At 36.9% G+C, this 144,179-nt stretch overlaps 6 protein-coding genes, 1 long non-coding RNA gene and 1 other non-coding gene across 25 annotated transcripts; 4 read left to right on the top strand and 4 right to left on the bottom strand.

Moving 5' to 3' along the window:
• Positions 1-62,643: 62,643 nt before the first annotated feature.
• Positions 62,644-62,717, top strand: TRNAR-UCG (transfer RNA arginine (anticodon UCG)). The gene has a single exon. It is a non-coding gene; the product is annotated as a tRNA-Arg (tRNA).
• An 11,345-nt stretch (positions 62,718-74,062) lies between these two features.
• LOC111921727 (uncharacterized) lies at positions 74,063-75,544 on the top strand. Its single transcript, XM_023917305.1, has one exon. It carries the CDS (start codon positions 74,063-74,065, stop codon positions 75,542-75,544), a length of 1,482 nt encoding a protein of 493 aa, XP_023773073.1.
• Positions 75,545-77,482: 1,938 nt separating this feature from the next.
• On the top strand, positions 77,483-78,937 carry LOC111921728 (uncharacterized). Its single transcript, XM_023917306.1, has one exon. The coding sequence runs from the start codon at positions 77,483-77,485 to the stop codon at positions 78,935-78,937; it is 1,455 nt and encodes a 484-aa protein (XP_023773074.1).
• A 2,566-nt stretch (positions 78,938-81,503) lies between these two features.
• Positions 81,504-82,919, bottom strand: LOC111921729 (uncharacterized). The gene has a single exon (XM_023917307.1). It carries the CDS (start codon positions 82,917-82,919, stop codon positions 81,504-81,506), a length of 1,416 nt encoding a protein of 471 aa, XP_023773075.1.
• Positions 82,920-87,675: 4,756 nt separating this feature from the next.
• Positions 87,676-88,599, bottom strand: LOC111921730 (uncharacterized). The gene is made up of 2 exons (XM_023917308.1): positions 88,320-88,599; positions 87,676-88,244 (listed from the first exon to the last, which is right to left on the bottom strand). The coding sequence occupies exons 1-2, from the start codon at positions 88,597-88,599 to the stop codon at positions 87,676-87,678; spliced, it is 849 nt and encodes a 282-aa protein (XP_023773076.1).
• Positions 88,600-93,505: 4,906 nt separating this feature from the next.
• On the bottom strand, positions 93,506-94,942 carry LOC111921731 (uncharacterized). The gene has a single exon (XM_023917309.1). It carries the CDS (start codon positions 94,940-94,942, stop codon positions 93,506-93,508), a length of 1,437 nt encoding a protein of 478 aa, XP_023773077.1.
• A 17,961-nt stretch (positions 94,943-112,903) lies between these two features.
• On the bottom strand, positions 112,904-114,830 carry LOC111921737 (uncharacterized). Its single transcript, XM_023917313.3, has one exon. It carries the CDS (start codon positions 114,656-114,658, stop codon positions 113,264-113,266), a length of 1,395 nt encoding a protein of 464 aa, XP_023773081.1. The 5' UTR covers positions 114,659-114,830; the 3' UTR covers positions 112,904-113,263.
• Positions 114,831-121,288: 6,458 nt separating this feature from the next.
• On the top strand, positions 121,289-126,687 carry LOC111921738 (uncharacterized). Of its 18 annotated transcripts, none has more exons than XR_006188438.2 (17): positions 121,289-121,563; positions 121,664-121,753; positions 121,827-121,880; positions 122,011-122,057; positions 122,203-122,500; positions 122,602-122,824; positions 122,921-122,981; positions 123,115-123,282; positions 123,379-123,544; positions 124,087-124,132; positions 124,244-124,294; positions 125,414-125,576; positions 125,654-125,889; positions 126,023-126,081; positions 126,273-126,358; positions 126,464-126,518; positions 126,644-126,687. It is a non-coding gene; the product is annotated as an uncharacterized LOC111921738 (long non-coding RNA). The 18 variants fall into 18 exon arrangements; XR_008230363.1 differs by having other exon boundaries at positions 126,668-126,685; XR_006188441.2 differs by lacking the exon at positions 126,464-126,518.
• The last annotated feature ends 17,492 nt before the right edge of the window (positions 126,688-144,179 follow it).

Genomic DNA, 144,179 nt, shown 5'->3' with positions numbered 1-144,179 from the left:
TTGCGTTCCGTTATTTTGATATATTTTTCCACACCAGTTATGGAGTTGTAAGTGAATCTGGACCAATGAATGCCTTCCAAGTTGTGAAAGCTACTTATAACTTTTTCCCAAAGGGCGCTTCCATCAGATTTTAAACGCCACAACCATTTCGCTAGGAGGGAGATATTAAGAGCTTTTTTCAAGCCTAATCCAACACCTCTTGTTGTTTTTGGAGCAATCAGCTTGTCCTACCCCACCCAACATATGCTTCTTTTTTTGTACTCCTTACTCCATATAAAGTTCCTTCTTATTTTTTTCGAGGGTATCTATTACACCTTTCGGGACCACAAACATAGACATAAAGTACATAGGAAGGTTCCCTAGAACCGATTTTACAAGGGTAACTCTCCCGCCAAAGCTGAGCGATTTTGCTTTCCAAGAAGATAGCTTGGAATGGAACTTTTCAATTATCGGTATCCAAGCTTTTTTCAAGTTCATATTTTCTCCCACCGGAATGCCAAGGTAACTAAACGGGAGGGATGATGGTTCACACCCACGGGGTGCTGAAAAATTTGATACCTCCGAGGATGAAGAACCAACTCCGAATACCTTAGATTTATGAAAATTCACCTTTAACCCCGACGAGATATGAAAACATCTAAAGATTTAAGCTAGATTGGCAATGTTGCGCCTACACCTTTCACCAATGAATAATGCGTCATTTACATAAAATAAATGAGAAAGACAAATATTAGCGTTAGTGAATTTAATCCCTTCAAAAGCCCCTTTTTCAACAACCATTTTCATTGCCAAGTTTAAACCCTCCATCACGATAATAAAAAGGAAAGGGGAAAGTGGGTCACCTTGTCTAACTCCTATCAACATGGGGAACTCATTTGTTGGGTTCCCATTAATTATCATTGAAGCTCTCTCGGATTCCAAACATCCCCGAATCCAATGCCTCCATTTAACCCCAAATTGCATATGTTCCATTATTGAGTCGAGGAAAGCCCAGTTCACGAAGTCAAAGTCTTTATTAAAATATGCCTTAAATAGAAACATCTTTCTACTTCTCGCCTTTTCCCATGAGCAAAGTTCATTAACAATCATTGGGCCTTCTAAAATGTTCCTGCCCACGACATAAACAGATTGGACCTCCCTTACTATATTCCCAATGACCTGTTTAAGCCTGAGTGCAAGAAGTTTGGCGATGATTTTGTATAAAGCTCCAATTAGACTTATCGGTCTGAAGTATCCAAAGTGAATTGGATCTTTAGATTTCGCTGCAAGTGAAGTAAATGAAGAGTTGCAGCCCTTGGAAAATTTACCCCCCCCCCCACTTCAAAGTGTTTCACAAACTCCAAGATGTAGTCTTTTAACAATTCCCAATATTTTTTTGAAAAAATTAAATGTAAAATCGTCAGGCCTAGGCGACTTGTCCCCACCATACGACCATATTGCATTCTTTATTTATGTGATTGTGATCTCCGCTTCAAGGAATCTAGCATCGCCTTCTGATAGTTTTCTGAATCCAGAATTACGGAACTGGGGCCGATTAGGCCAAGCTTCATAAAAATTATTCTCAAAGAACTTGATTGCATCTTGCTTTATTTTAGTTCGTTCCATTTGTCGGATTAGTGTCTAAGCCTGTGACTATATTTGGTAAGTACTTAACAGGGTGATTGATGGAGAGAGAGAGAGAGAGAGAGAGAGGATATTATGGTTTATTAATATATTATAAGAATAATATATTAAAAGAGAAATCACATTATTTAATTAATATCAGTCATAAATTAATTAGGAATTAGTTTGGTGACTAAAAGAGATTAATTGAATAAATGGGACTTAAACTGTCAAATGTGTGATACTTGAATTTTGGGCTGGGAAACCCAATGGATCAAAGGGGTGAACGAAATTATGAAGGGAGCCCATGATATTTTCGTCCATGGCCTTTATTCCAGAAGGTTTCATGGGCTGCTTAGGGTTTAAGTTGTCCATTAGGGCTTTGACTGAAACCCTAGCTGCCCACAGTATAAATAGGACCCTATGCATGCAATTTTCGGGCACTATTTTTCTAAGAACCCTAGAGTCGATTTTGTGTGCCTCCTCCCTCTCTCAAATACTACCCTCTTGCTTGTTGGTGTTTGTAAGCCATTAGAGGAGTTACACTTGTGACTCTAAGCTCGAGGAAGAAGAAAGTTCAAGAGTTCTTGAAGAGGTAATCATATAGATCTCATTAGTTACATTAGTTTTGTAATATGTATGCTAGATCTAGGGTTATAAATCTTGTATGAATTGCATGTACAATAGAGAAACCTAGATCCAAGTATTGAGGTTTGCATGTGCACATACGAACGTTCTTTTGTGTAAAACCCATCAGTAGTATTAGAGCCTTGATTGGTTTCAGTTGTATGAGATGCAATGCTTGTTTATCTGCTGAAAATCGAGTTTCTGGCCTCTGAACGACCCGACTCGGCGAGTCAGCCCAACTCGGTGAATCCGGGAGTCAGACAGAGGATATTTCGGGATTTATTGTTGTTTTGCTGAAGGATAATTGCTAAACTCGTTTTCTTATGATAAAATCCAAATTTTATTGTTTCTATGTGATTATCCTTACCAAAACAATAGATAATTTCAAATTGTTTAAATAATAATGTAACACCCAAAATCTGGAAGGCCAAGAAAGGAAAGAAAACCCTAATTTTTAGGGGCGACTCGGCGAGTCCAAGGAGGAACTCGGTGAGTCCGAGCGGGATCCGGGTCGAGGAGTAAGTGACCAACTCGGTGAGTCGGCCAAGTGGACTCGACGAGTTTGGTCTGTGCGAGGAAAACCCTAAATTCGGGACTTGGAGCCTATTTAAACGTCTCATTCTCTCCCCTAGGGTTCCTTTACTGCCTATTTCACCCATAACATTAAACCCTAGCCGCCATATCCTCTATTTGAGCCATTTGTTGCCTTGGAAGGTGCATTAAAGCTCGGAGAAGGAAGAAGGAACTTGGAGGAGCAAGAAGGGACTATAGATCTGGGATTGTGAGTTCATTCTGAGCATTTGGAGGTAATAAACTAGTTCCTGGACCCTTTTTGCACCTAGATCTATGTGTGGTTGTTAGGGCTTTTTAGCCATAATGTTATTATTTTGAGTTAGAAGCCAGATCTGAAGTTGCTACTTCAGATCTAAGCATATTATGGTCTTGAGAAGCATAAAGTAGCAGCCCTTGAGTTGATTATGGAGCCTCCTTGCCTTAAACCCTAGTTGGTGGTGTATTTTTCCTAGATCTCCTTCTTTATACGTAAAGTTTGCAACTTTACGTGAGGAATAGGCTTGGGAAGGGTAGATCTACAGTTTGGAGTCCATGCATGACTCAAAAGTCCTCTGCATGTATAGAGATTTGAATGGACTCAGCGAGTCCTTTGAGTGGACTTGGCGAGCAGCATGAAGACGAGGAGGAACTCGACGAGTGGGATGAACAGCTCGTCGAGTCAGATGAAGTTGGGCAGGAACTCGGTGAGTTGGATGAACAACTCAGCGAGTCTATTGAAGGTTGTATTGGACTCGGCGAGTCTGTTCTTGGACTCGGCGAGTCAGGTCGCGAAACCCCAAACCCTTCGAGTTTAGACTCGAATCAGTGAGTCGATTGGAGACTCGGTGAGTTGGACAGGTCAGGACTCGGAAATCGATAGGCTCGGCGAGTCATGGACTGACTCAGTGAGTCGAGTCGCAAAGTGAAGGACTCTGAACATATGAACTCGGCGAGTCCCTAGGGTGACTCGGCGAGTAGGGTTGACCTGGAAGGTTGAATTTGACCTGGACTTTGACTTTGACCAGAGTTGACTTGGTTGTCTTTCGGGGGTCAGTTAGACTCAGTGTTGTATTGACATTGGTAGTTCGGGGAGCGAGTGGAGCTGAAGTTCAGAGAGTTGCCGTGCAGCAGCTAGTGGGTTCATCAGCAAGTTCAGCCAGTGCAGGTGAGTTTCCCTTTGTGTGAATGGGTCTAAGGCCACAATGTCGGCCCATGTAGTTATGAGTAGAAGACCCGGGGGTTAGCCCTAGGCACAGTATGCTAGTATGATATTCAGGACGAGGTCCAATGATAGCGGGCGGGTGCCCAAGGATTGGTTTCTATGATAGTTTATACTTGATGTCTGTGTGATACATGTATGTGCTTGGTAGAGAGGTGAGGGTGGGCGAGGTCCCGTATCTCACCGATGGCAGAGTATGGATGGTGTTTCACATCTCATTAGCAGCAGAGCAGGGGGGAGGCCCAAGTTAGGGAAGGAGTGAGTGTGGGTTGGGCCCGTATCTCACTATCAGTAGGAGCATGGACGGGGTTCCATGTCTCATCAGTAGCAGGACAAGGGCGAGGCCCAGGATAGGCGAGGCCTTAGGACACGATCCATTGTATATGTTTAGCTTATGTTTTGCAATATGATTATGTGCTATTATATGTTAGCGGGCGAGGCCCTGTGACAGGCGAGGCCTAAGTGAAACAGATCTGTATCCGAGCGGGGCTCGAAGCCAGGTGGGGCCTGGAGCGGCGGGGCCGTTGTAGCGGGTGAGGCCCGAGGTAGGGGCGAGGCCCAGAATAGCGGGCGTGACCCAGTATGTGCAGTATGTGGTTATGTATGGTATGTGGTAGGGTGGGGAACTCACTAAGCTTCGTGCTTACGGTTTTCAGTTTTGGTTTCAGGTACTTCCGGTAGCGGAGGGAAGAGCTCGGGGTGATCGCATGGCACACACCATAGATTAGACAGCCTGGGAATGTTTTACTCTGATAACGAACCTGTGTTTTGGAAATTAATACTCTGATTATGTTTGGATTGATGGTTTTGCTTAAGTAATGTTTTATTAAAAGAAAATTTTTAGTCTTGAATTTTAGGACGTTACAAGTTGGTATCAGAGCCTTGATTTGAGGGATTCGGGCATACTCTCGGGTGTGCCTGAACTCAAACTGAGGGGTTGGATAAAAAGTTTTCAAAAATGAAAATACAGTTTTGTAAAAAAGAATTTTGAGAACGAAAAACAGTTTTAGAAAAGCAAAAAAGAATTCAGAAAGAAAAGAACTTTGAAAAGAGAAAAGGGGTGTGGTGCATGCAATCGACCGAGCTCAAGTAAGTACCCCAAAATACCCATACAGGTTTATGTTATGATTATCAGTTGATAGAACAGCATGCTAGATTAGGACTAAGGATCGAGGGATGATGCCTTATGTGTCTATTATATGTGTTTTGAGCTGCATGATAGTGCTGATTAGACAGTAGTAGGATAGCCTATTTAGGTTATGCCTGAGTTTATGAGTTTGTGTGGGTCTATGAGTTGTGTTGCATGCTAGTTCAGTTTCTTGCTATGGGGATATGATTGCTTGAGTATGTTATGGTTAGATTTTCCCTTGTCTGAATGTTGCTTGCTTTGTGCATTGTGGGATTCAGAGTGATGGGAGTTAGCCATTAGGTGGATACGACACGTCACATGTGATCAGGGTTGAATAATCTCAGAGTACTGGATTTGGTCCTATTACGCAGCTCTTGTGTAACATACACGTTTTGAAATCGTGTTTTAAGTAAATAATATTATGAAATATTATGTGAATTTGAATGTTAAGTTCTAACAGATAGTTTTTACTAGAATTGAAGTAAAACTATGCTTAGAATCATTCAGAAAGTATTGGAAGTCTTATGAGATTCCAATTAAAAGCCAAATAGTGAAATATAGCAAAAATATAAAATTTGGAATAAGTAAAATTTTATTATTGAAAGTTGTAGATAATCTCGTTAGAAACATTTAGGCGAAAACTTCATCGAAATCCAAGTTATAACGAAGAAGTTATGACCAAACGAAGATCCGTGATAAATCCGGAAAATACCTTGTCGCGTAAAAATTTAGTTTTTGATAAACTAATTTTTAGCCTTATTAATGTAAATGAAAGTTGTAGAACTCGTGAAAATAATCAACTTTCATATAAAAACCGTTTGAATCTGACTTCGTATGAGGAAGTTATGATTTTTTGAAGTTTTAGCTTAGCAGTAGACAGCTAAAAACTCGAATTTTAGATCGAGTGATTTTAGCCGACACAACCTAAATGAGAATTGAAGGTCTCGTCATTAGTAGTGCAACGGTAAAAAGTCTGACGAAAACGGACGTCGGATGAAGAAGTTATGAATTTTTAACGGATTTTCCTGTCTCGGTCTGTTAAAAATAATAATATTAAAATTAAAGTCAAAATTAGCCGACGAAGTCTCAACGAAAGTTGTAGAGCATAATTCTAGCTTCACGTGCATATAAAGAACGTCAAAAACGGAGCTCGTATGCGAAAGTTATGGATTTTAGAAGTTTTTGCACATTTTTCGAGAAAATTCGTATGAATAGTGAAATGCCACGTCACCCTCGCTCGGAGTTGGCCACGTGTCCGAAGCTGCTGCGTGGCAATGCCCGAGAAGCGACGTGTGTCGCACAGGAGTCCGAAGTCGTCACGTGGTTCTCGCATGCCTGCCTCGTGCCCTACTCGCGTGTCGCATGCTGATTCGACCGAGGGTGCGGTCCAATGGCTATCCGACGCGCCTCGCATCGGCCTCCCTCGCATGCGCAACCCACATGCGAGCCACCTGCGCACCGTCAGCATCCAAGCCGAAGACCCAGCCGATGACGCACAGGAAGCTGATGACTCCTCGCATCCGAGCCTCGCCGAATCTGCCATCTGGTCCGAGCCTCGCAGCCACCTGTCTCCTTCCCTTCGCTTCGGATCCGAAGCTCGACCCTATATAAGGGGTGCGAGCCCTCTCGGCTAGTTTTAGAAAATTTCCATTTTCACCCCCTCTTTCAATATTTTTACTATCCCAACATCCCCCGAAGCCCCGGTACTGATTCTAAAGCCCGAAACACGCCCCAAGACTCTCGAGAAGCCCGAAAAATTTATCTTTTCGGTTTCGAAGCTCTACCTTCGCAGAGCCTGGTTTTCAAGAAAACCCTTGGTTTTCAACGACGAAAGTCATATTTAGAGCCGAAGTATTGCCCAAATTAATATTTTAGCCCCTGGTTATTTCACGGTGAGTTTAATATATAGAAATAATTGTATGTTATGTGTTATATGTGCTACGTGCTTTTCAGTGTTATTATTCCAGGTTATTTTCCCGGGTTATTTTTAATTGCTATTTTTAATTGCAAAGAAATATGTTTGACCATGTGATCAGTGAAAGGACTTAGATTCACGTTGGTACTGGTATGTTGCCTCTGGCCATGTGGAACATGTCTCCGTAAGAGAATGAATTCTATTCTATGGTAGTGGCAGAAGGTTAGATAGGGCTATAAGCCTGAAATCTACCGAAATGTTAATCCGAAGTTGTATATCTTTTGTGTCGTTTGGGCCAAAGCTTTATTGATGTATATCAAGCACGGAAATTGTTATGTCTCATTGATTGTATATCTTTAAATCAAATCAATGATCGATATGGAATGTTTGTCACATGATTCACATATGCCCTTGTTGTTCCTTGTTCCTCTTTGCTTCTGCCCTATTAAAGTATATATACGGCATAACATTATATTGTATCTATTATTGAACTCACTAAGCGTGTCCGCTTACCCTCTCGATGTTTAACAAATTGCAGGAGATAAACATCCAGTATAGTTATATACTGGTAGAAGATTTTTGAATAATTTGAAACTATTGTATCGATGGAAGCTTATGAATAGTTTGAAACTATTGTATTTTGCACTCCCATATGTATAAAACTATAGAATCCTGGGAAGTTATGTAATATATAACACTTTAAAATAGTCGGTTTGTATCCAGTAGTTTGTAATCTCTTTATCAATGTAAAATATTGTTTTATGAATATGCAAGTAGCATGTTTTGGAGCAACTATATTGTCGAGTATGAAAGTTTGGGTCTTTCATAAATACGAAAGTTAGGGTCTTTCATCTTGTTTGAGTCCAACCATTATAGGGACGAGTCTTTTACTTGAAGGATTATCTGAGCCTCGTCACATGTGATGGTGTCCAGGTGATGACTAATTGGCATCACAAGTAGACCTTCAGCAGCTGAGGACCGGTTTGAGTTGGTTCAGAGGTTTCCCTAGGGCAAGCCCAAGATGAGATAGTGCTGAGAACACTAGTAGTGGAAAAGGGACCTGGTGGAGTCAAAGCAGTTCTTGAGGAAAGTACGGATAGATGTGGAAGGTAGTATGGGCCCGTACTACTGAAAGCAGAGGATCCGTACTCGATTCGGGAAAGGCCGAGACAAGACCAGGAACCTGGTAGTGCGTGTGTTTGGTCTCGTAGCAGTGATGGGTATTCTAATAGTGGTTGTGTTATGTGTTTCAGCATGGTGACGTTGCGAGAGAGACCAGTGGGCAGATCAGGTGCCGGAGAGGGATCAGGCTCGGGCTCAGGAGCCGAGCAGCTCGAGGAGCGAATGAGGGAGTTGATATCCGCCGAGGTTGCGCGCAGTATGCTAGATCAGACTCCTGTGATCTTTGGCACGATCAAGGAGGGTATATTGGAGATTTTGGATGAGAGGCTGGGAGCCTTCCGTACTGAGATGATGGCCTTGATGGGAGCGCGTACCTTGACATTTCGGGAGTTCAGGGCTTGCGGGGCACCAGATTATCATGGGGCTAGGGACCCCATTGCTAGCAGCAGATGGTTGGCTGATGTTGCCAACGCATTCCGTACGAGCCGGTGTCCTGAGGGGGACAAGGTCAGACTCGCTTCCTGTCTTCTGAAGGACAGAGCGAGAGATTAGTGGGAGGAGATTGGTCATGCTTTGGGGGATGATGCCGCGTTGGACGCGATGACTTGGAGCGATTTCTCGGCCAGGTTCAGGGCAGAGTTTTCGCCGATTATTGAGGTGCAGCAGTTGGCACGGGAGTTTCAGGATTTGACGCAGACCATTGAGACTGTGGCGGAGATCACCGCCAAGTTTAAGGAGATGGCTCTTCTGGTACCGCAGTATGTCGCGGATGAGGAGATGAAGAAGGCCCGATATCACGAGATGTTGAGGGCTGACATCAGGGAGTTCGTGAGCAGGTCCGGCTGTAAGACGCTGGAAGATATGATTTCTCGGGCCAGGGAGGGGGAAATTGATTTGGAGTAGATCCGGAAGAGAAAGTCGGATGGGGTTCAGGTATCCGCGAGTTCGGGCAAAAGGCCCAAGGGATCGGATTCGAGATCGAGGGATTATCAGGACCGCAGCCGATGCGGGAAGTGTGGCAGGGCGCACGGGGGCGCGTGCAGGAGTGGTAGCGGCAGTGAGTCTGGCTGCTTCAAGTGCGGTCGGACTGGTCATTTTAGCAGGGATTGTACTGCTAGCACGACACAAGGATCAGACTTGATATGTTTTCACTACAATCAGCGGGGCCACAAGAAGGCCCAGCGCCCCAGTTTGTTTTCAGCAGGACGGGTGATGGCACCTGCCCCTGCGACTTTGAGGATCACATATGACCGTCAGGGCCAGGCAGAGGCGCCTGCAGTAGGAGGCAGAGCTTTTCAGATGACTACCTTAGAGACGCGATCAGCACCGGACGTTGCAGATATGCGATTTCTGTTTTCAGTTCTTTTATTTGTGCATGATTATATTGTTATGGCTCTGCATCATTATCGGTATGAGTATTTTATTTCTGAGCAATTGATTGTGATCAAGTTATATGCCATCTGCATACCTTGGTTATTCGAATGGTAGTGAGGGGATGTGCCATATTGGAGAAGGCTACATAGGATGCAGTAACTGTAGCATGTCTGGGAAGGACTTGGTATGTCTCGCTAGATCGGAGTTGTATAGTGTTAGAGATGGATTGGTTAGATCCCTAGCTATGGTGAGCTTGGGTTCCTCAGTAGATTGATTATGGAATGGTAGCAAGGATTGAGATTTCTTTTTGAGTATTGAGCAACAAGGAGTAAGCAGGATCGAAGTGGGGGAGAATCCTCCGAGTGTGCAAAGGTAGGAGCACGCAGACCCAGAATGAGTGCGCGACCTCCGAGAAGGAAAAGAAGTGGTTCAGCGTTTGATGGGTTGAGGATTTCAGGGTTGGGAGTTTGAGAAACTCCTCATCAGCTAGTGCGTGTGATGGCAATGGTTAGTACATGGTTGGGGATTCAGGTTGTGAATCGCCCGTAGGACTCGAGGGAGTCGAAATGAGGATCTTGAGAGCTAATGGCATATGGGTGCCTTCGTATTAGCAGTTAGTGGTGGAAGTGTTGTAAGACTACGGGGCAGCCGTAGCATTCACTAGCAGTCAGCAATGGATGGTGATGAAGGACTACGGGTAAGCCGTAGCATTCCTTAGTAGCTTCGTTAGCGGAGTTGGGGCGAGGCCCTTACCTCCTAGTGATCAGATAGGGATCAGGAATGGGTAGTGAACGAGGATGATAGGGAGTCTGCCTGTATAGCCCTAGCGAGGTGAGACCTTGGGAGAGGCCGCTCCAGGATATAGTTGGGTGAGACCCGTGGGCGAGGCCCGTATGAGGTTAGCAGTGTAGACGAGACCTGAGAGCAGGGTTGCTCAGTAGTATGGTTGGGTGAGACCCGTGGGCGAGGCCCGAGCGAGAGTGACTAGACTAGTGGGACTAGATGGATAGAGGCGGGTGGGACCCGTGGGCAAGGCTTGTGAGTTTTAGCAGCGCAGGTGGGACCTGGTAGGGACCTTAGTGTCAAGTTAGGGGATCGGGGATCCCAGGTTTGTAGTGCCTGAATGGCAGAATAGATTGAGCAGTTATAGGTGGTCGAAGTTTCTTCGGGAGTCGCTGGGAGCGACTAGTGGTGGTGTTGGGGCTAGCTATCGGTGGGAGCCAGTAATCCATGCATTGATAGGATTGGTAGGCATTGAATCGTCATTCACTTAACTTCAAATTATTTGCATGTTGGATTACGACATCCCTCTTCTAATATGTAAATAATGTTGTTGGATCCTAGCCCTAATTTCTTATTTGGGTGTTTAATTGAGGATTCATTTCTAATCAAACTTTGTTCTTTTTCCTTTTCATATGTCGAACATGAACAACAACAACGCTTCTGGCTCGAGCTCCTCCGGCTCATTCTCACTCATGAACTTGTGTGGGAGGGTGATATTCGATGGACACAATTTCAACAATTGGATCTGTAACATAAGAATGGTCACCCGTTACGAGGACAAAGAGTATATCCTTGATAAAGAGCTGAAGGAGATCGACATGACCACTGCCACTCCCGAAGAGATCGCTGCCTTTGAGGCCCACGAGCATGATGCCACGAAAGTCCATTACATCATGCTAGCGACAATGACTTTCGAACTCCGAAAGTCTTATGAGCACATGTATCCCTATGAGATGCATCATGACTTGCTGGACCGGTACCACCAAAGTGAGAGGCAGGAGAGGTATGAGATCATTACTTCGATGATCACTAGCCAAATGGGTAGTGGAGAGTCCCTTACCGCTCATATGCAAAAGATGGAAAGATATGTTGATCGTTTGCTAAAGTTGAATGTTAACTTTGATAAAGAGCTGGCGATTGACATCATCCTTCACTCCTTGCCTCCCTGCTACAACCAGTTCCGCATGACCTACCATATAAATAAGGAAGAGGTCACGTTGAGCAAGCTTCAAGGCTTGCTTAGGACTGCTGAGAGAAATCTCAAGGATAAGTTTGTTGCATCAACTCCCGCTCCAACCGCTACCCATGTTTTGGCTATTGGGCAAAGGAAGGGTAAGAAGAGGAAGGCTCCCTCAAAGAGCCACCACAAGGGTAAATCCCAAGATGGTACCTCTTCTAGTGGAACCAAAGTTGGTTCTGCTAAACCCAACTCTAACCCAAAGGAGGCAGAGTGCCACTACTGCCACAAAATAGGGATTGGAAGAGAAGCTGCCCAAAATATCTACAGGCCATCAATGATGGAAAGATCAAGCCATCCTATGCAGGTATTTACACTATTAAATCTAATGATTCATCACATTCCATTTCTTGGGTACTTAATACAGGATATGGTTTTCACATTTGTTCTGATTTGCAGGGCCTAAGAAGAGATAGGGGTGTGGAGCATGGGAAGATAAATTTGATCACGGGGAACAGAAGATCGTCGCATGTTACCAAGATCGGAGTTTACTCTTTAATGCTCAGTAGTGGATTAGGATTAGATTTAAACAATTGTTGCTATTCGCCAGATATGGCAAGAAACATCATTTCATTTCATGGTTTATATAGACAAGGTTTTAGATATTCATTTGATAATGAAAAAGGTTCTATTAATGCTTATCTTAATGGTGTCTTTTATTTTGAAGCATTGCCTTGTAATGGAATATATGAAACTGTGATGGTTATAGATAACTTAGGAAATGATGTGTTGTGTATTGATTCATCGAATGATTTGGATAAAGCATGTTTGTGGCATTGTCGTCTTAGACATGTCAACAAGAAATGCATAGCCCAACTCCAAAAGTATGGAGTGTTGGAGTCATTCGACCTTAGGGACGATGACGTGTGCGAGTCTTGTATACTTGGAAAGATGACCAAGTCACCCTTCACTATTACTTGTGAGAGGGGTGAGGGTCTATTGGATCTCATACACACCGATGTGTGTGGGCGCTTTAGATCAACCACAAGGGATGCGAGCCGCTTCTACGTGAGTTTTAACGATGATTATAGCAGATATAGGTATATATACTTAATCAAGCACAAGTCAGAAACCTTTGAAAAGCTCAAAGAGTTTAAACAAGAAGTGAAGAATCAGTTAGGAAGGAAAATTAATATGCTTTGATCTGATCAAGGAGGAGAGTACCTAAGTCTTGAATTCCACGACTATCTTAAGGAATGCGAAATCGTTTCGCAATTGACGCCACCTAGGATACCACAGTTGAACGGTGTGGCTGAGAGGCATAATCGAACCTTGTTAGACATGGTTCAGTCCATGATGAGTCGTGCTTCACGACTTATCTCATTCTGGGGGTATGCCTTAGAGACTGCCGCCCATATCCTTAACTTAGTCCCTACGAAGAAGGTTGCCAAAACACCTCACGAGATGTGGACAGGGAAGGCTCCCTCATTGGCACATATCAAGGTTTGGGGTTGCGAGGCTTTCGTAAGATGAGAGAGTCACGACAAGCTCGAACCTCGTAGTGAGCGGTGTATTTTCATCAGCTACCCGCAAAAGTCCTTTGGATATCTCTTCTATAGACCGAGTGACAATGTTATCTTCATTGCGAGGATAGGGGTTTTCCGAGAGCGAGAACTCATAATCCAAGGGGACAGTGGGAGGCAAATCCATCTTGAAGAGATTCAAGAGTCGAGTGATGAAGGAACCTCTAACGCTGGCACTCAACCCGAGGAGGAAACTCCGGTTAAACCGATTGATGAGTCCTTACCTCTTAGACGTTCTGATAGAGTTTGGGTTCAACCCTAGTTTTATGGTTTTCATATTACTACCGAAGGGGATACGTTCATTAGTGATAGTACACTAGTGAATCTAGACGAACCTAACAGCTATAAGGAAGCCATGGCAGGTCTGGAGTCTGCGAAGTGGAAAGAGGCGATGGACAGCGAGATTCAGTCCATGTATGACAACCAAGTTTGGAATTTGGTGGACCATGTGCCCGAACATAAGACGGTCAGGTGCAAGTGGATCTTTAAGAAGAAGACCGAAATGGATGAGAATGTGCACACATATACGGTGTGATTGGTCGCGAAGGGTTTTACTCAAACTCCGGAGTTGACTATGATGAAACCTTCTCACCGGTTGCCAAGATAAAGTCTATTAGGGTGATGTTGGCCATTGTTGCATTTCATGACTATGAAATATGGCAGATGGATGTCAAAACCGCTTTCCTTAATGGGAAACTGGTTGAGGATGTTTACATGGCTCAGCCAGAGGGTTTTTGTCAATGTGAAGCATCCCAATAGAGTGTACAAGCTTGAGAAGTCCATTTATGGACTTAAGAAAGCGTCTCGTAGATGGAATCTTTGTTTCGACGAAAAAGTCAAAGAGTTTGGTTTCTTACGAAGCGAGGATGAATCATGTGTATATGTCAAAGCCAGTGGGAGTATAGTTAGCTTCCTCGTATTGTATGTCGATGACATACTACTCATAGGAAACGACATCCCAACACCGCAGGAGGTATTGTCCTGGCTCAGGAAGTGATTCGCTATGAAGGACCTCAGAGAGGCTTCCTATATTTTGGGAATAAGGATAGTGAGAGACAGAAGTAAGAGACTAATAGGACTTAGTCAGAATACTTACTTGGACAAGGTACTAAAACGTTTTCGTATGGAGAATTCAAAGAAGGGGAGTTACCGATCCAAAGTAATGCCAAGTTGAGTAAGACTCAGAGTCTGAGTACCGAAGTCGAGATAGCAGAAATGAGTCGAGTACCATACACTTCTGCAGTGGGCTCGATTATGTATGCTACAACTTGTACTCGCCCTGATGTGGCCTTCGCTTAGAGCATGGTCAGCAGATATCAAGGGAACCATGGCAAAGCGCATTGGACCGCAGTCAAGAACATTCTTAAGTACCTTCGGAGGACCAAGGAATGGTTTCTAGTCCTCGATAGGAGTGATGACTTAAAGGTGAGAGGGTATAGTGATGCCAGTTTTCAGACCGACAGGGATAACTACCGTTCGCAGTCGGGCTGGGTCTTTACCCTTAATGGAGGAGCAGTAACTTGGAAGAGTTCCAAGCAAGAGACCGTAGCTGATTCAACATGCGAATCAGAGTACAGTGCAGCAAGCGGAGCGTCATAGGAGGCAATATGGTTGAAGAACTTCATTGGAGACCTTGGAGTTGTGCCAGCCATAAAGGAACCCATGGAAAATTTTTGTGATAATGAAGGAGCGGTTGCCTTGACCAAGGAACCGAGGGACCACGACAGATCTCGACATATCAACATAAAATATCACTTTATTCGACATCGGGTGGAAGAAGGACTCCTCATAGTAAAGAGGGTATTGTCAGAGGATAATCCACCATATCCGCTTACAAAGGGATTGAGCAGGGTTAAGCACTTGCAGCATGCTAGGAGCATCGGGCTGAAGGACGATATTAGTTTAGATTAGATGGTTTAGAAACGTGTCATAGATAAACTGTAATTAACATTTGATGATTAAATAAAAGAGTATTATTTATTAATAATGTTACTGTCTTATGTTAATTGTTTACATATTGTTTCATTTTGCATGTTTTGGCTTCTTGAATAATAAGAATTATTTGAACCGTCCACAGTCGTTCATATGTTGGAAGTAGGTATGAATGAAGACTGTCATGAATTGGTGTGTAGATTGTCTAAAATGTATTAGACATAGCAAAAGTTTGCTACAATGTTCATGAGTGCTTATGAGTTTGATTTGAGCATTGGAATAAACCTACGCTTGTTGGAATCACCTCATGGAATTTATCTCGAGTGATCGCGAAACGATAATATCATATGGTCTTAAAACCTAGATATATGGTTTATTGTTTGCTAATTGGTTGTGCATTGATAATGCGTAAACACATCAGTAACTTGATGTTATAAAATGCATTGTTGTGTATGATTTGATTAGTGGATAGTAAATGCATATAAGTCGATGTTTATATGTTCCTTTTATCCTAAGAGGGCAAAAGTGATATTAGGGCCCCTCGATGATTTGGTTTGACTTATATGTTGGGCCCGGTTGGGACTGAATTGATGTGTTCAATTAAGATCTATGTCAAACGAATCAGAGATCAAGAAACATACTACTGGACAATAAGTATGACTATGTTCCATGTAATTGTCCGCATGATATCTAGAATGGAGGACTATACGATCCCTTATCTAAAGGACATGTTACTGATAAGATTAGAGTTTAACAGCGTCTTTGAGAGCTACGATTGCTAATCGAATTGTCCTGACATTTGTAGTTACTAGAATTATCCAAGTGGGAGACTGTTGGATTAGTGTCTAAACCCGTAACTATATTTGGTAAGTACTTGACCCGGTTGTGCATGGTCCTTTTGGGTTGCCTTCACCATAGCAACTCGGCAGGGTGCTTTATGGAGAAAGAGAGAGAGAGAGAGAGAGAGAGAGAGAGAGAGAGAGAGAGAGAGAGAATATATTATGGTTTGTTAATATATTATAATAATAATATATTAAAAGATAAATCATATTATTTAACTAATATTAGTCATAAATTAATTAGGAATTAATTTGGTGACTAAAAGAGATTAATTGAATAAAGGGGACTTAAACTGTCAAATGTGTGATAGTTGAATTTTGGGGTGGGAAACCTAATGGATCAAAGGGGTAAACGAAATTATGATGGGATCCCATCATATTTTCATCCATGGCCTTTATTCCAAAAGGTTCCATGGGCTACTTAGGGTTTAAGCTGTCCATTAGGGTTTTGACTGAAACCCTAGCTGCCCACAGTATAAATAGGACCCTATGCATGCAATTTTTGGCCACTGTTTTTCTAAGTACCCTAGAGCCGATTTTGTGTGCCTCACCCCTCTCTCAAATAGTTTTGTAATATGTATGCTAGATCTAGGGTTATAAATCTTGGATGAATTGCATGCACAATAGAGAAACCTAGTTCCAAGTATTGAGGTTTGCATGTGCACATAGGAAAGTTCTTTTATGTAAAACCGATCACCGTTGTCCACGTACCGTTAGCCATAATTCCATGAATATGATTTTTCCGGTTCCTATTTTTCACATATCCATGAAAGAATCATGAATTCTCATCACCTTCCACCTCCCATTTTAGTCTAGCTCTTTGCTTTAACTTTAATGTTGTGGTTCTAGCAAGTTCAGCTACCTTAACACCACCGAATGGACTTTCTTCCAACACCGCTGTTGTTAAGCATCTCGATTTTGCCACCAATTCAAGTTCAACCATTCTCCTTTTTAGTTCTTCTGTTTCTTTGTTTTCCTCCTTCATTGCATTAGATTTCCAACATCTTATGGCTTTTTTTTACTGCTTGAGTTTGTTAAGGAACATCATATCGGGGTTTCCATAACCCACAAATTCAACACAAGCTTTCCTGACAGTCTTGTCAAATCCTTCTTTCAGAAGCCATGAATTAAATAATTTGAAAGAAGGTGGGCCAAAATCATCACAACAAGCTCTTAAAATGATCAGGGAATGGTCATATAAGTCTCTCTCCATCGCAAAACAAGAAGCAAGTGGAAAAGCCGATAAAAATTTGTTGCAGACTAGGAATCGATCTAGCTTACTTAGTTTGGCCCCCTGGGTCTTGAAATACGTGAATTTTTGACCACCCATTCTCAGATCAGTGAACTCGCCATTACGAATGAATTCGTTGAAGTCATTCGCATTTTGGGGGTAAAATATCGAGTTGATTCTTTCATCAGGTCTGCGAACCACGTTAAAATATCCCATTATGATCCAAGTTGCAGATTTGGATTGTTTTAGTGCTAATAAATCTCCCCATACTTTAGCTTTTTCGGTCTCCAATTTAGGTCCATATACGTTGATAATACCGGTTAGACCATTAATACCAACGAAATTCCCCAATGTCACGATGAAATATCTAGACTTGATAGATTCTGTCACCGAATACATTTTACTAACCCATATAGAAACGATACCACCAGATCTTCCAGTTGTAAACACTTGCTCGAAGCCAAAGTCTGAATCTCCCCCAAAGTTCTCGACATTGAGAGGTAGTGAGGATTCTTCCCATTTTGATTCTTGAATACCCACCATGCGTAATCTGTTCTCATAACGTAATCTCAGGACCCAATTGATTTTATGCTTCTCTCCCATGCCTCTAATATTAAGAGACATTATGTTCATGTTGGATCGTGGTTCTCACCTTCATCTCCAAGTACCTCTTTGAGCACCAGATTTTCCTCATCCACATCAAAGCCCAACATCTTTCCAATTACAACTGTGTTTCTGACCTCCATCGAAGGGGATGGCGAATCAGTATCAGAATCTGGTAGAGGAACTTGAGAAGGAATTGGTTATTGGTTACGGTCAAATTTTGATTGGGAGGAGGATGAAATAGGGACGTCAATTGGGTATCTTGCAAGCCTTCTCCGTTTGTCATGGGCTCCATCAAACAAGGCATCCATCTGATTTTCATTAAGGACCATATGATTTGGAAATGGCCCAAAGCAACCAGATACTGCTAGATTATGTAAGAGTCCATTAGTTACTCGTGGTGGACCCACATTGTTTTTTCTCCACGTTGAAATTCGAGGGATTATTCAATGTTTCATCATTCTCCTCATTATTGTTGTTGTCATTATTATTTTATCCTTCAGTTTCCACCCATGCATTCTTATTCATGAATACACCCATGCCCGCCTCTTAGGCTTCCTTAAACATTTCTTTTCTTTCTTCCAAGTCATATTCATGAATTTCCACATTCGTCGGTGATGACATCACCTCCGGTGATCGAATCTTATCATATGAGTTTGCATTATTCACGACAGAACCATTAAGTGCATCAACGCCTGCAATTATGAATTCCCCATCCTCCAACTCTCCATCATTATTGTTATCCATTGGGACCGTATCAGTTGTATAATCCTCACTATCATCTTCCTCTTCGTTATCATCCTCCTCGTCGGAAGTGGAGCCCTTAGCTGAATATTTTATTGGAACCCAGTCTGTATCAACTTCATCAATTCTGAATCTAGTGATTTTCCCATTAACTTCAACGTGAAGGTCTTTGGATACAGTTGATAAGGATTCAGTTAAGATGCTCACTTTACCGAAGGATAAATTTACCATTGATTGGTCCACCTCACACGGAGTAATTACTTTACCAACAGATTCAACAATCGTCATGAAATTCTCCTCGGACCACAGTTCCGAAGGGAGGCCCAAACTTTTATCCATGCTATTCTATCAACACTGATTGTCGCTATGTCACCACTATAAACTCTGCTAACCCATTTCATCCATCCTTTCAAAAAGGCATCAATGCTTTTGTCATTCATGAGATTGACCCCAATTTTCAATCCTCCAAGGTATTTTATGTCACAGTCGAAGCCATCACAATTTTTAAAAGAGTATGGGGCCTTCTCTAAGTGATCAAAACTATGTAGTTCACCAAGCAGGGTATGTTTACATTTGACCCAACCACAAAGTGGGGAGGCATCAGAGAGTTTAATAGGGATAGATTTCAGCTTAGGAGGAAGTGGTGGAATACCAAAAGGCTTACTACTACCAGCCGCAACTTCAACAAATGATCTGTTTTCTCTGGTCATGAAAGTTTTCACCTTAGCGAATTGATTATGGTTCCTACTTGAGTTGCTTCGGATTCTTGAAAAACCTCTATTATCGAGTTTCCTTTCGAACCTTGCAATGCTTACATCTAACATTCTGGTGCCAATCTTTATTCCTTGTAGGCTCTCTCCAATTCAGTTTCGTCATCCACTCTTTTGAATCTTACAAAAGCGAAAGTTTTTCAGTTCACATCTATCTTTAATGCCATGTATACGTACACCACTTCACCATGTTTAGAAAACACTTTTTCAGGGTTTCCATCTTTACTTCCGGTGGAAGATTTGATACGAACATCGACGTGACACTGACATGATTCCATCTTGGGCGATCTCCACCCATCGATAGTTGCTTCCATTTCCTTCTTCTTGCGTCCGTCCATTCGCCTTAACATGTTTAATGGGAAAGACATATTTGGTGATGAAGTGAGTGAGTATTTGGTGATGAAGTGAGTGATTAAGTGAAACAAAAAGGGGAAAGACCGCCTAATCTAGGCTTTATAGCATGGTAACAAGCTTTCTTGGCACACCTTGATGGCATATTTTCTATTTATAGTTGCACAAACATTCAACTCCAAATTTATTACATACCAATTTGATCATATAATTCTTAATTAATATTAATACTAGAATATAAAGATAATTAGGGTTCATGATAATTTTTTTCATAAGATTTGACAACTATATTATATCGTTTGTCCACTTCTAATTAAATCATTAAGCATTGATTTTGATTCTTGAGTTCTATTTTTATTTACTATTTATTGAAGTCAAGGTTGTAAAAATCGTTCGACGTTAGCTAGTCGGTGAACTGGGGTCAAGGGATTAATCGGCTAGGCAGAGATTAATCGAGGGATTAATCGGGGAACATTAATTGCTAATTTGTTAGATTTTAGAAATTAAATATGACTAATATCATATAAAAGTTCATAAATACCACTAATATCATAACAAAATAAGTTAATATGATAAATACTATACTAATCATACCTCAAATATTTTCTATTGAGATATAAATTCTTCAAAGTGTTAAAATTTCATCGGGTTCTACTGTTTCAGTCATTTTGTATGCATGGATTAATCGCTAGGCGTTCGTTAATCGGTCAAGTAGAGCCTAGGGATTAATCAGAGATTAATCGGGACCTAATCAGGATTTTTACAACACTGATTGAAGTACATTTTGAATATATTAGTGTAAAACGAAAATCATTTTCTATAAAATATAGAAAAAGGAACAAAATAAAAGTTAGTTTTTTGTTTTTGAACGCTAGCTTATTTAAGATTGAAGTCTATGAAATTTAAACATAAATTAACTTTATTTTTAAATACTTTAAACCAAGGTTCTAAATAACGTAAGGCATGACTTGGCGGCAATGTCAAGCCTCAAGCTTTTCCGAGCCTTGGCGAGTCATGGCGTTTGTAAGGCGTGACTTAAGGCGGCAATTTTGTATAAAATTAATATTTTTATACGTATTTTCAACTATTATTCATTTTTATACACATATATGAGTTAAGGCGGCGTTTTGGCAAAGCTTGGCGGCAAGTGCAAGCCTTGGAGTCGTGGCGTGCCATGGCGGAGCCATGACGAGCTTTTTAGAACCGTGCTTTAAACAAAACTATGTTATAACCCGTGGAAACAATGGTCGGTATATTTAATATTTCTATATAAATAAAAAATATTAAATGTAAAAAAAAAAAAAAAACCAAGATCTTGTCGATTGTAAGTAATTATGAATTAATTTGTTAAGCAAAATAAACATAATAAAAATCATATAAAAATTTTATATTTCCAAAATTTGAATTGAATTTGATTTGTTACCAAAAAAAGGAAATAATAAAAATCATATAAAAATATCACGTGTCAAAGAGATATTCTAAAAAAATGACACGTGTTATTTTTAGGTTTAATTTATTAGAAGATATAGATATAGATATTATATCGATTGTCCACTTCTAATTAAAAGCATTGATTTTGATTCCTGAATTCTATTTTTATTTATTATTTATTGAAGTACATTTTGAAGATATTAGTGTAAAACGAAAATTATTTTCTATAAAATATAGAAAAAGGAAAAAAATAAAAGTTAGTTTTTTGTTTTTAAACGCTAGCTTATTTAAGATTGAAGTCTATGAAATTTAAGCATAAATTAAATTTATTTTTAAATACTTTTTATAAAACTAGGCTATAAACCGTTGAAACCACAGTCGGTATATTTAAAATTTATGTATAAATAAAAAATAATAAATATAAACAAAAACCAAGATATTATCGATTGTAAGTAATTATGAATTAATTTGTTAAACAAAATAAACATAATAATGTTATTAAGATAAGATTTTGTATTTTCAAAATTTGGATTGAATTTGACTTGTTACAAAAAAAATGAAATAATAAAAATCATAGAAAAAATGACACGTGTCAAAGAGACATTCTATAAAACTGACACGTGTTACTTTTTAAGTTTCATTTATTAGAAGAGCTGAAGAGGTAAATAATTATCATCTCTGGTCATATTGAAGGTGATTGTTAAAATTGGTTAAATCTTTATGATGGTGTGAATGAGAAAATAACAAAAACTATGTGGCGACGCTCTAGGTTTTTTTTTTCTTTTTCTATTCTAAATGTCAAATTCATAAAGGGTTAATGTCATAAAAACCCTCAAGTTTTCAGGATTTTGTCGGTTTTGCCAAAAGTTGAAATTTATGTCCGTTTTTACCCAAACATTTTCGAACAAATGTTCGGTTTTACCCTTTTACCGGTGATATCAGGTTTTCCAGGTTACTATTATATTAAATTCGCAAAAAACCCTTAAGTTTACCATTTTTTTTGCGTTTTTACCCTTAAATTATAATTTTTTTTTACACTTTTACCCTAAGTATATTTTTTTTCATAATATACATATTCATGCAAAAAAATCGTATTTATATACGAAAAAATATTTAATTAAATATTGTATTTATATTTTTTTTAATGTTATATATATATATATATATATATATATATATTTGTTTGTTTAATTGTGTGTATTTGTGTTTTTGCATGGTTATACCATTTAAAAAAATAAATAATATTTTTAGAATTATGAATATATGTTTTATTTATATAGTTTTTAGAAGTATAAATACATATTTTTACATTTTTATATATTAATATGTATCTATACTTCTAAAAATATATTTATACTTTTAAAAAAAATATATATATCAAAATACATATTTACACTTCTAAAAATATATGTATATACTTATATAAACATGTTTATGAATGAACAAATTTTTTTTTATTGATATGTATATTTTTAAGTATATAAAAATACGTATTTGTAGTACTAAAAACATATTAATTTGTTTTTTAACATCTTAAATGGTTTATCCAATTAAAAAAACCCATACACACATACACACACACACACACACACATATATATATATATATATATATATATATATATATATGTGTGTGTGTGTGTGTGTGGGGGGGGGGGGGGTGTGGGTGGGTGTGTGTGTGTGTGTGAAAGAGAGAGAAAGTGTGTGTGTGTGTGTGTGTATATATATATATATATATATATATATATATATATATATATATATAAGCTCGTTTAAGCTCGTTTAGGCTCGCGAGCTCACTAAATTGTTCACGAACCGAACTCGAGCTTCTTCAAAATTAAACGAGCCGAGCTCGAGCTTGGTTTGGCTCGAGCTCGGCTCGGCTCGTTTACACCCCTAGGTAAAAGGGTAAAACCAAACATTTTTTGGAAAATGTTAGGGTAAAAACGAATATAAAATTCAACTTTGGGCAAAATCTACAAAACCCTGAAAACTTAAGGATTTTTATTGCATTAGTCCATTCGTAAAAATCATAAACTTGGAAGTTTTTTTGTTTACACCGATTTTTATTATTATTTTAATGAAGATTTTTTTTTTCAAACAAACACACTACAAAAAACTTTATATTTTGAAAAAAAAACTTAGTTTGGAATTTATTATGTTTATACACTTTAAACAAATACAATTATGATTTAACCATTAAAATTTTATGTTTTTATAAAAAAAAATCAAATTTTATCATTAAAATATTATTGCAAATGTTTTTACAATTTATTAACGTTAATCTGAATGGTTAAACATAAAAGGAAAAAAAAAACCTTTTAGCGATCAATTTAAAAACAAAACCAAAGTACAATTTTTTTATGAATTTTAGTATTCTTTTATATAGAGATTCGATTAAATGTATTTTTTTGAACCTGAATTAGTTATAAGTTGATTAATTTGTATTAACCAACCATCTAACTAACTAAAAAAAAGTAAAAACATTTATATACATACATATGGTCAATGCAATTAATGCTGTCACGTTGGAGAAGGATGGAATATTTTCTTTTGTTCTTCTGTTAGGGCATCTCCAAGCAATGTTTTAATTTTTATATTAATTTGATGTAAAGTTAATTTAGTACGGTACTAATGGCATGTCAGATCACAAATGGTGCATATATAGCTACGAGTTAAAAAAACTCCGATAGACTCATCGGAGTGGTTCGATGTATAAGTCGCCATCTATTCGACATACTCAGCCCACATTGTCGTCATGCCGAGCTTGGAAGATTTTCTGTTTGTTTTTTTGAAACAAAAATTCATGAAATCTGCGGACCACTTCTGTAATCCTCTGCAGTAGAAAAGATAGACCAAACAGCTGCAAACTGTAATAAAAATGTGTTTTTTTTTAACATTGTATGTTGCTGCATATATTAAAAAATTAAAATAACTGATGTTATAAACCGAAATAGTTTTTTAATACCGAAAAATTAATAATGTACGACGTTTCAGCAAAAAATTATGATATTTCAGCAAATAATAATGATATTTTAACAAAAATAAAGGTATTTTAGCAAAAAGTAATGATATTTCATCAACAAAATATCATTATTCAGTATAAAAAATCGAAAAAAAGGAATTCAATAACAATAAACAAAAAAAAAACCAATAAAAAAAATATAAAATAAGATTTCAGCAACATATAATCAAGATTTCAACAAGAAAAAAAAAGAAGAAAAATAGACTGGAAAAGACAATACAAATGCTTCGCCAAATAGAACACGCACAAATATCTTTTACTCTAAAAAACAAACAATTGGGAGAGTAAAAGAATAAAAATATTGTATGTATGTTGTGTCGCATATGAATAAAATGTCTGAAGATGTATTTTACAATAAACAAATAGCACGTAAGACATTCAATTGTCGATCAAAGAGAGTGATGCTTAAGGCTCCAATGGTTAGTAATTTCTATTTTTGTGATTTTGTTATATTTTATATCATTATAAATACAACCTAAATTTATACTAAATTTATAATACATGCAAATAGGCATCCTGTTTGAATCTTTGTGTTTTTAACTTTTAATTGGGGTGTTATGTATTTTTTTTTTCAGTATTGTAATTTTTTATTTTATTTTAATGAAACGTTTGTTTTTTATAAAAAATAGCTAAAATTAAAAAAAAAAATTTGATTAGGAACGGCTCAACCAATTTGGGGGCTCTAAGAAAACAGTTTCAAACTTGAGACTTTTAATTTTATAAACCAATGCTTTTACCATGAGGTCAAACTTCAACTTGTCTTTGTAACCCAAAAATACATGTGTATATATATATATATATATATATATATATATATATATATATATATATATATATATATATATATATATATATATATATATATATCATTGTTGCAGAAATCAGCCTAATCGGTGATTAATCGCTAATCGGACCTCCACCGATGAGATTTATTGCTAATCGGTCATTATAATCGGGTTTGGTCAATATAGGTCAAAGTCGGAATTAATCGGACCTAATCGGGCCTAATCCGACCTAATCAAACTTAATCAGACCTAATCGGGTTTAGTCAATGCAGGTCAAAGTCGGACCTAATCGGCCCTAGTCGGGCCTAATCGGACCTAATCGCCGATTAATCAATTTTTTGTAGGATTAAAATTATATTTATAAATTTTTTAATCATTTTCTTAATAATTAATGGTCTCCGAATAATCTTCCGATTAATCCCCGCCTAGCCGATTAATCCCTAGTCGTTAGTCCACCGATTAGCGGCCGATTAGCAATTTTTGCAACCATGATATATATATATATATATATATATATATATATATATATATATATATATATATATATATATATATATATATATATATCCCTATACTAATAAAAAAGTAGTTTTTTTGCCATGTGTCATCATATTAGACCTCTTAATTAATATGTTTCCACTTGTCAATATATTAGTTCTCCATTTTAAATTTTTTAGACATCCTCATTAATGTGATGCTATTTGTCAATGTATTTATTATCTATTTTAAAATTTAAATTTTATATTAATGTTTTCATTAATTCACAAATAAAAAAATGTATAATATATATTAAAAATTAATTTTACATATTTATTTGAATCAACTATTATAATTTCACATAACTAAAAAAACATCTTTTAAATTAATAATTTTGAATTTTTACTATAAAAGTTTAATTAATTTTATAACCGTGGTTCCCACGGGTTATAAACTAATATATATATATATATATATATATATATATATATATATATATATATATATATATATATATATATATATATATATAACAAAATAAGCTTTAAAATTGGGGGTCCTTTAGAATTGGAAACCCTAAGCCTTTACTTAGTTTTGTAAAGGGTAAAGTCGACCTTATTTTTGACCCCTTTGATGTGAGTTCAAAATTGTTTCTCAAGTATATAGTACCTATTTAAGCGAGTAATATACATTTTTACGAATATAAAATAAAATGGGTAGCATGTTTCTCAAGTGCATGTATAAATTCCAAGATATAAGTGTTATAACTTAGACACACACACATATATGTTGGAAAATTAATTTTATTAATTTCCAAAAATGGATTTTCTCCATTTTTTAGCACAAATTTTGGACTATGAATATAATCAAAACGAGTTATTGATTACATTCGTGTTCTCCTCCGTGATATCTTCATTTTGATATATGCTCACGTCCAAAACGGATTAAAAATGAATGAGAAATTACTTGTCAAAGTAAGGCAATTGGAAGGGAAAATAAAGGAGTTGAGTGAGTTTTAAAACTCATCTCACATTGGTGGGAGAATTAAATGGAAATAGGTTTATAACTATAAAGACCAACTATTTTTGTAAGACTTATTAAAACCAAGACTCTTTCTTGCCCGCACACGCAGGGGGTGCAAATGCAAGCCAAATTGGCTTCGGGCCACTGAACTTGTGTACGGGCACGAATGCACCACCTGTCGACCAGAAAAGTTCAAGGACCTTTTTTGCATTTTTTTTCCTTTTGGTTAATAGTTACAAAAATTAACAGCAATTAACCATAGATTTCGGTTTTGATTTCTTGATTAATTTTTTTATTTAATTGTGACAGTTACGATTTCGTTTTAATTACATTAGGTAGTATATATACAACGCCTATGTGACTGATTCAATACACCGGATGAAATGAAATCACTCTCTTCCTCTCTTATGCTTCCGCTTTATCTTTTCTCTCTTGCTGCAACCAATGTATAATCTGGGCCAAGCGAGGGTTCGGGCAATCTAGAAGAATTGCTTTCCACTGTTGAATCTTGGGAAACAAACACACATATAGGGCGAATTTGTTTTAAGGAAACTGTGTTAAACACATGCCTCAGTCAAGAATTTTAGGGTTTTATTCTTTCGTACAGGTTTTGGGTTATATTTTCCTAACAATATATATATATATATATATATATATATATATATATATATATATATATATATATATATATAATATGTATTTGTATATGCATGATACAGGTTTGAAATATTACAAGTTGATAACATTTTTCATGACAGGAGTTTTATGACACGCGCTAGTTTCCCATGAAATCATAATACTTTGTAGCAAACTAATAAGTTATATTTTCTAGTTGTATCATGTTTAAGCCACTACAACATATGCATTTCATGTTAAAACTAGTTTATGATATATCATTTTGATAAAATATCAACTATAACTAGATATAAGTTTAGCATGTATCTTTAATACTTGATATACGTTTTTCATATGCATTCTCCCCAAAAATAATAAAAACATTAAAAAGGAGACGTAAGCACTCACCTTAAATGTGTGGTTTCGAGCTAACTAAGAATAGGATTTGAACCGGGAAGCACCACGAGAACACGAACTAGCAACAATCCAAAACCGAGACTGTATTGTAAAAATATATCAAATGAGGGACTAATCTTGATTAAAATGCATCAAGTATGAGGATTAGGACCTATTTTTTTTTATCCTTTCTAAGGGAGGGATTTTTTTAAGTTTATTTGAAATGAAAGTTTGAAATTGGGTTTCTTTCCCTTCTATTTACAAACGAGAAAAGAGACAAGACACGACCCGCCAAAAATAAAACGGAATAGAAAGGGACTGGTTTTGAAACATTAGTCAAGAGAAGGGCAACTTTTAAATAAATTTAATTAAAGTTTGTTGTCTTCCTCCTGTTTATTTGCATGTCGTATGAAACGAAAACCAAACCCACAAAATCACATGAGGTCTCTCGATTTCAGTTGAATCACGGATGAAAGGAATTAAAACAATTACAAAAGTGGTGATGGTTATTACATACTGTAGTAGAAGGGTGGCTGGTCGAAAAATAACGGTGGCATCAACCAAGGTGGCAGCGGGTGGTGATGGCGTGCAATGTTAGCTTCACTGCCTTGCTCGTTTTTTCAGGAATGATGAGCTAGAGAGGGACGAAAGTGGTGTTCGAATGTTACTATCTCTCTTCTTCCTTTCATCTTTTTGCATGGTCTTCTTGGTCAAGGTAGAAAATAGTCTTTGGCAATTCCTTATAATTCAATAGCTTGGGGTTTGTGTGAGGGTAAAGGAGTTGACTTCCAACTTCATGACAAACTCTAGGGTAGCATGTGTGTGTGTGTGTTTGAGAGAGAGAGAAAGAGAGAGAGAGAGATGTGTATGTGAGATGTAGAAGAAAATAGTGTATGGTACGTAATCTAGGGTCCCATAAAATTACTTTAAAGTAATAAAATGGGTGGTCACACTTGTGACATTAAGAATGTTATAAAATGACTTTCTCGATCCACGTGTCAATTCCTGACATCTAATAATTTTTCCTAATGCGACGAATGACAAATTTAAGTTCAATGATTTCAAAAACCCGAATGTTTTAATTTTTCCTAATGCGACAAATGACACTTCTTGAGGTTACATACGTGGAAGGTATCGTGAATTTTGTTGAGTTCTTGTGGCATCTTGAGTTTTAAGCCATCAGACCAACCCTTTCCTGAATTTCAAAAGGTCTGATGTATCGTAGATTTAGCTTAACTCGCTTCCCAAATCTAATGACACCCTTCCATGGTGCGACATTTAGTAGGAAACGGTCCCATACTTCGAATTCTAAGGGTTTACATCTCACGTCAGCATAACTTTTCTGATGACTAAGTGTGGCCTTTAATCGATCCTTGATCTGAATAATATTTTCCTTGGTTTCCTAAATGATTTTAGGGCCAATACGTAAAGTATCCCCAACATGCTTTCAAGCCAGTTGAGTATCTCCAACTTCTGCCCAACATAGCGGTGAACGGCATTTGCGTTTGTACAAGGCCTTAAATGGAGGAGTCTATATGCTAGTGTGATAACTATTGCTATATGAAAACTCGACTAACGGTAAGTGGATATCCCATGCGTTACCTAAATCTAGAACACAAGCACGGAACATGTCTCCTAGAGTCTATATCGTCATTTCATTCTGCCCATCCTTTTAAGGATGATATGCGGTACTCTTGTCTAGTTTGGTTCCTAGAGATCTCTGCAACATTTTCCAAAATACAGAAGTAAATATGCTACCTCGGTCTGAGATAATAGATATCGGCACTCTGTGCAGTCTGACTATTTCCTTGATATAGGTACTGGTGAGTTTCTCCATCTTGTCGGTTTCTTTGATGGCTAGAAAATGACCAGACTTGGTTAAATGGTCAACCACTACCCAAATGGTGTCATAATCACTCGAAGTTTTCAGCAGCTTCGTTATGAAGTCCATGGCTATCTATTCCTATTTCTATTCCGGAATCGATGGTTGTTGCAGTAGTCCTGATGGCTTCTGATACTCTGCTATGACTTTTGCGTAAGTCAAACATTTGCCGACATAAGTGGCAATCTCTGCCTTCATGTTGGGCCACCAATACAGCTTATTAAGATCGAGATACATCTTGTCTGATCTAGGATGTTTTGAATATCTCAACTTATGAGCTTCGTCTAAAACTAGATTCTTGACTTCACCAAACTTTGGGGTCCAAATTCGGTTCATGAAATATCATGTTTCATCTTCCATGACGCCGAACTACTTGTCCATCCCTCACAGGTTTTATTCCATGATGTTTTCAGGTTTGAGGGATTCCAACTGAGCGTCTTGAATTTGGGTGGTGAGATTGGAGTGGATTGTTAGGGTTAGAGATTTTACTCTAAGTGGTTTTGCTCATTCCTTCCTTCTTAAAGTGTTTGCTACGAAATTTGATTTACCAAGATGATAACGAATTTCACATTCGTAACTATTTAGCAATTCTACCCACCTTCATTGTTTTGTGTTGAGCTCTTTCTGATCGAAGATGGGTTAAAGGCTTTTATGGCCGGTAAACATGACGCACTTCGTTTCGTATAGGTAGTGCCTCCAAATCTTTAAGGCAAATGCTACAACTCTCAATTCCAAGTCATGAGTAGTGTAGTTTATCTCGTTTGGCTTAAGTTGTCTGGATGTGTATGCAATGAATTTGTCCCTTTGCATCAGTACACATCCTAATCCTTGGTGAGGGGAATTGTAGAATACTACAAAGTCTTATGTTCCCTCTGAGAAAGACAAAATCGGTGCACTTCACAATGATTGTTTCAATTTATGGAAGGCAGAATCTTGATTGTCTCGCCAATCAAATTTCTTATCGTTCTAGGTTAGAGTGGTGAGAAGCTTGGCTATCTTAGAGAAGTTTTGGATGAATCTCCGGTAATAGTCTGCAACCCTAGGAATTGGCGTACTCCGGTTGGCGTTGTTGGTGCTTTCCGATCCCTAATTGCTTCAATCTTTGAGGGATCAACATGAATCCCTTTACTACTGACCACATGATCGAGGAAATTGTTGATCCAAACTCGCATTTTGAGAACTTTGAATAAAATTTCTCCTTCCTTAGTAGTTTTAGAATCAATCACAAGTGTTTTCCATGTGCTTCCTTGGTTCATGAATATATTAAAATTTCGTCGATAAAGACGATCACGAATTTATCCGAATAGGGTTTGCACACCAAATTCATAAGGTCTATGAATATTGCTGGTGCGTTGGTCAGTCCAAAGGGCATGACCAGGAACTCGTAGTGACTCCTGAATGTCGTCTTTGGAATGTCTTCTTCTTGTACTCTGAGTTAATGATAATGGGTTCTCATATCGATTTTCGAGTAGTAGCAGGATCCTTGTGAGTTTGTTCAACTCTTAATAGTCGGTTCATGATCCATCCTTCTTCTTGACAAATAATACCAGAGCTCCCCGGGGTGAAAAGTTTGGCCAGATAAAGCCTTTGTCAATCAGTTCTTGGAGTTGACTGGATAGTTCTTGCATTTCTCATGGTGTCAGGCAATAAGGAGATCCTGCCACTGGTGCTGCACCTAGGATTAGGTCAATTCGGAATTCGACCTGTCTGACTGGAGGAATGTTGGGTTTTGAGTATTACATCATTCCTATGGTGCACATGCAACACTAATTGATTTGGAACTAGGTTTTTCTAATTTGAACATACAACTATGAACACCAAAGCAATAACCCTATGAACTAGCATACACAATTCGAAAATCACATATGATTAGGGTTAGGAACTTTACCTTACATGTTATGTAGCAATGAAACGAACAATCCTTCTTGATCTTGACTTCTGAAAGCCTAGTGCCCCAAGTGTTGCACCTCTAATGGAGTCACAAACACCCAATGCAAGGAGAATGACTTAGGAGAGAAGGATTTCGACTAGGGTTTCTTTCTTGAATGCTTAGCCCCCAAATCCCCTTGTATAGGGTCCTATATATGGGTGTGACTGCTAGGGTTTTCAGGTGGAAACCCTAATACCTAACTTAGGCAACAAGCAGCCCATGAACTCCTTCCTTAGAGCCCATGGACGAAATCTATAGGGTTTCCCTATAGGATTTCCCCCAATTATTTTATCAGTCTCTTTTGATCACCAAATTAATTCCAAATAAATTTCTGATCAATACTAATTGAATAATATGATTTCCAAATAATATATTAATCTTGTAATATATTAACAAAACCATTTTCGAGTACCAATTTATTATTCATATAATAAATTCTACTCTCTCTCCTCTTGTCAACCTATCAAGTTGCATGAGTGAAGGCAACCCAAAAGGACCATGCTCATAATCAAATCAAGCACATACCAAAAATATTTATGGGCTTAGACACATAATACAACAGTCTCCCACTCGAATAAGTCTAATAACTATTAGTGCAAGTACGACTTCAGAATCTGATTAGCAATCGTAGCTTTCAAAAGCCTTTGTCGAACTCTGATCTTATCAGCAGTTGGTCCTTTAGATAAGGGATCATATATTCCTCCATTCGAGATATCGTATAGACTGAGACATGGATTATAACCATTCTCTCTGTTTATGTGTTGTTTACCGATTTCCGATTTAAGACGATTGCCAATAGACTTCAGTTGAACACATCAACTTAGTCCAGGCTTGGCCAAGCGCTTAGGTGTCATCACTAAATCATCAAGGGGCCCACAAATATCGCTTTTATCCCACTTTGGGTAAAAGGAACGGATAAACATAAACTCATATGATTGCACTATTTACTCATCAAATCACACACTGCAATACGTTTTATAACATCAAGTTACTGATGCTTTTACGTATTATGAATGTGCTACCGACTCTTAAACAACAACTCATATCTCTCCGTTTCAAGAATATAAGACATTATCGTCTGAAAATCACTCGTGATAAAATCCATGAAGTGATTCACGTGAGAGGTTTAATCCAATACTCAAATCTTATTTCATGAGCACTCATGAACACTGTAGCAAACGTTTGCTATGTCTAAACGGTTTAGACAATCTACAGTCGGATTCATGACGGTCTTACCTCATTACCTACTTCCAAAGTATGATTGAATATGGATGTTTGAATAACCTAGTTATTCGGGAAGTCAAAACATGGAAAGTGAAACACAAGAATAGTTGAATCCAATATGGCCTCAAACTTTTGAGTATAAATAAAACACTTATTATTTAATCACCATATCGATTACACATTATTCATTGTATAATGTTTTAGATAATCAACTTTATACTTGAATTATAACATTAATCATCCCATGCTCCAAGCATGTATAATACGTTTACCTATGGTCCTTAATTTGTGAAATAGATCAATTGAACACATTTTCGATGATGCTCATTTCACAATTCCTAATCTTTATCGCAAGTGTAAGAATACCAAATTCTTGTCACTATTAGAATATGTTAGATTGTAACATTTTATGCAATGATCCTTTTGTAATGTCATAGCACCAAAGTCACAAATACTTTGCCAATGATATAAAAAAGTGCTATATTGGATATTGTTACAAGACAACTCTATAGATATGAAGTCTCACATTCAAAGTACATTCCTTTGAACATCCTTCTTGCATAAAAGTTTCTAACCTACACATAGATTCTTAATATCCAACTCCCATTATGGAAACATTTCCATATTTTCCATATGACAACTCATTCTTAATAGAATCTTATATATTCATAATAATGTCAATATGGTCCATCCATTACTAAACTTCCAACTGGCCACAAGTGACCAATCTTTAGCAAACCTTAAATTGTTGTAGCACCTGGTTCCTGGTATGTAAATCTTATTGAGTATTTTTCCTTCTTTTAGCCTTGGACTCGGCGAGTCATAGGTCTGACTCGCCGAGTAAGGACGGGACCCGAGACATGTTTAAGTTGGCGACTCGGCGAGTCCATATTCCAGACTCGGCGAGTCACCGCTATTGGATGAAACCCTAAGTTTCAGGGGTTGCACCCTATTTAAACGACGTTTTGTGCCTCATATCCGCCCCCATTGTGTCCAAAACACTCCCTCTCGAAGCTCTAACTCCTCTTTTGGTAATTTGGGTGATTTTGGTGCATTTATTTGAAGTTTTGGAGAGAAGAAGAAGGTAGATCAAGAGGAGAGGAAGAAGATCCAGAATCTTTGTGCCATTTCAGAACCTCTAGAGGTATTGGACTCGAAACCCTCTCTGCCCCTTCATTATTATCTTGTTGAGAGCTTGTGATATCCATTTCAAGGCTTCTTCTAGTCTTGACCTTTGTGTAATGAGCTTATAGTGTTGAGGGACTTCGGATCTAAGCATGTTTGGGCTCTAAGGGCTCGGATCTGTAGCCTTTATGGACCCTCATTGCTTGAAGACCTTGGATCTACCATTTTAAGTACATTTTGAACCCTAAAATCCATATTGGTGAATATCTACACGTAAAGTTGGAAACTTTACGTGTGATTCGTATTCTAGGAGTCCAGATCTGTGAATGGAATGGACTGGAATCGAGCAAATCTGTGTATTTAGTGGGTGCATGGCAACGAATCGGCGAGTCGTTCATGTGACTCGGCGAGTCTATTCGTGAGTCTCCGAGTTTGTCCCCTTTTCGTAGTGTCGAGTGAGCAGTGAGTCACGGGGTGTGACTCAGTGAGTCGGAAGCTGAACTCATCTATGGAGGAACTCGGCGAGTCAATGCCCTGACTCTGCTAGTTCAAGGCAATCTCCTTAGATCAAGAACAGACTCGGCGAGTTGTTCATACAACTCGGCGAGTCTTAGCATAAGTGTTCATCGGATGAAGATGAACTCGACGAGTTGTTCATACAACTCGGCGAGTAGGATTAAGGGCTTGAATATCAGTTTAGAAGAACTCGTCGAGTCGTCGCCCAACTCGACGAGTAGAAACGGGATTCAGGACAACCGTTTGGGTAGGGACTCGGCGAGTAGGAAAGCCAACTCGGCGAGTCGGGTCAACTGAAAGTTGACTCTGACTTTGACTTAGGGCATGATTAGGGGTAAAATGGTCATTTTACCCAAAGGACAGTTAGCAGTGTTTGATTGAGTATGTTGTGGGAATTGCAGCCGGAGGATTTCCGGAGCAGCAGTAGACAGTCAGTTCCCGATCAGATCAACAGCTACTTCGAGGTGAGTTACCTTCCAGTAGCGATGGGTCTACGGCCACAATGTCGGCCCACAAGTAGGAGTCGTATGTTAGATGATTGTCTTTGTGATATCATCTAGGTTGCTACTACCTGATATGTTATATGCTAGCATGATATGTTATATGAGATAGAAGTAGAGATCGGTTGATAGGACCGAAGGGTAGTTCAGACACCCCAGAAATGTTTGACAGTACGTGATGATATGTTTGCTTGCTGGCTTGTTATGTTATGTGCGATAGAGGTAGTAGGAGGGGACTAGTCCCCGAGGATCGGTTGTTAGGACCGATGGGTAGTCAGCACCCCAGAATGGCTTGACACGGGTAGTCAGCACCCCAGAATGGCGTGACACGGGTAGAACGGCACCACATAATGGCCGTACGGGTAGTCGGCACCCCAGAATGGCCGTACAGGGTAGTCAGGCACCCCAGAATAGCTTGACAGTATGTATGTTATGTGTTTGTATGGTATGTGGTACGATGGGGGAACTCACTAAGCTTTGTGCTTACAGTTTACAGTTTTGGTTTCAGGTACCTCTTCATCAAAGGGGAAGGAGCCGGCGCGGTAGCGGCACATCATGCACACACACTGGTTTCTGCATTTACAAGATTTCTATGGGATTTATACTCTGATATTTTGATTGGTTGTATGATTTGGCTTTTGGACATGGTTTACGTTGTGTTCTGGTTTGATCAAACAATGTTTTTAATTATTAACGTTTTCTAAGTAATGTTTTTTAAAACGAAATTTTTGGATGTGAAAATTGGGTCGTTACAATTGTCCTTGACAGTTGTTTAACTACTTTAGTCATATCCGGTTCTGGTCCTTTTCCCTCTTAATGCCCCAGGCATTTGGAAAAGACAGAACGGTCGAATATTACAGCATATGTAATCGATCCTATACGCGAAGCGTATGGGATATGATACATAAAGACATGATACTTTACCAGTCTCCTGCTATAATATTGCCATATATAGAATTTCCTTATATGAAACCTTTTTAACATAACATCCATATATGTCCTTTGACTAAATTTGATTAAAATTTCTCGATATAAGCTTTTAGATTTGAAATGAAGTATAAATTCCTCTTCTTTAATTATAGCAAAACAACTTTTCAACCTCTGCAACTTTGCGAATTGAAACTTTTGTTTTTTATTATTAATATTGCTAACATGCAACATAATAATCATGCTCCCACTAACATGATGATTATATCTTTACCAACATAACATTTATGCTCCCACTAGGTTTGACATGTATTCAGAAAACAGCTGGACTTTCTATAATTCAATACTTATTGACTTCTTTACCAAAATTTAGATTTCTAATACGAGATGCTTCGATAAGCTTTATCTAAGGTCATACACCTATCATTTGAAAGCTCATATGTTTTTCTAAACTATTTTAGAACTTATATCAATAAGTCCCAAATGTTCAAACTAATTGCTAAATCTCACAATTCAAACTATGAAAAGGGATGCCGTAATCAAAATCGAATTTGAGAATGCAAATATCAAAATTGCTATCTCCTTAAAATCTTCCTAGCGAAAGCGTTTCCTCACAATCATTTTCATGAAATGGAAAGAAACCTTGTCACTTAGATTTTATGGTGTATGTGTTCCTATCCATGTGAATTTGTCATAACCATAATCACAAAACAATGTTTGTGAAAAATCCAAACTCTTATGGATTGAACTTGTTCAATCTTAATTTTTTGCCACCTAGCAGCACAATGGCCTACCATGTCTTCCAAGTTGTTTAGCAGCTCACCTATACTGACCAATATACTTTCATTGATTAAGGTGCTTTGCCTTTATGCAGTCAAATGAGAACTCATAGGACTCACATGCATAGTCAACTTTAAATGGAATGACACAGAAACAAGAATATGTCAACACGATTCTCTTGTTAAGAAACATTTCTTGACAAACAAACATTCAAGAGATAGTGCGGGTTCCTATCAAGACAAACACTTTACACAATTGGTCTTAGTTGGTCTTTGTCTTATCCAAGACATCACAACTTACCAATTTCAAATGTACAAGAGTAAGAAACTTTTCTTCTCCACATTTGATGAGTGTTATAAACCTTCTTAAGATGATGTCATTCAAGTCACAATCTTTGAGCACGACTCTAAGACTTGATTTTGGAACGAAATATGATTCACCTTTTGATTTAACCATTTCAACAATTTTCGATTCTTCTTATTAGCCATACTAATGCACTAATGTGTCCTTAGAGGATCAATTGTGATATGGTTTCATAATCACTAAGATGATCATAAAACATGATACTCAAGTACTCTCCCTTCTTTTCAGATTGGAGAAACTTTTATCTTTCTGCCTAATTGATTCTTCTTGTTCGTTCTGCTTTACATTGAAACTTTTCAATGATTCAGAATTATACTTAATCTTGTAAGCATAACCATATTTACTAAATTTTTTAGCAAATCATTGCGAATATTCTTATCGTTCTTTGTGGTGGACTTGACCTAGTGCCCAACAATGCGTACTAGATCATTTAGTCCTTCACTTGACTCACATACTTATGTGAACAAAGAATTAGTCTTAATTTCCCACATACGAAGGTTCTCATTCATCATAGAATACCAGTTGCATGATTCCAAGTTTCTGTCCAATTGAAATTTGGATGATGAGAATCATTCCTTATTTGGTAAATGAAACAGGGTAGATTAGTGATGAATTAAAGTCAGATTGTGAAGTAAAAGGTGTTAGATAGTTATGGGACCAATCTATATATATATATATATATATATATATATATATATATATATATATATATATATATATATATTATGCTAACAGTATAATATTGATGATTGACCAATATTCACTTACCATTTGTGGCTTGAGTTCCCGGTTTAACTCAATATCCTTAAGATCTTTTTGATCTCACACATTAGGGTCTATCTCCATTTGTATATACATGTGATGAGGAGCATATCAATAGACATGAAATTACACAAATAAATTTGTTTTAGGGTTTGCTAAAGGGTTTTAGAGGTAGTCTTGAGATCAACTGGAAAACTAAGTCTCTTCGTCAGATCTAAATGCTTCAATGGAAGCAGATACACATTCTACTTCTTCTGTTTAATTTCTTTTATATAGATTCGAGTATGACGTTTGACTTCTAAGCTTCCGCATATAAAGATTAAGTTATCAAAATAATCAACAATTGATATCAGAGTCTACTCGAATTTGTTACTAAAAAATATTGATCAGTATCTTGTTTATACGTACATGTTTTCTCCTCATTGCCACAAAATTGTTTTATGTGTTTTTTTCTTCTTCAGACGGCACAATGAGAAAAGAAGAGCATATATATGTTTCTTGTTTTTGTAATATTTTAAGAACATGTTGTGTTCAAAGATTCAATATGGTTTAATCTTGACAATAACCGGTACACACACTTTTCACTCAAGGAGTTTTTATTTGAATTGTGCAACATAAGTCATCTATGCTTTGTTTAGTATTTATTTGTATTTGAAGTTGCCAAATTGATACAATCGTGAAAGACTATAATGATATGTTTATTATTATTATTATTATTATTATTATTATTATTATTATTATTATTATTATTATACCGTTGTGTGTATAAAAATGTATACATAAATTACTCTAATATGGATAATGATTTATGACTACACACTTTACTATTCTCCTTTGAATGTAAGCAACACCAACAAACAACCCGTCATAACTTGGTCGATTGATGCTACGAGAGTCAAGAAGATCCTACCCAACCAAAACAATAAGAAGTAGAGGGTAACTGAAATAAAGTAGAACAGTGATAAATTAAAGTCAATTTGTGAAGTAAAAGGTGATTGATGATGGATGTAACTTTCAACATTTGCAAAGATTGAACATGATCATATGATGGTGATTGTGGTAATGAATGTAGCACCCAACATTTAGATAGAACATGATAATAGTGATGAATTACAATAAATAAAGTAAAAAATATATTTCAAATAATGGCATGCACTTTCGTCATAATTTAGAGGCATTTTGTCATTCATATCGATATACTCTTGATTTAAATTGTTTTTTTTTTTTTGAGGTATCGATTCATAAATATAGTTTTCACGACTTTTTACGTTTTTTTTTTTTAAACCACGATAATAAATAAATAATTAAATGTTTAGTAAGTCAAGCAAGTCAATATTTATGTCATTACAGCTTTTTGATTGGGTGTACCTTGACTTCAACACCATATCGGTGGAATAATGCAACTTTTGCAGAAACATAATTTATGGTTTCTTTAAATTCACACATGTTATGATATTGACAAGATGGTCCCTAGAAAATGCACCGTTAAAATCGACAACGTACATTTATTATAATTATAGTTTATGGATATTATGATTTATGATACGTTATTCTAATAATGATTTTTTAACAAAAATCACTTAAAATATATGTATTAAAAATACTCGTTTTAGCATGTGATATGATTTTTTTAGAACGAAATCATTTATATTTGTTTGAAAATTTATGTTACGGTTATGGTTGTCACGAAGGCAAAGTAAAATGCTTTCAACAAATAAATGTTTTTGTCCCTGAAAATAACTTGTTTTAAAAAGCGATTGTGTAATCTGATGAATAACATGCAGTCTAATAAATTCATCCCAACAAGAAAAACGGTGACAGGTATGGCCGCCCAGCCTTTACTTTTAATGCACACGTCATCCACTGTAATTCTTTACTTGTTAAGTTATTTATGGCGACAAATCTTTTAAGACAATAAGAAATTGTAGCATCCTACATGGGATAGAAAGAGTCATAACATCTATGTTGTAAAAGGTAGGAGTTGTAGCATCTAAAAATGTTATGTTAATTTTATTTTAAAGAAAAAAAACAGCCAATGATAACCTTTTTTCTTCTCTTTGTCATTCTTTTTCTTCTCGCTGGCCTAGCTAGCAATCCTCCCTTAGCGAGGCTACTAGCGACTTTGATGGGAGTGAGAGAAGCGTGTTTGGTGACCTAGAGACGAGCCCCTAGCGAGGGTCACTCCCTCCATAAGTATGACACAACTTTATGATTACTTATACATCAATATTATTATTAAAAAATACTATTATTTAAATAGGAAAAAATATTGGGTATGTAAGGTAAGAGGAGGGGATGCGGTTGAGGGTGTGTTTGTTTGAATAAATTAAAAAATCAAGGGCAACATAGTTTTTTTTAGGTAAGACAGGGACCAAACACGTAACAAAAATAAACATTAAGGACTTACCGAGTTAAAAAAAATAAATTAGGGACTAAACATGCAAATTACCCTAAACCATAGGGACCATTCGTGTAATTTATATATATATATATATATATATATATATATATATATATATATATATATATATATATATATATATATATATATATATATATATATAGACACTCACACACACACACACACCTTATAAAACATCTTTGGTCAAATGTTGAATTTTAAGTCATCCAAACAATTATGCAGCATGTACAAACCTTTTATGCATCAAAATCTTAGCAAGGAAGTAATCTGGTCAGACTTATAGTTTTACTAATTTGAATCGGTCAAAATTCACAAGTCTTAAATCTTATCCTAATCAACAAATCCCATTTTATCGTCTTTTTCAAGGTAACCAAATTGAATATTTCAAAGTTTGAACTAATATTCTCTCAATTTATATAACATATCCTATGGCTCCCAGTTTGCTTCTCATCTTCCTCATCCTTTCATCTCAATAAAACCGATCCTTCTTCCACTATTACAAAGATATTTCTATCTGTTTCGTTACCGATGACCGCCAGGAAGAGATTGAAGGTGCGCTGTAACATATACGTTTTGAAATCGTGTGTTGTAAATTATAAAAGTGAATAATATTATGAAATATTATGTAAAATTGAGTGTTGAGTTCTAACGGATAGTTTTTACTAGAAATGAAGTAAAACTATGTTTAGAATCACTCAGAAAATATTGGAAGTCTTATGAGATTCCAATTAAAATGCCAAATAGTAAAATTTAGCGAAAATATAAAATTTGAAATAAGTAAAATTTTATTATTGAAAGTTGTAGATAATCTCGTTAGAAACATGTAGGCAAAAACCTCATCGAAATCCGAGTTATAACGAAAAAGTTATGACCAATTGAAGATCCGCGACAAAACCGGCACGGTGCCAAATGACGTAAAAAGTGTGTTTTTGATAAACTATTTTTTAGCCTTAGTGATCTAAATAAAAGTCGTAGTATTCGTTAAACCGAGAATTTTGATAAAAAGAACGCCATATGAACATTCCTATGTGCACATGCAAACCCTAATGCTTGGATCTAGGTTTCTCTAATTAAACATGCAACGAATCCAAGACTTCTAATGGCTAATTGAGTATAATAACAATAAGAAATCAGAATTAGAAGTTTACCTTGAATCACTTGCTTGATCTTCTTGTCCTTGGAGCTTTAGAGTCACAATTGTCACTCCTCTAATGGCTTACAAACACCAACTAGCAGGAGGATGATTTAAGAGAGAGGAGAGGGAAGAGAAAATCGGCCAGGGTTTCTTTTCTATCAAGTGTGCCGATTTCCCTTGACCTTTAGGGTCTATATATACTAGTGAGGCTCCTAGGGTTTCACCCTTAAACCCTAATTGGATAACTTAGGCCCTAAGCAATCCAATACCCTAATTGATAAGCCTTGGACGAAATCTAAGCTTATCCTAAGCCCTAGAAATCGTCCCCCCTTATCCTTAAGGGATTTATAGCCCAAAGTACAACTATCAATCAATTGACAGTTTATGTCCCTTTATTCAATTAATCTCTTTAAGCCACCAAATTAATTCCTAATTAATTTATGACTTATATTAATCAAATAATAATAATATTATTCCTTATATTATTCTCATAATATATTAATAATATTTATTCTCTCATAATAAATCATCCTGTCAAGTTGCTATGGTGAAGGCAACCCAAAAGGACCATGCACAACCGAGTCAAATACTTGCCTAATATAGTTGCAGCCTTAGACACTATTCCAACAATAGTGTCGTAACCAGTAGTAGTCTTGGGCGGTTTAGTCACAAAGTCCACTGTGACCTGCTCCTACTTTCACCGAAAGGGCCCTATTTTGCCCAGAGTATGCCTCGTCGGAGTAGGTATAGATGTCTTGATACTTAAGTATGCTTAAGACTGATATCATGGAGTTCATATCGAACAATCAATAAAAGACCTTAGCAGAGATGCAAGAGCATGCCAGGAAAAGGTAAATTGAGTTGGAAACTCAACAAAAGGAATTGAGGTAGACTCCAGCTCCATCTCAATCATCAACCAAGAAATTCAAGCTTGACGAAACAAGGCCTGGAGGGAAGAGAGGTCCATGTTCTAACACATGTGGGAAGTGTTGACACATGAAAGTGACCCACGACATCTATAAAGTGTGTTGAGGTACCGAAGACATGTTTTGATTGTTGCGGTAGAACTTTGGTTGAGTATCAGATGCGAGACTTTGAAGATCAACACTAAAGACTTGGAATACCAGAATGAAGGATGTTGACCCGAAGAAAGCATGTTTTGTCTTTTGTATGTCGAACTGTTAGAAAAATAATGTTCACATTTTCTGAAGTTGTGTGTTAGATGAGTTATGTCAATCCAGGCGTGGCAAACATGGCCACCTGACTTAGATATATTTTATTGTTTATCATGTGCTCAGTTTTGCTATAAATAGATGATCATGCTGATCAATCTATAAGTACCATTTCGCAAACTTCCATTGTATTGCTCTTTATTGAATACAAGTCTTCATTTTCTTCATTGTCTCTTGCTTATGTTGTTCATCATTTACTAACTTTTGGTTGAATGCATACCTTGTTAGAATTCAACTATGTATTATTATTTTCTTATGTTTACTGATTAATCTTGTTGATATATATATATATATATATATATATATATATTCATTGTTGAGTTTATCAAAATATCCATTGAGATTAACTTACATTTCCAGAAATTAATCTTAACTTTTCTCTCAACAATTGGTATCAGAGCCATAGTGGTTGCTTTTTAATCTTCTTAAAAAGCATAACTTGTTTCAAAAGAAAAACTCTAATTAAAAAGACTTTCTATACCACTTAGCTCATCTTTTTCAAAATCTAAGGAAATATGCACAAGCTTAATCTCTAAATACATTTAACAGTGTTGGAGGTTCGAATTGAGCTTCAACACTTGTTGCAAGTGAATATCATCACTAGTCTCAACAAATGGAAAGATATTTAAGAAGACTTGGTAAGGAAGTTTGGAGATCTATGGAAAAACGACCACATATACATATCCTTACTCCCATTGTCACCGATGAAACTCAAAGCAGACTTGGAGGTGGTCAAGTTGCCATGAGCAGACCTACCAACGATTACATTAAGAAGATGGAGAAAGATGAAATTGCTTTCTATGAAATCTCTTATGGAGTTCCTCTTGACAGTTTTTATCTTATTATTAACTATAAATTAGCAAAAAAAATTTTGGGATGTTCTTCAAAATCTTTATGAAGGAATAAAGCAAGCTCAAGACAAGAAGCTAACCACTGCCATGAACGAGTTCAACAACTTCAAAGCTCTTCCTAGTGAAAATCTTGATGATTCCTTCAAAAGATTCAACCTCATTGTCACAAAACTCTCAAATGCAGGCATCACTCGAAGTGATCATGAAACAAATCTATAATTCCTAAATGGCTTAAGAAAGCAGTAGACCATGGAAAAGATGATAGTTCAAGGTGACAACAAGATAAAAACTATGTGGTTGTATAAGCTCAAGAGTCTACGGTGATGAAAGATTGCATGGATCTAGGTGGACTGCTCGCCTTGGTTGCCCACTCACAACAGTCGGCCAACCGTTCACCTCAGTATCATCATACCGGAGAGTCACCATACGAAACCCCATATAATTACACACTACATTCATATGAACTAGAGATGCAACCTGATGACGAAGAAGCCTTTCAACACACATTAGCCCTTGTTAGCTAATAGTTCAACAGACTTCCTCCACTCAACTACCATAAAAAAGCAGTAGTTCACCAGACCTCCTTTTAACCGTAACTACAATCCTCAAAACAACTCACATCAACACTATCCTCAGCCCTCTAAATGTCCCAAAAATCCACCATATCAACTCAGTCTCAAAACACACCTTTGATGCTCACAAACTCCATTGAAGCATCAAAAGAAGACAAATTGTTAGATACTGCAGATGGAACTAAAGAGAAGAAAGAAGGAACTCTCATACGCCATAAGTGTCACAAGGATAATCACTTCGCAAGAGATTACAAAGCCAACGTTGCCAAAGACAAAGAATTCTATCTTAGAATGGCTTAAGAAGCTGAAGACAATGAAAGGGTTGAAAAAGCATTTCTAACACAAGTAAGGAGAGACCATCAAGTATGTTCTTCAGGAGATGAAGATGAAGACAATGACATCAAGTGGAAATGAGGAAAGCTGTATCTGGTTCCAAATAAAAAGGAGAACATCAAAAACCCAAAGAAAAATTATTGCTTCATGGAAAAGGAAGGTAACATCAGCATCATTGAACTGGTAAAATTTATGATTCAATCAAACAATTATAACATGCACGATTGTGAACAATATCTAGAACAACCTACTCAAACATGTGTTGATGTCCTTTCAAATTATAACAAAGCCTTAGATGAAAAGAACATTGCAACCCAAGAGCTGTATCACTTGAGAGGAAGACTAGAAGACAAGAAACTTAAGGTAACTATGTTAGAAGCAAAATTTGAAATAGAAAAATATGCTAGGTTGCTTAGTGAAATGCAGTTAAATGTTGCTTTCAGTCAACAGGATTTAGCCCGAGCTGAAATTGTTCGCATAAACACATTAATAGAAAAACTCTTTAATGAAACTGAAGCAATTGAAAATATGGTCAATAATGGGTCTGTAGACAATACTTACAATTGGGGATGGTCAAATCTATTGGATTAATGTCTAATTCTGTAACTATATTTGATCTGTACTTGACCCGGTTGTGCATGGTCCTTTTGGGTTGCCTTCACCAAAGCAAATTGACAAGGTAATTTGAGGAGAGAGAGAGAGAGAGAGAGAGAGAGAGGATATTATGGTTTATTAATATATTATAAGAATAATATATTAAAGGAGAAATCATATTTATTTAATTAGTATTGGTCATAAATTAATTAGGAATTAATTTATTGACTAAAAGAGAACAATTAAATAAAGGGGCATAAACTGTCAATTGTGTGATAGTTGAGTTTTGGGCTAGGAAACCTAATGGAATAAAGGGGAACGAAATTATGATGAAAGATCATCATATTTTCGTCCAAGGGCCTTATTCCAGAAGGTCCCTTGGGCTGCTTGGTGGCTAAGTTGTCCATTAGGGTTTAGACTGAAACCATAGCAGCCTTCACTATAAATTAGACCCCAAGGCTTCAATTTCCGGCCACTTGCTTCCAAGAGAAACCCTAGGGCCGAAAATTAGCATCCTTCCTCATCTCCAAAAGTTGCCTTCTTGCTTGTGGTGTTTGTGACTCATTAGAAGAGTTACAATTGTGACTCTAAGCTCAAGAGAAGAAGATTCAAGCCACATTTTGAAGAGGTAAACATCTAGATCTGATGTAATTATCTAATTTTGAAATTATGTATGCTAGGTTAGGATTTGCAAGTCTTGGATTCATTGCATGTACAATAGAGAAACCTAGATCCAAGCATTAGGGTTTGTATGAGCACATAGGATTGTTCTGATGCATAAAACCCATCAGTGGTATCAAAGCCTTGATTGGTTTCTATTTCATGTGATGCTATGATTGATTATTTGCTGAAAAACGTTTTCAGGCCCTCTGTTCGAACTGACTCGGCGACTCACCTCATGGACTCGGCAAGTTGTGACAACCCGAAATTTCTATTCTGTACAAACATATCAAGTCAAAAGAATTCAGAACAGTTGCTGTTAATTTTCAGACTTTTTAGAATAAGTTTGAGTATTTCAGGATTTACACTTTAAGAGATATCAGGAGAGAGGGTGCACTAGGGTTTATTGTGCAACACTGTTATTCCAAAACTCCAAGAAATTAGAGTTTACTGCCTGAATAAAATATTTACAGCCAAAAAACCTAAATTTGGGAGTATATATATGACAATTTGGGAGTATATACATGACAATTTGTCATTATTTACACTTTTTCCAAAATCTCAAGATCCAAACCCATTTCTCTCTCAAGTATCATCCAAAAGTTTTTCAAGATCTTCAATCTAGTAAGTGTTTCTAGCCTTGTTAAGTGATTATATGACTTAATCTAGTGTTTTAACACACTTATAACCGTGAAATCATTCCAAAAGGTTGATTCTTCAACTTACACCAAGAACACACACTAGTGTTCTTGGACTTTTAGCTCATTTCAAGCTTCTATATTGTAAGTGCTTCTATCCTAGGGTATCATGGAGCTTGTTATACTTCTTAACATCAAGAAATCGTCCCAAGAACACCAAGATCAAGGTGTTTACGGTCCAAAAATGTTCTTGGACTGTAAACCCCAAAAAAATGTGCCAAAGAGTGCTCTAGCACTTCACAAGCCTTAGAAAAATGTCTAAATCCTTTCCTTGTTGAGCAAAGGACTAGAAAACCCCAAAATACCATAAATCATATGAGTTTACGGTAGTAAACTCAAAGGAAAATGGTTTAGGAACCGTAAACTCCATTTAGGAGTGAAATGGTGTCCTAATTCCTTCCATAGACACATACTTCAAGTAGAAAAGCTTCTAGGGACTTTTAAGGCTTGAAATCATCAAATGGTCAAAAGAGGAGGAGCTTAAGGTCATAAACTCAAGGGTTTATGACCGTAAACTCTTTTGTTAGTGACCATAAACCGTAAACTCCATAATCGAGTTTTCCTTGAACCCCAAGCACACTAGCCATGTCCTACAACACTTAGATGTAATCCTTGGGACTTATAACACTTATATAAGGTGTTTATCATGTCCTAGGGTGTATTAACTTTGTTTATTAGTTGTTTAGAGACTAATTGGATACATATATGTGATATTATATGACAACTAGGATCCTTGTGTGTGTTCAAGACTTCACTTGACACCTAGCAATCATGTTTCATCAGTTCATCCATACCACTCACTACGGGTGCGTTCATACCCCTTAATCAATGGTTTAAATTTTTTTAAATGCTTTTAGGGGGGAAACAAGTTGAATACTTGTAGTTATTATATCAATAACATGTGATTAATAACTACCAAACCAGTTGTTTGCTTACTGTTCAAACTGTTTACCAAACTGTTTTTACAAAATCTTATACTTGTCAAATACTTTTACTTAAACTCTTTTATGCTTATTGTCAAATGCATGCCTATGTATGTATAGTTATATAAGTAATGTTTAAAGGGATTAGGAAGGCTAGCTCACTTTATCTCCTTTTCCTCGTTGGGATGTAGCTGTAGGGCATCGGTTATCCGTCCGAAGGTCGTCTATCTATTAGTTATATATTATGTATACATATATAGACATAAAAGTTCTTTCAACCAGTTCCATACCTTTGGGTAGCAAGTGTTTACAAACATGATCATACATTACTAGTAAGCTACCATAGGGGTAGTGTAGGAAGATACTAATACTATTGTTAGAACAATGAAACATACAATGAGTCAGTTCATTCATGAGTCAATACGGGTAGTACACACAGTACACTACTATACATGCTAGACAAAGAAAGAACATACATTACAGCTAGCACACGTAGAACGTTAGAGTACATTACTATACATGCTAGATAAAGAGAGAACACACATTGCAGCTAGCACACGCAGAACATTACAGTACATACAGGCTAGACAGAGAAAGAACACACAATACAACTAGCACATTCATTACATACACATTCATGCAGTTATGTGAACCGTTAAACGGGGCATGACACTACCTGCCATGACTGTTTTTGTATCCAGAATCTCCTTAATTGGGGAGCGTATGAGTTTGCGTATAGATCTATACTGGATTGACTATGCTACACCTTGTTGCTCGCTATAGTGGGACTTGCAAGTCTACGGGTGCCAAATGTCATTTCTTATGGCGTCTTACATCGTCGTTTTACTAGAGTCGGTAGCAGGATACAGGTCGATCACATGTTACTTTAAATACCATTTGGTTTAAGGTAGTTAGTACAGCAGTAGTCACTTATTACAAATACTACAGTACTATGATATTTTCCCATTACGTTCACTTCGTGAATATTCACACGATGCACGGTAATGTAAAAACTATATTTTTGGTTAATGATAGTCAGAATTGGGAAAACACACACTCTTACAAGGGACACATGCACAGACACTAGATACCTTGGTAGAAGGCTACAATTAGTAGGAAACATAGGGTTTCTAGGAGAGTACAAAACATCTTACCAATACATCTTACAAACATTTTACAAATGCTTTCATACAAACACAAACACTAATATACTTATGATCTCACCAGCTTTAAGCTGATACTCGCTTTCAAAATACTTGTATTCTCAGGTCACTAGTAGACAGGTACAGGTGCCAGGCTTTTGAGAAGATGGAGTTCGTTCAAGACTCGTCTTTTATTTTGATATGTATTTTTGGTGTCTATAAAACTTGACAGAACACAATTGTATGAAATTATATTATTAATGCAATGGATGATGTTGTTGCTTGTTTACTACTATTCATTGTTATGATACTGTACATGACATCCTCCGCCCCAGAACGTTTCCGCCGTTCATGGTTTTAGGGTGTGAGATTGGTATCAGAGCATTGTTTGTAGTGAATTGAGTATATCAACCCATAAACGATATACTAACTATAAATACAATGGGATTAAAATACTCTGACCAAGAGTTTATACTTTAAATATTAAAATATTTAATTAAGTATACGTGCCTGCATTCATACTAAAATCAGTGTCACTAAGACAGTACAAAAGTATTACGATTGTTGAGCAACACAATTAGACTTAGAGACATATTGTCAAAACTGGGAAGATATAGCCTGATCAACTATATTATCCGAGGGTTGACTAGCATGTGCCTAAGTGTGGTTGTGAGGTTGCAACAAGTCTAAAAACTTAACCACAATACCACAATGAGAACAATAGAACCTAAAATTAAAATACTATAGGAGTATTTTTCATTACTATAAGTTACTTATGTGCTAGATTCTTATACCTCTCTTCTCGCGTAGATTTAATGGCTGGATTCCACTTTCCCAGAGATCCGTACTATCCCAACCACGGCAATGCAGGATGGCTGGAAGAAGAATTAGAAGATGATCACCCAATTCCTTTGGATGATCATGAAGCTGAAGGCTTTTCTGATGGTTTTGACTCAGAGCCAGAAGTCAACAACCTACCTCCAACTGATCAAAATCCAAACCCTCATCTAGCATTTCAAGGACCCACACCTCTGTGGGCCACAAACTTGAATAGATGGAGCCAGGAACAAGGTCAACCCATTCCCTACAATGGAGACAGAAGTTTCTACAACCTCACTAAGGGAGGTTCTGCTGACAGATTCCTACCAATCATAGTTCGTAGGATTGCTCGGAACACCGAGTAGGGTCGAGAAGCTATCAACCGAGTCATGGAGATTGACGCCAATTCTGGCGTTAACACTGTCCACATTCGCCAGCTAGAGTCTGCTCACGAAAAGGCTCTGGTTCACAATGTAGCTCTTCGGAGGGAACTCGCTGAAACCCGAGCTGAAGTCAGAGAACTTCGAGCTCAGCAAGCAAGAGCTTATAGGTGCATGAGGGACATAGAATGTCTCCTGTCGGGATCAAGAACTCACTCTGGTAGTTCTCGTCGCTGATAGATTCTCATCAACTTCTCTCTTTTGGATATAACCTAGTTATGTAAAACTCTGGTCTAATTCCCTATCTTTGTAAATCATAGGCCTGTTAGGTCTTGGTTAGGTTGTAATTCTGTCAAAATTTTCCCATTTTGGTTGATGTAAGGCCTCCTTCTGTTGGTCGTCTTTCCTGAACTTGTTGCATCTATAATTCCAGTAATATTGACAGGCACCTGATCTTATGGGAATCATTATCCAAATGTGATCATCTATTAGTTCTAGATCTGCATTCAATCGTATTGTTGGGCTATGAAGAGTTAGTCCATGAGTCATTCTCATCAATTCTTCCATTAAATTCTTATCAATGTTTTCATCTTCATAAACTTATAGATCAAAGATGCCGCCTAGCAGAAATCCAAGGAGAAACCTTAATAACGAAACACCACCACCTCACCCACCTACTCCTCAGTTCGACACGACAGCCCTAAATGCTGCTATAGCTGCAGCTGTGGCTACAACCATGGCTCAATATCCTTCATCTGGTTCCACTGGAGGAGGAACCCCTGTCCTGTCTACTCATGGTGAAATCCCTGTGTGCTTGAAAGATTGCTCCTACAAGGACTTCACCAACTGCAAGCCATTGTCCTTCAAAGGGATTGGCGGAGTCATTGCCCTCTCGTAATGGTTCGAGAAAACCGAATCGGTTTTTGAAATCTGCTCTTGTCCCGAGGAGATCAAGGTGAAGTTCGCTGCTTGCACCTTTAAAACAAAAGCCCTAACATGGTGGAATAGCCATGTTAAGTCACTATCTCTCATAGTGGCAAATTCTATGGGCTAGGAAACTTTGAAGGACCTCGTGATTGAGGAGTACTGCCCGAGGGGCGAGATCCAGAAGCTAGAGGAAGAACTGTGGAGCCTAACCATGAAGGGCTCCAACGTAGTCACCTACACCGCCAGGTTCTGTAAACTGGTGGCCCTCTGTCCCAACATGGTTAATACATAGGGAAAGAAAATCGAGAGGTACATATGGGGGCTGGTGCCACCATACCAAGGAAATGTATTGGCATCACACCTCATTACATTTGATAGTGCCAAACGATTGGCACAGTGGCTCATAGACCATGGGGTTCGTACCCCGGCCGCAACAACTACCCTGGCCATCTCATAGCCCACAAGAACCATCTCATAGCCCACAAGAACCGCTGATTCCAAGCGGAAGTTTTGGGATGACAAGAAGAAGGCTAAGGTTGCCAAAAAGCAGCAGGTCATGGCAGTACATGTTGCGATAGCACCTGCCGCTGATGCTCCGTTAAACCAGTACACTGGAAGTTTGCACAAGTGCAACAAATGCAACTTCCATCACGTCGGTGCCTGCCGGGAGATGCAGTGCCTGAACTGCAATAGGAAGGGGCACACTGCCCGTTTCTATAAAGCTCTGGCGAAGCCAATCAACCAATCCCCCGGTGCTAAAGTGGGCCAAACTTGCTACAGATGTGGCGAGGTAGGCCACTTCAACAGAAACTGCCCGAAGGCAGGTTTTGTCGGTGGAGCAGCAAGAGTTTTGGCCATAGGCCATGAGGAAGCGGTTGCCACCCCACAGTGGTCACTGGTACGTTCCTCCTCGATAACTCTTATGTGTGCATTCTATTTGATAGTGGAGAGGAGAGGAGTTTCGTGAACCAAAAATTTGCTCATTTACTTAAGCAAAAATCACGAGCACTTAATGAACCGTTCACTGTAGAAATGGCTAATGGAAAGACAAAGAGCACTAGCAGTATATTCATAGGGTGTACCCTAACTTTAGATATTCATTCATTTTCGATCGATCTCATGCCGGTCTCCATTAAAAGTTTCGACGTCATTATCGGCATGGATTGGTTGAGTCTTCATCGTGCCAATATCATGTGTTACGAAAAGGTTGTTCGCTTTAATCTGCTGTCTGGCGAAACCCTAGTAGTTTATGGCGACAAACCCGACACGAACCTTCGTATCATCTCGAGCATTCAAGCTCAAAAATTCTTGCGAAAGGAATGTCGTGCATTCCTTGCTCATGTGGTCGATGTGAGCCAAGAAACGAAGGACGTTCAAAACATTCCAGTAGTACGCGAATTTCCCGAAATCTTTCCAGAAGAACTCCCAGGATTACCTCCGCAACGTCAAGTCGAGTTCCGAATCGACTTAGTTCCAGGGGCTACCCCCGTAGCCAAATCGCCCTATCGTCTAACACCTGCAGAGATACAAGAACTGTCCGATCAACTTAACGAACTGCTCAGCAAGGGCTTCATAAGACCAAGCTTCTCACCCTGGGGAGCTCTAGTCTTGTTCGTCAAGAAGAAAGACGGATTGTTTCGTATGTGCATCGACTACAGGGAGCTCAACAAACTGACTGTCAAAAATCGTTATTCGTTGCCTCGTATCGACGATTTATTTGACCAACTGCAAGGGGCGAATTTCTTTTCAAAAATCGACTTGAGATCCGGATACCACCAAGTACGAGTGCTAGGGGAGGATGTTCCAAAGACAGCCTTCCGAAGTCGTTATGGGCACTACGAATTCGTAGTGATGCCGTTCAGATTGACAAACGCGCCCGCTGTATTCATGGACTTAAAGAATAGGGTGTGTCATCCTTACTTGGATCAGCTCGTCATCGTCTTCATCTATGGCATACTTATCTACTCTCGTAGTAAGGAGGAGCATAGTCAACATCTGCGACAAGTCCTCGAAACATTACGTTCGGAGAAGCTCTACGCGAAGTTCTCGAAATGCGAATTTTGGATTCGACGAGTCGAATTCTTAGGGCACGTGGTTAGCGAAGAGGGAATACATGTGAACCCTTCCAAAATCAAAGCCATTGAGAACTGGTCAGCACCGAGGATGCCTACAGAAATTCGTCAATTTCTAGGCCTCGCTGGCTACTATCGCAGGTTCATTCAGAACTTCTCCCGCATTGCAAAACCTCTTACAACACTGACCCAGAAGGGCGTGGCCTTTGACTGTGAAGAGAGGCAGGAAAGAGCATTTCAAACGCTCAAACGAGCCTTGTGCACCACACCAATACTATCCCTCCCCGAAGGAATAGAAGACTTTATTGTCTATTGCGATGCGTCGAATCAAGGGCTCGGATGTGTTCTGATGCAGTGAGGTAAGGTCATCGCCTATGCCTCTAGACAGCTGAAGACACATGAGGTCAACTATACGACCCACGATATTGAACTGAGAGCAGTTGTGTTTGCTCTGAAGATCTGGAGACATTACTTGTACGGTACGAAAAGCACTATCTTTACAGACCACAAAAGCTTACAACACATATTCGACCAGAAGGAGATCAACATGAGGCAACGACGGTGGGTCGAGCTACTCAGTGATTACGAATGCGAAATTCGTTATCATCCGGGTAAAGCCAACATAGTAGCTGACACCCTAAGTCGGAAGGAATATTCTGGTCGTAGAGTCAAATTATTGACTATGACAATCCATTCACACTTGTCCACACAAATTAAGGAGGCTCAGCTCGACGCTTTGAAGCCTGAAAACGTGGCGGGTGAATCCTTGAGAGGGATGGATAAGAACTTGGAGGTTAAGGGTGGTGGAGCTTATTATTTCATGGACCGGATCTGGACCTCGAAACTCGGTGGTTTTAGAGACTTGGTCATGAACGAGGCGCACAACACTCATTATTTCGTGCACCCGGGATCATATAAGATGTATCTGGATCTTAAAAAGTTATACTGGTGGCTTAACATGAAAGCAGAGATTGCTACCTTCGTGAGTAAATGCCTTACTTTCGCAAAGGTCAAGGTCAAATACCAGAAACCCTCCGGTCTACTACAACAGCCCGAGATACCGGAATGGAAGTGGGAGCGGATAACTATGGATTTCATAACCAAGTTACCCAAGACAACGGGTAAACTTGATACCATATGGGTCATCGTCGATAGACTGACCAAGTCTGCACACTTCCTGCCGATCAAAGAAACAGACAAGATGGAGAAATTTACAAGAACTTACATTAGGGATATTGTACGACTGCACAGTGTTCCCTTATCCATTATCTCGGACAGAGATAGTAGATTCACTTCGAGATTCTGGCAGTCGTTACAAAGTTCCTTAGGAACTAGGCTGGACATGAGTACAGCCTACCATCCACAAACCGACGGGCAAACTGAGAGAACTATCCAAACCTTGTAGGATATGTTGCGAGCCTGTGTGATCGACTTTGGGAAACATGGGATACTCATTTACACCTTGTCGAATTTTCCTACAACAACAATTATCACACGAGCATAAAATCTGCTCCATTCGAGGCCCACTATGGCCAAAAGTGCAGATCCCCTCTGTGTTGGGCTGAGGTGGGTGATACCCAGTTAGCTAAAGGACGAGTTCTTGACAGCACTCTCATAGGTCCGGAGATCATACGGGAAACGACGGAGAAGATTGTTCAGATCCGTGAACGATTGAAAGCCTCCAGAGACCGACAGAAAAGCTACACTGATAAACGTAGGAAACCGTTGGAATTCACTGTGGGTAACCGTGTTCTATTGAAGGTCTCACCCTGGAGGGGCTTGATACGCTTCAGAAAGCGTGGAAAGCTAAATCCAAGGTACATTGGGCCTTTCGAGATTCTCGCAAGAATCGGCCCTGTAGCTTACAAACTTAACTTACCGCACGAACTCAGTAACGTACATTCTACCTTCCACGTATCGAACATGAAAAAGTGTCTGTCCGACGAGACTCTTGTAATCCCACTCGACGAGATCGAGATCAACGACAGCCTCAACTTCGTGGAAGAACCAGTAGAGATCATGGACCGAGAGGTCAAGCAAACGAAACAAATCCATATCCCGATAGTGAAGGTTCGCTGGAACGCCAAACGAGGACAGGAATTCACTTGGGAGCGTGAGGATCAGATGAAACTGAAATATCCTCGTCTTTTGTACTTAGTTAATTGTAACTACTTATTTGCTTAAATTATAATTTCGGGACGAAATTCCTTTTAAGGAGGGGATGATGTGACAACCCGAAATTTCTATTATGTACAAACATATCAAGTCAATAGAAGTCAGAACAGTTGTTGTTAATTTTCAGACTTTTTAAAATAAGTTTGAGTATTTCAGGATTTACACTTTAAGAGATATCAGGAGAGAGGATGCACTAGGGTTTATTGTGCAACACTGTTATTCCAAAACTCCAAGAACTTAGAGTTTACTGCCTGAATAAAATATTTACAGCCAAAAACCCTAAATTTGGGACTATATATATGACAATTTGTCATTATTTACACTTTTTCCAAAATCTCAAGATCCAAACCCATTTCTCTCTCAAGTATCATCCAAAAGTTTTTCAAGATCTTCAATCTAGTAAGTGTTTCTAGCCTTCTTAAGTGATTATATGACTTAATCTAGTGTTTTAACACACTTCTAACCGTGAAATCATTCCAAAAGGTTGATTCTTCAATTTACACCAAGAACACACACTAGTGTTCTTGGACTTTTAGCTCATTTCAAGCTTCTATATTGTAAGTAATTCTATCCTAGGGTATCATAGAGCTTGTTATACTTCTTAACATCAAGAAATCGTCCCAGGAACACATAGATCAAGGTGTTTACGGTCCAAGAATGCTCTTGGACGTGTAAACCCCAAATAAATGTGTCAAAGTGTGCTCTAGTCCTTCACAAGCCTTAGAAAAATGTCTAAATCCTTTCCTTGTTGAGCAAAGGACTTGAAAATCCCAAAATACCATAAATCATATGAGTTTACGGTAGTAAACTCAAAGGAAAATGGTTTAGGAACCGTAAACTCCATTTAGGAGTGAAATGGTGTCCTAATTCCTTCCATAGACACATACTTCAAGTAGAAAAGCTTATAGGGACTTTTAAGGCTTCAAATCATCAAATGGTCAAAAAAGGAGGAGCTTACGGCCATAAACTCAAGGTTTTACGACCATAAACTCTTTTGTTAGTGACTATAAAACCGTAAACTCCATAATGGTGTTTTCCTTGAACCCCAAGCACACTAGCCATGTCCTACAACACTTATATGCAATCCTCGGGACTTATAACACTTATATAAGGTGTTTAGCATGTCCTAGGGTGTCTTAACTTTGTTTATTAGTTGTTTAGAGACTAATTGGATACATATATGTGATATTATATGACAACTAGGATCATTGTGTATGTTCAAGACTTCACTTGACACCTAGCAATCCTGTTTCATCAGTTCATCCATACCACTCACTACAGGTGAGTTCATACCCCTTAATCAATGCTTTAAATGTTTTTAAATGCTTTTATGGGGGGGGGGGGGGGGGAATACAAGTTGAATACTTATAGTTATTATATCAATCACATGTGATTAATAACTACTAAACCAGTAGTTTGCTTACTGTTCAAATTGTTTTACTTCAAACTGTTTTTACAAAATCTTATACTTGTCAAATACTTTTACTTAAACTCTTTTATGCTTATTGTCAAATGCATGCCTATGTATGTATAGTTATATAAGTAATGTTTTAAGGGCTTAGGAAGGCTAGCTCGCTTTATCTCCTTTTCCTCGTTAGGATGTAGTTGTAGGGCATCGGTTATCCGTCCGAAGGTCGTCTATCTATTAGTTATATATTATGTATACATATATAGACATAAAAGTTCTTTCAACCAGTTCCATACCTTTGGGTAGCAAGTGTTTACAAACATGATCATACATTACTAGTAAGCTACCATAGGGGTAGTGTAGGAAGATACTAATACTATTGTTAGAACAATGAAACATACAATGAGTCAGTTCATTCATGAGTCAATACGGGTAGTACACACAGTACACTACTATACATGCTAGACAAAGAAAGAACATACATTACAGCTAGCACACGTAGAACGTTAGAGTACATTACTATACATGCTAGATAAAGAGAGAACACACATTGCAGCTAGCACACGCAGAACATTACAGTACATACAGGCTAGACAGAGAAAGAACACACAATACGGCTAGCACATTCATTACATACACATTCATGCAGTTATGTGAACCGTTAAACGGGGCATGACACTACCTGCCATGACCGTTTTTGTATCCAGAATCTCCTTAATTGGGGAGCGTATGAGTTTGCGTATAGATCTATACTGGATTGACTATGCTACACCTTGCTGCTCGCTACAGTGGGACTTGCAAGTCTACGGGTGCCAAATGTCATTTCTTATGGCGTCTTACATCGTCGTTTTACTAGAGTCGGTAGCAGGATACAGGTCGATCACATGTTACTTTAAATACCATTTGGTTTAAGGTAGTTAGTACAGCAGTAGTCACTTATTACAAATACTACAGTACTATGATATTTTCCCATTACATTCACTTCGTGAATATTCACACGATGCACGGTAATATAAAAACTATATTTTTCGTTAATGATAGTCAGAATTGGGAAAACACACACTCTTACAAGAGACACACGCATAGACACTAGATGCCTTGGTAGAAGGTTACAATTAGTAGGAAACATAGGGTTTCTAGGGGAGTACAAAACATCTTACCAATACATCTTACTAACAATTTACAAATGCTTTCATACAAACACAGACACTAATATACTTATGATCTCACTAGCTTTAAGCTGATACTCGCTTTCAAAATACTTGTATTCTCAGGTCACTAGTAGACAGGTACAGGTGCCAGGCCTTTGAGAAGATGAAGTTTGTTCAAGACTCGTCTTTTATTTTGATATGTATTTTTGGTGTCTATAAAACTTGACAGAACACAATTGTATGAAATTATATTATTAATGCGATGGATGATGTTGTTGCTTTTTTACTACTATTCGTTGTTGTGATACTGTACATGACGTCCTCCGCCCTAGAACGTTTCCGCCGTTCATGGTTTTGGGGTGTGACACGAGTCAACCCAACTCGGCGAGTCCAATGAGTGTTTCGGCGAGTCGGAGCGTCAGACCGAGGGATTTTCGGATTTTCTTGTTGTTTTCCTGAAGGATAATTGCCTTATATGTTTTTAAGTGATAAGATTCGATTTTTATTGTTATTGAAAGATTATCCTTGCCAAAACACAAGATAATTACCAATTGGTTAGATAATAAATTCCTTATATGATTAAAATTGATTATTTAAATTAATTGGGTAACTTATCTTGCAATAAATTGAATTAGGTCAAATATAGATAATCACTAAATTAATTGTTTGATTTATATTATTTGTTATTTGATCCCTTGTGTTTTGAAAAGTTCAAAAACTTGCCCTCAAGTTTTGAAATTTAAATTCCGTGATTAAAAGTTTAATTATTGAAAAGGTTTTAAATTTCAACCCTTAGATTTTTACAAGTTTAAAAAACAATCTTATACTTTATTTATTGTAAGATTTTTATATATATATATATATATATTATATATATATATATATATATATATATATATATATATATATATATATATATATATGTATGTATGTATAAGAATAAACTAGTCTTATCGTTAGTAGGCCTCATTCACGAAGTCAGTCTATAAGGTGGGTATCACACAGACCAGGCAATCATGGTAATAATTAAGTACGGATAACTTTGGTAAACACTTACTTGAGCTCGGCCGATCGCATGCATTGCACTCTCCCTTGTTACTTAAGAAAACATTTTTCAGAAAATTAAATTCCTTTTCTTTTAAAAGATTATCATTCCTCGGTTTGATTTCTGACACACCCGAGAGTGTGCCCGAATCTCTCAACCCAAGGTTTTGATACCAACTTGTAACACCCCCAAAACTAGGAGAAAATTTTTTGGTTTTAATTAAGATTTACAATCATAATTTTTATTCCAAAATCCAATACATAATCATTATCAAATAAAATCATCACAGTGACAATAACGGTGAATGCAGAAAATAGTGTAGAGTGAATGTTGCACCATCAAGCTGGGCCTTTCCCCTTAGAACTGGAAGTACCTAAAATCACAATACAAACTGTAAGGTAAAGCTTAGTGATTTTTCCCAAAATACCACATACCAATCATACAAATGAGCCCCAGGGTTCATTCCAACCCAAAAAGAAAGTATGGGCCCCACCCTCGGGGTATATTTCAACCCGAACATATCACAGTAGGCCCCTCCCTAGGGTATATTTCAACCCGTCATGCCATATTGGGCCCCACCCTGGGGTATGTTTAAACCTTATCACAACATGTATCACACAACAGCTAGCATACTACATAACCATATAATGGGTTGGCCTTGGTGCCTTTGACCCATAATACTAGGAAGAAACTCACTTCGGTCTACTGATAAGTATTAACTGCTTGGCTATTGATCTGGGAAATCTCGCATTGAATATAGACAAAATACCCTAATTAGAATAAGGTATGACTATGGGCCTAAATTCTAATCCAACTCCTAAGGTCAAGGTTCCCCTATTCACCCTACCCATAATGGGCTTAGTCAATCTTGACCCAAACACCGTAATGGGCCCTAATGCCCAAAGGCTCTACTCCGAACACTAAAGGCCCACAAAACAAGTCCAAAACATCCTCAACCCAAAACGATATTCTGGTATCCTAAAATATAGCCTTCACCTACTAGAGTCCAAAATAGAGTCGAATACAGAAGAGCCCAATAATCGCAGCCCACTGCTGAGTATGCGGGGTCTACTCAGCTTGTACGCTAAGCGTACACGTATACGGGCTTGTACACGGCGCGTACAAGCTTGTATGCCCAACGTACTTGCCCTGCCTAGCCAACTTCATTCTTTTGCTCTTAGTCAGTTAAGACATTAGCCCAAAACTCAGATCTGACTTGTTTGGGGTGGTTAATCACATAAAGTTGCCAACTTTACATGCATGCATGGCTTAATGAGGACCTATAGCTCAAAAGAGCTTAATAAATGACTTAATAATTGCATGGAGGTCACAAAGACCATAAAGTTGAACCTTTAAGCTTAAGGAGTCCACTAAACATCTAGATGTACAATGTTTGGCATCTCAAGTGGTCTTAACTCTTCAAGACCAACCAAATGGACCAAAAAGGATCAAAACAAGCTTAAGAAGATATCTAAGCAATAGATAAGCAAGGTATGGACTTTATACCTCCAAAAGCTCCTTAAGATAAAGTAGATGCTGGATCTAGAAGCTCAACCACGTCCAAGGCTTGCACCACAAGTTCTTCTTCCCGCAGACACACCAAAAATGTCTCTTTTTTGTCACTTCAAGTTCAAAATCACCTCTAGTGACAACTTAGGGGTTTAGGGACGTTTAAAGGTGAGGAGACTAATAAAGGTGAGGGTCTACAGGCCATAAATGAGCTTAAATAGGGGACAATTCCGAAGATTAGGGTTTTAGTCTCAGGCCACATACGCCCCGCGTACAATTGTCATTATCGTCACCACCACAATCGCCATTGTCGTCACCGCTATATGCCACATGTCACCACTTCCATTACCACCTACCACCACCACATCTATTGTCACCTACTACCACCGCCACCTGCCACCACCGCCAGAACCACCACCTATTACCCCCTTTGCCACTGCCACTAGCCACCATCACCACAACCGCTACGACCACCACCCATTACCACCACCACCACTACTGCTATGATCACCATCCTCTGCCACCACCACCGCCACCATAATGAAACCACTATCATCCATCACCACCACTACCCCTAGTACCACAACCACCGTCACCATCATAACCACCACCGCCTCTGCCGCCACTATTTCCACTTGCTACCACCACCACTACCATCGCCACCAATATATGTGAACCCAAGATGCAAATTATGATTGTGGAAGTTCTTCTTGGGTGAAGTCTAAGGTGTTTTAATAGGAATTTAACACCATGGTTGAAAAATCAATATATCATCACATTTGATCTCTTTTAAATGATGAAACTATGATAATTTGGGTTTGTATATGAGACCTACTCTTGAAATTTAGTTTGCATGTATGGTTTAAGTATGGATTATGATGAAGGAATATGTACATGTTCTCTTGTAATTCTAACTTGATTGAACATAGATTGTGAAATATTGTGGCATTTTTAGTCTAAAAATCACAAATATTGAAATAAGCATGTTATGGTTGATGTAAATGGTGCAAGAACAATGGTAGTCTTATTATTATTATTATTATTATTATTATTATTATTATTATTATTATTATTATTATTATTTGTATTGAATGGTATTTTTACGCTTGGAATTATTTGGCCAAAGGAATTCTAAGTTATATTTAGAGTAAACTACACAAATGGTCTCTATGGTTTGGGGTAATCTACGTGTTTGTCCCTAAGAAGAATTTTTAACTCGGACCATCCATTTTATATGTATTTGTTACGCGTTGAGTCCCTACCATCCTTAAAAAGACTCGGTTGCCCTTACATGATTATTTTTTATAATTAAGATCATATTTTAATAATAATTTCTTATTGTTATTACTTGTAATATTATTATTATTAAAAATTGATAAACAATATGTTGTCTTCCTTCACCTCATCCAACCCACCCCTACTGTTCGCCTTCTTCGTCAGGTTCTCCACCACCCAACTACCACCAGCCCCTTTGTCTTCTTCAATAAGACTACTTACAAACCATCACAAACCCTTTTGTCCGAAGCAAATCGCCGAAAAATCAAGGCAAGAACCAAGTCATAAGCAAATTACCCCTAAATCTAAATCAAATCAGAAAAGCAAATTGGAAAATCAGAAAATTAACCACCATATCTGAACCAAACCTTAAGAAAACCAAACCAAAAACCACATTTGAAGAAGACACTAGAGTAACTAGGAACAAATTTGAAGCATATCCAGAAATCAAACCTGAAGGAATTCACCGGAGAAATCAGATCGGGAAAAGCTAAACCTGACGACTCTCACCCTATTTCATCGTATCACCCACTTACTCCCCCTCCCCTCACCCTTCGTCTCCCTTTCAACACCAGGATGTAGAAACGAAAACATCCAAAAATAAAAAAATCTGGCAATTGGTTCTTGTTCTCGTTCTCCAGGTGCAAGGACGACCACTGGGGTTTAATTTTGCAGGGAGAGGGGAGGACATAGGGATGATGGTCGACGGTGATGGATTATCTCTTACACACCATATCCTTCTGAGTTGTAAATCTGTTACACACCAGTAGCAAAGAGGAACGAATGGGCGGAAGAGGTGATTTCCGGCAGCGAAGGTGGTCGACGGCGGGGTATAAGACGATGTCATGTGGATTCGGCGAACTTATATGGATAGAGGAATGGGGATTAAGGGATCATGATGGCCAGTACACATTTTCTTATTTTATTTTAGTTTTTTAATTGGTTTTTATTTATTATTTATCATAATGGATAAATAAGGCAAAATATATATAATAAGGGTAATTCGGTCATTTTATGTCTATCAGGGACAAAACGCGTAACAAAAACAAACTATAGGGATGGTCTGAGTTAAAAATTCTTCTTAGGGACCAAACGTATAGATTACCCCAAACCACAAGGACCATTCGTGTAATTTACCCTTATATTTATGCTTGTATTTCATTGACAACACAAATATAACAAATTGGCATATTTAAAAGGATATAACACGTGATTTTCAGTGTTATGAGATTAGGATATTCTAAAAGTGTCTTATGATAATATAAGAACTAGAATTAGATAACAAATAGTAGGAATACAATTATGAGTGAATGTTAAATTAGTTGAATGGGTTCATTATACATATAATGAAGTGAACTTTACTCAAAACGAAGGACAATGTAGAAATTACCACTAGACTAACTTTCCAAGGTGAATACTTGGTAATACATTTATCCAATATGGGACAAAAATATTTTATGAGCTATTACTTATATTTTAGAATAAATGCAATATGTTTTGTTATTAATGATAAAAACTATGAAAAAAAATATGATTTTGTTTTATTGCTTACATATATTACATTTGATATCTGTGTGTGGATTAATCTTATGATTTTATCCTAATGCTTATACGGTTATACTATAGTAAGTTGTCACATTTAACCTTAGACATAAGTTCAAGAGTTTAAACCATTTTTTTACCAACAACCTCCAAGTAATGTTTCTTGAAAATTTTATTCTGCTATGTTTGTTGTTGCGGGAACGTTCTTAAAAAAATTAGGCTATTCAAAGTAATAATGAATTACAAAGTCGAGAAACGAGAGGAGTTCAATGTTCGGGATGAAATAGAGAAGGGGGGCAAACCGGCAAAGGGGCAGAAAATCAGAACACCGCCGCTAGCAACTGAAACCAGGATCAACGGCGGACAGAAACGAGCAGGAGCTGAGGAGTACAAAAGCGGCAGCGGAAAAAAAATGATGAGAGAAGATATATATAAATTAATAGCTATGGACAAATAAACACAAAGGACCGCATAGCGCAGTGGATTAGCGCGTTTGACTTCGGATCAAAAGGTCGTGGGTTCGACTCCCACTGTGGTCGCTATTTTGTGCTTTGATTCTTTTTTACACTTTGACTTTTTTTTCGACTATTAATCTATTTCATGTATCTTAGCTGTCACAACCTGTTTCATCAAATGCCTCAAAGGATCTTACTGGGTAATTATCAAAAGAGAGTAAATTCCACCATTGGTTCATATGGTTTGTGGTAGCTTGCGTTTGGTCTTTATTTATTTATTTATTTTCACTAGGGAGATCCTTATTGTTTAAATCTGTTTCGATTTTGGTGTCTAATATACATAAAATGAGTGTATGGTTTGGGGTAGCTTTGAGGCATTTGATGAAACAAACAATCGTCGTCCTTCCCCACCTCATCCGTCTTCTATGACAAACTAAAAGAAACCAAACAATAATTTTTCAAAAATAAATCCTTATGCAACCTATCTAGTGACCCCAGTGAAAAATCGATAAGCTAAATCAGAACCACTGTCGTTGGTTTTCAGAACAGTAAAACCCACACACACAAACACACCGGAGACAATCATGTTCCATCTAAAAAAAAAGACGGATCTCCTTCCCTTTTCCACCGATAAACCACTAGAACCTATATATACCCTATCATTGGAACCATCTACAAAGGTTGTAGATGGCGGAGGAAGGTGTGCATTGATGGCAAATTTGTTCAATCCATCATCGAAGATCGAGAAACACTTCATAGCCTAATAAACACACAATAGTTAAATAATAGTAAAGCTAGCAATGAGCTTACGTTGAAAACAGTTGTTAGCAATTTAAAAAAATCAAAATTAAAAAAACTGAAAAACTACAATCGAGTAGTAACCATGCCAACTAAATTATAGTGGCAATCAATATGTATTTCACAATGATTCGGGTCTTTCTTGCTGAATAGAGTTTGGCATTTTTTTATGAATTCAATTACAATATAGGTGGCTTTTAATTAAAAGTATTCGTAGACACATGAATCTTTTCGAGACAATTTTCTAAACCTAATTTTATGTCCTCTTGGTTTCATATACTTAAAATATATTGTTTTAAACCACATGTAACATCCCAAAAAATACTAAATAAATTTTTTTATTTTTAATCAACCAAAATCATCAATCATTCGTTCCAAAACCAACAAGGTGGGATAATGTATAAAATATTTATCAGAGTACAAATCATATCTTAAGTGCAGAACATCCGTGGATGCGATTCAAATCACGTCGAGCTCTTCCCCTTAAAAATAAACAGTACCTGAAAACATTTTAAACATAAACAGTAAGCACAAAGCTTAGTTAGTTTCCCCAAAATACTACATACCATACATGCTCATCAAGCTATTTGACTCCAGAACCTTAGCCCGAACCCTCACTGGCACCAGAACTGCCAACAGGTCTGCCTCACAATGCCACCATACTAAAAATAGACTAGACAAACCATCAGAATGCGCATCAAATATATATATATATATATATATATATACACATCGGGGAATTACAACTCAACAAGCTCCCTGGATTCATCGTAGCCCTCTTTGAGTCGAGTATGGATCCTCTGCTTCCAATAATACAGAGTACAGACCCATACTACCTTCCACATTTATCCGTACTTTCCTCAATGATTACATTGACTCTACCAAGTCACTTTATAACCATACAATTCCCCTCACAGATAAGGCTCCTAACACTAAATATCATCCTAGGTTTTCCTAGGGAAAACTTCACACCACTCTCCGCCATCAACTGTAGAAGGAACTCCCGCTAACTTCCTCTAACTAGCTCACGAATACAATTACATATTACAAAAAGACCAGATAATTCTTGGAATAAGAGGTCTCACACTATAACGGTTGGAATCAAACAAGGGTTGCACAATAGAGTTAAAACCTAACCTTCTATATTTTCTAGTTTTTATAATACGTGACTTAGCATATTCGCTTACTAGTTAGCTAAAGTTAGTTAGAACTCCTAAAAGCACAAAGCAGGCAACATTCGGGCATCAAGTAATCAGAACCAAGCATCACCTAATCAGGTCATCCTATCACCGACTGATCAGCACTAGCATGCAATTCTACAAGCTCACACAATAGACATACAAAGGCATCTCTCCTAGCATTCTATCATGCAAAACTGAGCAAATCCTTAGCCTTAAATAGCATGTGATTCACATATTCACATATCAAAGCATATCTAATAACATGTATGAGTATTTTGGGAAACTTACTTGAGCTCAGCTGATTGCATGCACAACACCCTCTCTTATTTTAGAAAAACCTTTTCTTAAAATATATCTCTTTTTGGAAAAAATAACTTTACCAAATCCTTAGTTTGAGTTCAGACACACCCGAGAGTGTGCCCAAATCCCTCAAACCAAGGCTCTGATACCAACTTGTAACATCCAAAAAATATGACCCAAAAATTTCATTTTTAATTTAAGTAAAAACAGTATTCCAAAACATTGTTCATACAACCCAGAAAAATAAGTATATCAAAAATCATAAAATTAGAGTGTGTCCATAAACAGAATCCATATGGTGTGTGCAATGCAGTCAACTCGAGCTCTTCCCCTTAGAACCGGAAGTACATGAAACATAAACTAAAAACCGTAAGCACTAAGCTTAATGAGTTCCCCAAAATACCGCATACCATACATACATATCATATAACGGGCCCAGCCCAATGAGTATAACGGGCCCCTCTCAAACTCGAATAATGGGCCCCGCCCACATACAAATCATATAGCAAGTAATAACATACAGGATAATCATCGGGCCCCGCCCAGAAAACATACAAGCACATATACATACTTTTGTCACACAGACAGTAAGTATTTAAACTGATCATATCATGGGTCGGCATTGGTGCCTTCGACATGTATACATGGTGAGGAAACTCACCTCGAATGCTGAATCTCACTGAAGATCCCTAGTTGTTGTCCTGACGACTCCCCGAGCTATCAGTACAAAATAACACCCAATTAACACTTGGGTTCTAAAGTATATCGAATAATCCATATTTGGGGTAAAATTACCATTTTACCTTTGATCTAGTTAACCCAGAACTAAGGCCCAAATCCAAAATCTAAAAGGCCCAAAACCAAATAATCCTTCATGGCCCAATTTTCCTAGTTGGGACCAACCCTTTCATGAGCCTTCCCTAAGCCCAATAATCTTTTCCAAGTCCAAGACACTTGCTCTTAGAAGGCCCAACAAGAGCTCATAAACCCAAGCCCAACAGGAAACCCAAACCCTCGGCCCAACTTGCAAAATCCCTTTGACTGAGTACGCGGAGCGTACTAAGATGTACGCTAAGCGTACTCACTGCTTGGCTTGTACACTGCGTGTATAGGCTTGTACGCCCAACGTACTCATCCATATAGCCAACTTTTTCATTAAGCTCTTATTGCTTAAGTCCAAGGGTCCAAACCATATATCTGAGTCATAATCAACGTCTAGAACCATAAAGTCACTGACTTGGTGACTTTACATGCCCCAAATGAACTGAAACTCGAAATATAACATTTCTACTTCCATAAAATGAACTCAACTCATGCATGGGTGAGTTTCAACCCAAAAGATGTTGACTTTAAGACTTAGAAACCTCATAAACGTCAAGAGCAGCAACTCATAACTAGATGTTGACTTATGGTATTGCATCAAGCCACCAAAACTCACTCATAGGACCAAAAGTTAACCAAAATCAAGCTAAAACTAGATCTAAGCTATGACACATCAAGTTCAGAACTTTATACCTCCAATGAGTGCCAAATGATGATGACGCTCCGGATCCACAAGCTCTCACTCTTCCAATGAAGCTTCAAGATGATCACCTTCCTTCAAAAGCACCAAAATACACCCAAAATGACCCTCTAAGCTCAAGAACACTCAAAAATGGAGTTAGGGTTTCATGGAGGTTGATTAGGGACAAGAGGGAGGCTGATAGAAAAGATCCTTGGGACATAATGTTCTTTAAATAGTGCTTAAACCCTAAATATTAGGTCTTTGGGTATGGACACACACGTCGTGCGTACCAGCTTGTACGTTTTGTGTATGTGCATGGCATCCGTGACTCACTTACTCGTGTTCGCCCTGCGTACATGGGGTGGTACACCTAGTGTACGACACCCCCACCAAGCCCAAAAGGTTAAGTCCAAGATCTTCAAAGCCCAAAACAAAATTAAATGAGGAAGCAAATTAAATAAATAAATAGGTACTCATCCAAAATATATTCCTTCTTTTCGTATCTAAGGGTCATACTTAGAGAACAAATCCATTCAAGATAGTTTGGACCAACAAGTTTGTTTCGTGAGAGAAGTAGAAGCAATGAGAAGTTTGATGATAAGGTATATGCGGGTGAATAGGTGCACTATCACCTGCAGTCATTTATAAGAATAAACAAAGCTTAAGATTAGTTTATTTAATACTCTTTTTAAGATAATTACCCAGTTATAACATTATTTAATAAAGGTTAGGATCCATATTTCGCTTCAAGATGCAAAGTGGAGTAGCTGAAATTACACAATGAAATTATTTAGGTAGGCAAACTTTTGCCAATTTCAATCTCTATGAAATTCCAAGATTTTTCGAGATTTACTGACTTTAGTTAATCGCATGTTAATCTATTTAATGTTCATTTTAGCATTCATGACTGGATTAGTCGAGGATCTTAAATCAAAATGATGAATTAACCATGCAAAGGAACGATGGTATTTAGCTCAAGTAATTCTTGAGAATCGTGATTATCACATCCTTTTATAATTATATCCCCATATTGATGTACCGGAAAACCACACACGCATCGTCACATAATATATGAAAATGTGTATTTTTTCATGGATAGCTTAAGACTTACGTTTTTACTTATTCTAAAACGAGATTTTGTTTTAATACTTTTATGTTAAAACTTTTTAGCTAGACACATCGTCTTATCAAACCCTTTCGGTAGCTCAACTTAGAACGTAAGAAGGCAGTGAGGGTGGCTAGCACTAACGCTTTTAAAAGTTAACCTCATTTGGAATCGGAAAGACCCACTTAAACCTTCCTTATAGTATGAGAGTGGGTGAGCATACTCATGGTAAGACTGAGAATGCGTTCACATATGTGATATATATATATATATATATATATATATATATATATATATATATATATATATATATATATATATATATATATAAGGGAATTAAAACTTTTTAAAATTTTATGTCTTTTAATTCAATTGGACATGTGAGAATGCAATGTCAATAATTAATTTAAACATATATTCAATATTTGACCCTTGATTAATTAATTAAGCATTAATTAAATAACTAAACCTATTTTTTTGGAATGACAAATCTAACCTAGTCCTACTAAACTACTCCTAATGTCACCTATGTTCCGAACGAGAATTGAATACCCGACCTCAAGGAGGGAGGGCAACATCTGGTCCAGCTGGGTTTGAAGCCATTTGGTATTTAACTAATTAGTATGATGTTTTCCAACTCCAAAAAAATTGACAGGTTTGCATGTATTCGAAATCGAGGCAGACATGCAAGGGACAAATGTGCTTGAAACAAAAAAAAAAAAAAGAAGCCTTTCCAAGAACAGTACGCACCGTGTAGGAGGACCTACACGTTGTGTATCTGGAAGACACAATTTCAAAAGGGGAAAATTAAGGTTTATTTTATCGACCCCTACGCACAGCATAGCGTGACCTATGTGTCGCGTAGGCTGAAAAATTATTTAAATCCTTACGATATTATCAGTTAATTCTAAAAACATTTAAAACTAATTTAAAGTTTTAGAGATCGAATCTTATATGAACATACAAACTCAATTAAACACAAAGGAATGGAAATCCTAATGTGTCATAGACATGGACAGGTAGGCTCTGATACCACTGTTAGGTTATGAGGTCTTTTGGCCACAAAGGCGCACAATGGAAGCATACATATAATCAAAACATAAACTCATGAACCCAAGAAATGATCCATCTTCAACCATGTCTAGGCAACCTAATAAAGCAAAAAGAAGAAAGAAAGAGAACATGCTTTTGTGGTCTTCAATGTCTTAGTCTTCGCCACTTAATCAAACTTTAGAGAATCCAATGTAGAATCCCTATTTTGTAATTGCACCAAAGAAACAAACAACAACATTGGAAAACACCCAACCTGGAACCTGCTCGAGAATCAGACAAATCTAAAACTCGTAGCCTGCTACGCGACGCATGGGACCTTCTATCGTGACACGTCAACGAGGGTTTCGAGTATTTCGACATTTAAGAGCACCACTGAATTTATGAAGGTTTTGACTTTTGACTATTTTCTCTAGCACACAAATCCAATTTTAGGCTCTCTATTTATAGGGGAAAGATTCAAAACCTAACAGATAATTATCTTGTCTCAGAACAAATATCCTTAACTTTGGTAATTATTTGATATTCAAATCCTTTTATCTAGAACATTCCGGATTTTTCAAGTTTCATTTAATTAATCAATCAATAAATTAATTAACAAACTAAAATGAAACCCCAAAAAAATCAAGACAATTTAAAACTTTTTCAACCATTCAAACCATTAAGTTATTACAAAGTGTTTTCAAAATATTTTAAACATCACGGTATCCCAGAAATCCAGATCATAAAAACATGAGGAGGTTTACGATCACGCCTTCGCCTTACCGCGATCATCTGAAGTACCTAAAACAAAATCCAAAATTGTATGCCCTGTAACTTGTCGAGTCCCTTCAGTCCATTCTCATTCAGACGTTTTTAAGCTACCCCAAAGCTCCAAAATGCAGATCTAACCTCTTAGGGCATGGTTTCCACGTACAGTTGCAAACTTCACGTGAATGCATGGTCCTAGATGCCAAAACCAAGTTAAAGGAAAGGTTTAACCCAAAAACAAGGGCCCAAGCTTGCTAAATCTGATAATTTTATGGTTATAGGGACCTAGAGGAGTCTAGATCTGAAATTACAACTTCAGATCATGACCAATACCCGAAATGGTTCATATATATGCTAAAATGGCCCTTAACTTAAGCATGGAGAGATCTAGCTAAAGAGAAGTCAAGGTAACAACTTATTACCTTCCACATGATGCCAAGATGAAGTAGAAGTTGAATCCAAAAGCTTCTCCTTGTTCCAAGTTCCTTAGACTTCAAGTCCTCTGCACAAATTCACCTTCCAAGCTTCTTAACACACAAAATGGAGTAAAATCGCGATTAGGGTTTTCTGAGCTCAAGAGGGACGGTAAGGGAGGCTGGGGGAGGCTAATGACCCTTTAAATAGGGTGCAAAACCCTGGAAATTAGGGTTTCATCTTCCAGCTCCTACTCGTCGATTCGGGGTCCTCCAACTCGTCGAGTAGACTTCCTTAATTGCATGAAATCACTAAATCTCATTTTCGGAAATCGGGATGTTACATAAAACCCTTTAATTAATCTCTTTCCAGTTTTACTCATTTTGTTCTTGTGTGTAACCCCAAAGGACAATGTTATAACCGACTTGTTGTGGCTATGGGCACCATTGTAAGCTACCTCTGAGTAGACCTAAACTTGTATGTTATAGATATCCATTCACCTTAATCATGTTTCTCCACCATTATGGGTTCTGCTCTTTAGACTTTGCAAGGTGTGGTGCCTTTTGACCTCGTAAAGCGTTGTGGCCCCTTGACACCTATTTTTCATCATGCTCGAGATCAAACTCGTCAACTAAACAAGTGTACACTTCGCACCATCTAACTTGTTTTTATCACTATTTGATGCCCTATTAGAAGTCATTTTAATTCTGATTACACTAAATGGTCAAGTGACACTAAAATTATTAAATACTTTAACCATCTTATCATTATATACTCGATAACATTGCCTTTTATATCCTTTACTAGGAGATAGATCTCATATACATGATCTCTCCTTTGCATATAATACTTACTCCCGCATGCAAACTTCTACTCCCTCCTTATTAGTCTTCTCGTTGAATTGGACTAAAGATATTATCTCATTACTATACTAAATTTTAATTATTTCTCTTCCGACGTCTTCCTCCAAGTATCCATCTCATCATTCAATTCCATCGGTATCTCTTGCCACCAATATAAGATCATCAACATTTCCATTTTCAATTGAAATCATGTGGATATAAGAGTGAAACAAAGCAAATTATCTACTATTAACATTTATCGATGCATGTACTATAATCATCTATTGTGACTTTGTAAGTTTTATGTTTAAAGCTTTAGGCATAAATCGTGGTTGCCTTAGTTGTGTAGCCTGTTTTATTTAACCTTGATGTCATATGTTTGGACCGTAAATATAGTAACTTGTTATTTATTTATTTTTGCACACGGGTCATAAAACTCTAACCCTCTTTAGATCTAACACAAGTCCACCCCATTCAAAGCAAAACCCGACTCATACAAGATGTTGGCTCACATATGATCCCTCAACTTTTGTTTTTTACAATTTTGACAAATGTTTGATTATTTTATGTGAATTTTGTCCAAATGTCCGTAACAAATTATCCAAACCTTTTTTTAAACTTTGTTTTTATTTTCTTTTTAAAAACTAGTTTTTTCATTTACAAGATTATATTTCTTGCAAATTCTTTTAAATCTTATTTAACGATATAGATCTTAAAAAAATTGTATTTATAGAATTAATTTTTTATAACTTTTTAAAATGTCCGCTTTTATGCTTATGTTTTTTTAAGATTCACTACTAGAAAACTGGGCAATTTCCGACAGCCATATCTGTCAGAAATCCGTCACTAAAGCCAATTTTCGATGGAATTAGGTCTGTTGTAAAAAGCCCTGTGGGTAAATATTACTGACAGAATTTGTGACGGATTACCGACAGATAGCAACGGTCTTTCGTTCAACTTCTTTGACCAAATTAACAACAGGATAGTGACGGAGTATCGACGAACACATTATTGACAGAATATCGACGAACACTTTTATTGACGGAATACCGACGGACACTTATAGTGATGGATTTCCGACGGAATGTACTTTGACTATGTTTGACTGCATTTCGATAGATTAGTGACTGACTGTTTTGCTATGGATTTCCGACGTAAGTACTATTTCCGTCACTAATCCGTCATAAAATTGATAAAAATTTAAAAAACTTAAAATATCCAATTTTTTTCTGCCCAAAATACAGAAAAAAAGAGTTTACATTTAAATATAAAAAACATCAAATAACTATTACTAAATCCAAAACCAACTATTAGTATTTAAAAACCTTTCATAATCCAAAAATCAAATATTAGTCATTAAATACCAAAATAACATAATCCAAAACCAAACAATTTAATCTAAATTTTATATACATATTTGATTTCAAAGTTAAGTATAATTCTTGATTTACTCTTATGTTATGATTTGGAACATGCATATTCTCGCAAATCTCTTCGTGAACACATTCATATTCAACCTACAGTAAAAACACAATGCGAATATAAAAAGTAAATTTTGTAAGCACAAAAAGGGTTTTAAGCCGCTTGTAGCAACATACTTACATTAAAAAAAAAAATCCGAAACATCATACCTTTAAAATTTAAAATTGTTATTTACCTAAGTGTCTCCTTTAGCATTGTACTTACAAAGTACAATCTACTCCAATAAATGAAGATCAATTTTGACACATGTCAATCTCTCATAAATTTTGACACTTGTCATTTTATGGTATTTTTAAAATAAATAATATCCATATGTCAATTTTTAGGTTTTTTTAATTTTTAAAATTAAAAAAGCCACATAATACATATAGCTATATAAGTAAAGTATTAAATGTAATAAATATGATCTTAAATTGCAATAAATATGTTTTTCCTTCCTTATTTTAAAAAATACTTAATGTTTACATTTTAATATTTAATTTTTTTTTAATTAATCCATGTAATACATGGGTTTCACACCTATTGCTTTAATAAGAAACATAAAAGCACACCACCACCCATATGTGTACAATGTGTACAATGAAAACCACCAACCAAACCAAGACTAGTTCAGCCACATCTTTCTCCAGACAATGCATAATTACTGCAACATAACAAATATTTAATTAGATTTTGTATTCATAATCGAAAAAATTGATTTATTATATACTTTAGCAAAGAGCCATGATACATATATAAATAAGAATAAAATCAAAAATGACGAATTGACATATACATTTCATGGCATAAGTTTTGGTAGAAAAAGTTAATTACTAATACTAATAATAGTAATTGAATTATTTTTATAATGTTATTAGTAGAAAAAGTCAATTTAATTCCTAAAAAAGAATTTTTGTTGTATCGACGGATAGCCCAAGTCACTGATTTCGCTTACATTCCGCCGGTAATTACCGACGGAAGTTATTTTCGTCACTATTGTGTCAGTATTCCGTCACAAAAATTAAGGTTTTTATCTTTTTTACAATTCCGTTGGAATTCCATCACTAATTTCCGATGGAAAAATTCTCATCACTAATTTCCGTAGGAATTCACTCAGATTTCTAGTAGTGATTTGTTTGTTTTTACAAATTATTATTATTTTTTACAAATGTTTTTTCTAAGTGGTTTTTTATATATTTCTTCAATGTGGTTGTAAAAAAAAACATGTAGCGATTCATTTTTACAAAGCAAAGTATATTATTGCATATAGCTAAACTTAATTCACCAGAAACTATATCTTAAATATTATACATATATAAAAATCAGTAACATCATGGGTGATGCAAAGTGTAAACCGGTATATTTTGGTTAACTTATGAGTTTGAAAAGTTTACCATTTTAAAATAAAATTGTTCTTTCATGTAATTTTGTGTGTAACTTGAAAGGGAACCCTAAATTTTCAAAGGTACTTTATAAAAACCCTCACACTTTCAAAAAGTCGTTTGTGTGTTATCCGAAGATTTTATGTGTTTTTACTAATTAACAAAGATATCCATCCCTAAATCAATTTTTTTTTCCATATGTGTGTCATATAAACATTAGTTCATGTATATATCTAATTTGCGTTATTATTGTGGCTGAGTTTACATGAATTATCCAATTTCTCCATTGATTCCAAGCAATTTTGTGGATGTTCAATCAAACATAACTTTAGGAAACGTAATTACCTTTTTCTGATTTGTTATAAAATTATCGAAGCCCTTCAAAAAAATATTTAGAAAATAATTCAAAGGAAAAAAAAATATTAATAGAAAAAGATCAGTTGAATAAAACGGTTATAGAAATTCAGTTCGTTTAGTTTTTCTGTTACTCTGTTAGAACGCTTGGCTGGAAGGATGATGGAAATTTTGTCTATATAATTTCAAATCAAACGTCTTCTCTCATTCATCTTCAAAACAGTTTCAAGTTTCAACAACTCCGATTCATTCATGCAACGTAACTAACTTCCAATCATCTCATCAACGATGACGACGCGATTTGAACTTCTCTCTGAGATCGATCCATCGAAATTCGAAGCAGTAACCCCGTCGCAGTTCATCACATTCACAATGGTAAATTCCCTCAACCACCGCCGGTGGCTCCACGCTCCAGCACTCCGCGTCGCCGTACTCGATTCTCCGATGGTCAAAGCTGACGATGAATCCCCAATAATCGCTGCCGTGATTGTACCGAGGAACCGGGAAACAGACTGGACCTTCTGTACTGAATCAGGCCATTTTCAGCTCCTATTCAAATTCCATGGCGTCTCCCGCCTCTTTCTAATCGGTAATATTCCGCCTCATCTCGGCGCTTCCGTTTATAAATCCCTTCCGGTTCTTGATTCCGAGGAGCAGGAGAAACTAAAAAACGAATTGAAACCACTACTGATGTCCTGGTATCCCAAAAAGAGTTCTGATAATGATTTTCCAGAAACCCTATTCTTGACAGATGAAGATGATGTAGCGTATCGTGTGACTGTAGCTAAATTTCTGAGCCCCATTGTTGGTGAATTTCTTGTTGAAGATGTTGAGTTGGTCGGTGGTGATGATCGCAATAAACAACTCCGGAGGAGATTGCGATTTAAGAGAATGCCTAAAGTGATACAATCGGAGGCCCTTCTTGTTCCTATCATTCCCTATGACGAAGCTACTACACTGACAAATTTGCAAAGTTTGAGGTCAATAGAAGGCGCAAAGTTTAATGCTGATACAACAGTTTTGGTTCAACAATACTTGATTCCCATGGTTGCCGGTATGTTCTTGATTGCTTCACATCTCAATGAGCAAATTCACCAATCGTTAGCTCCAACAGCTTTATGTTTAGGCGTTGGTGGTGGCGTTTTGATAAATTTCTTGGACACTGAAATGGGGTTTGTAGTTACTGGAGTGGAGGCCGATGCTATGGTTATATCTGCTGCCAGATTTCATTTTGGGTTAAACAATTCAGGGTTTAATCGACTAATTGTTGGAGATGCCATAGAAACTATTCAAAACTTTCCACCCCCAAAGCCAGAAGAGGACTCAGATGAACTGAAGGTTGATGATGATATACCAGAAGGAGACAGAGATGATTCAAAGGTTGATGAAAATGTACCACAAGAGTATCATCCTAAATTTGATGTGATTTTTGTTGATTTGGATTCAAGGGAGGCTAAAAATGGGTTTAGTGCTCCACCACCAGAATTTGTTAAGAAACCTGTTTTTGAAAGTTTGAGATCACTTCTTGATGATCATGGTGTTCTTATTATCCATGTGGTTTCTTTGAATCAAGTGTTCTATACAACATTGGCGGAAGAACTTAAGGAAAATTTTCACAAGGTTTTTGGAATTAATGTTGGAAATCAAGATAATTCTGTTGTTATGGCTACTGTGTCACCACCTTCCTCCACTGATGATGATAATGATTTCTTGAAGAAGTTGAAATCTGTGACTCCAGGGACTAATATGGATTCCATAGTGGAATTGTGAAGCATTTTGTATGACAAGTTTATAATTGCAACACTAGAAAAGGAATTGCATCTCTTAAAAGGTGGTGTACATGATTTTGGAAAGGTAAATACTTTGTTTTCTGTCCATTTGAATAGCAAAATAGATTGAGGTATAGTTCTTGAAGACTTGATGGGAACCATTTAAGTCATTAAAGGTAAGATACGTTGTAATCAAGAACAAGATTCAAATAAAAGTTGTCCCAATTCTGTCCATTGTCTTTAATATGGTCTCCATACTTGTGTTAATTGTCCAGAAAAAGCTACATGTTTAGAATGCATTCAAGAATCTTGGTGATTTTCATTTTTTTTATTGCAATCTCTCCTGATGCAGAGTTTGTGCTGATTTTATGGAAATTTTACATATAAACATTGAACGAAAAGATTTACTAGTGGTGGCTCTATTTAATGACTCAAGAAAATTGGACCTTGAAAGGTCTTGCATGGTCCTTTTTAATAATATGTATGAATGCATAGGCGATTTGGGGAGTTGAATTCATAATAACACGTTACATTTTTATTGGAATCTTGCACTTTTTTTATTTTGAATATTTTTTGACTCGAAAACACACACACACACACACACACACAAAAAAAAAAAAAAAAAAAAAAAAAAAAAAAAAAAAAAAAAAATCCCAAGCTTCTATGATAAAATACATTTTTTTGTAAGAGATGGTGCGTTTAGTGATAGCAATGGTGGTTGTCAAGAATATCACTAATATATAATGGTTAAAATTAAATTAGGATATAGTTATAGTGTTTGTAAGAATATCACTAGTATATAATGGTTAAAATTCAATTCTCTTTCGATTTTTATTTTTTATTTTTGTTCGTGTATATTTCTATTTGGACTCTGCATATTCATTCATAGTGTCATATATTAGGTGATTTTACACTTAACTTGTACGCAATGGAACGAAAATTGTAACCTAAAAACTTTTAACTTGATTCAATTACTTGAAAATACTTGATTCAAATTATGATATCTATTTCTTCCGGGCAATCACACATGTCATCTACAAACAATGCATTATGAAGAAGCTGATGTAAAATCATGATTATGTTATTGATTAAAGTTATTAGAACTACGATACAAAATACACACGTAAACATCATGTAATTTTACTAGAATATCTAGTATGTTTTTTATTAAAACAAAATAAAAGGAAAAAAAACTTAATATTAAAATTTAAAATAGTAATCAGATTAAAATAATCAATCAAAAAACAAGGTATATGACTAAATGTGATATGGACCTGATGAACTCAGCTCGAATCCTTCCACCGTTAAGCCAAGGAGAAGAAACAGTGCCAGGGAATGAAGAGTATCATAAACGAATATGAAATGAATTATGAAATAGATTTTTTTTACGAAGGAGCATTGTTTTATTGTTGTAAATTCAGAAGGAGAAATTGATCTTTTTAAAAGGAGAATTTTAAGGAATTTGATGGAATCTAATTGCATCAGTTTTATCAACCAAATTGATTTTGTGTGTGTGGGTGTGTGAGTGTTAACTCGTGAAGTTGTTGAGGATTCGATTTTAATCATTTTATGGATGTTCGATTAAATATAATTTTGGTAACTGTAATCAATATATGATTTCTGATTTCTGATAATTAATAAAGAGAAAAGAATTTAGAGGAAAACAATTATTACCAATAATTTATATTAAATTATATAGTTAATATTTAAATAGAAAAACTAAGGTTATAGAACTTGAATTAATGAATTCTGTTAGTTTTATGTTTAGTTTTATATTTGGAACCGTTGGCCCGAAGGATATTGGAAAATTTGGCTATATAATTTCAAATCAAACGTATACTCTCTCTCTCTCTCTCTCTCTCTCTCTCTCTCTCTAAACTCTAAAGCAGTTTTCAACAACTCCGATTCATGCAATTAACCTCCAATCATCTCATCGACGATGACAACGCCATTTCAACCTGTTACTGTGATCGAGCCCTGGAAATTCGAAGCCATAACCCAATCGCAGTTCATCACATTCACAATGATAAACCCCCTTAACCACCGCCAGTTGCTCCCTGCTCTAGTGCTCCGCCTCGCCGTACTCGACTCTCCAACAGCCAAAGCCGACGACGACTCCCCGATAATCGTAGCCATGATTGTACCCAAAAACCGGGAAACAGACTGGAACTTCTGTACAAAATCTGGCCATATTCAGCTCCTACTCCGATCCCATAACATCTCCCGCCTCATCCTAATCGGTAACAATCCCCCGCGTAATCCAGGACTCGCCATTTATAAACGACCTCCGACTACTGATACATTGGAGGAACAGCGACTAGTAAACGAATTGAAACCACTACTAATGTCTTTGCATCCCAAAATGAGTTTTAACCGAGGTTTGCCAGAAACCCTATTCTTTACGTATAAAGACGATTTGGCGTATCGTGTGACTGTTGCTAAAGTTAAAGGCCACATTGTTGGTGAATTTCTTGTTGAAGATGTTGAATTGGTCGGTGGTAGTGATCGCAATAAAGAACTCCGGAGGAGATTGAGGTTTAAAAGAATGCCTACTTTGATCCAATCTCAGGCCCTTCTTGTTCCTCTTATTGACTATAACGAAGCTACTACACAGACAGATTTGGAAAGTTTGATGAAAATGGAAGGCGCGAAGTTTGAAGTTGATACAAGGGTTTTGGTTCAGCAATACGTGATTCACATGGTTGCAGGTCTTTTCTTGATTGTTTCACATCTTAAAGAGCGATATGAACAAGGATTCTTTCCAAGGGCTTTGTGTTTAGGGATTGGTGGTGGAGTCTTGTTAAGTTTCTTGAATACTCAAATGGGGCTTCATGTTACAGGAGTGGAGTCCGATGTGTCTGTTTTGATAGCTGCAACAGAGCATTTCGGGTTTAACAAATCACTTGCAATTCGAGTAATTGTTGCAGATGCCATGGAAGTGATTCAAAACTTCCTGCCCCTAAACCCAGGAGGGAAAATGGATGATAAATTTGATGTGATTATGGTTGATTTGGATTCAAGTGATGCTAAAAATGGGTTTTGTGCTCCACCACCGGAATTTGTTAAGAAATCTGTTTTTGAAGACTTGAGATCACTTCTTGATGATCATGGTGCTCTCATTATCAATGTGGTTCCTTTGAATGAACTGTTCTTTACGACATTGGTTAAAGAGCTTGGGGAAATTTTTCACAACGTTTATATAATAGATACTGGGAATCAAGAGAATTTTGTTGTTATTGCTATCTTGTCACCATCTTCCTCAGGTGATGATGATGATAATATATTCTTAGAGAGGTTGAAATCTACGATTCCAGGGACTTATCCATTTGTTACTTTTCATCCCTTAAAAGGTGATGTACATGACATTAACATCCCAAATATCATATTCCTATAGATTTCATTTCCCAGAACAGGCTTATTGATCAATTTGTTACTAGTTTTAGAAATCATACTTTGATTTTTCATTAGAATTGGAAGTTAGATCGAAGTGCAGTCAGAGTTGATGGAAACTAGAGATCGAATCACTTAAATTCTTATTAGTGTAATTTGTTGGAAAAAGCAAATTTGCCAATTATGTCTATGTATATGTATATATATGAATGATCTTTTTGAACTTTGTCGTCCTAAAATCAAGTCAAATTATGAAGTTAAAAAGGAATTGTTACTATAACCATGTCATGTTTTGAATTTACAATGAAAAGTAAAGTAATCAATCTTAAGCCATATAGCTAACTGTATATTGAATTTTAAGGTGATAAAACTATTATATTCAATGTGTAACTCACAACTTCTTTTAGGAGATGCTTTTCTAAGCTAAATAAAGAAAATACAATATAATAAACTAATTTATGTTTGTTAAAGTGATTTCGTCCGCGTTTTAATTTTTTTTTTCAAAAATGGAAAATATATGTAACCTTTCACCTAGGGGTATAATAACACGTATTAAATCTTCAAATCTTTAGGTTGAGATTTCAGCACAATCATAATCATTTTCACGAAAAAAAAAAAGTTAATATAAAGGTGTAGAAATATAATGTTTATTTTAACTCATTTGGTGTGGTGTTGTTAAGGTACCTGTTTCATTCCAAAGCAAGTGAATAACCATGGTGCTTTTGTGGCCATGTGTTGGATTCATGATATTTATAGTTTAAGGCGATTGTTGCATTGATTAGCATGCCTTAAGCGTTGTCAATATATTTTAGAAGTTATCCATTGTGCTTCAAAATTGGTCAAACTCACGAACATGGACGAACTAGAGATTATGCCTATTTTGCACGACTTTACATGTACATGATGTAAGGTCTGCACATTCTTGCACGACTTTGAAAATTATGGTGCAAAATTGTATAAAGCTACGTCAAAACTCAAAATAGGTGATTTCCTGACCAAGTGCACAACTTTAAAGGAGTCTCTATAAAATAGTGTAAATTGACTTGATGTTTCATGTTTGGGATTTTTTTTTAGAGGCCTAATGTGTTATGGTAGCCTTGTAAAACCATGTAATTGACAAAAATTGGGGGTTGTAAATACAAACCTTAATTTTTTAACTCTTGGGGATTAGTGTTCTAATGTAGAATCCTTAAGTTGAATATAAGTTATTGGGCTTATGGCGAGCTTACAGCTACGAAGAATCAAAATTGACAATATATATAAATTTAAGTGGATGAAACAAAAATAAAAAATTGCCTTCGAAAAATCAATCCCCATTGATAAACCTTTCACAGGAACTTTTGCACAAAAGGGAAAGTTCAATTTTCCCTTTTTTTTTTGGCTTAAGAGAAGCAATACATGTGGCCAACATTTACAATTTAAAAACTTCATAGTAAATGGTTGCTAATGAAAAGATACTGATGGTTGCCAATATTTCAATAATAATTCTTCTTATACAAAAAAGAAAAACATAAATATATGCATGCTAGGAGAGTGTTTGGACATGTTTATTATGACTTAAGATCACATAATCAATTTATTACAGATTTGACAAACTGCTTCTGATTCTAATTTTACAGGACCAAAGCAATTGTAATTTAAAAATAAAAATTAAAAAATTAAAAATAATAATAATAATAATAAAAACACTTGTTCAAAACAAATGATTGTTATTGTGTAGTTACATAAATTTTGCTCAAAATTCGTATAACCTTCAAACTCAAAGTCAAAGGAGAGTAACAACAATGAAGATGAGAAAAACACCCATGAAAGTGTACTTCACACCAGCCATCAAAGTCGCCATTGTTGCAACAAACAGCTGCCGCAACACTTGTACACCAGCCCATGCCAACGCCCCAGTTAAACCCACCGCTACAACATTATCCGGATCCGGATCCAAAAGCAACTCGCTCCACCTCAAATTAACTCTCGGAACTTCATCTCCTCCTCCTCCCTCTTTTCTCAAATCTTCTTTACCATCGCCATTACCATTCGAATCTTCAGAAGATGATACCTTAAATCCTCTACTGTTTTTTCTCCTTGATTTGAGTTGCAAATATGAGAAATCGTTAGGTAGAAATTGGAAGACAAATCGACGGTCTGTTTCTAGTTTTCGATTTGGATTCATGAATTGAATCGATGAAATCTGATGGGATTTGAGCCCTAGCATGTTTAGAGTGAAATGGGGATTAACCATAAAATCAGCTAATTAGGTTTTTGATTAATTGTAATGTAGCATAATTTCAACTGATATCCTTTTGGTTTAATTTTTAACAATGTCAGTCCCTAATTTTGTAGAATTATTGCATTTTTCTCATATTGAACACATGAAAAACTTTGACAAAATTGGGTAAACTTTTATAGGAATCTTGTTCTTGATAACAATGTAATGTATCTTACATCTAATGACTTTCACCGATTCCCATCAAATCTACAAGAACTATTACTTCATCTATTTTCCAATTCTAATGAAGAATCAAAGTATGATTTCTACAACTAGTAACTGTTCTGGGAATTGTGAAACTGATACTTCACAATTTATGTAGGGACTCCATGTCCATGTAACCTTCCGGAATCACAGATTTCAATTTCTCCAAGAAAGCATTATCATCGTCATTGGAGAAAATTGGTGGTGATACAGTGGCCATAAGAACAAAATTATCTTCTTTATCAACGTCTGTTTCATATACCTTGTGAAAAGCATCCTTGAGTTCTGCTATCAATGTCTCGTAGAACTCTTCATTCAGAGGAACCACATTCATGATAAAAACACCATGATCATTAAGAAGCAATCTTGCAGCATCAAAAACAGATTTCTTAACAAATCCTTGAGGTGGAGCACAACTTCCATTTTGAAACTCGCTTGAATCCAAATCAACCATAACCACATCAAATTTAGCATCCAACCCACCAATTTTAACCTCTGAATCTGAATCATCTGTTTCCTCTTCTTTTGTTGCAAAGTTTTGAATCACATCTATTGCATCTCCAGCAATTAGTTGAATAGAATTGTCATTGTTTAACCTGAAATACTGCTTTGCAGCAATCAACACAGCATCATCCACCTCCACTCCAACAACTTCAAACCCTAGTTGAGTGTTCAAGAAAGTTAACAAAGCACCACCACCAACCCCTAAACACAAAGCTCTTGGAGTAATCCCCTGTTGAATTCGCTCATTCAGATGTGAAGCAATCAAGAAAAGACCAGAAACCATAGGAATCAAGTATGGGTGAACCAAAACCCTTGTATCAACTTCAAACTTTACATTCTTCATTTTCCTCAAACTTTCCAAGTCTAACTCTGCAATACTATCGCCATCATCAAGAATGGGAACAAGAGAGACCTGCGATTGAATCAAATTAGGCATTCTTTTAAACCTCAATCTCCTCCGGAGTTCTTTCTTGTTTTCACTATTACTTCCCAATTGAACATCTTCCACAACAAATTCACCAACAAAGGCGCCGAAAAATTTATCTATATTCACACGACACACCAAATCATCTTCATAATTCAAGAATACGGTTTCTGGCGAACCGTTTTGGAAACACACTTTCGGATGCAAAGCAGTTACTAGTGATCGCAATTCTTTTTGGAGTTTCTTTCTATCAACGGTATCAATAGCCGGAGGGCGAACATAAATGCAGGGCTGTGGATTAAGCGCGAGATCATTACCGATAAGGATGAGGCGGGAGAGGTCTTGGAAGTTGAATAGGAGCTGAAGTTGTCCGGATTCAGTACAGAACTTCCAATCTGTTTCCCGGTGTTCCGGTACAATCATGGCGGCGATTTTTGGGAGCCTATCAACAGCAGCGGCTATCGGAGAATCTAGTACGGCAACGCGGATTCGTGGAGTGTGGAGATGGCAGCGGTGGTTAAGGGTGTTTGCGACTGTCAATGTGAGGAACTGCGATGGCTTTAGGGTTTGGAATTTTGGGTTGCTCGTCATTAGTAGCGTTGATGAGAGAAGTCAGTTGCATGAATGAATCAGAGTTCTTGAATTGTTTTGAAGATGAGAGAGTAGACGTTTGGTTTGAATTTTATATGCAAATTTTCCATCATCTTACCGGGCCAAGGTTCTAAACAGAAAACTAACGGAACTGAATTTTAATAATTATATTATTTTTATTTAATTTTAATTATATAATCTAGGATAAATTATTAATAATGGTATTTTTATGAGATTGTTTCTTTCCATGAAATGCTTTCTCAAAACTGATAGCTAATAACCAATTTGATTAAAAATATATAGAATTAATATATGTAATACAATTATAAACCATGGAGATGTTGAAGAACTCACTATAACTCATCCACAATAATGATTTGGTATTAGAAACGTTCATACAAGGATATGTGAGAATGACAAGCAAGATGGTTTTAGCTTTATATAAAATATAAGCACGGTTTTTTATTGTGTAAAAAATATACAAAACCTACAAAGATTCAAGACTATTAGATGCATTTTTATGCATTATTTTGGGATATTTCTCCTTTTTTTCATAACATTTCATACACACATCATGCATTTCATTACTTTATGGAATTTTGTACATATCTAGTAGAAATATGGAATTATCTAATGTTTTATTTTGTAGAGCATATATTTGGGAATACTTCAAGATGCATTGGGCCCATTTTCGGGAGCCGAAAGCTAGAAACCCGTTTTACATAATCGTGAGGTTTTGCATTTAAAATTTACATGAATGTACTAAGAAGGATTTTGTGTGGATTTAGCAATTACATGACCGTGTAAATCCATGAATACATGATTGTATGGGTCGATTTGTTGATGGTTAGAAGCATTTCTTATACACGGTTAATAAGAAAAAAGAAAGTTTCCAAGGAGGTTCAAGAGAGAAATACAAAAAGAATGGGAGAAGTTTCAAAGGAATTTACATTCAAAACAATCTTTAATTATCGTTTGCAAGTGACTAATTAGTAAATTAATTTTCTATTTTGATTTTGTAACCAACACTTAGCAAACATGACCGGCTAAATCCTTAACTTTTCGACTTTGAGTGTCTAATTCGTCTTGATCGTGTTTGTTTCCTATATTTGTATTGGATTCATGTTTGGAATTAACAATATATGTTTGTTTTACTCAAAAATCGCACTGATCAAATTCACTACTTTGAATTATGAATAATCCATATATGTTTTTGTGTTTCTAGACTTTGTACTTGTTTTAGGAGCAAATTTACGGAAACTGAATGCTTTTCTATAATCATACATTGCGTGTTTATGAAACCTTTAAGCTTACGAAATGCAACAACATACCATATGATGGAATCTCATTAAAATAGGGTCGCGGATGTAGATTTCGAGAGTCGTGTCCCTGTCAGGGATATAGAGATTGTGTCACATATAAGCTATGGGACAGGTCCAAATTATAACTAGTAAGACAAAAAAAAAGTGAAAATAAATCAAAGTGACCACTAATGATAATCAAAAATGATAAAATATAGTATAAGAATTTGGGAGCATGGATAGTTCATAATACAACAAACGAAACCAACAAAAATTTGTGCTTGCGAATCTTTTGAGTAAGTTACACCAATGGTCTTCGTGCACATGCCAGAAAGCGTGTTTAGTCCTTATTTTCAAAAATTAATTCGAAACGCCCTCGTTTGCATAAAACTTGCACTTTTCTTCCTTGATATATGTTTTGGTTGCACATCTAGTCCATGACATATCTAAAATGATCATAATGCCCTTTGTCTATTTATTTTTCAATTACTTTAATGTTATTATTATTTTTTTTAATTAAAAAAAATATCACCCCACCTTTTTAAACTCTTAATATAATCTCTCTCTCTCTCTCTCTCTCTCTCTCTCTCTCTCTATATATATATATATATATATATATATATATATATATTCACCAGGAATATTCACCACCACTCCTTCCCCCTTCACATACCCAACCCATCTACCCACTTTAGTGTGTCATGGTCGGAGAGTACAAGATGCACAAAACATATAAACACACACACATACACACTAACTCGATGAGATGGAAAAAGAAGACCAAGAACTCGCCGATCACCCTTACCAGCACTTACCACAACATATCCATCAAAAATCGTCAGTCCACTAAAAACCATTGGTCATCGTTGCTCCATCGCTACCTCTCACCCACTACCATTTGTCTCCCTCTTTTACCATCTAAATTCCTCGGATGATCTACCCTCTTTTTGAAGATTAGACCTGAGTGGTAAGATAGAAGGTGGGAGATGAGAAGACAATCGGAGTGTAAAATCAATACCCTCTCGTTGGAATAATTAGAGGCGGCAAGGGTTTAGTCGTCGCCGATTTGCATGCTAAGTGCAGATCTGTAACCCAACGCAGCCGCTAAAGACCTCTCGACCACTGCTGACTTCCCCTGATTGATCCACCAGACCATCCGGCAAGCACAACAACCAACGATTTCTAAAACTGACGTCCGACGGCCAAACCCGAGGTCTCGTCGCCGCCTTGGTTGTTTCCAACCAAACTCCCACCTCCTTCTCATTTGTTTTTCACCACAATTGCACCCTATATCTAACTGTTTAGAAGAAATCAAAGCAATATCCAACTGATTAGGCTTCAAATCAGAAGAAATCGAACTTGCATTAGAAGTTTTTTTTCCATACGAGAGGTTCTTCTACATATTCATACGAAGATATAATCAGATTTTTGGTTTTTTTTTCTATTTATGTATGTGTGTTAGTTTATGTAATTAATTTTTGGATTTGATTTCATAAATGGATTTGATGTCTTGAATGAATTTTTATTTTTGAGTTTTTTCTGGATTAGAACATGGATTATGTTTTCTCCGATGACAGATTTGGCGGTGGTGGTAGCCCGGAGGTTAGTGATGGTGGTGGTTAGAGGCTAATGGTGGTGGTGGTGGTCAAAGGTGATTATCCGATAGCCAAGTACCATGAATTTAATAAATAATTTTCTTAATGGATTAATAACTAGATAAATTAAAAAATAATAATAAATAAGGGCAAAACGGTCTTTTTATGTCATGAGGGATGAAATGTGCAAGTTTTAACAAACGATGGATGGTCCAAATTAATTTTTGAAAATAATGATTAAACACGTTTTTTTGGTATGTGTACGATGGACGATTGGTGTAATTTACCCTTATTATTTACTCAAACTTAATCTAACCTAATAAACGCAAATCAATTTTGTCAAATGTCATGCTCTCATTGAATTTGACACATGTCATTTTCTAAGAGTTTTTGAATTATTTTTTTCCACTTGTCATTTTATTCTATTTTTCATTTTATCAAATTAAAATTTCACATTTAATATGTAAGGTAATATATATGTAAGGTATTTATTAGAAAAAGTTTATATATGTAATATATTCAATACATTAAAGCCTCATTAATTTTAATAAATCAAAATTTTTCTCATTTTTCTTATAAATCCAAAATTTTCAAATTGTTAAAATTTTATATTTATTTTTTTTTAAGTAAATCCATGTAATACATGGGTTTCACACCTAGTTAATAACATTAGATTTAACTACCGAGCTCGTTTTCGCTACACTCTAATGAAAACAATATGTGTTAAAGCTTGTGAACAAATTGCAATACCAATTTAAATACATAACTTGGAGTCCTTTACACTATGTGTGGACTCTGGTTGGGACGAGACACATTCTTCAACATGGAATATGTTCAAAGTTGTATATATTTTTTTTAAATTGTGTATCAATTTATTTCTTTTAATAGATCTATTTATTAAATATCTTTCGTAATGGTTTATTTGAAAATAAGTTTTTTTTTCTTTAAACAATGCAGATGGGTCCCAAAGTAAAAAGTTTACCAAAAAAATTGAATATAATTTCCAATATAGCACATTGGATTGAAAATGCTAGTGAGGTGCACATGGTTAGACATTATATATAAATACAAATATATAACTTAAAAGGATTAACAATAAGTACTTTTTATAAAGATTTTTAAATACATTGTTTATATAGTATATCCAAATACATAGTTTCCATAATATTTCCAAACATATAATGTTCTCAGTATCTCTAATACATATTTTTCTTAATAATTCCATATATGAAGTTTCAAAGGTTTGTCAATACATAAAGCATTGCATTAGTTTAGAATATACACTTTAAGTGAAGAAATATCATCATCTAATATCATAATGTATTTGAATGCAATACATGTCATATTTTAATTGGTTTCTCAATTTCTATTTCCATTCTATTAATTCCTTGAAAACTAGTTTGGGTTTGGGAAGACCTTCCTCACATAGCCCAAACAATGAGATATTTGGGCTACTTAAATGTAATATGTACAATTTTATGGGCTATCATCCGATCTATATATATCTAAATATATATCTAAGACTATCCTTATTAGCAATCTAATTCAACCCAACTTTTCTAATAAAAAACTAATTTTTCTCTTTTCTATCTATACAACTCAATCCGATCTAATTTTTTACACCCATTAGCAACCCAATCCAAACTCATTTTTATGTAAAAAATATAACTTAATTTAAATTTTCTTTTACTAAAAACTACTAGAAATATTAAAAATAAATATTTTATTTTGAAACAAATAAATTATTTATTTTAAACGTAAAATTAAATAAAAAAATAAAATAAATATTTTACATTCATGAAACATACTTAATAAAATAGATAAAATAAGTTACAGATATAGAAAATGCAAACTACTAAATTATTCTTCAGTGCTGAATTTTTTCCATATATGCTCAATCAAATCGTTTTTTAGAGCGTTATTAGCTTCTCTATTGCGAACTTGTGCCATGTTGGTCATATAACGGGATAGATCTCCAATTCGTTGAGTAGAGTACTCAAAAGATTCTTCGTCTTCTTTAGTTATAAATTCTGATGGATCATAATAATGAAGGTATGTGTGTCGTTTATCCTCAACTATCATATTATGAATAATGATACATGCAATCATAAATTTCCCCATCATATCTTTGTCCCACACAAGGCAAGGGCGATGAAGAAAAGCAAAACGAGCTTGTAAAACTCCAAATGCTCGTTCAACATCTTTTCTAGCCGCCTCTTGATGTTCAGCGAACAACTTGTGTTTTCGAAGTTGTGAAGAATTTATTGACTTGACAAAGGCAGCCCATGAAGGATATATGCCATCAATGAGATAATAAGTCATATTATTTTCTCGATCATTCAAAGTGTAACTCAACTTTGGGGCTCGACCTGCCAAGACATCATCAAAAAGAGGAGATCTTTGGAGGACGTTAATGTCATTGCACGAACCTAGTGTTCCGAAGAATGCATGTCATATCCATAAGTCATACGATGCAACAGCTTCCAAAATTATTGTTGTCTTACCGCTTCTAACTGCATATTGTCCAGCCCAAGCGGTGGGGCAGTTTTTCCATTCCCAGTGCATGCAATCAATACTGCCTACCATACCTGGAAATCCATATGCTTCTCCAACATGGAGCAGTCGTGCCAAATCATCTCTATTTGGACTTCTAAGGTACTCTTCACGAAAGCATGAAATGACACCTTCCACAAACTTTACAAGAGCATCCCTTGTCACGGTCTCACTCATTCTCAAATATCCATCAAGTGCATCTGCTGATGTCCCATATGCCAACACCCTCATAGCTGCAGTACATTTATGTATTGGTGAAAAACCTTGTCTGCCTGTGGCATCGCGTCTTTGTTGAAAATATCGGTCATTGGATGTAACAGCTTCCACTATGCGGAGAAATAGTGGTTTCGCATTCGAAATCTACCACGGAATTTTGCTTCACCATACGTTGGGTTGTCAACAAAGTAATCTTTCATCAAACGTGCCTCACCCTGCTCACGTTCCCGATCACAATACCTCCTTCTTGCTCTAGGATGATCTCTTACACTCATGTTTGGCATGCCTATGAGTAACTTACTCATGATAACATCAAGTTTTCGATTTTGTTGAACAACTCGTGCTTCCCATTCATCATATTCATTCACATGCGATGAACCGGAACCATCTGATGAGTTTGCATTCTAAGACATTTTTCAAAGAGATTAGAAATGAAGAGTGAAATGAAGAAATAGAGGTGGGTATGAAAATATGTAAGTGTTATACTTTATTAATAAAGGAAGAATATTTATTTTTGTTTGTTTTTTCCAATTTTTAAATAAAGATAATGTTAAAATAGTTTATCTAGATAAAATCCAAGGATCCTATAAAAAGACGACACATCACAGAATCTTATACACATAAGATAATGAAGGATTTTCTTGATGATAAGATTATACTGACAACTCTGCATTCAATAAAGATGATAATGACAACTTTGTATTCAATAAAAGCATACTGGAAATGAGTGGTGTCTCCGAAATATGATAATGACAACTGTGCATTCAGAATAAAATATCTTACAAATACATAATACATAATAAAATATCTTACAAATACATTAAAAGCATGAGATACAAATATAAAATAAAATATCTTACAAATACACTAAAACATACACTAAATTGCAATTAGTTTCCATAAAACTTAGACATCAGAAAACATTTCATGTTTTCTTCTTCAGGTGACAAGTGCTCCTTTTGTAGGAGTGTGTTCAAATGCAAACTCTGCATCTTCATTAGCTCCATTTCATCTGTTTTTTGCTCCCTTTGTTGATCCAAGTAGATTCTTTTTTCATGACTTCTACTTTACTATTTCTACTAAGCCTCATTGCACGAAGTTCTGGAACAACTTCATTAGAAGACTTACTTTTTTCTTTTCTTTTAGCAACATCTCTACCCATTGGATATTTAGTTGTTGAACCAATAATATTTTCCCCTTCTGCGTTGGATTGGACACAATACTCCCCTTCTTCAGTAGACCTTGATCTTTTTGTGCTACCACCACTTTCTTTATCACCCACTTCATATTCAGGACATGATCATGTTGCATCATGATCTAGTTGTAAATCCCATTTTCGATGTTTACACATAACCTCATTAAAAACAATTGTGTCATTGAACTTGTTTCCACTTGTCTCATATAATTTATGAGCTTTGTTCTCAACATCTTTCATACTCATTCCACTTCTTTTTTTATATGCTTCTCGGTAAACACCAACCTTTTTTGCCGGCACTTTCATTAAGTCGTTTATAACGACCTTTCATTTGAGCTATGTTCCTGTTACCAATCTTTCCTGGGTTTTCTGTCTGATTTGCATCATATAGCTCCTTCACTTGTGCCCATATTGATGTTTTCTTTTGGTTTTTTCCACGTGTCTCATCTTCACTAACGATACAATATGCTAACATTAAAGCGATATCTTCATCAGCATCTCATTTATCACCTCTTGGATTTTTTCCGGTATTTTGTGAGGTTTGAACATTTTCAGTGATGGGAAATTGATTGGGATTTGCGAAAAACTATGAGGTTTCATAACTTTGAAAGTTTTGATAATCTTGAGAATCATCAAGATTTAAGACGAAATTTGGATTCATCTTATTAAAGAAATCAAAAGGGTTTAGAAATGAAAAGTTGAGATGAGATATGAAGTATATAAATATTATACTCTATTTATAGAGAAAAAAAAATTAGTATTTTTTTAAAAAAAATTTTGATTGAGATAATATTAGATTTTTAGTAGATAATGTTTTTTATCCTAAAATATATAATGTTATCTAAAAAAAATATGGGTGTATGTTTCTTGTTTCAACACGTATAAAATAGATTGGTGTGAGCTCTTGTGAACTTGGGTTGGAATGTCGGCCTAGTTCATCAAATTAACTCAAAAAAAAATTATTTAATATAATGTGAACGCTCGCCAAATAGACCCCAATGAGGGTAGTCTAAGGGCTACATGTAGGGGTGGCTACCATAATTTATAGTAGCTACTTACTCTTCCATGAGGCTAGTCAAGTGACAAGTATAACATTGGATACCAATGGTAGCTACCCAAACACATATTCATGTATCCGGTATCCCCAAATTCCTAAAAGCAATATAAAAGTTCCTTTCGGTTTGCCTATTTCCAAATGTCTTAACTTCTCAATGTTTTCCACTCATGCTCCCTATATGACTTAATGAATACATATAGCACAATAGCACATGGTTTACCAATGTTACTCAAATATCTTTAAATGCAAAAAATGAATCAAATGCATACATATAATTATACAAGTGTCTTTAAATGTTATACATGATTCCAAAAAATATACATATGATTTACTCAACTATCTATAAATACTATGCATCATTAAAATATACATATAATTACCACGTATTTTTAAATGCTATACATAATTTAAAGATACAAATACAAATATACACCCACGTATAAGTTTCCAATATATATGTATTCCAATTCAATACAATCAGCTAAGTAGAGCATCCACTCCAAGAATCGTTAGAGTGGTCCAACTTTTATATAACAATATTGCTTATTAAAAAATGAGACCCACGTTAAATAAGTTTTGTCAAAAGAAAATGCTAAAAGTTTTTTTTTTTTTTTTACAAAACTTCAAAAATGGTCCCTGTGGTTTTCAAAAATATCAAGTTTAGTCCCTAAGTTCAAAAAACCTCACAGTTGGTCCCTGTTGTTTCAAAACTTTTAACAAATGGTCCTTTTCGCTAACGTCGTTAGTTTTTGGCCGTTAAGTGAAGGGTATTTCTGTCTTTTCACTACCACAGGGACCATTTATGAAGTTTTGTCTTATTTTTTTTTTAAAAATAATAATAATTTTTTAATATTAACTCTCTCTCTCTCTCTCTCTCTCTCTCTCTCTCTCTCTCTCTCTCTGAGATCATCACTAGGGTTAAGATCACAACAATGGCCGATAAAATCAATTCCGTGTTTCAATTGGGTCGGAATCTCATGTCAGAACGACAATGTTACTGGAATCAACATTTCAAGGTTTAGGCGAACACGAGCTGGAAGAAAAAACCCTCAATTTGCAGTCGATTCACTTGCAAATTTAACCAATTTGGTGTCCTTCAACACTTCTCGATTCACTCTACCTGGTTCAGTCCCTAATGGATCAAGTCTTTAGCTTCAAACGAAGTAGAATGACTTAATCACCGAAAAAACACAGCAACAACCGAGTTGTTGCCTCCATCGACTTCACCTTCTTCTTTCTTCTATTTCAATGATAAGCCGACCCAACCACCCCCTGATCACCATCGTTCCCAGTTGAAGAAACCCACCATCGCAACAGGTCCTAGTAAGTTTTGTTCAACAAAGAAGAAAGGTAGCCGAGAACCTACGACTTCCCTTCTGTTTCCTTCTATTTTCGAATCCCAAGCAAATCCCTCTCTATATCCTTCTTCCTCCATCGAGTTTCAGGTAGAGATTTTCCTGCGAAATCACAAAGTAAAAACCCCTATTGTTTTTTTTTCTTGTTGAACCTCCATGAGCATCATCATCATCATCATCGAACCCACCACCGAACACCATCCTCCCCCTTCTCTTCTCCTTCGGAACCTCCGTGTACGACGATTTAGACACAAAAGCAATCTCTGATAACAAATTTAGATCCAGATGCAAGTATGGAGTGGGGGGATTTTAAACCCATATTAAATATTGATCCTGGGTTCGCTTTTTTCTAATTAGATTCGAGCAAATTGCTTTAAATGTGGAGGAAGGTCATACGACGGTCCATGGCTAGAAATTACATATAGCTGGGTGATGGAGTGGCAGTGGTTTTCCATGGGAATACCAATCAAGGTATAAGCCATCTAAGCACCTCCAGATCTTGGGTTTTTGGTTTCCAAGTTTTGATTTTGGTTACGATGAAGTTGATGCTTTTCGTTATCTGGCATAAGAGAGAGAGAGAGAGAGAGAGAGAGAGAGAGAGAATTATATATTAAAATAATTATTTTTTAGTTTTCTTTTTATTTAAAATAATAGAAAACCTTCATAAATGGTCCCTGGATATTGAAATGACGAAAATGCCCCTTACTTAACGGTAGAAAGCTGACGGAAGGAGTAAACATTAAAAGTTTTGAAACCATAGGGACCATCTGTGAGGTTTTTTGAACTTAGGGACTAAACTTGATATTCCTGAAAACCACAGGGACCATTTTTGAAGTTTTGTCTTCTTTTTTTTTTTTATAAAAATGAGACAAACACTTGATATATTTTTAGTTATATGAAAAGATTTTATTTTTGGTTTTATAATTTCAATTGCTATCGTTCTCGTTTGATGTTTTAACAAATTCAGTCCCTTAATTTGTAGATTTATTGCATCTTGTCTTTAACAATTTTCCATTTTCAATTTCAAGGTTTCAATTTTGGATGTCTATAAGCAGTTAAGCACAAGGATAGAATTGGGACACAATTGTTATCGGAATCTTGTTCTTGATTACAATCTATCTTACCTTCAATGACTTCTCTGGTTCCCATTAATTCTGTAACAACTATACAATTCAATCATATGTCGCAAAATTCTTCATCTATTTGCTATTGTGATGAAAAATCAAAGTATGATTTCTGAAACTAGTAACAAAATTGAATAACCTGTTCTGAGAATTGTATTGGAAGATAGATGGAAGTTGATGAACCGATACTTCACAATTCAGCTACGGACTCTAAAAGACCTTCAGGAATCTCATGCATCAACTTCTCCAAGAAAGCAGCAGCATCCTCGTCCATGGAGGAAGTTGGTTCTGATACAGTGGCCACAAGAACAACATTATCTTCATCCTCAACATCTATTTCATGTACACTGTGAAAAGCATCCTTAAGTTCTTGAACCAATGTCTTATAGAACAGGTCATCCACAGGAACCACATTGATGATACAGACACCATGATCATCATCAAAAAGTAATCTAACAGCCTGAATCACAGATTTCTTAACAAATTCTAGTGGTGGAGCACGTATGCCATATCGAGGCTCATTTGAATCCAAATCAACCATAACTACATCAAATTTAGCATCCAAACCATCAATTTTAACATCTGGATCTGAATCATCTGTTGCCCCTTTTTTTTGTTGCATCGCAGAGTTTTGAATCAGTTCGATAGCATCTCCAACAATTAGTTGAATAGAATTTCCATTGTTGAATCCGAAAAACTGCTTTGCAGCACTCAGAACAGCCTCATCGATCTCCACTCCAACAACTTCAAACCCCATTTGAGTGTTCAAGAAAGTTAACAAAGCACCACCACCAACCCCTAAACACAAAGCTCTTGGAGGAAACCCTTGTCTAATTCGCTTATTGAGATGTGAACCAATAAAGAAAAGACCAGAAACCATAGGAGCCAAGTATGAGTGAACGAGAATTGTTGTATCGATTTGAAACTTTACGTTCTTCATTTTCTTCAGATACTCCAAGCTTATCACGTCAGCAACAACCTTACCATCATCAGCCATAACAGGATAAAGATGGACCTGTGATTGTATCAAATTAGGCATTCTTTTAAACCTCAAATTCCTCCGGAGTTTTTTATCAACGCTATCATCATGAACTTCCATTAACACATCTTCAACAACAAATTCCCCAACAACAGGGCCTACAAATGTAGCTACAATCACCCGATACAACAGATCATCTTCATATGTCAGGAATCGGATTTTCGGCAAACCGTTTTGAAAACACACTTTGGGATGCAGAGACATCACTAGTGACTGCAATTCGTCTTCTAGTTTCTTTCTGTCAACATCAACGGTATCAGTATCCGGTGGCCGAGTATAAATGCAAGGATGTGGATTAGGCGGGAGATCATTGCCGATTAGGATGAGACGGGAGATGTTAGGGTAATCTAATAAGAGCTGACGAAGACCAGAATTAGCACAGAAGGTCCAGTCTGTTTCCCTCTGGTCCGGTACAATCATGGCGGCGATTTTTGGGAGGTCATCGGCAGCGACGGGTACCGGAGAATCGAGTACGACGACGCGGATCCTTGGAGTGCGGAGGTAGCAGCGGTGGTTAACGGGGTTTGGGGTTGTGCATGTGACGATCCGTGATGGCGTTAGGGTTTCGAACATTGGGTCGATCGACATTACTTGCGTTGATGAAAAGATTGAAAGTTAGTTGCTGGAGTCGGAGTTGTTCACAACTGTTTTGAAGAGGAGAACAGTATCCGTTTGATTTGAAATTTATTACCGTCGCCCTTTCGGCTCTCGGGAAGGGATTGAATTTTTACAATTATTATTTTTGTTTAAATTTAATCTTAATATAAATTATTGATAATGGTCTTTTGTGAATATGTTTTTTCGAGTTAAGCAGAAAAAATATTGAAAGGGTTCCGAGTAGAGCATTTGATATATCAAAAGAATGAGTTATTTTACAAAACTACTTCGTGAAAAAATATTCAAAGAGTTCTATGATTTATTTTCCAAAAAAATAATAATAATAATAATGTGAGCTATTCATGGAATTCCGTAGGAAAAATAGTAGGATTGTAAATCCATGTACATAACTTTGCTTAAACAACCTCATTAACCTTCAATTTTGAGCGTCGATTTTCTATTATTGACAACCGGATGTTAAGTGTCGAAGTTAACTTCCAAGGGGTTTTGTTTCAAATCCATTATAATACATTACATTACAGTGGGGGTGTGTGTATCAATTGATGATGTGGATTTTGAAAAAAAAATGAATTACCCAACTTAATAAAGTACCTTATTAGCTTGATCAAGGACTTTATTACAAATCTTTATTACTTTTACAAATCTTTATTACAAATCTTTATTACTTGTGTCAGTGATCAAATTTTGGCAAGATGTTTGAAGTTATTGATATGTGATATAGATTTCAAACAATGCATAGTTAATAGACATCGTAATGGTTGTCTCATATGTATGTACATTTAGAGGTGTTTGTTTAGATGTAGCGGTGATTCGATCCGATAAAATCAAATGAATCCAAATTGATTTTGGTTTTCAAATCATGTATTAAATAGTATAAACTAAATTCAAATCCAATATGATCCAACCAAATTACAATTCGGTTGGATCAGTTTTATAGTTCGGTTTTTAAAAACATAAACATCTTAGAACCACATATAAATAGAATATTAGTCAACTTTATATAATATACAAAACCAAATTATTTAGTTGTGGTTTAAAACTTATAAACAACTATTAAAAAATATATTATAGTTTAATATTTTATATATAAAAAACTTTTGATAGAAAATGCATATTAAGGGTTTTTATTAGATGAACTTTAAATATAATGGAAAACAAAAAATACTAAATTAATAAATAATTATAGATATATATTGAAAATAAACAAATAGTAAATTGTTATTCGGTTGTAATGGATTATTCGGTTCTTATTTTATAAACAAAAACCAATCCTAAATCCAAAATAATAATTTTGGTTTTGTTGAAAACCAATAAAAAAACGAATATTCGAACCAATTTATCCAATTAGATAATGCGGTTTTATCCAAATAGTGAACAATCCTATGTACATTGACCATCATGATGAGGACATATTGGATTTGATTGCAAAGAAAACCATTCACTTACGAAAACTGATTTCAGACATGATGAAATTGATATGAGTAGTGAGGAAAAAGATGACGAAGTTGATGACAGGTAGTATGAAGATGGTGAGGAAGATGGTTTGTCTAATGATTGCCCAATGGAACATGAAATTGATGCGGAGAAAATAAAAACTATGGCGGCTAGCCTTGAGGATCCATTTGTAAATGTGTTGTCTATAAATACTTAAATAGCAATGACAATATAATTGTAGAACAAAAACAGTTCCGTACACATGACCCCACATTAAATTGGAAGCCAATGATACCAATTTATGGCATGTGTTTTGAAGACATATATTGTTTGGAATGTCGCTATGCAAAATTATGGAGATATGTCCATGAATTAAGGAGCTATAACGGTGGTTCAATTATCAAATTAGATGTCAATGTCATGTCTAATGGAAAGAAATGCTTTAAATTTTTCTATATATATTTGTTTCAAGAGTGCGAAGGATGGGTGGATAAAAGGGTTGAAAAAGAGTAATTAACGTGGATGGTCTTTTTTAAAGGATGTTTGTCAAAAAGGAATTGCTTTCAGTAGTTGGACATGATGTAAACAATTTCAGTTGAAAATAAAGAGACATGGAAACGACTCATAGAATTGATGATAGAAGACATACGAATGGTTATTGGAACTAGGAGTGTTCAAAGTCGGATATCCGCAAATTTCGGATACTGGATTTTGGTATCTGAATCTGATAAAGAATGGGTTATGGGTCTTATATAAATATATGGGCAAACATTGGGGACCTGATTGTAATATCTATTATTATTTGTTTTGCACCCTATCTAGAATTATCTCAAGGATACCATAAATAGTGTGGTGACAGGAGTAGTAGGCATTCAGTCTTTTGCATTTGAAGTCATCGACATTAGCTTGGGCAGGAGGTCATCTCTTTGAGACCTTCTCTGACTTAGGGTAGGAAGGATCTGATTTGTTATTTTGTTATTTCCAGTTGAAGTTCATAGTAATCAAGCATTTACTTCTTGATTTTCATTATTGTTTTAAGATTCCTATCAATTGGTTCCATTTTCGAGAATCAAACCCAGGTCTCCTAGGTGAAAAACCATATATCAAGCATGTTAAAGTACAAAACTTAGGAACAAATGGTGAAGAGTTTGCATGGTATCGGTACACAGTGAATGGTTGAACGAAGGGTCCGCCAATTGGTACTTATGAGCTTGCTTTAGTAGTTAAAGAACTTGGAGCTAGAGAAATATTGCTCAATTGTATTGCATGTAGCGGTCAAGGAAAATGATTTAATATTAACTTGAATATGGTAATTCTCGATGTTGTGAGCATTCCGATATTCAAGGTTGACTTCTTTTTCCCTCCATGGTTCTCTTCAAGTGCCAAGAAGCTAATTAAAAGGATTTTGGATCCTAATCCCCAGACAAGAAATATAATAGCTGAAGTGGTTAAGAATGAATGGTTTAAGAAAGGATATGTGCCACCAAGATTTGAACGAGATAATGTTATTCTAACTGATGTGAGTGTTATCTTCAATGAAGCCATGAAATATCCTATCCTATGGTGGAAAGGCAGGATGAACAGCCTGCTCAACCTGTCACCATGAACACTTATGAATTTATCTCTAAATCTAAAGGCCTCAATCTCAATCATTTTTTTGAAAAACAAATGGGGCTTGTGAAGCGTAAAACAATATTTACATTGAACTGTCCAACAAATAAGAATATATCAAAATAGAAGAATCTACTACACCAGTCAGATTTGATGTAAAAAAAAGTACAAAGTTGAAACTTCAAGGTGAAAAAGACAGGATGCATGGGCCATTTATATGTTCCAATAGAGAATTTTGAAGTGGCACCTTCAATTCACATTGTTGAGGTTTGAAAAGCAGGAGGAGATACATTAAAATTTCACAAGTTTTACAAGAACCTTTCTATTGTATTGAAGGCTATCGTGTGGAGAAATAGAGTTGTGGAAAGTGGAGATCTAAATGGCTAAATGGCTCGAGGACAAGCCTCTTCTTCAAGACGGCAGTATTGATAAAGAATTGGTTATGTGTCCTATATATGTAACACCCAAAATCTGGAAGGCCAAGAAAGGAAAGAAACCCTAATTTTTAGGGGCGACTCGGCGAGTCCGAGCGGGATCCGAGTCGAGGAGTAAGTGACCGACTCGGCGAGTCGGCCAAGGTGACTCGGCGAGTCTAGTCTGTGCGAGGAACACCCTACTTTCGGGACTTGGAGCCTTTATAAACGCCTTAATATCCTTCCTAGGGTCCTTTTACTGCCTCTTGCACCCAGAGCATTGAACCCCAAGCCCCATTGTTGCCCATTCAAGCTCCCAAGACATATTGAGTGATTTGAAGGAAGAAGAAGAAGGGGAAATCATTGAGGCTTCAAGAATTGGTCTTGGATCTGAAGATTGGGGAACATTTCTGAGCATCTGAAGGTAATAAGTCGTTTCTCTCTTTTAGATCTTCTATGGTTGTGAGATTTGGGGCTTTTAAGCCATGGTTTGCCACCCAATTGAGTTAGAAGTCGGATCTGGAGTTGCTACTTCAGATCCAAGTGTGTTATGGCCTAGAGAAGCACAAAGTATCAGCCATTGAGTCGATTTCGGAGCCTCTTGGTCTTAAACCCTAGTTTATGGTGGATTGTGCCTAGATCTCCTTCCCTATACGTAAATTTGAAACTTTACGTGGGGAATAGGCTTGGGAAGGGTAGATCTACAGTTTGGGGTCCATGCATGACTCAAAAGTCCTCTGCATGTATGTAGATCTAAATGGACTCAGCGAGTCCTTCGAGTGGACTCGGCGAGTAACATGAAGATGAGGAGGAACTCGACGAGTGGGATGAACAGCTCATCGAGTCGGATGAAGATGGGCATGAACTCAGCGAGTTGGATGAACAACTCGGCGAGTTGGATGAAGATTTCCTTGTGCTCGGCGTGTCTGTTCTTGGACTCGCTGAGTCAGGTCGCGTAGCCCCAAACCCTTCGAGTCGAGATTCGGATCAGTGAGTCAGGTGGAGACTCAGCGAGTGGACAGGTTAGGACTCGGAAATCGTTGGACTCGGCGAGTCATGTCGCGAATGGAAGGACCCTGAGTATATGAACTCGGTGAGTCAGTATGTGGACTCGGCGAGTAGGGTTGACCTGGAAAGGTTGACTTTGACCAGGACTTTGTCATTGGCAAGAGTTGACTTGGTTGACCTTAGAGGTCAGTTAGACTAAGTGTTATGTTGATATTGGTAGCTCGGGGGGCTAGTGGAGCAGCAGTTCGGAGTCAGTGGTCAGGTAGCGGTCAAAGGGATTAGCAGCAGCAGTTCAGCAGTATCAGGTGAGTTTCCCTTTGTGTGAATGGGTCTACGGCCATAATGCAGGCACATGTAGATATGAGTAGAAGACCCGGGGTTAGCCCTAGGCATCGTATGCTAGTATGTTGTTCAGGACAAGGTCCAATGTTAGCGGGCGGGTGCCCAAGGAATGATTTATGTGATAGTTTATACTTGTTGTCTTTGTGATACTTGTATGTGCCTGGTAGGGTGGTGAGTGTGGGCGAGGTCCCTTACCTCACCAATAGCAGAGTGTGGATGGTGTTCCACATCTCATTAGCAGCAGATCAGGGGCGAGGCCCAAGTTAGGGAAAGAGTGAGTGCGGGTTGGGCCCGTATCTCACTATCAGTAAGAGCATGGACGGGGCTCCCTGGCTCATTAGTAGAGTTCGGTTGTTAGGACCGGAGGGTAGTCAGACCCCCCAGAAACGTCTGACAGTATGTGATGATATGTTTGCATGCTGGCCTGTTATGTTATATGCGATAGAGGTAGTAGGAGGGGACCAGTCCCCAAGTTCGGTTGTTAGGACCGAAGGGTAGTTCAGAATCCCCAGATATGTCTGATAATCTGTTACGTTATGATATGTGTATGTGATAGTAGTAGAGTTCGGTTGTTAGGACCGAAGGGTAGGTCAGACACCCCAAATATGTCTGATAATATGTTATGTTACGATATATGTGCTAGTAGCAGTAAGGGGTGAAATAGTCCCCGAGGATCGGTTGTTAGGACCGATGGGTAGTCAGCACCCCAGAATGGCTTGACACGGGTAGTCAGCACCCCAGAATGGCTTGACACGGGTAGTCGGAACCCCAAAATGGCCGCACGGGTAGTCGGCACCCCAGAATGGTCGTACAGGGTAGTCAGGCACCTCAGAATAGCCTGGCAGTATGTATGTTGTATGTTTGCATGGTATGATGGGGGAACTCACTAAGCTTCGTGCTTACGGTTTTTAGTTTTGGTTTCAGGTACTTCCGGTAGCGGATGATGGAGCTCGGGATGATCGCATGGCACACACCATAATTTTAGACAGCCTGGGATGTAGTACTCTGATAATGAACATGTGTTTTGAAAACTATTACTTTGATTATGCTTTGAATCGACGATTTTACTTTAAGTAATATTTTATTAAAAGAAATTTTTAGTCTAGAATTTTCGGATGTTACAAGTTGGTATCAGAGCCTTGGTTTGAGGGATTTGGACATGCTCTCGGGTGTGTCTGAACTCAAACTGGGGAATTGGTATAGAAGTTTTCAAAATGAAAAGATAGTTTTGTAAAAAGAGAGTTTTGGGAAAGAAAATAGTTTTAGAAAGGCAAAAATAATTCAGGAAGAAAAGAACTTTGAAAAGAGAAAAAGGGTGTGGTGCATGCAATCAACCGAGCTCAAGTAAGTACCCCAAAATACCCATACAAGTTTATGTTATGATTATCAGTTGATAGAACAGTATGCTAGAATAGGATTAAGGATCTAGGGATGATGCCTTATGTGCCTGTTATTTGTGCTTTTGAGCTGCATGATAGTGCTAATTAGACAGTAGTAGGATAGCCTGTTTAGGTTATGCCTGAGTTTATGAGTTTGTGTTGCATGCTAGTTCAGATTCTTGTTATGTGCATATGATTACTTGAGTATGTTATGGTTAGATTTTCCTTTGTCTGAATGATGCTTGCTCTGTGCATTGTGGGATTCTGAGTGATGGGAGTTAGCCATTAGGTGGATACGACACGTCACATATGATTAGGGTTGGATAATCTCAGAGTGCTGAACTTGGTCCTATTGCGCAGCTCTCGTCTGAGTCCAACCGTTGTAGGGACGAGTCTTTTACTTGAAGGATTATCTGAGCCTCGTCGTATGTGATGGTATCCAGGTGATGGCTAATTAGCATCACAAGGAGACCTTCAGCAGCTGAGGACTGGTTGGAGTTGAGTAAGAGGTTTCCCTAGGGTAAGCCTAGGATGAGATAGTGCTAGGAGCAGTATTAGTGGATAAGAGACCCGGTGGAGTCGAAGCAATTCCTGAGGAAAGTACGGATAGATGTGGAAGGTAGTATGGGCCCGTACTAATGAAAGTAGAGGATCCATACTCGATTCGGGAAAGGCCGAGACAAGACCGGGAACCTAGTAGGGTGTGTTTGGTCTCGCAGCAGTGATCAATATTTTGATTGAGAATGTATTATATTTTCAGCATGGTGACGTTGCGAGAGAGACCAGTGGGCGGATCAGGCGCCAGAAAGGGATCAGGCTCGGGCTCAGGAGCCGAGCAGCTCGAGGAGCGAATGAGGGAGTTGATATCTGCCGAGGTTGCGTGCAGTATGCTAGATCAAACTCTTGTTATCTTTGGCACGATCAAGGAGGGTATAGTGGAGATTTTGGATGAGAGGCTGGGAGCCTTCCGTACTGAGATGATGGCCTTGATAGGAGCGCACCTTGACATTTCGGGAGTTCAGGGCTTGCGGGGCACCAGATTATAATGGGGCTAGGGACCCCATTGCTAGCAGCAGATGGTTGGCTGATGTTGCCAACGCATTCCGTACGAGCCGGTGTTGTAACACCCGTAGATCCGGGCTAGTCAATTTAGAGGCAATAGGGGTCGAAAACGACTTTTCGTCAAAAATATTATTTAGAATAAATAATCTTAACCAAGTTGTAGAATATGTCACAAGGTTTCCGTACATATAAAGAACGCCGAAATCCGAGTTATAACGAAGAAGTTATGACCCGTCGAAGTTTCGCGTCGGAACCGACACGGCGCCGGGAAGCGTAAAAACTAAATTTATGATAGAGCAAGATTTAGCCTTAGCGGTCTTAACGAAAGTCATAGAATATGTTAAACTAAGAACATCGATAAAAAAGAACGCCCAAATCTGACTTCGTATGAAGAAGTCATGATTTTTCGAAGTTTCGGATTAGCGATGTACAACCCGAAATTCGAATTTTAGATCGATTGTTTTTTTAGCCGACACAACCTAAACGAGAATCGAAAATCTAGTTATTAGTAGCGTAACGATAAAAAGACAGACAAAAATGGACATCGGATGAAGAAGTTATGAGATTTTAACGGACAAATCATGTCCCGGCCTGTTAAAAATATAACTTTAAAAATAAATTCAAAATTAGCTGACGGAGTCTAAACGAAAGTTGTAGGGTACGTTCCCGCCTACGCGTGGATATAAAGAACGTCAAAAACGGAGTTCGTATGAATGAGTTATAAAATATAATAGCATATTTACGTATTAAAATAAAGTATAAATCATATATATATATATATATATATATATATATATATATATATATATATATATATATATATATATATATATATACACAAATTTATATATATACAAATTTATATATCATTAGAAAGGTATCGACGATGCGGTCATTATAAGACTATGGTTGAGTATTTTCGATATTAGTTTAGTACAAAAATCGTTAAATCTATTTAAAATAGTACTATAAAGGGGTGTTTAGTCGTTTATATAACTATAAGGTCATTAAGTAATTATGGAGGGTAGTTTTTGTAAATTCAATTACTATAAGTAAGAGGCTTGGGCTCTCATATTTCTTGCACCATTCTTTTGATTCAAGAGTCTTTCTCTCCTTATCCCTCAAGCATTTCGGTCCCTCGTGATTCGACTTCTCTTTCTGTAGTTTTAGTATTGTAAGGTGAGCGCTGAAGCGCTACACGAATCTTTCTTAGAAAGATTCAGCAACGAAGTTCTGCCCCTGCAAGCCCGACTCCTAGCTAAAATCCCCTTGAAAGTAAGTTATGCTTACCCTATTTTAAATATAGTTTATATTTAAAATTAGTATTGTTATTATAAATCTATAATAAATATTTGAGCTATTATTATGACTTATATAAGTGTCGTTATAATATCTTTTTAACTACTCGCGGTACGGGGAATCTGGTTTGAAGGGCCGCATAGGGTTGTTGGATTTCAGAAGTGTTATACGCCAAAATGGTTCTGCCCTCCGGTGTTTTATGTCTGGCCCCTGTCTGTACATAGTGGTTGGAAAGTATTGTTTAAACGCTTATATAATAATAATAATAATAAGACTAATAATTAGTCACGGTAATATTAGACTAAAATCTAGTGGTGATAATACTAGGTTTCGTCAAAGGAAATTATTTTAAAGTAAACGAAGCGCTGTCCGAGTACCGAGTCACCACCTTCTCAAGTGAGTGCATAGTTACTTTCAACTTACACATAGATATGAAGTATTTTATATAAATTACGTGCTATGTGTGCATATTATTTGAATATTTGCTATCTATGTTTGATGAACATTTTATACATGTTTTCAATGATTTAAACTGTATATGTATTTTATATCTAAAAAAATGTGTTGGGTAAAACATGGATAGATGTAATAGTTGCTGTGTGACAAAATAAAATAATGAGAGGCCTCGTTATAGATGATATTGATGATCCAGTCATCTAGTGGAGTATAGATGACGACCACAGACTATTCTAGACAGTCCAGTGGAACACTAGCAGGCTCGCAACCTGTAGGTGTTTATTCGAACTGTGTGTTTATTTGAACTGTGTGCTCACCAGATGTACTCCATCCCCCACATGGTTTCCTTAAGGACATTTACGGCTGAGGAATCCCCTTAGCAGTAGTGTCCATCCCGATGATAGTCCTTAGACTAGGTCCCTTGTGTTAGATGTCTTAGGGACGTAAAGTGAGGATAACGGGAATGGGTAATCGGGTTTGTTTGGTTTGATAAAGTTAATAAACTTATTTATTGTGGGTTGAAAACCCTATGTGCTCACCAGGCTCCCAAGCCTGACCCACTCAGTTTCTTGTATTACAAGTAGTGGCGCATGAGCATAGATGTGATGTCTTGGGATGAGAGATTAATGGATTTTAGGCCTGTAAATACGGAATAATGTAGTAAGGCCTATGTTGTATTGTTTATACTTATGTACTGTATCGAACATGACATCCCGAGTCTTTTTAATGAAATACATTTCTACGGAAATGCTTTTGATAAATCTTTATCATAATATTATTTTGGGACAAATTCCGCAACTCTTTTATTAAAAGATTACTCTGATTTTGAAATAAAGTATAAACAAAACCGGTCTTTTCTGGCCGTGATTTTGGAGATGTCACAGGTGCCCTGAGGGGGACAAGGTCAGACTCGCTTCCTGTCTTCTGAAGGACAGAGCGAGGGATTGGTGGGAGGAGATTGGTCATGCTTTGGGTGATGATGTCGCGTTGGACGCGATGACTTGGAGCGATTTCTCGGCCAAGTTCAGGACGGAGTTTTCGCCGATTATTGAGCTGCAGCAGTTGGCACGGGAGTTTCAGGATTTGGCGCAGACCACTAAGACTGTGGCGGAGATCACCGCTAAGCTCAGGAAGAGGGCTCTTCTTGTACCGCAGTATGTCGCGGATGAGGAGATGAAGAAGGCCTGATACCATGAGATGTTAAAGGATGACATCAGGGAGTTCGTGAGCAGATCCAACTGTAAGACGCTGGAAGATATGATTTCTCAGGCCAGGGAGAGGGAGATTGATTTGGAGCACATCCGGAAGAGGAAGTCGGATGAGGTTCAGGTGGCCGCGAGTTCGGGCAAAAGGCCCAAGGGATCGGATTCGAGATCGAGGGGTTATCAGGACTGCAGCCGATGCGGGAAGTGTGGCAGGGCGCACGGGGGGCGCGTGCAGGAGTGGTAGCGGCAGTGAGTCTGGCTGCTTCAAGTGCGGTCGGACTGGTCATTTCAGCAGGGATTGTACAGCTACCACCTCACAGGGATCAGACCTGTTATGTTTTCACTGCAACCAGCTGGGCCACAAGAAGGCTCAGTGCCCCAGTTTGTTTTCAGCAGGACGGGTGATGACACCTGCCCCTGCAACTTTGAGGATCACAGACGGCCGTCAAGGCCGTGCAGAGGCGCCTGCGGTAGGCGGCAGAGCTCTTCAGATGACTACCTTAGAGGCGCGATCAGCACCGGACGTTGCAGGTATGCGATTTCCGTTTTCAGTTCTTTTATTTGTGCATGATTATATTGTTATGGTTTTGCATCATTATCGGTATGAGTATCTTATTTTTCGAGCGGTTGATTGTGATCGAGTTATATGCCATCTGCATGCCTTGGATATTCGAAGGGTAGTGATGGGATGTGCCCTATTGGAGAAGGTTACATAGGATGCAGTAACTGTAGCATGCTTGGGAGAAACTTGGTATGTCCCGCTAGATCGGAGTTGTATAGTGTTAGAGATGGATTTGTTAGATCCCTAGCTATGGTAAGCTTGGGTTCCTCGACAGATTGATTATGGAATGGTAGCAAGGATTGGGATTTCTTTTTGAGTATTGAGTAACAAGGGGTAAGTAGGATCGAAGTGGAGGAGAATCCTCCGAGTGTGCAAAGGTAGGAGCACGTAGACCCAGGATGAGTGTGCGGCCTCCGAGAAGGAAAGGAAGTAGTTCAGTGTTTGATGGATTGACGATTTCAGGGTTGGGAGTTTGAGAAACTCCCCATCAATTAGGGCGTGTGATGGTAATGGTTAGTGCGTAGTTGGGAATTCAGGTTGTGAATCGCCCGTAGGACTCAGGGGAGTCGGAATGAGGATCTTGAGAGCTAATGGAACATGGGTGCCTTCGTGTTAGCAGTCAGTGGTAGGAAGTGATGTAAGACTACGGGGCAGCCGTAGCATTCACTAGCAGTCAGTGGTGGAAGTGTTGTAAGACTACGGGGCAGCCGTAGCATTCACTAGCAGTCAGCAATGGATGGTGATGTAAGATTATGGGTAAGCCGTAGCATTCCTTAGTAGCTTCGTTAGCGGAGTTGGGGCAAGGCCCTTATCTCCTAGTGATCAGATAGGGATCAGGAATGGGTAGTGGATGAGAATGATAGGGAGTTGCATGTATAGCCCTAGAGAGGTGAGACCTTGGGAGAGGCCGCTCCAGGATATGGTTGGGTGAGACCCGTTGGCGAGGCCCGTGAGTTTTAGCAGCACAGGTGGGACCTGGTAGGGACCTTAGTGTCAAGTTAGGGGATCGGGGATCCTAGGTTTGTAGTGCCTGAATAGTAGAATAGATTGAGCAGTTATAGGTGGTCGAAGTTTCTTCGGAAGTCGCTGGGAGCGACTAGTGGTGGTGTTGGGACTAGCTACCTATAGGAGCCGTTAATCCATACACTGATAGGTTGGTAGGGACTAGGGTGGTCTCAGTTCATCCGGAAGGCAGACAAGAAATAGCAGGATTTTTAGTCAGTAGTACTGCGGGTAAGCAATGTATGGTGGAATTCAGCTAGTTGAATCGAGGGGTGCTCGGCACCAAGTTTTGGCAGAGGGGAGTGTCAGTGGTTACAGACGGTGATGACCCGTACTGGTAATAGCGTGGGTGATGGAGTTGGTGAAGGTTAGGGCCTTCACAGTGACAGAAGGAATAGTTGGTTATGGAGTTTTACCTTGGGGAGGCAAGGAATTGTGCAAGGAAAGAAGGGGTGAACCCCTATAGGTTCAGTGCAGTACTCGTTGAGTACCAGAATGATTGTCGGTTGAGTAAGTTGTGTTTCTAAGTTGTTCAGGGTCAGGTTTGACCCGAGGTTTTACCCGCAGGGTTTATCTTAGTCAGAATGACCAGGTGGAAGACCAGCGAAGGTAGGCAGCTGGTGTTGGGATAATTGGTGGGTTTTGGAAGCAGATCGCAGGCGGTGGACCATGGCAAACTTCGAGGACGAAGTTTAGTTTAAGTGGGGGAGAGTTGTAACACCCAAAATCTGGAAGGCTAAGAAACGAAAGAAACCCTAATTTTTAGGGGCGACTCGGCGAGTCCAAGGAGGAACTCGGCGAGTCCGAGCGGGATCCGAGTCGAGGAGTAAGTGACCGACTCGGCGAGTCGGCCAAGGTGACTCGGCGAGTCTGGTATGTGCGAGGAACACCCTACTTTCGGGACTTGGAGCCTTTATAAACGCCTTAATATCCTTCCTAGGGTCCTTTTACTGCCTCTTGCACCCAGAGCATCGAACCCCAAGCCCCATTGTTGCCCATTCAAGCTCCCAAGCCATATTGAGTGATTTTAAGGAAGAAGAAGAAGGGGAAATCATTGAGGCTTCAAGAATTGGTCTTGGATCTGAAGATTGGGGAACATTTCTGAGCATCTGAAGGTAATAAGTCGTTTCTCTCTTTTAGATCTTCTATGGTTGTGAGATTTGGGGCTTTTAAGCCATGGTTTGCCACCCAATTGAGTTAGAAGCCGGATCTGGAGTTACTACTTCAGATCCAAGTGTGCTATGGCCTAGAGAAGCACAAAGTATCAGCCATTGAGTCGATTTCGGAGCCTCTTGGTCTTAAACCCTAGTTTATGGTGGATTGTGCCTAGATCTCCTTCCCTATACGTAAATTTGAAACTTTACGTGGGGAATAGGCTTGGGAAGGGTAGATCTACAGTTTGGGGTCCATGCATGACTCAAAAGTAGGGGTGCAAACGAGTCGAGTCGAGCTCGAGCCTGGCCAGGCTCGGCTCGGGCTCGTTTAAGTTCTAAGAGGCTTGAGCTTGAGCTCGGCTCGATTCGAGCTTCTTGTACTGAGCTCGGCTCGAGATCGTAAATAATTATACAAGCTCGACTAGGGCTCGGGCTCGGCTAGTTTTTTGTCTGACTTGCCTAAATAAGCTTAAGCTCGGCTCGAGCTCGTTAAGAAGCTCGTTTACTAATACCCTAAATTCCTAATCCACAAATATTTTAATATATAAAAAATAAGAAATTATATTATATAAAGGCTCGTTTAGGCTCGCGAGCCTAATCAAGCTTAGTGACATAGGATCGAGCTCGAGCTCATTTAATAAACGAGCTTAATATTAAGCTCGAGCTCGGCTCGGGCTCGTTTAAAATCGGTTTCGAGTCGAGCTTTTAGCGATCCGATCTCGAGTAGCTCACGAGTAGCTTGGCTCGTTTGCACCCCTACTCAAAAGTCCTCTGCATGTATGTAGATCTGAATGGACTCGGCGAGTCCTTCGAGTGGACTCGGCGAGTAACATGAAGATGAGGAGGAACTCGACGAGTAGGATGAACAGCTCGTTGAGTCGGATGAAGATGGGCATGAACTCGGCGAGTTGGATGAAGATTTCCTTGTGCTCGGCGTGTCTGTTCTTGGACTCGCTGAGTCAGGTCGCGTAGCCCCAAACCCTTCGAGTTGAGATTCGAATTAGTGAGTCGGGTGGAGACTCAGCGAGTGGACAGGTTAGGACTCGAAAATCGTTGGACTCGGTGAGCCATGGACTGACTTGGCGAGTCATGTCGTGAATGGAAGGACCCTGAGTATATGAACTCGGCGAGTCAGTATGTGGACTCGGCGAGTAGGGTTGACCTGGAAAGGTTGACTTTGACCAGGACTTTGTCATTGGCAAGAGTTGACTTAGTTGACCTTGGAGGTCAGTTAGACTAAGTGTTATGTTGATATTGGTAGCTCGGGGAGCTAGTGGAGCAGCAGTTCGGAGTCAGTGGTCAGGTAGCGGTCAAAGGGATTAGCAGCAGCAGTTCAGCAGTATCAGGTGAGTTTCCCATTGTGTGAATGGGTCTACGGCCACAATGCCGGCCCATGTAGATATGAGTAGAAGACCCGGGGGTTAGCCCTAGGCATCGTATGCTAGTATGTTGTTCAGGACGAGGTCCAATGTTAGCGGGCGGGTGCCCAAGGAATGATTTATGTGATAGTTTATACTTGTTGTCTTTGTGATTCTTGTATGTGCCTGGTAGGGTGGTGAGTGTGGGCGAGGTCCCTTACCTCACCAATAGCAGAGTGTGGATGGTGTTCCACATCTCATTAGCAGCAGATCAGGGGCGAGGCCCAAGTTAGGGAAAGAGTGAGTGCGGGCTGGGCCCGTATCTCACTATCAGTAAGAGCATGGACGGGGCTCCCTGGCTCATCAGTAGAGTTCGGTTGTTAGGACCGGAGGGTAGTCAGACACCCCAGAAACGTCTGACAGTATGTGATGATATGTTTGCATGCTGGCCTGTTATGTTATATGCGATAGAGGTAGTAGGAGGGGACCAGTCCCCAAGTTCGGTTGTTAGGACCGAAGGGTAGTTCAGACACCCCAGATATGTCTGATAATCTGTTACGTTATGATATGTGTATGTGATAGTAGTAGAGTTCGGTTGTTAGGACCGAAGGGTAGGTCAGACACCCCAAATATGTCTGATAATATGTTATGTTACGATATATGTGCTAGTAGCAGTAAGGGGTGAAATAGTCCCCGAGGATCGGTTGTTAGGACCGATAGGTAGTCAGCACCACAGAATGGCTTGACACGGGTAGTCGGCACCCCAGAATGGCCGTACAGGGTAGTCAGGCACCCCATAATAGCCTGGCAGTATGTATGTTGTATGTTTGCATGGTATGATGGGGGAACTCACTAAGCTTCGTGCTTACGGTTTTCAGTTTTGGTTTCAGGTACTTCCGGTAGCGGATGATGGAGCTCGGGATGATCGCATGGCACAAACCATAATTTTAGACAGCTTGGGATGTAGTACTCTGATAATGAACATGTGTTTTGAAAACTATTACTTTGATTATGCTTTGAATCGACGATTTTACTTTAAGTAATATTTTATTAAAAGAAATTTTTAGTCTAGAATTTTGGGACGTTACAATATAAATATATGGGCAAACATGGGGGACCTAATTGTAATATCTATTATTATCTCTTTTGCACTCTATCTAGAATTATCTCAATGATACCATAAATAGTGTAGTGATAGGAGTATTGGGCATTCAATCTTTTGCATTTGAAGTCATCGGTATTGGCATTAGCTTGGACAGGAGGTCATCTCTTTGAGACCTTCTCTAATTTTGGACAGGAAGGGTGATCATTTGATTAACTTCTTTAATTCATTATTTTGTTATTTCCACTTGAAGTCCATAGTAATTAAGCATTTGGTGCTTGTTTTTCATTATTGTTTTAAGATTCCAATTAAAATCCGTATTTGAAATTTCGGATACGGATACGGATCCGGATAACTGAAATGTTTGTGTTTTTTCATCAATCTAAATAAGTGGTGTAACATTTGAGTAATAACCATCTAAAACCATCTTATATTTATGTTAAACTTTCCAAAAAAAAAAATCAATCAGTGATGAAGAGATGATTTTTTAATGTTTATATGCTCTTGTTCTATAGGTTGATAGGACCAACCATAAAGTATTCTTTATATCTTCTTATATGTAACATAACAGGCATAAACATTGCATATCTTAATGTTAAGATATGTGATAATGTTAAGATATGTAATAAATCAACACAAAGTGGTCAAACATGGTCTGATGAAATACATATTCCGATTACTTAAGGTGATAAAGCTAAATGTATATTTTATTTTGATACAATTAATGTTACCATATTAGCATTCAAAGTTCAAACAACAAAATACATATTTAGTTGTGTCACTTAGATCAAAATACAACTTAATTAGTTTAATCTAGCGTTTTTTATTTACAAATAACAAATGAAAGGAAACCACAAAATATATTTTTTAGATTTGGTATATTCAAAATATCAAAAACTTTATAAAATTACTACTATAAAATGAAGGTTGATTAACTTAAAGCGGCCCTTTTCATTTTCAAAAAATAAATAAATTAATAAATAAACATATTCTGGGATGTTGGATATCTGAACTTCTATAGAATTATTATCCGAATCTGAATCCAAAAAATCGGATATCCAAATTTTGGATTTTCTAGTTCAGACGTTTTTGAATAGCCCTAATTGGCACCGGTAATTGAATAAGTGTCATCTTTGACCAACATAAGGTATGAGCCTATTCATTATATTGTTTTGGTTTCATGATATAATTTTCGATCTAACTTTTTTATTTGTTACAAATGACTCATGGAAGCCATGAAAATAACTAATACTGCATCATGTGTGTGCATGCGTGTGCACACATATGACCTTCAATAAAGGATTCAAATTTTCCTTTTACAAAAACAAAAGAAAGCAGTAAAGTCCACAACTGAACTGCGCTTTACTTTTTTCATGAACTAAATCAAGGTAATTAGTGTTGATTCATTCAAGTACTTAATGGAAAAGGTTCTCAAAACTTGATCAAATGTCTTTTTGAAGTGGATATGCTATGTTATGTAGTAGAAAATAGAATGTCTAGATTCACAAAGGTTAATAGAGATTGACTGGGTTAGAACGGACTTGGTTAGAAGTCGACTAGGTAAGAGGCGTGGACCAAGTCAAAAGCAAAAATGTATACATAACACTTGGACCGAGGACCGTGTCCGAAAACGAAGAGTAAAACTCATGCCACAGGTTATTTTGTCGAACTGGATCAGGAGAAAAAAGTTGGACTCGATCAGAAATTAGGACCGAGACAGATCCCTCAACGCAAATCAAACATGTTGACAAACTTTTGTCGGACAAAGTCCTAGCTTTGGACCCGTTTAGAACCCTCATCAAACAACCCATATATAGTGGGGGGACGTGAGAAGGTTAACGATAGTTGTGAATATTTGTTAAATATGAATAATCAAACCTTTAATATTCAAATGTGAATATTTGTTAAATATGAATAATCAACCCTTTAATATTCAAATATCCTATGATGGATATTATTGTCCACATAAACAACGTGACATGGTAAATGATTTATCAAATATCGTTCATTATGTGTTGCCAAAAGTGGTTACATTAATATGTTGTGTGATATCGATGGTGGTGTGTGTCATCATGTGGACATAGATATAGTGGAAGGGGATCAAGAACCGGTAACAATCAAGTCCCGATGATTTCTCAAACTGGTCAATTTAAATATGTTCATCAAAAATGGAAATGATATGATATGAAACTGTCTCCATTTATGGACAAGTTTGAATTTTGTATGAATTGTTGAGAACAATAATGATAATTCAAGGGATGAATACGATGGAGTCAACGATTATTGTGTGAAAATGAAGTCGGTGTTTATGGAACCATAAATGATTTTTGGTGGAGATCTCCCCCGACCCCGTTACTATGTCTAGGATCTATTATTAAAACCAAAGTACCAATACATTATCAACCTACTTTTACATGTCTCACCCCATCAAATGTTCAAAAGCAAACCGGATTTGAAATGCACTGAAGAAGACTTTCTAATTAAAACAAAGCAAATAATCTAAAAACATGTTTTAGTCGCATTGTCTTTCTGAAAAACTATAAATGGCGTATTATGGTCATCTTGTTAGAAGGTATTGAATTTTTCCAAAGTTCAAATAATGATATGTTACAGTTGATCAAGAATTCAACTATGTTACATGATATGGATTGCATTGTGAATCTAATGATTTTGACTACTATGCTATTTACCTGTATGTTGTCAGCTTTTCTATCATTTATATTGAGAAGTACAAAGCTACTTCCAGAAAATGCAACCTTCAAGGCTTCAACTACATGTTTTCAACTCTAAATTCAACATTGTTAAGGACCAATGAACAACATGGTCTAATATTGTTGATCACAAACCTGTTCTGGGAATTGCATTTGTACAAGAAGAGGCTCTTTGAGATGCCAATATCATGTTTCACAATTCCACTATGGAGTCCATATAAGCTCCCTGAATAACAGATCTCAACCTCTTCAAGAAAGCATTCTCATGATCATTGGAAGAAGATGGTGATAAAGTGGCCACAAGAACAAAATTATCTTGATTCCCAACATCTATTCCATAAACCTTGTGAAAAGCATCCTTAAGTTCTTGAACCAATTTCATATAGATCACCTCATTCTGAGGAACCACATTGATGATAAGGACACCATGATCATGAAGAAGTAATCTCACAGCTTGAAAAACAGATTTTTTAATAAATTCTGGTGGTGGAGCACTAATTCCATTTCGAGCCTCACTTGAATCCAAATCAGCCATAACTACATCAAATTTATCATCTAAACCCTCAAAACTAACCTGTGAATCATCTGTGTCACCTTTTGTCGCAAAGTTCTGAATCACTTCTATTGCATCTCCAACAATTAGTTGGATAGATTTCCCATTGTTTAACCCAAAATACTGTTTTGCAGCACTCAGAACAGCTTCATCGGCCTCCACTCCAACAACTTCAAACTCCATTTGAGTGTTCAAGAAACTTAACAAAGCACCACCACCAACCCCTAAACACAAAGCTCTTGAAGTAAACCCTTGTTGAATTCGCTCATTGAGATGTGAAGCAATCAAGAAAAGACCAGAAACCATAGGAGTCAAGTATGGGTGAACCAAAACCGTTGTGTCGACATCAAACTTTGCGTTCTTCATTTTCCTCAAACTTTCCAAGTCTAACTTTGTATTACTCTGGCCATCATCGAGAATGGGGATAAGAGGGACCTGCGATTGAATCAAATTAGGCATTCTTTTAAACCTCAATCTCCTCCGGAGTTTTTTATCGCTATCATTATTACTTTCCATTTCAACATCTTCAACAACAAACTCACCAACGAAGGGGCCTACAAATCTAGCTATAATCACACGATACAACACATCATCTTCATATGTCAAGAATAGGAGATTTGGCAAACCTTTCTGAAAACACACTTTGGGATGCAAAGCCATTACAAGCGGTTGTATTTCGTCTTCTAGTTTCTCTCTATCAACAGTATCAGTAACCGGAGGGCGAATGTAAACGGGGGGTTCTGGATTAGGCGGGAGATCATTACCGATTAGGATGAGACGGGAAAGGCCAGGGATGTTAAATAGAAGCTGAAGATGACCAGACTCGGTACAGAAGTTCCAGTCTGTTTCCCGCTGGTCCGGTACAATCATGGCGGCGACTTTTGGGAGGTAATCGGCAGCAACAGCTACCGGAGAATCGAGTACGGCGACGCGAAGCCTTGGAGTGTTGAGGTAGCAGGGGTGGTTAACGGGATTTGGGACTGTGAATGTGATGAACTGCGATGGTGTTAGGGTTTTGAATATTGGATCGTTCATTACTTGCGTTGATAAGAAGATAGAAATGCAGGAATCGGAGGTTTATAACTGTTTTGAAGATCACAGATTCACAGTACACGTTTGATTTGAAAATTCATATCCAAATTTTCCATCATCGTTTCGTTGGAGTCGAGCGTTCTAGGGTGTATGCCGTTTGGGAGTTTTTTTAGAATGATTTAATTTTTTCAAAAGTCAATACTTTAATATATATATATATATATATATATATATATATATATATATATATATATATATATATATATATATATATATATATATATACTAGTCGTTTGCCCGCGCAAAGCGGCGGTAGCGAATAATTTTCAAGCAATGATTAATTAATTTCGGTGAATAGTTGTCTTGCGGCTATAAGATCAAACCATAAAACTCATAAAACCAATCGATTCCTAACGATACATACAAGTTTACATATTTAAATGTGCTTTATTTATTGTTTTCTTATAAGTAAAATGTTTGCATGCACACTATTCAAACAATTTTTATTTTTATTTTTCCCAAAGTAATTTTTTTTAATGTATAGCAATTTGTAAAAATAGTTTTGTCTTTCGTTAGATATGGCCAAACTAATTTGAATTCTTTTAGATTTTTAAAATTAAATTATTTAAAACAAGCAAATATGCATTGCAATTCCCATTTGGTCCTAATTACAAAAAGACCCAAATAGGAATTAATATATTTATGCTATAAAATTTACATGAATCCAAAAAATTTAAGAACATTATTACTAAATGGAAATGAACTCATAAAACAAGCAAATATGCAGTGCAATTCTCACTTGTTTTTAATTACAAAACACCTAAATAAGAACATTATTACTAAATGGAAATGAACATACATCAGAAATCCAATATATATATATATATATATATATATATATATATATATATATATATATATATATATATATATATATATACACGAATGTGTTGCCTTTGTTTCAAACTTCATCTACACTGTCCCACCTTGATCCATTGCTAAATTGAGTTGATTTTTAAGAACACAATGTGTTGATAAGAACAAATTTAGCAAAGGAAAATAGATAATTTATTAACATCAAATTACTATTCAATAACAATCAAAAGGGATTTACATTTAACAAATATTTTATTGGACCTTGCAATATGGTGATAAGTCGGCTAGTGTTTCATACTCCGTTATAGCAACTTGTCAACACTTCATTAACCTTCTTGTGTAGTATTTACAAATATGGAGAGATAAATAGAGATCCAGTTATAAAATACTTATTTTTAATAACTTTTGTTGAGGCTCCTTTGAGAATTAAAATTGAATTCATCTTCTTATGAAGGACTATTGGGTAAACATCATATGGAAAAAATTAAAAAACAATAATTTCTTGTCTTTTCCTTTTATTTAAACAGGATCTACCAATTAAGAATGCACACATAAGAAAAAAACATGTGAATAGTTGACGCCTTAGATGGTGGTCAGCAAATTATTTTGTCAACAACCTGTATTGAAAGGCTTTACATATGAAATAATACCTCCGAGATGTACAAACTTATATGAGAGCCTATAACCAATGAAGCATCATTAATCATCCTCTTTAACAATTTATTGAAAAAAATGGATGAAGCTATAACATTGCAAAGAAACTCTAAGATCCTAAAATAATAGAAATGAACTTTAACCAATCAATTTGGTTTCCATCTCCTTTTCAAACTCTTTTCAAATGAAATAATAGAAATGAACTTTAACAAAAATATATGTAATTTTTTATAAACTTGAGAATTGGAGTAAACATGTATACCTTCATCCTCACTTAAACTTTCAGTTTGAGGATTTCGCTGAACAAATAGAATGCAAAAGACATTTGCAAGTCCCTTTTCTGTGAACCACAATGATTTCTTGTAAAAAAATTAACAAAATGTAAGTACTATAATAATTCAATATGTTTTACATATATCAGTTTTAGATATCAAAGAAGATCTCAAAATGGAATGCATTTCCAACCACTTCTAATGTATCGAGCTATTTATCCACCAAAAGAGCCCTTGCAACTACAACTATCATCGACATTAAGCTCTCAACCCATTGCATGAGTGAGCTTTTCACCATCCCCTGGGCATTTTATCAAACACTTGTTGAGCACCATCAATATAATCTATCAACCTCATAATCACTAACTTATTTAATGCATAATATATCATTTAAAAAATTCTGTTGTACTATTTAATTAAATATGTAAACCAGATTAAACTGTAAATTTGAGATAAATTAATCCATACCCAACATACCCATTAACCAAATCGGCACATGAATAATTTAGGTAACTAACTTTTTTTGTTTGCTTTAAGTTCAAAATTAGGATAATCCGTATCCACTTTGAGTAATCATTACATCGAATAAAAATAAAATATCAAACCTGGTAAATCAAAGAAAGCGAGGTTCATTTTTGGTGATTAGGTCTTTGTGGAGAAATTCATCGGGTCTAAGTAAGAAAAATGTATAACTTGCAATTTCTTCAACAATGAAAATAGAAGAATCAGAGAGAGAGAGAGAGAGAGAGAGAGAGAATAGACAACTTACCTAGATTTAACCAAAGCAAGCAATAGAGAGAACCATAGATTTCAGAGAGTAAGAGGCCCTATACAGATCCAGTTCTTTGTCTTCTTCATCATCTCGATGAACTGGCTGCTTGTTGAAGACCTACAATCAGTAGAGTAAAAGAAAGTTATGGGATATGAGATTGAGAAATACTGAGCCTCTAAAGCCTTAGAAAAAAAATCAAACAACATCATTAGAAAATATGAACCTTTTAGTGCACAAATTATAAACAAAAAAGAGCTTTGACTAAGCTTTGTTCACTACTTGGAGACACGATTGGTGATGATACATCTAGGGCTCTGTTGAAGAATCAACGTCGATAAAGTATCAATTATATTGGGGGAGTTTACGTTCAACAAAACCCTAAAAATACGATGAGAGAAAGTCTGATGAGAATAGATTTGGGATTAAGTGGTGGCGGCATTCAAATGCAGTGAAGTGTGGTTAATGTTGTGGAGAATGAGGGAATTCAAGGGCTGCGAGGCATAATATATAGGGAAGCAAGCAAGATTCTTAGAGATAAGTGCTGAGATTTGGCTAACTGGAATACAAAATTTGAAGTGATAAACGAATAGGAGAAATAGGCGAAATAACGGGGAGGGGACTGAATTATGCTGAAGATTTCCATTACGGTTTGTTTTTTGGTGGAAGAAAGAAAAACGGTGGTGGTGTGCACGACGTAACTGAGGGATCCGGTGGTCATGAGTAGTGAGTGGTCTTAGGGTTTTTTAGGAGAAGAAGAACGGATATTGGGGAAGTGGCCACGAACTGAAAAGATTTTTTACGGGATCTTAGCTTTTTCACAACTCATCGGTTGGACTAAGGAACTGGGTCAAACCTGATGCATTGGTTAATTGTACTTCGTTTTTCATGTTTTGTACTACTTAAAAAATATTATTATTTTATTGATGGCTACTTGTACCAATAGCTTAATAATTTGAACGTCTTAAAAAGATATTATTATTTTATTCAATCTATTTATAGAAATAGTTAGATTTCTTTTATAAGGTAGTGTATATATATATATATATATATATATATATATATATATATATATATATATATATATATATATATATATAGGGGATAGGGAATATACATTACAGCCCCAACTAAGCTTAGGTACTAAACTTCTAAAATATGTCGTTTTAACATGCTAGACATACCCGGTTTGGTTTCACTCGGTAAATATATCATCCTCCACAACATTTCTTTCTTTCATTATCGTTTTACCATCCCTGTTTTCTTTCGTCAATTATCGTTTATTACTTCACCTAAGTGAATATTACTAAACCATAAACCTAAATCATAAACCATAAATTTAAACCCTAAACCCTAAACCCTAAATCTAAACCCTAAACCCTAAATTTAAACCCTAAACCCTAAACCTAAAACCTAAACACTAAACCCTAAATCTAAACTCGAAACCCTAAACCCTAAACCCTAAATCTAAACCCTAAACCCTAAACCCTATTGTGTCGATCTTGAATTTACATCTTGAAGTATTAATCGTGAATCCATTAACCGCAATCTTTATATAGTAAAACAATGTATTTTCAAGAGGTTTAGTACCTAAGCTTAGGTGGGACTGTAATGTATATTCCCTTTTCCCATATATATAAAACCGACTTTTTGGATAAAAATAAACCGGATGATTATCGGTTAAACAAATAACAGAAACTTTTTATTTTTCCAAAAAACTAAAAAAAAATTGAGAAACAATCACAAACACGTCCATCTTATCACTCTTATTAACTTTATTGATTAATTTACGGTTCGATTATACAAAAGCAAATAGAAAAAACTATAAGATTTTTTAGGAAAAAAATAAGTTTGGGTTTAATCAAGAAACAGTTTAATATATAGAATCATTTATGATTTATCCTAATTTTTAGTAGACCTGACAAACATTGACACGACACGAAAACACGACACGAAATTAGTGGGTTAGGGTCAGAGATTTCGACACGTTTATATAAATGGATTGACACGACAAGACACGATAATTAAACGAGTCGGATTAGGGTCAAGACTTTCAACTCGAAGATATGTGAACAAAAAAAAAACTCAGTGACCAAATGTGTACAAATCGAAAAATATATTACCCTTTTAAGTCATTATCCCTATTTTATATTATTAAATAACTAGGTGTGAAACCCGTGTAATACACGGGTTTATTAAAAATAAAAATTTAATATCAATATATAAATATGAAATATTTTATAATGTGATACTTTACCTAACAGAATGTAATCTTCTGAAAATTTGCAAAAGAAATTAAATCGTTTGAAGTATTTATGAGAATTTATTATCAAATTAATAGGATGATTTTATTTTCATTTAGAACCCATTATAATTTTATGGAATTTTATTTTAAGAAAAATGAAAATCCCTAAAAAAGACAAGTAGAAAATAAAATTTTTAAAATTTTCACAAAATGACAAGTGTCAAAATAAAGGAAAAGATGACATGTGACAAAAAAAACTTTCATTTATTAAAGAGGACTAGGCGAATGCCCGCGCGTTACGCAGAAACACCTATATATGTAAAGTCTTTACAAATATATGTTTTTAAAAAAAAAAACACTGACGTTATTGTTAAATTTGCTATAATAATTTTTATACTAAATTGATATAATATATAGATTATTTTGAAGGGAAAACTGCAACAAAGTCCCTACATATTGGCCTCATAATCGATTTAGCCATTATATATACTTTTTATTCAATTAAGTCTCAAATACCGGTAATCGTATTCAATTTAACCCTTTGACCCGGTCAACAAGTCATCAAACTTTTAAAAATTACATTTTCGGCCGAGATTTCAAAATTTATTACAAATTTGGTCCAAAATTTACACTTTCGGGTTGACACAACAAGACACAATAATTAAACGGATCGGATTAGGGTCAAGACTTTCAACTCGAAGATGACTCGAATATGACCCGTTTAATTATATATTATTTATTATAAATTTCATATTTTTATAAATATATTATATGTTATAGACTTATAGTGAGTCAAACTCAATAATTATAAGTAATATTCAAACTTTCAAAATTACTTAATTTTAGTCATCCTTACCATCTATCCATTTTGCTCCCCAACTTTAACTATTTTCATAACTCCAGTGTTTCATTTTTTTCCTTTTTGTTTCCACAACTCCTACTTTTCAACCTTTAAAATATTTCAACTCGACATGACACAACATATTTATAAGGTCTAAACATTAACCCGAAACCTGACACAAAAATAAACGGGTTGACACGGCACGACACGATAATTAAACGGGTCGGGTTAGGATCAAGTCATTTCAATCCGTTTAATGTCTTTACACGGCACGAACCCGACACGACACATTTACTAAGTCTAATTTTTAGATATAAAATAAAATAAATGATTGATATCATAAAAGACATATATTGATTTTTTTTCGATTTATTGGTTTTAACTGTAATCATCCGGTTTTATAATATTTTTGAAAAACCTATTAATTTTTTTTAATAAACCTTTAACTATTTTTCCCAAAACTCCTCAGCATTGACAAACTTTTTCTATTGAACATTTTTTTTTCTAATTTAGCTCATAATTCCAACTAGTAAAAAACCCCCTCACACTATGTTGCGGGTTTGAAACAGTTTGGTGTGCCGGAAAATTATAACATACAAGTTTTATGATCGATGATTTGTTTTTTTTTTAATTATTGGTTGTTTTTTAGGTTTTGTTCTTCTTCACACAAGGATGTCAAGAAAAAAAAAAGGAAAAAACAAATAAAAAAAACTGTCGAGGTGGGAAGTTATCAAATGTGGGAACAAAAAGGCAAATAAAAAAATAGTATATATATATATATATATATATATATATATATATATATATATATATATATATATATATATATATATATATATATATATATATATATATATATATTAAACTTGGACAATCTTAGTAACAGTACCTGACCAGGGTACTGTAACTCGGGTTCCCTTCCTCAACCATGGTAACCGCCCCATCTCATCCGGTATAACCCACCGCCTCATCTCGATCCTTCCTCATTACACGATCCTAGAATCCCACCGCCTCATAACCTCTTCAACATCAGACTCATCGATCTTCAACATCAAACGAACCCGTCACCGCCTTCCCTTCTCTCTCCCGACATCGACCTAGGTGCAGATATATTCTTCTTTGCTTCTTTGTGTTACTATTTTGCTTTCGCGTCGGCGTCAAGAGCTTGCGGTGGTGAGGAGCATCGCCAGTGAGGGAGCACTGTTTCTCTCTAGAAGCAATTCAGCACCACCATCAGCACCGTCTACTCCGGTTCGCCTCCACCATCTCTTACAGATGGTTTTCACCATCGCTCCTCTAAGCATCTCTCATTTAGATGTGCTCCATAATTTTTTTTTCTGATTTTCTACAGTTTTTGTCTGCCCTGTTAAAATCGACACCACCACCGGAGCACCATCAAAGAATCTCATCACTACTGCAGTAGTCAATGGCCTCTAATGAGGTAAGAGGATTGTATCGATGTGTTTTTTGAGTGGGTGTTATTCTGATTTGTTCGTTTCATTCGAAAAAATTAGGCTTTCAGACACATATATCTCCATCGGTGTGGAATCTCCGCTGCAACAAATCAGGTAGGATACAAGTATTTTTTTAATTTTACATTTCTATTCCGATTGCAATGTCGCACTCGACAAACAGTGAATTCCCGTCTGATTACATCGATTGCTTGCGTTTGATACACATGTGTTTCATACTGTTCAGCCCTAATTTCTTCAACTCTTCCGTTCTGCTTGACAAACTTTTAAGAGGTAAGTTATAAACCCTAAGTATACATTTTTGAAATTACTTGGGTTTTGTTGTCTGTCTGTGGAAATAACCTTTTCAATTTTTATTATTACAAGATTAATAATCTGCCCTTCTTATATACCCCAATTATTTAATCCTTTATTTCAGATAGTTCACGTTGAAGAGGTTAACAATTTTCAGCCAATTCGTATTGTTAAATGCAGAGTGAACTATGTATGTGTCTTTGGAGTATGTTGATGTTCCGATTTAGATCAGACATACGATGAGTTTGAGGCTTTCTCTAACATGCACTTAGTTTACTCTAATCTCCCATAAACACCTTGAACCGTGGGAGTCCGTCGACCATAGAAACGACGACTCACCGACTGCCTCTTCGTTCTCGGTTGTGTTTGTTTCTAATCTGTAGTGGTCTTCCTCTGGTTGCAGATCATAGTCGACACTCCAGGTATGTCGTGTTTTCAAAATTCTCTCTGCTACTTCGTTGTTTTATTCGGTCAATCACCAATGCAAAAACGGTCCTTCAAATATCAAGATTTTGTGTTTCAGGCGGCCTCGAAATATCTTCCGTCCTTCCAGACTATTACTATTGCTGGCCTCCTGCGGCGCCCACCAACTAGAAATACGTTTCCCGTTCCATATCCTCGGCCGGCAACCTACCCGCTGCGGATTCCCCGGTTTCAACCTCTCATGTGACGAACAAAACCAAACAATCATCCGACTTCCGTCATCCCGCTCATACATCGTCAATAGAATTTCCTACGTTTCACAGGTTCGTTTCCAAAACATTACAAAAATAAATCGCTTCAAATTCAAAATCACGTCTCTAATCAGAGACATGTAAACGATTCACATGTGATCTACATAGATCCGGAATATCTCCTGTTTCCAAATCTGAGTCTCTGAATTCATCCGCATGAACATCAACTGTAATCACCTTCTCTATATCTCTCTATTTGTACTTTTGGAGATGTATATATGGTATGTACATAAGGTGTTCTATCAAATGTTTTACTGTTTTTTTATTGCCGATTATTGCTTTTGTTTTGATTTGTTTGACAGATCTCTGATTCCAAGTTGAACTTTTTGGGTCAATTGCGTCCCAGATAAACGAAATCACGATTTTCTGGATGTGTCGCTACTCCTCCTCCCTCGAGTTCAATGAAAACTTCAGCTACAACGGACCACGTTTATGATATTGACAAACAAATTCGACAACTGAAAAAGAAGGTAACTCTTTACAAAACATGGGTTTAAACAGTGTAATTAATCCCCAAAATTATTGTTTTCGTGATATTATTGTTTGTTTATAATGTTGGGTTGCAGATTCTATTGATGGAGGCTCAACAACAGAAAGCAGGGTGTGGTCATGATCCAAAACAAGAACAAGTTGAGAAGGTTGCTAAATTTGAAGATTGGAGGAAAGAATTGAGACTTCTGTTGGATGCTTCTCTAGGATCACTATAAAGGCATTTTTGTTGGGATAAAAAAGGTTAGATGTTCAAATACATAGAAATTTACAATTCTTCATTGTTGTTTTTTGTATGCAAAAATCAAAACCATGTTTGTTAGACATGTAGCAATAAACTGAACATATAACAAATGGTGATTTTTTCGGATGTAGTGATTTCCATTTCATGGAAGAATGTGTTTTTCACTTCTATTTTTGATAATGGAATGATATATTGTAATTTCACATTATTTTTATGAATATTATTTTTAATAACACATGCGTTCAAAAAAAAAATTTAAAAAAACTTTAACTAAATATATATTTGTTATATAATGCAAACTCATTATGTATGCTCTGAAAGATTTATATAAGTTGGTATAATCTATTATTTTAAGTAAAATAATTAGTTCTTAGAATAATTTTCCAAAAATACCCTTATGGTTTTTAAGTAAAATCATAAACACAACATATCATAAGTTACGGAGCATATTTGCAAACTAAAATATGATGTTTTTTTTTCCAATATTGCTTTCATAAAAAAATAACAATAATAATTATGGCGTTTTTTCTTTCTCTTAAAGGGTCTATATGAAAGAAAATGTTTTCTTCACTGCTTGACCTGATGAGGTAATTTCTATCAACAGTAAAAAAAATTACCTCCTAGATTGTTGTATTGTTTAAATTAAAAATGAAGTGGCTCTTCGGATGCAGAGAATTTGTATGTTTGATATTTTGTAGGTAATTAAGTTTGAGGATCTTAAAGAGTTGGGAAGTGTGCCTGCTGTTAAGGTATGTAAGCAAAAAAATCTATGTTTATATGATTTTTGTTTTGTGTTTTATAGGAGATATTGCTTATTTTTGGAAAATTGAAAAACTGAGATCTGAATTGATGAAAACACATACAATTGGGATAAAATGGTGGAATTTGAAATGAAAGTTAGCAAATACTAAATAGTAATGTACTTTGCATTTTTGTTACGCCTCTTTTACCAAAAACCAAAGTACATTGCCATTTAGTGCATTTTCCATATTTAGATGGTAAATGCAGTAAATAGCAATGTACTTTGCATTTACACATTTTTTTTCACATTTTTTGTAATTTCTTTTAATTTTTTCAAAAAACCTAGCTACATTGCCGTTAGGTGCATTTTTCATTTTCTGGAGTAAAATGTCCCAAATAGTAACGTACCTTGCATTAACCAAGATACAATGCTATCAGGTTATTTTTCCGTTTTTTGGTTATTGATGCAGTAAATATCACTGATAGTTGAAGATTAAAATTGTTTATGTGCATGAAAACAGAACATGGAAGTCATATTTTGGTCCACCTTCAAGAAATCGTTGACTGACGATACTACCATATCGTAATTAACAATTTTTTCTCAACTCACTTTGCAGTTACACCTATTTCTTTATGTTTTTTTTCCAATTTATTTCAATTTATCAACAAAACTAACTATTAGTGCCCCATTATAAACATTAGTATATAGTATATTTTATCACCAGTTCATGTGAATTGAGCCAGCTCTGTGTAATTTTTTGTTTCAAAAAAAAATTACAAATTAATCATCATCTAAAAATGTAAAAATTAATGTAAAGATTTTAAATTATGATTAGAATTACTAAATTAAATTGTTTCTATTAATTCCAATTATTATATCTCAATGTTACCTAAATGGTTAATGACATCCATTTGGAAGAATGTATAACTACATAGTCATAATGTTGACCTATTTAACTATTCTTCATGCTTCTTAACAGCAATCAACTATGAAGGAATAGAAAACTGATATACAAAATGTCAAAAAAAGGGTTTTTTTGGTGGAAAAAGAATAGTGTAATTGAAATACATGGTAATTTGAATATCCTTTTCTAATGCGCATTCAATCTATTTGTTTTGTAATCAAGCTCGAAGTTGGTTGATAAACACATCTGCACCTTCTTGGAGTAGGAAAGGGAAATGTTGGATGAGATCAGATAATCAAAACAGTGGATGTCCAAGTCAGTCCTTTGTTTTTTTTCTCACTTTTGCTAATCATAGTGCCAGATCCACCTGTAGCTATGAAATCAAGTATGTTCACTAATTTGTTGCCTTTTTAATTTGTTTTTCTTGATTTGAGAACGTTTGGTTTGCTGTTTGTTCCCCAGATTAGTACGGATAGATGGGTTTGCGGTTTTATGAGCACACAGATTTAGCTACAGTTTTATGAGTTTTTGGCAAAAATATCATATGAGGTTAGTTTAATTATGTATTCAGAATATTGTTTTTGGTTTTGTCCATGGATTCTTTTCTTCAGGGTTCTGGCTGGAAGGTGAAGATTTCTTTTTCTTATTACTCTCACTTTTTCCATTTGGAGCACTAATAAGAAGAAGGCATCGATGCGGTTAGTATTTTTAATCAAATTGATGCTATGGTGCTCAGATTAATATAAAGCTTCTATTCTTCTTTCAAATATCTATAATTTTTCATGTGGTTTTTTAGATTTTAGGGTTTCTTAGTTTGTGGTTATTGTACAGGTGATTTAAATAACCTTCCTGCTGCCTTGCTCCACGTTTGAACCAGATGCCCTATTAAGGTTGGTTTACATGATTCCTAGATATATTAACAGAGAGTGTGACCAACTATTATTTAATTAAAAAATGAAAAAATCTTTGAACAGTTGGGGCATTTTTTATTTTGATGCTATTGTAGAGGTATTTTTATGCATTTACGGTATTATAAAAATGAAAATGCAAATAATGATAACACATACTCTGGATTTTATAGGTCGTTGCGTATCTTGGTGAGATGGCGGGGGTACGTATGGTTGAAAGAAGAAAAAGCAAAACACTTGCAGCAACAGATGGAAGAAGGTTGTTATTATGAACATTTAATATTTGAAAGTATATTCTTATTTGAAAATACTTTTTAGATTAACGGAAGCCATTCTAACTTTAAGTAACACATCCTTATGCAAGGTAACTCTCATTGCAACCCGGTTTAATTCTTTAGATTTGGAGCTATAATTGCAAGGTTGCAACATTTTTTATTTTTTGCTAAATATTAAACTAATACTATCATTTTGTTTGTTATAGACCTCCAATTACAACTACTCATTTTAATAATTGTTTGTTTTAATATTGCATGTCACATGGAAGCATTTGAATAATTGCGGTAAATAGCAACATGCTTTGACTTTTAATTTTTTCTTCTGTTTTTTTTCCACTTTTTTTGTTTTTTTTTTCCCAAAAACTTAAATACATTGCCATTAGGTACATTTTCTATTTTTTTGTACTAAAATGCTCTAAATAACAATCTACTTTCAAGTTCTACCTATTTTTGTTTTCTGTTTTTTGTATTGTCATTTTGGTGACTTTTCCATTTTTACGTTATAGATGCAGTGAATAGCATTGTACTTCAAATTTAAAAAATCTTTCCTGTTTTTATTGAAATTTTTTCCCGTAAAACTTTCGATCGTATCTGTTTAGCTCCATGCCCCGCGACGCGGGGCTCCTCATCTAGTTGGTATTAGAGACTAAAGTGGCAAAGAAGTGTCTACAAAAGTTTGAAACATAACAATTTTACTATTCCTAAGGCCATTTGAGAATTAATTACATATATATTGTTTTTTATTTTGTTGGTGTTTTTGATTATTTTAAGGAAGTCTCCAATAAAACTCTATTATTTTGTTATAATTTATGGAAAAGTCCCAAATTAATTATTTTGCTTCAAAAAGACATAATACCAACTAACGGAATCAAATCAACTCATTTTAAGCTTCTAAGCATGTAACTTGTTGAAGTGGTCTAATTAAATGACATGAAGGTTGTGGTGGCCTGGTTATTTTACTATAAAAGTCAAAATTCGATTTCTAATCACCAATACCATCGTTGTTTCAATTTTCCTTGAAATCCCCTCCGCCATCGTTGATCATTAGCAAAAAGAATTATGATTCAACGCAGTGAAAGCTAGAATCCTAGAAATAACATAAACGTAACTTAATCTCATAACCGATATAAACCTCTAGACAAATATATTATGAATCTTATTCAACATTCACAAGTTGTACATATTATGGGTGGGCATTTGGACCAGATCGGACCGGTTTTGCAAAAAAAATTATGGACATTAGAATGGACCTGTTGAGGCTTACCATACCAGGTCGAAATCTAAGTCCGGTTTCTGGTTATTGGACGTAATGGTGAGCATTTGGACCGTACCGATTTTGCAGATTTAAAAAAATGGTTTGAATGGGAAAAATAAGCATGCCTCTAAGGAATATAATGCGTTAGTATGGAACAAATTACTTTTAAGATTTAAATGTTTGTAAAGGAGAAAACATGAGAACTGGAATTTGATTACATAAAATGTGTCAAATGTGAGAATATTTTCGGAATATTTAAAATAAATGTTCAAAACAGGAAGATTAAAGGTAAATCCGCTAAAAATATCAATAAAAAATAAAAAAAAGTTGAAGGTCCATTTTAATGGAAAAAATCGAAAAAACTAATATATATAATATTTTTTTCCATATCATAAAAATTATTTTTTTATAAAATTTTACGACGACCTAATAAAAACTAATCAAATTAAATATAAATTACTATTAAAGGCATTATTGTTGCATTGTTTTTTCTTTTAGTGTGTTTATTTAAAATTAATGATTAACCGATTTGACTTAAATATAAGAAAAATAATGTAATTAATACATAACTAGTAACTTGCTAGTCATGTGTTGAACAAGACAATTCTTGAGCTTACCTCAATCCTTCAACCTCTAATGATTCTCAGGCTCAACGTGATCCGACAACCACTAATGACTATCAGACTCACCCGATCCTACAACCACTGATATTTCTCGAGCTCGCCTCAATCTAACAACCACTAATGACTCTCGGACTCACCCCGATCTGTCAACCATTGATGATTATCGGGCTCACCCCGATCCATCAACCAGTTACCATATTAGGATAAACTATCATAAGACATAACCATATTCATGAAACTTAATTATCCCTATCAAGCTTTTGGATTGTGAATCGAACCCCCAAACCCCTAATCAAATAAGAACAAACGAGGAGGTATTCATCACAATCCTCCACCTGAGTCTCTAACATCCTAGAACCCTTAAGGAAATACCTTCGCACCTTACAACTAAGGCTACCATAGAAGGAATTTATAACAATATATACAACACAACCAACACAAAACTCTGGAGGTCGCACAAACGTGCAAAATCCATCAAATTGAGCAGTCTAACAGAAGATCAATCGGCTTAAAGCCCTCCCACTGCGAAATCTCCAATGTCCTCCACTTTGAATTTATGAATATTTAAAACAATGCCAACACGTCATCAAGATATCCAAATCGACCCAGTCGAAATAATACTAACCTAGATTCTAAGAATTAAATTCGAAGTGGAATTAAATAGTCCTTTGAACCATCAAACTCAACCCTAAAACATTCATTAGGCAATAACATGTAGAATGGTCAAGTCAAAAGTTCTGAGTTTGTGTACCCCCATTACTATAGTCTACCAAAAACCTAAGAATGTCCAAATTAAGGTGCATTCACAAACAAAAATTATTATGGAGAAGATCTCAAAAGCAAAACTCAATACATACGCATAAATAACATAGTTGGAACCATACCAACAACCATCACAATTTTCACTCTCAAATCATATGAAATAAGTTGGTTGGCTCTCCCCTCAACCCTAGGAACCTTAGCCCTCCCTTGACGTCCATCCGAAATCTTCCAAGCTGAATGTTAAAGGTTATGCACTATGCCTGCAACAAGAATGGGAAAACTAGCCATGATGTGGCCCACCTGATCGCAATGAAAGCAAAATCGTGTACCTTGCCTGCAGTCCCTGCTATAGTGTCCCTCTTTTCCATATTTGTGGCATGTAAACGACCGACATACCCTATCATGAAACTTCCCACACTTACAACCCCTGGGACCCCTCTGATCTACTGCTCCTGAACTCAAGACGGTGGATTTGAACCGCTTGGTCTTCGGGTGCAACTGAACTAGGTGTGGCCTCTTCTCTTTCCAACGGGTCTATATCTCAATCTCTCTCACATGCTAGCATTCGGCAACAACTCAACCAAGTTCTGGTACTGGGTGTTCACCACAAACTTCCTAATCTCAGTGTTGAGCATACTCAAGTAACGAGTCATTTGTACATGTTATGAGGTTGTATACTTAGCACAAAATAAGACCCTCTTGGTGATCTCAGTCACCAACATTGTTGTTTGCTTGAGCGACAAATACTCCTGAGCTAGTCGCTCCCTCTCTCCACAAGGGGGGCATACTCTGTCCGGAACATCTTTGAGAACTACTCCCAAGTCATCACGGCTCGCTGTGCAAGAGAAAGGGTCTGAGTCACAAACTTCCACCAATCCTTCGCTCCTAAGTGCAGAAGGTTCAATGAAAATCTGAACTCCAGGTTCTCCGAACATGAAAATATATAGAAACACTCTTCCACATTAGAGATCCAACTCATGACAATGATTGTGTCCTTGACCCCATCGAACTATAGACTCAAACATTTCTGGAATTGCCTCTCGGATCGTCACGGCCGCCTCGGTGGAAATCATCCCACGAATCTCCTCATCACTTAGACCCAACCCCTCACGACCGATGGTGCCCAAACTGAAACCTCTGGTTATCACCATACTGAAAATATATTGGAGCACGTCAAGAAAACATGTCATAGCAAGCATAGGTTATACACGCCTTCGCCTTGCCACAATTCCCTGAAGCACCTGAAACAAAAAAACCACAATTGTAAGCCCGAAAGCTTAGTGAGTTTCCCCCAAAGTACCCATACACACATAAACGTACGCATATAGCAAAGAACAACATACTACGGGTCCAATCAACCTTCCGGTTGGAATACCCCTTGCCCTCAACCATCGGGTTGGAATGCCTACATAACACGAGTCCAATCATCCTACCAGGATGGAATACTCTCGGCCCACAACCATCGGGTTGGAATGCCCAAACACCGATATGTACAACAATAACTACTATGGGGCCAATCATCTCACAAGATGGAATATCCCAGGCCCCTCAACCATCGGGTTGGAATGCCAACCTACTATGAGTCCAATCATCCTACCGGGATGGAATACTCCTAGCCCACAACCATCGGGTTGGAATGCCCCACTCCCTATACATACAGTAACTACTACTACTATGGGTCCAATCATCTTGCAAGATGGAATACCCCAGGCCCACAACCATTGGGTTGGAATGCCAACCTACTATGAGTCCAATCATCCTACCAGGATGGAATACTCTTGGCCCACAACCATCAGGTTGGAATGCCCCACACTAGCAAACATGCACACATAACAGGCAACCACAAAATACTCTACAGAACCAACATACTAGGGCCCTATCATCCTACCAGGATGGAATACCCTCTGCTACTGCTCAACATACATAACCCGCAGGTAACCTCCTACCAGCGTACATAAGGCAAGACCAACTACAGGTCTATAAATAACCACTACCCAACTACCAGGGCGCTGATCCAATAGAACTAGCCATCACACAACTATCTATTTCTCTAGGATACTAAGCTAACAAGGCATATCCTCATATCACTATCATATCTACTAGGATAATAGCAAGCATATCATCACATAACATAAAAAGCTCTAAACAACAGTTCAAAGGGTCGGCCTTGGTGCCTTAGACCCTTGAGTATAGTGAGGATAACACACCTTGCAACTGCCGAAATCCTGCAAATCTCTGACCGCTGTTGGGTTTTGAGCATTCTAACACTCCTAAGTGTACATGCAACCCTAAATACCTTGGATCTATGTTTTCTCTATTATACATGCAAATATGAACATCCAAGGTATTATCCTAATCTAGCATACAAAACAATGAATATAACAAGATAGAATGCATACCTCTTTGATGTAGAATGTTCTCAAGAAGCTTGAGTGCCTAGTGCCCCAAGTGTGACACCTCAAATGGTTCACACAACATCAATTGCACTTGGAATACTTAGAGAGAAACACCACACTTTATGAAAATCGGCTAGCCCTTTCTTATCTTACATAGTGGCCGATTTTGCCAAAGAATATGATCTTATATAGTTGTTACAATTAGGGTAAACCCTAATTGTCATGGCTTTCCATTTCCTTGGATCCATGGGTTCAAATACACCATGGAGCATCCATGGAACATCATATGGGTTTTAGCCCAACTTGATAATCCATGGAGCATTAGCCCACTATACAAGTATGGATGATTTACACAATCAACCCATATATTTAATTAGTCTTCTTTTGATCTCTTAATTAATTCCAGATTAATTCTTGATCAATACTAATTAAATAATCTTATTAATATATTATAACTTATAATATATTAACAAACCTTAAGTGTTATTTCTCTCATTATAGTCTATCCAAATGCATGATGCCATGCAACCCAAATGGACCATGCCGGGTCGGGTCAAGTCTTACCAATTATAGTTATGGACTTAGACATTAATCCAACAGTCTCCCACTTGGATAAGTCTAAAACTATTATTGTGTATGACTTCAAGAACCAACTGGAAATCGTAGCTCTCAAAAGCTTCCGTCGAACTCTGACCTTGCCGATGATCTCTGACCTTTGTCAATGACTTGTCCATTAGATAAGGGATCATATATTCCTCCATTCTATATATCATATGGACTGAGACATGGATAAATCATTCTCTCTGTCCATCTGTTGTTTCCCGATTTCCGATTTACGACGACTGACTGATTGAACAAATCAAACTCACATGTATCATCATTAAATCATCGAGGGGCCCACAGATATCACTTTTATCCCGAAGGTAAAAGGAATGGATAAACTTCGACTCATATGGCTTGTTCTACTACTTGCTGAATCATACACAAAGACACATTTTATAACATCGAGTTACCAATGCGGTTTCGTGCAATCAATGTATAACCAACTCATAGTAACAACTCATATCTCTAGGTTTGAAGAATATAAGATATTATCGTCTCATGATCACTCGTGATAAAATCCATGAAGTGATTCAAATGAGCGCGGATTGAATCCAATACTCATAACTTATGAGCACTCATGAGTGTTGTAGCACAACTTTGTCCGCCAACTTGGACCTCTACAAGGCAACCCATGACAGACTTGATTCATATCTACTTCCAACATATGACCGACTGTGGATGGTTTGAATAACTTAGTCATTCCGGAAGAATAACCTAGATATTATGGAAGTCAAACATGCAAAGTGAAACACACGAATAAATGAATCTAATATGGTATCAAAACCTATGAATATAAATAAAACACTTTCTATTTATAACCATACTAATTTCTCATCATTCATTGTTTCGGTTTTATTAACTTTATACTTGAATTAAAAACACTAGTTGTCCCATGCTCCAAGCATGTACACTATGTTTTTCTAAACAATAGCTTTACCATACACCAAGTATGCACTCTATGTTTATCTATGATCCTTACTTTGTGAAATAACCAATTGACCAAACTTTCAATGATTCTAATTTCACACTCCCAAATCTAAATCTTATTAGGCTTTAAACTTAAATGCACTACCCTCTTGCAATGAATGTGTACAAAGTCACAAAGACTTGTCAGCAACCATTACAGGGTATTCCAATGAAAACCTACTCCGTGGACACAAAGCCTTATGTTCAAAATATGCATTGCTTTGAACATGCTTCTTGCACTAAGTTCTTTCTAATCTTACACAGACTGCTTCTATCTATAGAGTCAACTCTATTTCCCATTTTGACTACTACTTCTGAACAAAAGTTGCCTCTTTTCAGACTATGTCAATATGGCCCTTCCAAAATTCACACTATACTTCCAACTCTCCTTGAGCAACCAATCTTTGGTAAACCTTAGATTGTCCTCGACAATTGCTTAATCACTTTAGTCATATCCAATTCTAGACATTTTCCTCCTTAATGCCCCAAGGCATTTAGAAAATTCAGAAAGAATAAATATTATACCACAAGTAATCGATCTTGTACCCAAAGTAAATGGGACACGATTCATGATGTTTCACATAAAGACATGGTTCTAGACCAGTCTTTTGCCATAATAATTTTTGTTTGTCATATTCTCAAAATTTTACTATGAAAGGGATGTCGTAATCATAATCGAATCTTGAGAACGCAATATATAAAATTTTCTTAAGTTGAACCAATCCAACATAAAATTCATATATATATATATATATATATATATATATATATATATATATATATATATTCTTGACTAAAGGTGATTAAAATCTCAATATAAGCTCTTTAGAATGATTATAAACTCAATCTAAGCTTTTCATAATTGAAATGAAGTATAATTTCCTCTCCCTTAATTATAGCAAAACAACTTTTTCAACCCCTGCAACCTCACGAATTGAAACTTTTGTTTTCTATAATTAACATTGCTAACTTGCAATACTTATCATAATTATCATGCTCCCACTAACATGATGATTATTAGCATAACACTTATGCTCCCACTAGCTTTGACATGTACTCAGAAATCAGCTATTGACTTTTTTTTTTACCAAAGTTTAGATTTCTGATACTAGATTGCTTTGATAAGACTTTATCAAAATCATACACCTTATCTTAGATAGCTCACAGGTGTGTCTCAACAATTTCAGAACTATGAAAAGGGATTTCGTAATCATAGTCTTAATTTTTTAGACCTTTGCTATTTCTCATAAGTCCATGTTAGTGTGCCTACTAACAACTTTGAGAATGCAAAGATTACTATCTACTTACAAATCTACTTAGTGGAAGTGTTTCCTCATCATCATTTTCATGAATCGTAGAGAAACATTATGACACCTAGATTTTTATGGTGTATGAGTTCCTACCCATATGAATTTTTCAAAACCATAATCACAAGACAAGGTTAGTGACAAATCCAAACTCATATGGATTGAACTTGTGCAATCTTAAGTTCTTGCCATTTGGCAGCACAAGGGCCTGCCATAGCTTCCAAGTAGTTGTGCAACCAACTGAGGACTCTAAGAACTTATATGCAAAGCCAACTTTAACTGGAATGAGCATAGAAATGTCAACACGATAGGTTATAAACCTCAAGTCGTGTGCTAGTGAAGAACCTCAAGTTTTATTCTTGATTAGTTCTTGAGACTTTCAAGACCTTTAAGACTCCCACTGTTATCTTGACATATAAGACTCTCTTGTCAAATATTCAAGGGATAGTGCGGATTCTTTATCAAGACAAACACTTCACACAATTTGTCTAAGTTGGTCTCTGTTTTATCCAAAACGTCACAACTTACCAATTTCAAATGTACAAGAGTAGATAACCTTTTACTATTACATTTGACTAGTGTTAATAAACCTTCTTTAAGATCTGTCACTCAACTTATAGTCTTGGAGTATGACTCTAAGACTTGTTTTGGAACAAAGTATGACTCATCTTCTTGATTTAACCATTTCAACAATTCAAGATTCCTCTTCTTAATCATAAGAATGCACTAAGATTTCCTTAGAGAACTAATTGTGCTATGGTTTCATAATCATTAAGATGATCACAAAACTGATACTAAAGTACTCTCCCATCTTTTCATATTTGAGAAACTTTTATCCTTCTACCTAATTTGATTCTTCTCATTCGTTCTGCCATACATTGAAAATTTTCCAATGTATCAGAATTACACTTAAGCATGTAAGTATAACCATATTTACTAAACTTTAGTAAATCATGACGAATAGTCTTATCGATTATTTGTGGTGGGCTTGATCAGTGCACAAGAATGTGTACTCGATCCCTTAGTCCTTTACTTGACCCACACATCCATGTGAACAAGTAATTAGTCTTAATTTTCCAATGCTCGAAAGTTCTCATTCATCATGCTATACACCTTGCATGATTCCAAGTTTCTATCCAACTGAAACTTGGGTGATGAGAATCTTTCCTTATTTGGTAAATTTAGACACTACCACAAATGAAAGAATCAAATTCATATTACTACTCTTGCTATTAATGGAATCATATAAACAACAATTTCTTTCACAAATACCATTGTAAGGATACTTAAAATAAATAAAATCAAAAATTTCCTTTTATTTAAAAACTTTGCGGAAAAACTTATCCTTACAATCCATATGAAAACCTTGTTGTTATATATTCCTAAGCAATGTGTCATTACTCCTGAGTAACAGCTTCAAAATTCTGATGCGATTGAAGTCCATCTTCGCGATCATAAGCAGCATATACTTTCCGTAAGCTTTCTCTCTTTTCTTTGATTCTTATAACATCACCATGTGACTCAGTCACATTATGTAATAAGAATCTCCAAATTGGAGCTTAACAGAGTTAGACAATAGACTTTACCTGAAGTAGAGTCAAACTTATTGACTTTAACATCCTTAGGTAAACTTGGCAGCTTCGTAACCAATGCCCCTTCATTTGGCAATTTAACATATGGGCTCTTTGATAATGGTACACGGGACTGTCTCAGACTTAGCCTTTCTCTTTACCATTTTGTCAACCAAGTTGACTATGGCCAATCCCTTTCCATTGGGAAGAGAATGCTTTTCTGGATTTCCTGTGTCATCATTGTCAATGTCCATAAGGTTTTTGAAAGTTGATCTCCTAATCACATTTGCTTTACTAGCCTTCCAAATCATTGCTGATTCATCAGTACCAAGCAAATATATAAGATTATTAAGGGTCATGTCATAGTTTGTTTCATAGGAGTCCTAAAGGAACTCACTATGTGACTTAGAAAGTGATTGAACCACCAACTTTCTCAAGACTTTGACACCCAACTCTCTCGGCTTGTCAATATGTGACTTCATCTCCAAGATGTGATCACACCTAGACCTTGCATTGCCAAAAGGGCTTGAGTGACCTAGAACTTGTGGGTTAGGGAGAATAATTGGAGGAGGTGGAGGAAGTGAAGTTCCAAGAGATTTGGGAAGATCATAGATGTCTGAACTAGACATCTTTTGGGAGATATTCAAGTTTAGTTGATTTAAAGTACTTAATATGACACCCAATATGAAATATTAAGGCTAGGACCCAACAAACTATTTTTATAACTTATAAGAGGGATGTTGTAATCCAAGCTATAAAATATTTGAAGGTAGGTGAATGACGATTCACCAATTTCCACCAAGATAAACGAAATGTATTATTAGGTTTTAATTGGTTTTGAAACTCCTAGATCTTTGAGATTCATTGAACTGTTCAACGGCATGTTTCAATCTCGAGTGTGCCCTTCAGGTTTTTGTGACTGGGATGCCGAGGATCACAAAACAAGGTGTGAAGTAACCATGCAAATTACTTGGTACTCTTAAATGTTTATCACCCAACCGATGTGCCGGTAAACCACACACACTCCACCGGCCTATGATTAAACTTTAAGAAACCCTTTGCCTACCTTGTTAAATCAAGCCAGTGTGCCGGTAAACCATACACGCTCCACCAACCGACTTAAGCAAAGTGCAAAGTGTAATTTCATGGGTTAGCACCTTATTCACATTTTCCTAAGTAACTAATATTGGGAATTATAAGTGTTTAGTTACTTAGTATTTATCATTAATACTTTTAATGAAAGGAGAACTTATAGTATTTGTCCTACCCATTTGACTAGCGACCCTCCACCAGTCAAGGAAGCGGTGGGTGAGAGTAGACACCCATTAAACTGCCATTTTATAGGCAGTAACCTTATACCCCCCTTATAGACCGGCTTCGTGAATGAGGCCTACTAACGGTAAGACTGACTTTTACTCTTATACATATATATAAATATTATTAACTTATAATATTATAAAGTGTAAGGGTTGAATTTTAACTTTGAAAATTCTAAGGGCTAACTTGGAATTAAAGTATTCATAAGTGAAAACTTTTCAAATTCCAAAACTTGAGGACAAGTTTTGAAACTATTCAAAACTAATTAATTCCATAACTTATGTGTTTAAAGTAGTTTTAATTAAAAGACTCTTCAAGTTCCATAACTTGAGGACAAGTTATGGAAGACTTTAAACTAATAAAAGAATTAACTTTTCTTTATTTTATAACTTATGGAATTAATTAAGGTTACATATTTTATTACTTAATGAAGTGACTCTTGACTCTCCATAACTTGAGGACAAGTTATGGAGTCATAAAACCATTTAATGAGAACAAGACTCTTCATATTTGTAACCTTTGCCAACTTTTATGAGTTTTAAGAAACTTTAATGTGACTTTTCATGTAACTTGAGGACAAGTTACACAAACACATTTTAGAATCAATTCTTAGATTAAAATGGATCAAAGACACATAATCAATCAACCTTTTCTATTAATCTAAGCAACTCATATGAACATGATAATTGGAATCAAACTTTTTCATGTAATTAGCATAACACTTAAACTAATACAAAACATGAATCTATTGACAATTATCCTTTAAATTGGATTAGTATGAACATTACCACATCAAAAATAAGTTTATAAGTCTAAAAATAGCTTAGGGTAATGTTCCTAGTCCATTTCTAGCCAAAAAAAAAGTCGAATATATGTTGTCTGGGGCTCCAACTCGTCGAGTGCACGAACCAACTCGGCGAGTCTGCTTGGCAGACAACATCAAAACTCGATTTTTCAGCTACTTTTGCAAGTATAAGAAGAAAACAAGCCTAGGCTCTGATACCACTGTTGGGTTTTGAGCATTCTAACACTCCTAAGTGTACATGCAACCCTAAATACCTTGGATATATGTTTTCTCTATTATACATGCAAATATGAACATCCAAGGTATTATCCTAATCTAGCATACAAAACAATGAATATAACAAGATAGAATACATACCTCTTTGATGTAGAATGTTCTCAAGAAGCTTGAGTGCCTAGTGCCCCAAGTGTGACACGTCAAATGGTTCACATAACATCAATTGCACTTGGAAGACTTAGAGAGAAACACCACACTTTATGAAAATTAGCTAGCCCTTTCTTATCTTACATAGTGGCCGATTTTGCCAAAGAATATGATCTTATATAGTTGTTACAATTAGGGTAAACCCTAATTGTCATGGCTTTCCATTTCGTTGGATCCATGGGTTCAAATACACCATGGAGCATCCATGGAACATCATATGGGTTTTAGCCCAACATAATAATCCATGGAGCATTAGCCCACTATACAAGTATGGATGATTTACACAATCAACCCATATATTTAATTTGTCTTCTTTTGATCTCTTAATTAATTCTAGATTAATTCTTGATCAATACTAATTAAATAATCTTATTAATATATTATAACTTATAATATATTAACAAACCTTAAGTGTTATTTCTCTCATTATAGTCTATCCAAATGCATGATCCCATGCAACCCAAATGGACCATGTCGGGTCGGGTCAAGTCTTACCAATTATAGTTATGGACTTAGACATTAATCCAACAACCGCTGACTCACCGGAAATCCCAACTATCATATGAAAATCATCACATTAGAATCCATCATGACTTTCTAGGCCAAGTGTCGACCACACTCATTAAGTCCATTATTCTCTTATTGGGCCAAGACCTAAAACCAAATCCTCATACAAAGCCCAACATTGGCCCAATTTACTAAATTGGGCCCACCTTACCAAACGGGCCTAGATCTAAGGTCCATAATAATTATTGGATCCAATTTACTCCATCCATATTGTTAAGTCACGACCCAAGCCCAGCTAGCACATAAACAGCCCAATTACTCAAGGCCTAAAATTGAAAACCTAACAGAGGGCGTACGTTGGGCGTACTCCTCTGGTACACAGGGTGTACGCTCGTCTGTACCAAAAATCCTTCCATGTGCTTGATGGCTTAAGCACTTAATCCCATATGCTAGATCCAATGACAAAAAGGGCCTAGGACTCATAAAGTCTTAATCTTTATCCTTTTGGACGTCCATAAAGCTCTTAACTGAAGGTCTTAACCTATTAAGACCTTCCTACTTCTTACATGGGACAGCCAAAGCCATTGGGACCTCATTTTTCTTACTCAAGACCTCTCCAATGGTCTGAAAGGACAACTCATCTTAACCAAAACACATCATGCATCATAATGGGGGGTTTGTGGGACAAGAATGGTGTCAAAACTTCACCATACATAGATCTACACAAAATAGATGTCAAGCAAGAAGCTTTATACCTTTAGGAGCTCTTGAACCACCAAAAAACTTCAGATCTACACGCTGGCCTTCTTCCTCTACTCACTAGATGCAACACCTTCTTCTCAAAACACAACAAATTCACTTCAAAAGCTCACACACTCAAGAAGTTGGCCAGGGTTTAGGGAAAGCGACTCTAAACAGTGGAGGTTAGGGTTTGGGAGGTTTATGAGCTCTTAAAGTTGTTTAAATAGCCTCCACACCCGAAATATTAGGGTTTCTGGATGATAGACGTACGCTGGTACATCCAGTACATTGGGCATATGTCGAGGGACCCTACGTTCATTTACTCCATTATGTTGCGCGTACATCCAGCTTACGCTGGGCGTACCCAGCCAACCACGTGCATGCATGCTTAGCATGCATGGGACCTCTTTGTCAAACTTTCCCCCTTATGGACCATTGATGCCAATATCATCAAATTAAAATATCTCCTCTATCCTAAGTCCGTTCCCAACGAACTTCATATCCATGTAAAGGTGGCGAGAAGCCCTACGCTTCTAGCAACACACCCTAACCCGAAACCTTCTCGAATGAAACCCATTGCCCATAAAAGACTGAAACTCCCTTACTTTTGATCTCAGGAATCCATAAATAATTACTTTTAGAACGAGGCATTACAATTCTCCCCCACTTAAATCTAATTTCGCCCTCGAAATCGCCAACTGCCAATTCTGGCTACTCAAAATCCCGAAAAGCACATTCACGCCCCTAAAGCGTGACAACCACCAAGGGAGGCTAACCCCACTGAAACTCCAACTCGAAGAGATACCTACTCCTTCTCATGCAGTATCAAATACATACCTCTCTGGAAAGCCCTGAACTTGGAAAGTTAGATTGGATCAGTCTCATAGACAAGTCGCTCAAACTGTAACGACCATAAAATTCCAACCAATTTAAACTTTTCAAAAACAACCCGATTTCATAAAATTATTACAAAAAGGTTTCCAATACAATTATTTCAGAGTATTCCCAGAATCACATCACAAAACATAATCATGAGGAGCGGTACGATCACGCCTTTGCCTTGCCACGGTCTCCTGAAGAACCTGAAAAACATTAAACTACAACTGTAAGCCCGAAAGCTTAGTGAGATATCCCCAAAATACCAACCACATATACCATACACGCATAACATGCCATATCATAACAGAACACAGAACACAGAACACAGAACAACCATGCACTTCGGGTCTACTGTGTGACTGGTCCGCCGCACCGGCCTTCAGTCCACCTGGTCCACCCTCCGAGTCTAACCACATACATCGAGTCTACAGTGTGATTGGTCCGCCCGCACCGGGCCTTCAATCCACCTGGTCCACTCTCTGAGTCTACAGTATGACTGGTCCGCCCGCACTGGGCCTTTAGTCGGCCTAGTCCACTCTCCGAGCCTCGGCACGTCTGGTCCGCCCTCTTGGGGCCTACAACCTATCCGGACCGCTCGTTGGGCCTTCGGGATAACCGGTCCGCCCTGGGTATGTTGGCCTACAGCACAAAGCAGGTCCCGCCTCAACCCGACCCCAGTCCAACAACCATGTGCACATAAACATTCAATCATATAACATATCACATCCAATCAAACCGATCTAACAGATCACATAGCAAAACATCATCCTAATCAGGATACTGACCTAACCGGTCACTAGCATAGCATCATCCTATATACCAGGATACCGACCTTAACTAGGTCTCTAATGTATACCATCCTAACTACCAGGATGCAACACAACAAACAAAACATAACAACGATACCCGGATCACAATCCGATAAAAGGGCCGGCCTTGGTGCCGTAGACCCTGTCGATATAGTGAGGATAACTCACCTCGCAACTGCCGACTGAACAGATAAACCCAAGCTGCTCCGACCACTGATATGATCTCCAACACTGGCCAACACCAAAACTCTGAACTCAAAACAAAAGCCAACAATTACCAAAATGCCCCTGGAAATCAACTGGTCAACCCTTCGTCAAAGTCAAAGTCAAATTCAACCCCTGACTGACTCTACTCGCCGAGTCAACCCGATGACTCGTCGAATCCCCATGCACAAAGCTTCCCCAATCCGCGACTCAACTCGCCGAGTCACCCCGAGACTCGCTGAGTCTAACTCTGAGTCCTTTCACACTCGACTCACCGAGTCATCCCTTGACTCACCGATTCACAGCTCAACCAGAAGAAAAGTTAGGACCTCACGACCAGACTCGCCGAGTCCAAGGCTATCTGCAACCAACTCGCCGAGTTGTTCTTCCAACTCGTCGAGTTCCTGCACATATTCAACCAACTCGCCGAGTTGTTCTTCCGACTCGTCGAGTACCAGCCTATCTTCAAGCAACTCGCCGAGTACACCCTTGTGACTCGCCGAGTACCCCTAGATCTGAAACCATACATAGGCTTTCCAAGCCATGCAGAAGCTCTAAACCATAGATCTACTCTTTTACAAGCCATCTATCACGTAAAGTGGCAAACTTTACGTGGATCCAAAGAGATCTAGGCATTTTACACTCTAGGGCTAGGGTTTGGGACAAAAGAGCTTCACCAAACACTTAAGAATCGGTACTTTATGACATATAGGACCATCACAAGTTTAGATTTGAAGTAGCATCCTCAGATCCAAGCTTCTGTAACGCCCGTAGATCAGGGCTAGTCAATTAGAGATGATAAGCATTAAAAATGACTTTTTGATGGAAGATTATTTAGAAGTATTAATCTTAACTAAGTTGTATTATATGTCACAAGGTTTCCGTGCATATAAAGAACGCCAAAATCTGAGTTATAACGAAGAAGTTATGACCTGTCGAGGTTTCGCGACAGAACCGGCACGACCCAGCGCGACGTAAATAGTGAATTTAAGGTAGATAAATATATATCCTTAGTGATCTAAATGAGAATTGAAGATCTTATCTATAGCAGTGCAACGACGGAAAGACGGACGAAAACGGAGTTTAGATGAAGGAGTTATGAATTTTGAAAGGAGTTTTCCTGTCCCGGCCTACTAAAGATAATATATAAGTAATATATTTATAATATATTAACAATAAAGTCAAAATTAGCCAATGGAGTCTAAACGAGAGTTTTAGAGCATAATCTCACATTCGCGTTGATATAAAGAACGTCGAACACGGAGTTCTTATGCGAAAGTTATGAATTTCTGAAGTTCGGGGCGCGAAACCCCAAAAGTGTCAGAGACCACGACGTGGCAATTCCTCTGACACCTCCGGGAGTCCCCCAGATGCAACTTGCAATGACGCATGCAGTGACGACCAAGCCCACGACATGGAAAAAGGTTGCCACGACATGGCATGGGCCAATTTTGCCCTATAAATAGATTTTAAGGGCCAGCCGTTTAGGGTTGCTATTTTCTCTTCTCTCTCTCCCGTTTTACCTCGATTTGCATGCAATAAATATCCCGAAGCCCCGGTATCAACCCTGAGACCCGAAGCAAGTCCTGAAGCACCAAAGATCCCGAGAAGACAAGAGTTTCCGAGCCGAAGCTCTACCCGCGAGAAGTCCGGTGTGTGAAAAGATCACAGTTTCACCGAAAGGATACTACTTCTACAAGCCGTAGTGTTGCCCGATCATCTTCTGATCAAGTGAGTGTCTGGTCACTTTCTTCTAACACATAAATATTAAGTATTTGCTATGAAATGCGTGCTATGTGTATAATATATTGTTGTTTATTTGAGATGATTGTGGAATGGATGAATTATATAACTTTTAATGAGTTAAACTATATATGTATTTTGTATCTAAAAATATGTTGGGTAGAACATGAGTAGATGAGGTTGTTGGTAGGTGATAAAAGGTGGGTTGGACCATGAGATAAAAGGATAAAGAGATAAACTAGTTTTAGATCCGAGAGTATGGATCAGAGCAGGAGGTTAGTTTTAGATTTAAGGGTATGGATCAGATCAAGAGGTTAGTATTAGGTCCAGGAATATGGATTAGGTAATGAGGAAAATTTAAGATCCGGGAGTACGGATTATGTATTTTGGAACTACGTATTCATTCGATAAGGTATCATGTGTATAGTCCCTTTTAGGAATCGTGATTTTAAATACGAGTATCGATTATAATATGAAATATACATATGTATGTGAAGTATTTGTCATTGTCCGAAATATGTGTTAGATATATTTGATAATATACAACGTGCGAATCAGATATGGTTCAATATGTGTTAAGATGTGTATATATGATACTATTACTTAAAAACCTTGTGTTAAGTATACACTAGTTAGTGTTTCCTAAGCGGAGATAGTATCAAAAAAATTGAGTATAAACATTGTAGGTTTGCCTAGTGCTGGGTTAAGACTTAAATGGGATGTGTAGTTCAATTAGGATTGGGATTTGGGTAGTCTCTTATTAAGAGTATGTGTGGGGTGAGATTGATGATCGGTGGAGTACGTCCTACGTACAGAAGTACATTTTATGTACGAAGTATTTTTCAAAGCTCTGTGTCTTGGGTGCTGCTTGTGCCAGGGTACTATTATGTTCTC

Source organism: Lactuca sativa, chromosome 2, assembly GCF_002870075.4.
Source record: "Lactuca sativa cultivar Salinas chromosome 2, Lsat_Salinas_v11, whole genome shotgun sequence".
Taxonomy (NCBI): domain Eukaryota; kingdom Viridiplantae; phylum Streptophyta; class Magnoliopsida; order Asterales; family Asteraceae; genus Lactuca; species Lactuca sativa.
This window is presented reverse-complemented; position numbering and strand designations above follow the sequence as displayed.

Excerpts from the sequence above, each read along its gene's own strand:
- LOC111921731 (XM_023917309.1), bottom strand. The coding sequence starts at position 94,942 with ATGTCGATCGACCCAATGTTCGAAACCCTAACGCCATCACGGATCGTC.
- LOC111921730 (XM_023917308.1), bottom strand. The coding sequence starts at position 88,599 with ATGAGGGTGTTGGCATATGGGACATCAGCAGATGCACTTGATGGATAT. Across the intron at positions 88,245-88,319 it reads ACAATATGCAGTTAGAAGCG|GTTCGTGCAATGACATTAAC; the intron begins GTAAGACAACAA and ends TCGGAACACTAG.
- LOC111921729 (XM_023917307.1), bottom strand. The coding sequence starts at position 82,919 with ATGACGAGCAACCCAAAATTCCAAACCCTAAAGCCATCGCAGTTCCTC.
- LOC111921728 (XM_023917306.1), top strand. The coding sequence starts at position 77,483 with ATGACAACGCCATTTCAACCTGTTACTGTGATCGAGCCCTGGAAATTC.
- LOC111921727 (XM_023917305.1), top strand. The coding sequence starts at position 74,063 with ATGACGACGCGATTTGAACTTCTCTCTGAGATCGATCCATCGAAATTC.
- LOC111921737 (XM_023917313.3), bottom strand. The coding sequence starts at position 114,658 with ATGAACGATCCAATATTCAAAACCCTAACACCATCGCAGTTCATCACA.